This window comes from Hypanus sabinus, chromosome 25 (assembly GCF_030144855.1).
Source record: "Hypanus sabinus isolate sHypSab1 chromosome 25, sHypSab1.hap1, whole genome shotgun sequence".
Lineage (NCBI taxonomy): Eukaryota > Metazoa > Chordata > Chondrichthyes > Myliobatiformes > Dasyatidae > Hypanus > Hypanus sabinus.
The window spans coordinates 8266285-8388180 of NC_082730.1; the positions used below are offsets into that span (position 1 = coordinate 8266285).

The 121896-nt window shown below is 41.1% G+C and overlaps 1 protein-coding gene across 3 annotated transcripts; it reads right to left on the minus strand.

Moving 5' to 3' along the window:
- Positions 1 to 18354: 18354 nt before the first annotated feature.
- rassf5 (Ras association domain family member 5) lies at positions 18355 to 121143 on the minus strand. Of its 3 annotated transcripts, XM_059950015.1 has the most exons (7): positions 120649 to 121143; positions 87780 to 87901; positions 86023 to 86175; positions 36929 to 37039; positions 31539 to 31836; positions 26802 to 26917; positions 18355 to 19451 (listed from the first exon to the last, which is right to left on the minus strand). In XM_059950015.1, exons 1-7 carry the CDS (start codon positions 121064 to 121066, stop codon positions 19302 to 19304), a joined length of 1368 nt encoding a protein of 455 aa, XP_059805998.1. In that variant the 5' UTR covers positions 121067 to 121143; the 3' UTR covers positions 18355 to 19301. The 3 variants fall into 3 exon arrangements, with proteins under 3 accessions (XP_059805998.1, XP_059805999.1, XP_059806001.1); XM_059950016.1 differs by lacking the exon at positions 86023 to 86175 and having other exon boundaries at positions 19073 to 19451; positions 120649 to 121142; XM_059950018.1 differs by lacking the exons at positions 86023 to 86175; positions 87780 to 87901; positions 120649 to 121143 and adding an exon at positions 68505 to 69019 and having other exon boundaries at positions 19073 to 19451.
- Positions 121144 to 121896: the final 753 nt, after the last annotated feature.

Below are 121896 nucleotides of genomic sequence, written 5' to 3' on the forward strand. Positions count from 1 at the left end.
TTGTTTGTATTTACTTTTGGTTATCTACATATATGCAATTGTTCAGTGTGTTTCATATGGTTACGGTTCCTCTGTGTATTATTCTAGAAGCTTCTTGGTTCCAGGGGCAGGTATCACATTACAGTACTTGAATGGGGGGGGGGGGGCTGGTGGTGGATATCTTATTGGCTGATTCAAGCAGCAGAATTTATTCCTATCTGGCAGAGTGGTATAAGAAGATCTGATAAAGATGGATTTGCCTTCTGTCGCTTCTCTGTTTTTCCTATAAACCTTTGTTCTTTTTGGGCTTAATAAACAAGTTTTATGCCTCATCCTTGACTTCAGAAGATCCTCGAATCAGACACCAGCATCCAACAGTCTCCCCACATTCTTTTCAAATCCTTCTAGAATTTACCACCCAACTGCACACAAGGGGAATTTTTCAGGGACCAAGTAATTACAAAATAAGAATCAGCATTTAAAACAAAAGTGCAGCCATCTGTGGGAAAAAATGAAGCGCTTCTTTTCTCTCAGAGGGTCACGAGAAACTGTGTTCCTCAAAAGGCACTGGGCACACTCGCTGAATGTTTTTAAGGTGTCAGGATTGGATAAGTAGCAGGGGTGAAAGGTTACCGGCAGTGGTCAAGACGGCAAAGCTGAGGTAACAGGTCAAACACTTCGGAGAAGGTCCAGAGGAGGGTCTCGAGAATGAAAATGTTGATGTATGAGCAGTGTTTAATGGCTCTGGGTCTGTACTCACTAGAGTTTAGAAGAATGTTGGGGGGGGGGAATCTCATTGAAACCTATCAAATATTGAAAGGCTTCGATAGAGTGGGCATGGAGAGGATGTTTCCTTTGTGGGGGAGTCTAGAACCAGAGGGCACAGCCTCAGAATACATAGAAATCCCTTTAGAACAGAGATGTGGAGGATTTTTTTTTAGGCAGAGAGTGGTGAGTCTATGGACTTCATTGCCACAGATGGCCGGGGAAGCCAAGTCACTGGGCATATTTAACGTGGAGTTTGATACGTTCCTGATTCGTTAGAATGTCAAAGATTATGGGAAGAAAGCAGGAGAATGGGGTTGAGAGGGAAAATAAATCAGCCGCATCAAATGGCAGAGCAGACTTAATGGACCACTCAGATTTGATGGGCTGAATGGTCTAATTCTGCTCCTACAGTATGTCTTATGGTCATATGGTCTGTTTGACCCGTGGGACGGACTCAATGGGCAGAGGTACCTCTCCCCTGCACATAATGCATGGAAGTCAGCAGTCATTATGTTCATCAGTGAAAACAGGTCATTGTAAAGAGTGAAGTACCGAATCTAAAGGAAATGAGGCATCTCTCTGTTCTCTGATGCTCTCTTGGTGTTAATTATTCCTTCACTGATATCAATCAATCTATGTCAGCTTCACCAGTGTCTGCATATATATATATCCAGCTGTAATCCCACCAACACCAGTAGGCATTGTGTTAGCAGTAGGTTCAGTACCCACACTGGTGTTTATGGAGTTTGTATGTTCTCCTCCTGACCACATTGGTTTCCCTCGCGTGCTATGGCTCTTCCCATATCCCAATGGCATGCAGGTTAGTAGGCTAATTGGTTATTATAAATTAGTTCTGGGGTAGGTGGGTGGGAGAATTGGGATGAAGATGGTGGCCACGTGATTCACCTACAGGGAATTAAATGGGATGGGATCGAGCTCCACTCTGATTCTCCCACCACAGATGCTGCCTGACCTGCTGAGTGTTTTTGCTTTAGATTCAGAGTTCCACCACCTACTGCGTTTAAAAAATTTTTTTCTTGGGATTGATGGGAACTGAGAGCCAGTCTTGATTCAAATGTCTGAACAGCCTAATAAAGAAATAAGTAGCCATTACACAACATAAAAACAGAATTTTGGAGGGTATCATCAGTTCGACACTTTTGGTAGTTTGACAGAGGAAGTGGGTTTGGGGATTTCAGCGGTGTGATGACGTGTGAGTGGCCATGCTTGTCCACAAACGAGGAAGTATGTTCAGTAGGTTCACACAGCAATGCTGCCCCCACCCTGAAGTTCAAAGTAACATTATGACAAATACATATGTCACCAAATACACGACTGAGATTCATTTTCTTACAGACATTCACAGTAAAACTAAGAAATACAATAGAATCAGTGAAAAACTACACACAAACAACCGATGTGCAAAATAAGTCAAACTGCAAATGTGGGCTGCCTTAATGACTATCGCCCGGTAGCACTCACATCGACAGTGATGAAATGCTTTGAGAGGTTGGTCATGACTAGACTGAACACTTGCCTCAGCAAGGACCTGGACCCATTGCAATTTGCCTATCGCCTCAATAGGTCAACGGCAGACGCAATTTCAATGGCTCTCCACACGGCTTTAGACCACCTGGACAACACAAACACCTATGTTAGCATGCTGTTCATTGACTATAGCTCAGCATTTAATCCCATCATTCCCACAATCCTGATTGAGAAGTTGCAGAACCTGGGCCTCTGTACCTCTCTCTGCAACTGGATCCTTGACTTCTTAATCGGAAGACCACAATCTATGCGGATTGGTGATAACAATCCTCCTCACTGATGATCAACACAGGCGCATCTCAGGGGTCTGTGCTTAGCCCACTGCTCTACTCTCTATATACACGTGACTGTGTGACGAGGCATAGCTCAAATACCATCTAGAAATTTGCTGACGATACAATTATTGTTGGTAGAACATCAGGCGGTGACAAGAGGGTGTACATGAGTGAGATATGCCAACTAGTAGAGTGGTGCTGTAACAACAACCTGGCAGTCAACATCAGTAAGACGAAAGAGCTGATTGTGGACTTCAGGAAGGGTAAGATGAAGGAACACATACCAGTCCTCATAGAGGGATCAGAAGTGGAGAGAGTGAGCAGCTTCAAGTTCCTGAGTGTCAAGATCTCTGAGGACCTAACCTGGTCCCAACATATCAATGTAGTTATAAAGAAGGCAAGACAGCGGCTATACTTCATTAGGAGTTTGAAGAGATTTGGCATGTCAACAGATACACTCAAAAACTTCTATAGTTGTACCGTGGAGAGCATTCTGACAGGCTGCATCACTGTCTGGTATGGGGGGGCTACTGCACAGGACCGAAAAAAGCTGCAGAAGATTGTAAATCCCCATCTTGGGTACTAGCCTACAAAGTACCCAGGACATCTTCAGGGAGTTGGTGTCTCAGAAAGGCAGCATCCATTATTAAAAACCTCCAGCACCCCAGGGCATGTCCTTTTCTCACTGTTACCATCAGGTAGGAGGTACAGAAACCTGAAGGCACACACTCAGCAATTCAGGAACAGCTTCTTCCCCTCTGCCATTCAATTCCTAAATGGACATTGAATCTTTGGACACTACCTCACTTCTTTTTAATATACATCTTTAGCATGTTTTTTAATCTATTCAAAACATGTAAGATTTACTTGTTTATTTATCTTTTTTTCTCTCTCTCTCTGCTAGATTATGTATTGCATTGAACTGCTGCTGTTAAGTTAACAAATTTCACATCACATGCCGGTGATAATAAACCTGATTCTGATACAAAGAAGAAACAAATAATAAATTAATAAATAATAGCGGGAGCATGCTGCAATACCTACAATAACGCAGTTGGTGGGCTGGTTTCTTTAGTTCACGCTACGATGTACTTCTGGTTTCCAGTTTTTTATTACTATTCCACCTATCATCATGGAGCTTCTTACATCACCACCCCACCCCCCCAGCCACTCATCTGTTCTCACCTAGCACCTGCCAGCTTGTACCCTACCTCCCTGTCCATCTTTTTATTCTGGCGTCTTCCCTCTTCCTTCTGAGCCCTGAAGAAGGGTCTCGGCCCCTGACGTTGACTGTTTATTCCTACCCACAGCTGCTGCCTGACCTGCTGAGTTCCTCCAGCACTTTGTGTGTGTGCTGCTGAAAAGCAGAAGCTGTTTGACAAAACAACTTTCAAAACAAGTTCTGCAAACCCAATTGCTTCATCTTTGATACCGAGCAACCAGGCAACTTCATGAAAAATGCTTCCATTTCTCCATCGCCTTGGAGCACATTCAATTTCCGTATTTGCAACTGTGACCATGCAAGTACTTCCTGCCTGATGTTCAGCTCTGGGCGGGGTGGAGGCCAACAGCGACTGCAAAGTTCTGAGAAGCTTTGCAGATGAGTGTTTCATTTGCGTTCAGGGCAGCTGATCTTGCCTCATCGTCACTCCACTGGCACCATTTCTATTGGGGCAGAGATCAACATCTCACGCCGTGTCCTTCATAGGGAAGTACTGATAAACGTGCTGTAATGCACAATGTTCAAGACGTGTCTGAGCTCCTTGGGAAAACTGGTTTGAACAGACCCCACCATGCCCCTCACCTGCTAGCTTGTATCCCTCCCGCACACTCCACCTTCTTACTTGCATGCTTTCCCCTTCCTTTCCAGTCCTGATGAAGGGTCTCAGCCCAAAACGTCGACAGTGCTTCTTCCTATAGATGCTGCCTGGCCTGCTGCATTCCACCAGCATTTTGTGTGTGTTGCTTGAATTTCCAGCATCTGCAGATTTCCTCGTGTTTCCAGAAATAAAAATGTTTTGAGGTAGTGTTCACAGGTCTGATGTCCATTCAGATGGCAGAGGGGAAGATGCTGTTCCTGAATCGCTGAATCATGTGAAGGGGGTATGTTCAGGGTTGTAGGGATCCCTAATGATGGACACCTCCTTCCTAAGGCACTATTCCTTGAAGATGTCTTGGATGCTATGGTGGCTGGTACCCATGATGGAGCTGACTAATTTTACTAGCCTCTGCAACTTATTTTGATCTTATATCTTTTGTCCCAGATCAGATGGTGATGCAGCCAGTTAGAATGCTCTCCACAATACATTTGTTTAAGTGTTCGAGTCTCTTAGTTGACAAACCAAGTTTCCCCAAACTCCTAATTAAACATGGCTACTGTCTTGCCTTCTTTATAAGTGCATCAATATGTTGGGTCCAGGTTAGGTCTTCAGAGATATTGACACCCAGGAACCTGAAATTACTCACTCTCTCCACTTCTGATCCCTCTATGAGGATTAAACATATATAAGAAGAGACACACTAATATTCACAAACACTTCCACATTTTGGCAATGAGTTTCACATAATGCCAAGTACTGGAAAAGGCCATAGTGGAATTTAAATAAGTTGACTTTGGCCAAACTTTCATTTGAAGCTGATAGATTATTAGTCTATGAAAATCTTCCGCTCTTCAAAGGCTATTTTGCTACTTCATCTTCAGGACTGGAGGCTTTGAGTTGCAAGAAAGTGGATAATCTGGGTCTTTTATCCCTGGAGTTAAGAGGCTGAGGGGAGACCTTATACAGCTTTACATACAATCACATTGGACAACAAATTTTTTTTAAAGTGTTGCTTCCTCATAAAGTTTTCTTGTTTATGAGAGACCGCTTGAAGCTGAACACAAATATAATTTCAGACTACTTGTATCACGTAGGAATTTGGAGAAACAAGAAATTAACTTTCATTAAGTATAATGTGTTTAAATGCATAATGGTGCTGATGTTTTGCAATAGTTCAACTAAACTGAAAATGTTTTGTTGATGATTTTCATTTGTATTCAGTGTCTGAGGCTTCTCCCTTAAGTGCCCAGCAATAATCAGCCAGCGTTGATGAATTCCAGTTGCCCCGATACCGTTTCTCCATGACAGCAATGTCATGGTGAAACCTTTCACCATGCTCGTCATTGACAGCACCAAGATTTGCAGGGGATGCAGAAAATGAAACTTTAGTGACACGTTGTCTGAATGGGAATGCAGAAAATGAATCTTCAGTAACATGTTGTACTCCATGACTTTGTATGCTTGAAGCATGTTCTCAACCAGCTGCATGTATTTTGGTGTTCTGTAGTTGGCAAGAATATTTTCAGCGACATCCTTAAAAGCCTTCCGTGCAATTTTCTCCGGTCTCAAGAGAGGTTCTTTGAATTACCTGTCATTGATGACCTGTTTGATTTGTGGACCAACAAAAGTACCTTCCTTAATCTTGGCATCAGTTATTCTGACTTGGATTATGAATTGAAATAACAAATATAGGTGATTTTTTTTAAATGGTGTGCATTAGGGTCAGTTTATGGTGAGGTTCATAATCAGCAGCTCAAAATCCATAGGTTATGCCCAAAAGTATTCGAGAAGCAAATTCTTTGCTGTCCAGTGTCATCAGGGGCATAGGTATGGTGAATAGCCACAGTGTCTTTCCTTGGGTAGGGGAGTCCAAAACTAGTGTAGGTTTAAGGTAAGAGGGGAAATTTTCAAAAGGGGTCTGAGGGACAATTTTTCCACAGGGTATATAGAACGAACTGCCGGAGGATGTCAGTAGGACAGCAACATTACAAACACATTGGTGTAGGTATACAGGTAGCTCTGTCTACCAACCTCTTGCCTCGTGCTGCCAGAGGAAGGAGTCTGTTGAAACATTCTCTCTCCCTCTTGTTTATTGCCCCCAGAGGAAATTTCCCACGTTCAGATAGCCTCGCTCGCCCTACCTGAATGGCACTAAAGTTCTGGATCTGCAGTTTATGGTTTGGACCATTGTGATGTGTTTTCTGGTTTCTGGTCAATCCTTTGTCTGTTGCCACTTCGGGTGATGTTGAATTGGGGCAGCCTGCGGATAAGAAAGACCGAGCTGAACTGAATTATGCTTGGACTCTTTTTGATTTTCCATTTTATGTTCTGTGTTTTTCGCTCTCTTTTTTTGTTGCCATTTGCATGAGTTTTTTTGCACGAGCGAGGTTGGTGTTCTTCGTTGAATGGGTTTTCTTTGTTTTGTGGCTCTCTGTGGAGATAATGAATCCTAGGATTGTATACTGCATACATTCTTTGATAATAAATGTAATTTGAATCTTTGAATATGGATAGGGATATGGGTGAAATGGGACTAGTCAATGTAGGGACTTCATTCAGCATAGATGAGGAAGGCTAAACGGCCTGTTATATGATCCTGTCAGTGAGTTGTGTTGTACGTTGATTCTAACTTCTTCAAATGTTGCACAGAGTTATCCAAAAGTTTGATAAATATTAAACAATAATCTTTTTACCATATGTGCACAGTTTCAGGATATGTTCTGGCCTTGAAGCTGACCAGAAAAGCTGTGGTAACCCAGCTGCATGTTCACAACAGTGAGAGAGGTGGCAGGAAGTGCAGCCTGCGTCTAGACCAGAGATTCAGCAGATGCAGGAAATCCAGAGCAACATACACAAAATGCTGGAGGAACTCAGCGGGTCAGGCAGCGTGTATGGAGAGAAGTAAAGAGTCAACGTTTTGGGTCCAGACCCAGGAAGATCCAATCCTGATGGTGGGTTTTGACCCAAAACATCAGCTGTTTATTCCTCTCCACAGATGCTTCCTGACTAACTGAGTTCCTCCAGCATTTCGAATGTGTTGCATCAAGATAAACCATTGCAGTAACTTCATAGGATCTCTTACATACACGTTTCTAATCTTCCTGCTCTCCCTTCAGTTGAGATAATTTTGAAAGACTATGACATGGAAATTCATCTAAAGCTAATAATATTCCGTGGCCATCGCCCAAACCCTGCTGTGGTAACAATAAAACCCTGATATTCTGTGGACTTTGCTGGTGCAAGACTGACAGATATTCAGGGTCATCTTACTCTCTTAATACCACAATACACTATACTTATAATTTATTCTCATCATAGATGTCTGTGGTACAATAGATTTACCAGGCAATTCTATTAACAGAATGTAAGGAATGTCCCCTTAAAATCTACTGGGACTCCCTGATGAGTTTTGAAGGACGTGTAGTGGAGAATATATTGATTGGCTGCATCACAGCCTGGAATGGAAGTACCAATGCCCTTGAACGGCAAATCTTACAAAAAGTAGTGGATACAGCCCAGTCCATCATGGGTAAAGCCCTCCCCTCCACCGAACACATCTACATGAAACGTCGCAGGAGATTAGCATCCATCATCAGGGACCCCCACCACCCAAGGCGTGCTCTCTCCTTGCTGCTGCCACCAGGTAGAAGGTATGAAAGCCACAGGACTCACACCACCAGGTTCAGGAACAGTTACTATCCCTCAACCATCAGGCTCTTAAACAAACGAGGATAATTTCACTTGCCCCATCACAGAAACATTCCCAAAGCCAATGGATTCACTTTCAAGGACTCTTCATCATTTTCTCAATATTTATAGCTATTTATTTATATTTGCAGGTGCACAGTCTGTTGTCTTCTGCACTCTGGCTGACACCTTAGGACAGTCTTTCATTGATCCTGTTATAGTTACTATTCTAGAGGTGTGTTGAGTTTGCCCACAAGAAAAAGAATCTCAGGGTTGTATATGGTGACATATGTGTCTTTAATATCAAAACTTACTTTGAACTTTGAACGAAGGAGCAGTTAGAGGGGCTGTGAACAAGGTGAGCAACGGAGGCAGATGCTGGACCATCACCATCTCTAACATGTTGGTCAGTGGATCACTGGAGTTTTACTGAAACCGTTTCAGGGTCTTCACTCACTGGCTCTCTTGAGGATTCCGCCACGGTAGCTTGGCAGTTAGTACAATGCTTTAATGCACCAGCGATCACTGATCAGAGTTCAATTCCCACCACTGTCTGTACATTCTCCCTTTGACCGTGTGGGTTTCCTCCCAATGCTTCAACGTAGGTGTTCCCAACCTGGGGTCCACGGTTAATGGTAGCGGCGTATGCCACAAGCTGCCAGGGGAAGTGTTAGAAATATAAACACGTATTCAGCACTTCCATGGGAGGTGATGAGGAATAGCAGGAATCCACTGACTGCCACAGGTTGGGCAGGACAGTTTGGAAGGTGTCGCTCTGATCTCTTACTGCTGGCTTACCTGGCTCCCCAAAAATGGGCAATGTCTTCCCAGATACTCCAAGAAGGCTAACCATTCTTAAGAAGTGATGCAGAAGTTTTTCTAAGTGTTTTTTTAGAATAGTCAATCTCTTTAGTCCTGGTTCAGATTTATTTATCAGATGTACAAGGAAACATACTGTGAAATGTCACGTTTGCATTTATGCCCAGGACTGACTGAGGCAGCCCACAAGGTGCAATATCTGACAATGGACTTTCGGCTGGCTTCCAAACATGGCGTCTCGACCTGACCCCTAATCCCCCCCCATGTCGCTGTCCCCAAACTCCAACTCTGTCCCCAAAACTATAACCACTCTAACCACTTAGTAAGGTTGAAATTTATCAATGCCCCATTTCAGTAAAGAATCTGCACAGAATAGCAGACGTAAACTTGTGTTTTAAGGAAGAGTGTTTTTAATTTTTGTTTAAGGGCTTGAGCTTTTTTCTTATGCTCCCAGTTTCTCCTGTGATTTGCATCCCTTCCTCTTTGGACAATCAATGATTGTGAACTCTCGATCACATCCAGTCCTTTGATTTTATGCTGCCAGAAAACAGGAGCAGTGCTTCTCCTTCCCATTTCCAGCTCGAGCGTGTGAAGGTAACTTTTGCACTTTAACCACCGTGTTGATGGAGAGGTACAAGTTCACTGCATAACGGGAACTGGCCCTGAGACTTGTTGGTGTACAGGGTGATTTCAGAGTGAGTGAGTTTGTGGGAAGGCAAGGTTAGACAGTAGACTTTCTGCTGGCCCACTGTTAAATAGCACTAACTGTAAACAAGCACTAAGACTTAAGACTAAACAAGGATTTCTTGCTCAAAATTTCAAATTTATTGAAAGAAAAAGATGTCATCAAATATAATTCTTTATAATCTTCCAGTTTTTACATTTCTGTCGTGATGAAAAAGGACCTGATGCCATACACACAATTAGCAGCTTGCCAATTGTGGTGTCTGCAGTCTTCACACTGCAGGATTTTCAACACTACCTGGTTAACACTTAGTGGGTTTCGTTTCTTCCGATAGACGTTAATTGACAGCAGCATGCTCAGTGCTGGGTTGCAGATAGAAGTGACTTGTCAATACAACCAACACACACAAAATGCTAGTGGAACGCAGCAGGCCAGGAAGCATCTATAAGGAGAAGCCCCGAGACCCTTCATCAGGACTTGTCAATATGTAGGTTCATCGTCATTTCTCTCCCCAACATATTTCACAACAGTTAAATACTTAGCAACACTGAATGAGTGAATGGTTTTACTGGCCATTCGTTTCACCGCAATGTAAGTTCCTTTCTCTGGAGGTTCATTTCATGTGGTAGAGGGTAATTATTCTGCTGGTTTAGCCTCTTGCTCCTACCAGCAAAAAAAAACAGAATCTAGAAAAGACATTACTTACAAAAAATGAAGTAATGTAACATAAGTGCCCAGTGCAGACACAGTGCTCAACTCTGTAGAACACTTAAGAGTTAAGTTAATTTGCAAACCTCCTATGATAGGAACAAGATTCATGCACAGAAAATTGAGCTTCATTTTTAAGTAAGATATAATCAGACCTTTGCTTTCTGGAAGAGCACTGTTTTGATCCACTTCATTCTGTACATAAGTATTTGAAAATAAATCCAACATAATTTAATGAATACTACTTCCTAATTTCATAGAGTTGTAGAAAATTAACTGGGCAGTTCTCATGCTTATTTGACATAACTTACCTAATATTTTATGCTCGTAAACTGTTGTATGTAACAAATTGAAAATAAAACTTGATTTTAAAAAGTATATAAATCTACTTCAAAAAAATCTTTTAGAAAATTCCTTTAACTTTAGTTCATAGGATTAGAACACTGCTAATAACATGATCTTTTTTCAAGTAAAAAGATATCAGTTTTTGCAAAACTAAAGATCTGCCATTGAAATTCTTCGATTGTACAGACAGCAATTGCCAATTTCATTAATTGATCTCTTAAACTAGCAAAAATCAGACACTCTTCTATCAGTCACTGAATCAATGCAATGGGGGAGGCACAATATCAGCTGAACCATTCAACTCTCGGTTTGTTCTGTTGTTCAGAGTTTATAAAATAAATTAAAATAGGCAATTTACACACCTGCATTTTCTCTGCCACTAAAGACAAATGTTTTCATGCTATGATTTTCACAATATGCGTTACTGTAAACAAGAAGCACTGGCAGATAAGGTAATAAATAATACTGAACTTCACTGTCCTGTCACACAAGGATGAATCCCAGAAGCATTCCACTATTGCAATGACTGTCAAGATCATTTGTCTTTTTTGTGAGTGTGCAGATACACTGACTCAACAATAAACTCTCTGCAGTATCTAATTGCTCCTTAAATATAACATTGCCACGCTAGTTGATAGGTTGGTTAAGGTGGTTAGTACGGTGTGTTGGCCTTTATTAGGATTGAGTTCAAGAGCTGCGAGGTAACGTTGCAGCTTTATGAAACCCTGCTCAAACCACATTTAGAATATTGTGTTCAGTTCTGGGCACATCATTGTAGGAAGGGTATGGAAGATGTGGAGAAGGTGCAGAGGAGATTTACCAGCATGGGGTCTGGATTAGAGAGCATGTCTTATGAGGAAAGGTTGAATGAGCTAGGTCCTTTCCCTTTGGATCAAAGGGGGATGAAAGGTGACTTGAAGGACATGTACAAGAGGCATGGATCAAGTCAGACCTTTCCCCCATAGTGGAAATTGCTAATATGAGGGAGCAGAACTTTAACTGATGGAAGGGAAGTATAGAGGGAATGTCAGAGGTAAATTTTCTTACACAGAGAGTGGTGAGCGCATAGAACGCAGTGCCAGGGGTGGTGGTAGAGGCAGATACATTAGGGACATTTAAGAGAGTTTTAGATAGGCACATGGATGATAGGAAAATGGAGGACTCTGTGGGAGGGAAGAGTTAGACTGATCTTGGAGTAGGTTAAAGACTTGCACAACATTGTGGGTCAAAGGGCCTGTACTGTTCTATGTTCTTTAAGCTGATTCATGAAAGGAAGGATTCATCTGCCATTTCATGGTGTTATGACGTCCCACACTGTCTTACAGCCAGTTACTTACTTTTGAAAGTCACTTTGAAAATGTGTGGTAACCATTTTGAATGCAACAGTCCGACACAGTTATAAGAACCATAATCAATAGTCTGTCTTGGGTGACGCTGACTGAAAGATGTACCTTGGCCAGAACACTGGCTGCTCATTTTCAAACAGTGCAGTCGATTTTTTTTTAACCTCCACTTTATGTTCAAATTATTTTCTAATGATTTACTAATATTCAATTGTTTTCTTACAGATTAGACCTGTTTACACCTTTCATACAGCACAAAATGTATTTGGATTACAATAATCTTATAAATCCACATATTTAAGTTAAAAAAAGGTCACTTATAAATTTGATCAATTAGGTTCTTCTTGCATTTAAAATGTCTCAGCTGAATTTTCCAGAAGTTGGAAGTAAATTTATTTTTTTTAAAAAAGATGTTGTTTCCAGCCCTATTGCTCATAATCACCTTTTTTTACCTACTACATACGATTCAGCATTCCAGGTTTGGTATAGGAAGGGCATTAGACATTTTGAAGATCTTTTCACTGATAATCGCTTCGATTCTTTTCAGCAGCTCTCTGTTAAGTTCAATCTGCCCAATGCTCATTTTTTCAGATATCTCCAAATCCGACACTTTATTGCTCCTTTAATTCCTAACTTTCCTGAAATGCCTGCGAAAAACGCTATGGACCTATTTCTTTCCATGAATCCACTAGGTAAAGGCTTAATATCAATCATCCGAGATAAACTAGCAGCCTTACGATGGGCCCCCATGGATAAAATCAAAATGGCCTGGGAGCAGGATTTAAATATCTCCTTATCTGAGGAGAGCTGGGATTCAGTTGTCAAATCGGTTAACTCAACCTCTCTTTGTGCTCACCACTGCCTTTTAAGGTTTAAGATTGTTCATAGAGCCCATTTGTCTAAATCTAAACTATCTCGATTCTACCCTAGCGTTAGTCCGCTCTGTGATAAATGCAAGAGGGGCATGGCCTCTCTCATCCATATGTACTGGTTCTGTCCTAGCTTGGAGAAATTCTGGAAAGATGTCTTCACTACGTTATCGTGTATTCTGAATCAGCACCTAGAACCAAACCCCTTAATTGCTCTGTTCGGTTTTTGGGGCGAGACAGATTTATGTCTGGGTCCGACCAAATGCCGAATATTATCCTTTGCCTCTCTCCTGGCTAGACGCTTGATCCTCCTCAGATGGAGAGATGCCGCCCCGCCCACTCATGCTCAATGGCTTAACGACATCATGGCCGGTTTGGACCTCGAAAAAATTCATTATTCAGTTCTCAATTCGGATCTAAAGTTCCATAAGGTCTGGGGACCTTTTATCGAGTACTTTCATAGCCTTCCTCTTGACTAGGGTTTTTTTTCTCTTTTCGGTCCCTTGCTTTCAGCTCCTTTTTTTTGTGGTAGAAGGCATTATTACCCTCTGTTGCTGAGTGTATTCACAGTCTGGGAGTTTGGCTGTCCTGACTTATACTCTCTATATTGTGTTGTGGTTGGTCTGGAGTTGCTGTTGTTTTTTTCTTGTGTTGTGGGGCTTGGGGAGGACACTAAGCTTACTTGTCTTTAATTTAGGTGCTTTTTTTTTGCTAAATTCTCTTCCTTTGTAGCATACTGTTATTGTATGCTTAATTTTGCACTGTTTTAATGTTCCTCATTGGGATTTGGGGTTTTTAATTTGTAAAATGTTCTGAAAAACTAATAAAAAAATTAAAAAAAGATGTTAAGAAGAGTTTTGTTGAGCATTTGCTTGGAAGAAAATTATGAGGAGGAACTACTGTATTCACATAAAATGTTGCTTTGTTCATAAATGCTTATTACCAAAATACAGTAACACAGAGTGAAACTCTCTAGTCCGAACTCCTTGGGACCTGACCAGTGCCCGAGGACAGAAAATCCAGTTCATAGAAATTGTCCCCAATTATCCTCTCCTGAGCAGGAAAATTGTCCATTTTAAGTGCACACTCTAGGTCACACAGGGGTTGAAAAACTGTCTGTAACCCAAAATGTCTGTTAGTTGGTAATGCTGTCTGCTAAGATTGCCCAAGTTGCACTGGAAAGTTAGTTAGCCACAAAGTGGTACGAACTTATTTAATCTAAGATTGGAGTTAGAATTGGTTAATTAGTATAGACTTGTATTACGGATTCAAAATGTAGTGGATCATGCGGGTTGCCAGACCACAGAATGCTGGACTAGACATTCATCCGGAGGTTACAAGAGTGCTAAAACCTTCTGAACAGTTTCAGAGAGTCCAAAGATAGTATGCTGAAAAGCTGATACAAGAACCAGAAGTTCAAGAAATACTCAACAAAGCAGACAGCGTCTGTGGAGAGAGAGTGTTTCACCAGATGATGTTTCTGAGAAAAGTGTATCAATATGTTAGATTAATCCTTTCCAAAATAACTCCAGGTTAAAGCAAAAGTTTTCATGCTAACCTCTCATTTTGTTACTGACATTATTCAGTGCCAATCTTGTATGCCAAGAATCTATGTTCAAAATAGCCAATAATATAAAGAAGGATGCTAAAAGTTTTTTCAGTTATATAAAGAGTAAAAGGGAGGTGAGAGTTGATATTGGTAGCACTGAAAATTACATTGGCAAGGTAGTAATGGGGGACAAAGAAATGGGAGATAAACTTAATGGTTTACTTTGCATCAGCCTTCACTATGGAAGACACTAGCTATGTGCCAGAGGTCCGTGAGTGTCAGGGAACAGGGGCGAGTGCCATTGCTATTACAAAGGAAAAAGTGCTAGGCAAACTCAAAGTTCTTAAGGTGGATAAGTCACCCGGACCAGAAGGACTACATCGCAGAGTCCTGAGAGAGGTTGCTGAAGAGATAATAGATGCATTGATCATGATCTTTCAAGAATCACTTGATTCTGGCATGGTCCTGGAGGACTGGAAAATTACAAATGTCACTCCACTCTTTAAGAAGGGAGGATGGCAAAAGAAAGAAAATTATAGGCCCGTTAGCCTGACCTCAGAGGTTGGGAAAGTGTTAAAATTTATTATTAAGGATGAGGTTTCTGGGTACTCAGAGACTAATGATAAAATAAGTCAAAATCAGCATGGTTTCTGTAAAGGGAAATCTTGCCTGACAAGTCTGTTAGAGTTCTTCGAGGAATTAACAAGCAGGGTGGACAAAGGAGAACCAGTGGATGTCATTTACTTGGATTTTCAGAAGGCCTTTGACAAGGTGCCACATATGAGGTTGCTTAACAAGATAAAATCAGAATTAGGCCATTCAGCCCATCGAGTTTGCTCCATCATTCTGGCCAGACGAGACTCTTGAGGAGGCGTATCTTGGTGTCAGTGCTCACAGATCTATCTTTCCAAATGTTCCAGAGTTTGGTAGTGCTTGTATGTGCCATTGCTGACCTTCGCCTTATTTCCTTGCTGCATTTGTTTGAATAGTGCAGTCTGTTATCTAAATGGGAAGAAGCTTCAAACACCAGAGGTGCAGAGGGACTTAGGAGTCCTCATGTAAGACTCCCAGAAGATTGAGTCTGTGGTAAAGAAGGCAAATGCAATGTTGGCATTTATTTCAAGGGGAATAGAATATAAAAATAAAAGGGAGATAATGCTTGTGTTTTTTAAGACACTGGTCAGGCCACAATTGGAGTACAGTATTGTCAACAGTTTTGGGCCCAATATCTCAGATTTGCTCCAGAATGATGGAGCAAACTTGATGGGCTGAATGGCCTAATTCTGCTCCTATCCCTTATGCTCTAAATCCTAACCTTTTCACCTTTCCCAATAACTTAGATCCTCAAGTCCTGGCAACATCCTTATAAGTGTTTTTTTTCCCTCTTTCAAACTTCTTGATATCTTTTGAGATGATATAGAAATGAATCAGTTGCATAAACAGTACCGCCTAAACAAAAGTTTCATAAGTGATGAGCAAAAAACATAAATTTTTTGTTTTAAACATCCCAGCAAGTTGGGGAAATATAGTATATATATGGAATGGATAGGCTTCAGACTAACAACTCAAACTATCTGTCCTATTCTGTTCATGACACTGTACCCAATATTGGTTTTATACTCTATCAGTGTAACATAAAAAGGATAAATCATACAGATGTTATGCTCTGTTAAATCCCTATCCAGATATGGAAATATACCTGAATTAGCAGAAAATTAATGCTAATGCCCGAACACAATATATGCCTGACTGTCTGTGCTCAGTGTTCATCGATATACTAAGTAACTCAGTATGAAACCAGTCTACTATCTAAAATGGGCTGCTAGCTCAATCTTTCACCATGCAAAGAAACATAAAAGCATAAATGTAAAATACAGTTTCATTATGAACACAATGAAAAAGAACAAAATTATATAATACAGATATTTCTGACAAATATACTAGGGCAAGACATAAGAAATGCTCAGGTTGCCTGACAAATCCAACATTTATCAAGAGGGCCTCTCCAAAAAGGCCCAAGACTTTAATTGTACCCATAGTCATGAATGTTTACTGAATCGGGTCATTTAGGTGTAGACTCAGACTTGTCAAATTTAATATTCTTGTATAGACTTAACTCTGCTGGTCCTGTGAATCTTCTCCAGCCAGAAAAGATTCAGATTTCTGAATGGACAATGAACCAATCCATGAACACTACCTCACTATTTTTATTCTCTTTTTGGTGCAAAACAATACATTTCATGACACTCTATAGCCACTTTATTAGGTACCTCCCCTATGTTCGTGGTCTTCTGCTGCTGTAGCCCAGCCACTTCAAGATTCGACTTATGTGTTCCAAGATGTTCTTCTTAACACCACTGTTGTAATTTAAGTTACTGTCCCCATCCTGTCAGCTTGAACCAGTCTAAACATTCTCCTCGGACCTCTCTCAATAACAAGGCATGTTTTCCCCATAGAACTGCCATTCACCAGATGTTTTTTTTTGTTCTTTGCATCATTCTCTGTAAACTGTACAGATTGTTGTGCCTGAGAATCACAGATCAGCAATTCCTGAGATACTCAAACCACCCTGTCTGGCACCAACAATTATTTCACGATCCCAGTCACTTAGATCGTATTTCTCCCCATTCTGATGTTTGGTCTGAACAAAAGTGAACATCTTGACCATGTCTGCGTGCTTTCATGCTGCCACATGATTGGGTGATTAGATATTTGCATTAACAAGCAGCAGGTGTACAGGCGTAGCAAATAAAGTGGCCACTGAGAGTCTGTTAGTGATACGAAACCTCATTCTGATTAAGATCCTGAATTTTAGATTTCAATCATCTCTAACCTTTTTAGACTGCAATTACCCCTCAGTGGTGTTTCGACTGCAAAACAAGTTCCCTCAGTAAATTCTTTCTCTCCAACTTGACCAGGCTTCAAGTTCCTTCCTCTAGTTATAACTTCTTTACCTTGGCATCTGTTTGTCTTAGGCTTTTCTGAAGAACTTTGGGGCATTTTAATGAGTTAAAGACATTATGTACACATAGGCTCTGTTGAAATTCATTTTAACAATCAAGTTCTTTTAAAACAGTAGATTTCAAGTTCACACTCAAGCAGAGTCATAAATAAAACTTCCTCTATTCTGTTCCTTAAAAAAAGCTTGTGTGGGAGTTGCATTTCGTACACAAATTATCTACTTGACTTTTGGGGAAGATTACTAAATTATACTACACCCTAACACAAGATCCTTGAAAGCAAACAAATCCCTTAAAATCCATATGCAGTGGCTGAAGTCAAATCTTGGTTCTAAACACTGTTCACTCTAAGCTGTGCGTGTGCACTGCTGTACAGTAACTGAAATGCCCCCATGGACGTATCCTTTGTAGCTGGAATTGGATGCAGCTAGAAAAAGTTTACAAAACATAAAACATTTTCTTCTCTGTACTGTACTTCATTATCCACCTCAATTAATAAATAAAATCAAAAGTTTCAATTTTCATTCTAAATATTCATAGTATACATATTAAAAAAATGTTTAAAGCGCTGCACAGTTTTCAGGCTGTGTAAAAAGTTCCTGCCCAGAGTAATAGTTGGTCCACGCAGCTGTAAAAAAGAATTAATGAGATTGTCAGTCCTAAAAATAAGACCGTGGAACACAAGCAAAATTATGCAATTTGGCCCATCACATCTGCTCCATCATTTGATCATGGCTGATTTATTTTCCCTCTCAATCCCTTTCTCTGGCCTTCTCCCTGTAGTCTTTGATGCCCTTAATAATCAAGGAACTATCAACCTCCGCTTTAAACAAGCCTAATAATTTGACCTCCGCAGCTGTCTGTGACAGCATTCCATAGATTCACCACCCTTTGGCTAAAGAAGATTTACCTCCTTCTTCATCTCTGTTCTAAAAGGATCATCCTTCTTTTCTAAGACTTCGTAATAGGGGATACTAAGTAATATTATTAGCCAAAATGTGCGCCTTTCAGTAAAGTTTATTTTTAAATTAGACTGCAATATAAAAAAATAATACAGTACAGAAGAAGTTGTTCAAATGCACTCCATCTTATGTGGATTTCAGCAGGTCACTTGAATTTTAAAAATTGCCAGACTAGTTCCTGGGAATTAGATGCTGTATAGCAACAGTTACAAAAATGGATGTCTTCAAAAAGCTGAGGAAGATTTTTCTAAATTTAATTTCTATTCATTTAGGAATTTATTATTGATGGCAAACCGTGTATGTTTTCCTTAAAAAGGTATTTTCACATTTATATCAATCATCACTATTCACGATACAGCTCTCTTTAAATTATCCAGTTAAGGTGTACACATAGTGACAAACGTGAATACAAGATGGGATTCTGTCCAATTATACAGAGCACTCAACATGCAACACCTGCTTAAAGATTAATTTTTGTTGTAGAAAAGGACACATATAATTTTGGCATAACATGCAGAAAGAATCTATCAACATTTAGTGAGCACTGTTGAAGATGCTCTGAACAGTGACTTGGGCGCAGCCAGTACAACCCTCTGAGAATGCTCCCTGCAGCCTCTGGAATGCACGACCAACCTAAATATACAGATACTTTCAGGTTCAACATAAAGAAGCAAAGAAAGAGGGTTTATAATTCACAGAATTCTTTCAATAGATTTTAGAGATGACTCAAAAAACATTTTGTCTGCATACTCTGATGGTTATTTAAAACACGTTAGGAAAAAGCGACAGGTGCTTTGGTTAGTCCAAAGTGTAGCTCTGCACACACAGCAATGTTCGGAATCTGTCACCAGAGCAGCAGTCTGAGATCTACGGCAATGCTCGCTGATGCCTTGTTGCACATGTCCCATGAGATAATCTGCTCAGATATATCTGAGCAATATGAAAGATAGATTCACGTCTATAGTCAGGTTTCTCTGTGTCTGGTTATCCCGGCTTCCCGGCTGCTTTCAAAGCTTGCTCCAGCTTTTGACGAAATGTGATGTACTTCTGCCGAGCTTGATGGATGCGTTCCTTTTCTTCTTTCTCCAAGATGATGAGGAAATTTTGCAATTCGGGCACACTGAAGGCATCCCACTGCAGAAATGAAAAAAATGTTCTGAAGGTTAACAGATAATTGCATTGAACATAAAATACTGTAAGCACAATACAGGCCCTTTAGCTAATGATGTGTGATCCTTTAACCTCCCCTAAGATCAATCTAACCCTTCCCTCGTACTGGTGCCCCTTGTATTAGCCACTTCCACCCTGGGAAAAGTCTCTGGCATCTGGAAACACCTGTTATGTGTGTGGGTGCAGAAGAAAAACCCACTGATATAATATAGAACATAGCATTATCTGAGTCCTTTGACCCATGATGTGCTGACCTTTTAACATACTCTAAAGATCTATACAATCTTTCCCTCTTGCGTAGACCCCCATTTCCTATCATCCGTGTGCCTATCTAAGAGTTTCTTAAATGCCCCAAATGTACCTGCCTCTACCCACCAGCCCCCACAGTACGTTCCACGCAGCCACCACTCTGTAAAACAATATACGTCTGACATCCACTTCTACTTTCCTCCGGTCACACTGAAGTTATACCCCTTGCCTTAGCCACTTCTGCCCTGGAAGGAAGTCTTGACTGTCTGCTCTGTCTATGCCTCTTATCATCTTGCACACCTCTATCAGGTCAGCTCTCATCCGCCTTTGCTCCAAAGAGTAAAGACTTAGCTTGCTCAACATATCCTCAAAAGACATTCTAATAAAACATTTCAATTCTAAAGTATAAATTGATTATATAACTATAATTGGGATGACCCTGCATTACAATATGCAGAAATGTTTGTTCACTATCCAGTGAATGGGCATAGTATTTAATGGGGGCTAATTCAATCCTGCATCTTTCACAACCTTGGCCAGAGTTAGACTGATGAAAGTAATAAATATGCAGGGATCTATTATATTGTAAACAATGAAGAAGGAACAGATCAGATTTATTAATTGCATGGACTGAAGTTCAGAATCAGTTTTAGCAATCTTAAATTTAGCAAAAGGATTACTCAAAATATATCTGCCATTTTGTTAAAAAGAGAGCATTACTACCATGCTGACCACTCGAATATGAACTAAAGAAAAATCTCACAGAACAAGTTCTATTTGTGCCAACTACACAGAGTAAGAATACTTGCTTACAGGAAAGAAACTGTTCTTTGATTTAAATTGCACCACACTAAACTATTACAATCTAGACCATAAAGTTTGAAATTCAATTTCTGCTAACATAACTCCCTCATGTATTTGGCAACTTTGCATTTTACAATACCAAGACAAACTTGACTGGCAGAACAGAAATCAACTTCTGGCATCTTTTCCGGGCCTTGCTAAAGCTTCTCAACTTTATGTTTATAATACATGTTTTTTTTATGCTCAACTTGTTCAGGGTGTAGGCCAGCAAATTTGCAGTATGGACTCACTTTCAAACACTCTTCAACTCATGTTCTCAATATTAATTATTACTTATTATTATTATCATTAGTTTTTCTTTTTATATTTGTGCAGCTTGTTGTCTTTTGCACTTTGGTTGTCTGTCATACTCAGCAAATCTATAGAATAGCAACAAGAGCAGCAGCAATGAGCGCAGAAGACAACAAACTGTGCAAAAGCAAACATAAATAAGTAGCAATAAATAACACAAGATAACAAGATAAAGAGTCCTTAAAGTGAGATCATTAGTTCACTGAATCTGTTTTACTTTGTATTTATTATGAATACCCACAAGAAAATGAATCTCAGGGTTGTATATCACTACATATATGTATTTTGAAAATAAGTTTACTTTGAACTTTGATATAAAATAGGGTATTTACAAACTTATTCAACAAAAGGCCAGTGGAATTTAGAAAAAAAGTGTTTTCTTTCTCCCACAGGCACATGTATTGAATCATCACCAACTGTTGGCACACTGAGGAACTTCAAAACTTAGAGACCACATCGTGGATATGGCAAATATGGAAGATTGTGAGAGTGTGGGACTTGCTTTCATTAGAAGTACTAGTGAATAATAGTTGTATTTAAAAAGACCATAGAAAGAAAATAAAAATGAAGGGCATATCAAAGGCTGTGGAAGCCATAGAAAGGGTGCAGAGGAGATCTACAAGGATGTTGCCTGGATTGGGGAGCATGCCTTATGAGAATAGGTTGAGTGAACTCGGCCTTTTCTCCTTGGAGCGACGGAGGATGAGAGGTGACCTGATAGAGGTGTACAAGATAATGAGAGGCATTGATCGTGTGGATAGTCAGGGGCTTTTTCCCAATGCTAAAATGGCTAGCATGAGAGGGCACAGTTTTAAGGTGCTTGGAAGTAGGTTCAGAAGAGATGTTGGGTAAGTTTTTTTACGCAGAGAGTGGTGAGAGCGTGGAATGGGCTGCCGGCAATGGTGGTGGAGGTGGATACGATAGGGTCTTTTAAGAGACTCCTTGATAGGTACATGGAGCTTAGAAAAATAGAGGGTTATCGGTAAACCTAGTAATTTCTAAGGTAGGGACATATTCAGCACAAATTTGTGGGCCGAAGAGCCTGTATTGTGCTGTAGGTTTTCTATGTTTCTATAGGGAGTTTAAGTAAGATGGCTAAAAGAGGTTGTTGTCACATAACAATTACAACACGGAAACAGGCCATCTCGGCCCTTCTAGTCCATGCCAACTGCTTACTCTCACCTAGTCCCACCGACCTGCACTCAGCCCATAACCCTCCATTCCTTTCCTGTCCATATACCTATCCAATTCTACTTTAAATGACAATATTGAACCTGCCTCTACCACTTCTACTGGAAGCTCGTTCCACACAGCTACCACTCTCCGAGTAAAGAAATTCCCCCTCATGGTACCCCTAAACTTTTGCCCCCTAACTCTCAACTCATGTCCTCTCGTCTGAATCTCCCCTATTCTCAATGGAAAAAGCCCATCCCTGTCCTGGGATGCTCATATGGAATGTAAACACTGGCATGGATCTGTGAAATAAATGATCTACAGCTGTGAAAATTTGTTCCTATGCTTGAACTAGAGTGATAGCATAAGCAAGAAGTAGGTTAACTATAGAAGCATGAGAGGAAGTGAAAAAACAAACAAGCGGGGCTGACATAAAAGGGAACTCAGAAGTAGGCACAGAGATAGTAAGAGGAGTGCAAGAGATGGATTGAGGCCATGTGCAGTCAAAACCAAGACCTATTGATGTAGGAAGAGACTGGGTACTAAATGAGTTCTTACATAGAAACATAGAAAACCTGCAGCACAATACAGGCCCTTTGGCCCACAAAGCTGTGCCGAACATGACCTTGCCTTAGAACTACCTAGGCTTTACCCATAGCCCTCTGTTTTTCTAAGCTCCATGTATCCATTCAGGAGTCTCTTAAAAGACCCTATCGTATCCGCCTCCACCACCAGCAGCCCATTCCACGCACTCACCACTCTCTGCGTAAAAAACCTACCCCTGACATCTCCTCTGTACCTATGTCCAATCACCTTAAAACTATGCCCTCTTGTGCTAGCCATTTCAACCCTGGGGAAAGCCTCTGACTATCCACACGATCAATGCCTATCATCTTGTACATCTCTATCAGGGCACCTCTCATTCTCCATTGCTCTAAGGAGAGAAGGCCAAGTTCACTCAACCTATTCTCATAAGGCACGCTCCCCAATCCAGGCAACATCCTTGTAATTTTCCTCTGCACCCTTCCTACAGTTTCCACATCCTTACTGCAGCGAAGCGACCAGAACTGAGCACAGTACTCCAAGTGGGGTCTGACCAGGGTCCTATATAGCTGCAACATTACCTCTCAGTTCTTAAACTCATCTGCCTTTATCATTGTTATAACAATGTGGCCTGTAAATAATGGCCACATAAATAAACTGGATCAACTGTGACTGACTTTGTGGCTGGGAACTCACTTTTGTGAAGTTCAGTTCTGAATGTTATTTGCTTGCTTTTATTGTTTGCCCTCCAAGAGAACCACAACCTTGTTGTTGGGTTTGGAGGCTTGTGTGCCTCAACGACCCGGAGAGCTGTGTTGGCTGGAGTCAGAGCTTTATGCTTTGGCTCTTGGTAGGGTCACCCACGTCAAACAGGTCAAAGGGTAGAGGTCAGATTAAGAATGGCCCACCGATCCTCCAGGTTTGGGGGTTCAGCTCGGGGCTAACAACGCTGACTGATTAAAAAAAAAATTGTTAAGGAAAAGACAATGAAGAATCCTTCTATACAGAGATGGAGAACCTTCATTGCTGCCCTAAATGCCAGCAGTGTAAGTAGCGAAGATTATTGTTTGCACAATATGTTCTTTTTCTGCACAGTGGGTATTTTTTTTAATGTGTTCTACTGGGTTTCTTTGTTTTGTGGTTGGCTGTAAGGAGACAAATCTCAAGATTGTATATATTATACATACTTGGATATTAAATGCTTTGAACTATAATGAGTAGTGGGGGTATAGCAGAATTCTGTTCTCAGGTTAGTCACCAAGTGCACTGGAATGTTTTTTTGGGTTGCTGAGGGAATGAAGGAAAATACTAGGCATAACTTTCACTCTTCCTTGGATTTGGGAATGGTGTGACACAAACACAGAATTTGACAAGTTCTGTGGTTGTTGAATATACTGTATATATACACCTGGCTATTACTGAACCCCAACAACTACAGATCCGTCTGCTTAACACAGCAGTAGAATATGTTAAGAATGTGTAAAAAGAGCCATAGATGAATATGAAAGACAACACGAGTTAGTAAAAAAAAAGAGATATTGAGGAAGTCACAAGGGTTACTGAGAGACGTGCAATTGGTAAGGTGAATAGGGATGTCGTCAAAGTTGTATATAACAGGACTGTCAACAAGATTAAATTCAATTATCTTTATTGTCGCATGTACATCTAAACATCAAAACATATCGTGAAATGCATTTTTTGCAACTATGACCAACACAGTCTGAGGAAGTGCTGGAGGCAGTCTACAAGGGTCGCTGTACTTTGGGCACCAACACAGCATGCCCTCAACTTACACACCCTAACCGGTACATCTTTGGAATGTGGGAGGAAACCAGAGCACCCGGAGGGAACCTGCGTGGTCATGGGGAGAACGTACAAATTCCTTACAGACAGTGGTGGGAATTGAACCTCGGACATAGTATGAACAAAAAAACCTGGCCTCAGGACAGAAGGCAAAGGTTGTGGCTATTACATAGACTGGAGGAAGTGTTGTTCCCAGGGAAACACTACCATTCCTGATTTTACAAGATCTATTGGATTATACAGAGGACTACATCAAAATGGGCACCATGGTAGCATGGCTGTTAGCTATTACAATTCAGGGCTTCAGAGTTCAGAGTCCAATTTCCATGGCATCTGTAAAGAGCTTGTACGTCGTCTCCATGACCATGTGGGTTTCCTCTGGGTGTTCCAGTTTCCTCCCATATTCAAAACACATAGGTTAATTGGTCATTGTAATTAGGCAAGGATTAAATAGGTGGGTTCCTGGGTGGCACAGCTCATTGAACTGGAAGAGCCCGTTCCACGTTGTAAATAAAAATAACAAGTTTCCAGGTGAAAACTTTTCACGTGAAGTGAACAGTTAGTGACAGACTTTAAGAGAACATTGACAGGCTGGGGAGACAAATCTCAACTGATACTGAATGTGGAAATAGTGACATCTTGGTCAATTTGAAAAGGATGTAGGATCATATAGACTGGGATGCAGGGGTGCATTAATATTTCCAGATGGCAGGATAGTTTGGAAGAGTAGTTGTAAAAATCACCAAAATCTCTGACCTCGTAAATGTTGGCATAAGGGCACAAAAGCAAAGGAATCTTTATTTCAAGTTTATGTTTGCACCTCGGGCAGACTCACATGGAGCAGAAATGCTATAAAAATGTTATAAAACCCCTCTACACCCCTCACCCTCTACACCTACTCTTTCATTTCCTATCAGAGTCACCTCATATGCAATCACTCCTGAGCCTGGTGTTACTTTAGGGACATAAAATATTATATAATATATATACACACACGTCTTTAATACTTATTGCATTTTTGTGTTGTGGTGTTCTTTACCTTATTGCCTTTTATAGTGCTGCATTGGCTCTGGATTAACAATTATTTCATTCTTCTTTATATTTGTGTACTGGAAATAACATTAAACAATCTTGAATCTTGAATATCTAGGTCAGGTACATCTGGAATGCTGCAAGGGTGCAGCAGCCAATTCAGATCATCGTGCTATGTGAAGGAGACACGGGTCTCGTAGAGGTTGATCTTAGCAATATAGGAAATGGGTTATAGGAAAACTGGGATGGCTCTGCTTAGAGCAGAGAAGTGTGGGAGATTGGGAGGTCTGCAAAATAATGAAACGGATAAAAGGAAATGGTTTGAATTTAGGACAGTCATGGTGCTTGAATTACTAGGCTAAAAGCCAGAGTTCTTGTCCCCTGATTCAGAGATGAGCTTGAGTCTTACAATGGCAGCAGCAGTATTTACATTTGAGCAACTAAATGTAAAAAAAAACTGGAATAGCTTCTTTGACAGCTATCATTAAAGTACAGGTTTGTTATAATAACGCACCAGGTTCACTAAAGTCCTTCAGGGAAAGGAATCCACTACCCTTATCTGATCCGATTCCTAGTGACTCCTGACCCACCAATATAGCAGACTTTTAACTGTTTGTATATTTTCCCCGTGACCCTCTGGGTTTCCTCCAGGTGATCTGGTTTCCTCCCATAGTCCAAAGATGTAACAATTAGTAGGTTAATTTGTCATTGTAAATTGTCCCGTGATTAGGCTAGGGTGAAACTGGGGGATTGTGGAGCCCTCTCTGCACTGTGTCTAAATAAGTAAATAAATATACAAACAATAATTGAAATTATAAAAAATATACTGGTTTATGGGACTCAGAGTTTCTTTGCTTTTTCCATAGCATGATTTAAAAATATTAATTCCGTTAGAAGTTAACAAGGCCTCACAAAGGAATGTTGGGCATGTACTGGTTCCTAATCATTTAGATTTTGAGCAGCAGCTTTTGTCAGCGTTTGTGTGATTTTTCCAGTTAAATTCTACCTGGCTTCAACAACCAATTTCAAAGCTTATTCACTGATATTTTCTTGCACAGGACACTGACTGCACTCAGATCTCTTCTGAAGACATTTAACTTATAATGTTGGCATTTTCCCAATAAGCGCAAAGCAATAAATTATGATCCTTCCTGTGTTTTGCAATTAAAATTAAATATGAATTGCTTCTGTCATACAAATGAGAAACTGCCAAGCACTAGAGGGATGACAGTAACTCTTTGCCACTTTTAAGGCTATTATGATGAACTTGTCTGCAACACACACACTGCAAAGAATTTTTTAAAAACTCAACCTGAGTGATTATTTCACAAATAAGGGAAAGCAATCTCAAAAGCATACCTCAACTTCCTCGGTTTCATTCTCTTTCAATGCAAAAGTTGAGGCTTCAGTGTCTGGGCCAGCCAAAAGACGGATTAAAAGGGGTTGCTCAGTTCCTTTGAGTTTCTGCAAATGCACTAGAAAGGTTTAAAAATATGTTGGTTATTTGATGCTTTGATCGATAGTGAAACAAAAAGCAACACACAGCAACATGCTGGAGGAGCTCAGCAGGTCAGGCTCTTAGGGAAATAAATAGTAGATGTTTCAGGCTAGGATCCTTCATTGGGACTGGAAAAGAAGTGGGGAGAAGCCAGAATAAGGAGGGGAAGGAGTACAAACTGACAGGTGATAGGTGAAGCCAGGTGAGGGTGAGGGAATTAATAAACCTTTTTGCAGTAATTACAAATGCATTAACACCATTTGTTATCTAAGGAGACCAATAATTTTAATATAATTCTATCTGCAGCTTCATAGCTGAAGCATAATTCCTCCGCTGTATATTTGGCTCCCCGAGCAATAAACAATAACTCTCTGTTGGCTTCCCTCATCTTGTACGCTAGCCTCTTCCAAATTGTGTCTCACAGCTCTGCAGTATCTCACCATTCAGGCAGTAGGCTATCAGAATTGAAATAGTGCCACTGAATCTCAGAAGTTGGTGGTTAGATTTTTCCTTGTGGGCAAATGGTGCTACTGCTAATCACTCCATTCCCAAGTGAGGGCCACCATTTAATATGGTTGTGACTTCTCCGGCCATAGCCTCAACTCCACTTTCCCCTTAACCCTCGGTTCTCCTGCAGCCAAAACTCAGTCACTGCAGATCTCTGGAGTACACAGTTCAAAGATTCAGAGCCCTTGGAGCTCAGCCACTATTCACTGGGTAGAAAGTGCTAATCGTTCATAATGAGAGATAAACTTCCTCCTCTTCTCTGCCTTAAATGGGGGATTCCCTTTTTCTGATTCCCCACCCACTATAAAACATGTTCTCACCATCTACCACCAGCTCTCGTTTCTCTCTCTGTTGGATACAGGCATACATCCTCAATGGTTCTTCACCAACAACAGACGTGAAATATCAAGGGGTTGAGGTTCATTTCTAGAGCTTATCAGGAAATTATGCTACAGTGTTCTTGAAAGAATATTGATCAGGCTAGGTTTCAAGTTTCCACAAACAAACTCTTTCAACGGACCAGCAATGAACCTCCATCTACGTGAACCATTATTACCCTTCAACCATCGGGCTCCGGAACCACTGTGGATAACTTCATCCACCTCAACGCTGAACTGATTCCATAACCTACAGGCTCTCACAGACTCTGCAACTCATGTCCTCAGTATTATTTATTTGTCCTTTGTTGTATTTGCACTGTTGGTCTTTTGCATGTTAGACGTTTACCAGTTTTTGTGTGGGGTCTCTCATTGATTCTATTGTGCTTCTTTGTACCTACTGTGAATGCCTGTAGGAAAATTAATCTCAGGGTAATATATGGTGATGTATACATACTTTAATATGAAATGTACTTTGAATGTTTGAACAACTGAGAATAGAAAGTAGTAATTTAACTTGATTCATTGGCTATAAAAAACTCTCCTCACAGACAGAAATTTGACTTTGGAGGTGTTGAGCCTTAGCTCTGACTCATGGGGAACTATGGGGTCTGAGAAAGTGAGTCACTCACTGCAAGATACTCAGTCATTTCCCTTTTCCCAGAGCTGGTCTGGTTAAGTTACAAGCTAATGATGACGCCAACATATTGGTGATGAGGAACACTGTCTCTCAGGAGTTGGTGGTTAGATTTTTCCTTGTGGGCAAATTGTTACTACTTAGCACTTGTGGGACAAAAAAAAAGGTGCAACCACTAATCACTCCATTCTCAAAAGCTGCCAGTCTTGCTGCATGACAGCATTGACCCGCTTTGTTTTTCAGATCTTGCAAACAGAATTGAGCACTCCACAATCGTCATCCCCATTCTAGCCTTAAAATGGAATTCCGGGCTTTTTTTTTTCATATTTGGACCAATGCCATGAAGCAGTCCAAAACTCGGTGTTCTCAAAGAACCCAAACTGAGCATGGATGAGAAAATTATTTCTAAGTAAGCTCCACTTGACAAAACACACTGTCATCTTTACTGATAATTGATGGCAAACAAAGGTTTATCCTGTTTTTTACTAGCAGGGACTGCTGGCCAATATTTATATTAGCTTTAATCGGTCTCATTCAAGACTCAAGGTTGTTTGATATCGCTTCCTGTACCCAAGTGCAAGGAGAAAAAAAGTCATTGGTATTCTGGACCCATTGCAGCACAAAAGATAAATAACACAATAAGAACAATAAAAACACAATAAATGTAAATACAGTACATAAGATAGCTTATGTGCATACTGTACATAAAGTGATGCTAAGCTGTACACAAGGTAACTGATGGGAAATAATAAGGGTGGCCTGCAGATAACGAACACTGAGCTGAACAGAATATGCCTGGACTCTCTGATCTTGTGTTTTATATTCTGTGTTTCTTGCTTCTTTTTGTTGCCGTTTGCACACGGGGTGGGGGGGGGGGTTGATGTTTTTCTTTGAATAGGCTCCATTGTTTCCTTTGTTCTGCAGCTATCTGAGAGGGTTGTATACTGCATACATACTTTTCGATAATAAATGTACTTTGAATGATGTAGTGGTGTGTAGTAGTTAATGGGTGGAGGTGTTGATAAGCTTTACTGCTTGGGGAAGGAACTGTTTTTGAATCTGGTGGTCCTGGCATGGATGCTACGTAGCCTCTTCCCTGATGGGAGTGGGACAAACAGTCCATGAACAGGGTGTGTGGGATCCTTCGTGATCTTTGTCAGCACCTTTCTGTATAAACAACACACACAAAATGCTGGTGGAACCCAGCAGGCCACCAGCATTTTGTGGGTGTTGTTTGAATTTCCAGCATCTGCAGATTTCCTTGTGTTTGACCTTTCTGTATACATGTCTTTGATGATGGGTAGGCTGGTGCCGGTGATGCGTTGGGTAGTTTTGACCTCCCACTGTAGAGCCTTCCTGTTCCGCTGCAGTGCAATTTCCGTACCACGGAATGATGCAGCTTGTTAGGATGCTCTCTACTGTGCCTCTGTAGAATGACGTGAGTACGGATGTGCAAAGTCCAGCTCTCGTCAGCCTCCTCAGAAAGGAGAGGTAGACAGGTACATTGAAACATATGGTGAAACACACACAAAAATTTCCAGCATCTGCAGAATCTTGTGTTTATGAGAAATACAGTGAAATGTGTTTATGTCAATGGCCAACATAGTCCGAGGATGTGTGAGGAGCACACATTCTTCTACATTAACATAGCATTCCACAATTTATTAACTCTAACCCGGACATCTTTGGGATGTGGGAAGAAACCAGAGCACCGGGAGGAAAGCTGTGCGGTCACGAGGGTGTGCAAATCCTTTACAGACAGCACCAGGAATGGAATCATGATCGCTGGCGTTCAGTTGGGTTATGCTAACCACTCCTCTACCGTGCCAACTGCTTGGACCAAAAGTGTGAGTCAGTCCAGAGCTGAGGAGTTTTCATAAGATGCAAACTGAGCACAGATGAGAAGATCATTTGTGAGTAAGATCTACTTGATAACACACAGTCAATTTTACTGATAATTGCCATCAGAGAAATGGGTTTAATCCCACTTTTTACCAACAGGGACAAATGGGCAATTTTCCACATTGTCAGGTAAATGCCTCTGTTGGCTGTACTGTCACAGCTAATTCTAAATATCAGTCTTCGGCTCCATAGCCAGGATACTGTCCAGCCCTATAACCTTTGCTGCTTCCAAAGCACTAAACCATTTCTTAAGATCATGTAATGTGAATTGACTTGGCTGAAGTCAGGCTTCTGGGCTGTCGAGAACTTCAGGAAGAAACACAGTCACACACTGGTTAGTGCGATACTATTACAGCTCGGAGCATCGGGGTCTGGTGGCATCTATAAGGAGCTTGTGCGTCGTTCCCGTGATCATGTGGGTTTCCTCCGGGTGCTCTGGTTTCCTCCCATGGTCCAAAGCTGTACTGGTTAGTAGGTTAACTGGTCATTGTAAATGGTCCTGTGATTAGTCTAGGGCTAAACAGCTAGATTGCTGGGTGTCACAGCTCTTTAGGCCAGGTGGGCCTGTTCTGCATTGTATCTCTAAATAAATAATCAGAGGTGTAACACCTCACAGATAGAACAGTACAGAACAGGAAGAAGCTATTCAGTCCACACACAGAATGATGGTGGAACGCAGCAGGCCAGGCAGCATCTGTAGGAAGTACAGTCAACATTTCAGGCCGAGACCCTTCGTCAGGCTATTCAGCCTACAATGTTGTGCTGAACCAGCTACAAAACACCCAAACACTAATCCCTCCAACCTACATATCCCTCCTTCTTCCTTATACCCATGTGCCTACCCAAACATCTCTTAAAAGCCTCTAATGTATTTGCCTCACCACTATTCACCACTCTGAGTAAAAAATTTACCCCTCATATCCTCCTGAACCTACACCTTCTCACCTTCAATGCATGCCCTGTCAAATTAAACATTTCAGCCCTGGGAAACAGATAATCCCTGTCCGCTCCATCTATGCCTCTCATAATCTTATAAAACTCAAGATCATGCCAGCAAATCTGGCTTAAGTTCAGAAATAATTCCAAATTTATTCTACCTCTCCCCCACATGGAAATGCGAACATAATTCAAATTTTCTATGCTATCATGGAAATGGAAAACAGCTCTTTACTCACCATCATTCCCTTTCTTTGTCTGGTAGAAGAGAGCAAATTTCTGGGGATTGTCGATGACCATGAACTTCTTCAGTAGGCCCGTGATCACTTCATTGACCGTCGTGCCACTACTGATGTGGAGCTGCTTGACTGCGTCCAGGGGCAGGTAAAACGACGTCCGCTTGTTGGTTATTTCTGCTGGGTTCACCTCCTTGAGCACGTCGTAGATGGACTGTGGTCTGATGCCTGCAGGGACAGTGACAGGGCGGCGCAGTTTCAGGTGGACTTTGACGAACCCCGTATAACTACCATCCGCATTCTGAAAAATAAGATCATCCATTAGAAACCATAGAGACAGACACAGGCCCTTCAGCCCATTTCCTCCATGCTGACCAAGATGCCCATCTAAGCCAGTCACACTTGCATGCATCTGACCCATATCCCTCTTACCCAAAGATTTCCAACCCGGGTTCTGCAGATCTCGTTTAATGGTATTGGTCCATAGCATTAAAAAGGTTGTGAACCCTCACTCGAAACCTTTCCTGTCTATTTATCTATCCAACTGTTTTTAAAATGTTGTTGTTGTACCTGCCTCCTTACTTGCTCAGGCAGCTCATTCCGTATACCCACCACGCTCTGCGTGAAGAAGGTGCTCCGCAGGTTCCTATTAAATCTTTCCCCCTCACCTTAAACCTGTGCCCTCTAGGCATTGAGAAAAAGATCCTGTCTTTGCTCCTCATAATTATATACACCTCTATAAGATTATGCCTCAGTATCCTACGCTCCACAGAATAAAGTCTTAGCCTGTCCAATTCAAAAAGAAAGCTCCTGATTTGTAAGTGTTGAACTCCAGATATCCTCTGGAAGTGTGAAGCAGTAAGACCTGAGCCCTCAAAGTTCAAATTATTAAAGTACATATATATCGCCATACACAACCCCAAGATTCATTTTCTTGTGGGCATTCACAGTAAATACAAGAAATATAACAGAATTAATGAAAGACCTCACCCAACAGGACAGACAAATAGCCAGTGTGCAAAAGACAACAACTTGTGCAAATACAGGAAAAAAAAAGAGGGGAAAGGAAATGGATGGATGGATGGATGGATGGATGGATGGATGGATGGATGGATGGATGGATGGATGGATGGATGGATGGATGGATGGATGGATGGATGGATGGATGGATGGATGGATGGATGGATGGATGGATGGATGGATGGATGGATGGATGGATGGATGGATGGATGGATGGATGGATGGATGGATGGATGGATGGATGGATGGATGGATGGATGGATGGATGGATGGATGGATGGATGGATGGATGGATGGATGGATGGATGGATGGATGGATGGATGGATGGATGGATGGATGGATGGATGGATGGATGGATGGATGGATGGATGGATGGATGGATGGATGGATGGATGGATGGATGGATGGATGGATGGATGGATGGATGGATGGATGGATGGATGGATGGATGGATGGATGGATGGATGGATGGATGGATGGATGGATGGATGGATGGATGGATGGATGGATGGATGGATGGATGGATGGATGGATGGATGGATGGATGGATGGATGGATGGATGGATGGATGGATGGATGGATGGATGGATGGATGGATGGATGGATGGATGGATGGATGGATGGATGGATGGATGGATGGATGGATGGATGGATGGATGGATGGATGGATGGATGGATGGATGGATGGATGGATGGATGGATGGATGGATGGATGGATGGATAAAAAAACAAACAAACAAGCAATAAATATCAAGAACATGAGATGAAGAATCCTTGAAAGTGAGCCCATGGGTTACAAGAACAGTTCAGTGTTGGGGTGAGTGAATTTGAATGAAGTTTTGCCCTCTGGTTCAAGAACCCGATGGTTGAGGTACAAGAACTGTTCCTGAACCTGGAGGTGTGAGTCCTGAGGCTTCTGTATCTTCTTCCTGATGGCAGCAGCAAGAAGAGAGCGTGGCCTAAATGGTGGGGGTCTCTGATGATGGATGCTGCTTCCCTACGGCAGTGCTCTGTATAGATGTGCTCAGTGCTGGGAGGGCTTTACTCTTGACAAACTGGGCCATATCCACTACTTTTTGTAGGTTTTTCTGTTCAAGAGCAATGATGTTTCCATACCTGGCTGTGATGTGACCATTATACATTATACATCTGTAGAAGCTTGTCAAAGTTTTAGGTGACATGCCAAATCTTTGCAAACTTCTAAGAAAGTAGAAGGGCTGCCCTGCTTTCTCAGTTATTGGACATTTGCTGGACCCAGGACAGATCCTCTGAAATGATAACACAGAGGAATTTAAAGTTGCTGACTCTCTCTACATCTTATCCCCCAATGAGGACTGGCTCATGGATCAATGGCTTCCTCCTCCTGAAGTCAATAATCAGCTCCTTAGTCTTGCTGACATTGAGTGAGAGGTTATTGTTGTGGCACAACTTAACCAGATTTTTAATCTCCTGTCAATGTGTTAATTCATCACCACCTTTGATTCGGCCATTGATAGCGGTGCTGTCAGCAATCGTAAATATGGCATTGGAGCTGTGCTTAGCCACGCAGCCATGAATGTAAAGTAAGTAGAGCAGGGGGATAAGCACACAGCCTTGTGGTGTACCTGTGCTCATGGAGATTGTGGAGGAAATGTTGCTAATCCAAGCTGACTGGGGTCTGCAAGTGAGAAAATTGAGGATCCAACTGCACCGAGAGGTATTGAGGCCTAGGACTTGAAGCTTATTGATACATTTTGAGGGGATGATAGTATTGAATGCTGAGCTGGAGTCAATGAAAAGCATCCTGATCCATGCCCCTTTGTCATCCAGATGTTCCAGGGCTATTTGAAATGGCATCTGCTGTGACCGGTTGTGAAGCATTGCTGGATGACAGTCATTGAAGCAGGTTACCACATTCTTCTCAGACAGCGGAAGTGAGAGGTTAAAGATATTGGTGAACACTACAGCCAGTTGATCAACACAGGTCTTCAGTACTTAGCCAGGTACCCCGTTTGGGTCAGATGTTTTCTGAGGCTTCACCTTCCCAAAGGATGCCCTCACATTGTCCTCGGAGTCTGATGGGGCTCTGGGAGTTTGTGAAAGAGCCTCCATGTTTTGACGGAAGAAGTGAGCATGAGAGGCATTGAACTCATCTGGGAGCAAAACCCTGTTGTCACCCACTGTATGTCCCTTGGATTTACAGGACATCAACACACACAAAATGCTGGTGGAACACAGCAGGCCAGGCAGCATCTATAGGAGAAGCACTGTCGACGTTTTGGGCCGAGACCCTTCATCAGGACTAACTGAAAGGAAAGATAGTAAGCGATTTGAAAGTAGTGGGGGGAGGGGGAAATGGGAAATGATAGGAGAAGACCAGAGGGGGTGGGATGAAGCTAAGAGCAGGAAAGGTGATTGGCGGAAGTGATACAGAGCTGGAGAAGGGAAAGGATCATGGGACGGGAGGCCTCGGGAGAAAGAAAGGGGTGGGGGAGATGGAAAACAGGCAAACAACTAAATATGTCAGGGATGGGGTAAGAAGGGGAGGAGGGGCATTAACAGAAGTTAGGGAAGTCAACATTCATGCCATCAGGTTGGAGGCTACCCAGACGGTATATAAGGTGTTGTTCCTCCAACCTGAGTTCGGATTCATTTTGACAGTAGAGGAGGCCATGGATAGACATGGATAGCATCTGCAGATGTCTTTGTGTTTGCTTTTTACAGGACATGATAGCATTCAAGCCCTGCCACAGTGGTTGAGCATCCTTCAGTGATTCGAGTTTGGTCTGGAATTGCCACTGTATGCGAGATGGCTTCCCCAAAGTCATACCTGGACCGCTCACTCCTATGGTACGAGAAAAGAATGGGAGATCGAGATGCCAAGTTTAAAGGGCATGTGAACAGGAAGAGTTTAAAGAGTGGAGATCAAGGAAATATGAATAAAGGGTGGTAACTGAAGAGTCCCATATAATGTATTGCCTGTTTGACACTGGTAAACAACCTCTTGGATTAGGTGCCACGTATTATTTTGGAGGAGAGGAACTGATTTCTACAACCAGACTTTCAGGGAGGAAGCTAAAGAAGTAGTATCTCAAAAGGTAGGTACCTCTGGTTTACTCTCAGGACACATGCTGCATCAGTAGAAATAGGAAGGCAGGACATATTATTGTGTGTTTAGACAGTGATCTAGGAGGGAGGACCAGATGCATTAGTCTTGGGGCAGAAGAGACCTCTTCAATCTTTTCAGGACACTCATTTCCTTGAGGGGAGATTTTCTTGTATGGCTGGGGAGCATTTAAAATACACTGGCAGGAAAGTTCATTAGAAAATAGAAGGGGTGAGATGCAACAGGACAAAGGAGGAGAGTAACTTAACAAAATTTTCTTAATTTGTGTGTTTATGGTCGAATCAGGAAGGAGGTATCGCTGAATTCAGTCTCTGGGGAATGAAGTAGGCCAAATTCCAATCAGAGCACACTTGGGGAACAGTGATCATTGTGCTAAAATGTTTATATTGGTATGAAGAAAAGCAGGGAGCAACCTAAAAATGCTGAAAATATTCAGTAAGTCAGACAGCATCTGTAGACAGAGATACAGTTAAAGGCCCCTGAGTTTAATAGTTAGCACATGTGTACATGGTACTTGAAGTCAAGCAGAGGTTGAGATCAGTGAGATAGCTGATCAGAGTTGGACTCAGAAGTCTCATTCTGTGCCCCTAAAGGACCACAGTGTCAGAAAAATCGGGCAGTTGGTAGGATTGTGACAGCAGTCAATAGAGAGGGGATGTTCAAAGGCTGAATGATACTTTGGAAATGCACCCAGGTGGAATGGCAGCCCGGCACTGTGCTGGTGAGAGTAGTTTGTCCCAAAGATGCTCAATGATGGGGTAGTGCAGTTCATGCCTTCCTGCAGTGTACCAAAAAGAGAACTACATGAGGACTTTTTCTAAATTCAGCACAGTAACATCTGACTCTCCTAGCCCAATGAGCCTACGCCACCCAATTACAGCCATGTGACCAATTAATCTACTAGCCAATATGTCTTTGGAATATAGGAAGAAGATAGAGCACAGGTCATGGGTAGAACATACAAACTCCTTACAGACAACGGTGGGAATTGAACTGTAAGTGCACTACGCTGCACGATCGCAATTCCCTTTCAGCAAGATACAAAGATGACTCACACCAAGAAGTGCCTATATTTCCACAGCAACAGAAAATGACACCCATTATCACATTCCAATCCAGAGCAAGAAATAACTTTCATTCACTTAATAGTGAAAACAGTATAATGTTGAATTTCCGTGTGCAATTTTGAATTTCAGTACTGCGTAAAAACCATTTATACATTGACATCTTTTGTAAATGACTATATTTGCATTTAATTTTACTTACTAAGCGCATTCCCAAGCAGTTTTTGACTTTTCCATTGTATTCTTCAATTTTTTGTTTAATCTCCTTTTCCGTAAGGACCTTTGGTTTCTCTTCTTCTTTAATTGCCACATTCTTAAACAAAAAAAGTCATAATTAGAACATATTTCATTTTCATAAATTACCAAGATTTGTTCAACCCATTCAATCCCAATAAAAATTTCAGTACATTTATAATAATTTAAACCACATTAAAATTTATTGTTAATACAAACTCAAACTATAAGAGTACATTTGCCAGGTTCACACTTACAATGGTCATAAACTGGTAGACCAATCCTTTCAAATATAAACCTAGAGCAGTTTTCTGGTGACTTTCAAAAGCCTCCGAAAGGAAGCCATTTGGGTGCATGGTGTCCTTTGCTCTCCTAAATACAGCTTCCTGCACTCACTGAATTCAGAAATGAGGTCCTTCATCAGCAGATGCAAAACAGCTGATGCATCTATCCCAAGCATCTAAAATTGAACCAAAAGGCTGCAAGGAGTTAGAATGTTTTGTGCCCATTTCAAATTGAAATTAATTAGCTGCAACTCATCCATCCAATCTCCAGAGCACACAAGAAGTATGTTCTTATGAGCCATTGTCTTCAAAGTAGATTAGAGAACCATGCAGTCTATTTTAACTTGGTCTCTTTGTATATTGAAGTAATAATTTGACTCGGACTGTTTGCATATGCTTACATAATATTACACTGCTACTTTACCAGAAGCATTTTAACATCTATAAATAATCGTGGAGGTTTCCGGCAAGAAGCCCCTTGTCGATCAATCTCATAACAAAAGGCTGCACAGGGTAATGGGAACAATTTGGTTTGATTGTTACCTCAATAACCAGATTGTATAATTATGATTAATGAGATTTGAACAATAAATTTTAAACTAGAAGTGAAACAGAGTTGTTCTGCCATCTTTTTGCAGCTACTATCCGAAGGAGGTACAGAAGCCTGAAGTCACACACCAGCAAAGAGGAAGAATAGCCCTCAACTCGGCAGTGTAGTTATCGGGGCACCATCATGATGGTATTTCTGTAGCAAGCTGTTCTTGTTTTTACCAGGCCGAGTTGCTGGCTCGACACTCAGCACGACTTGGATTCAAACTCAAGAACCTTCGCTCCGGAGTCCGGCGCTGATATTATTGCAGGACTCACACCAGCAAGTTCAGGAACAATTAGTTCCCTTCAACCATCCAGTGCTTGAACTAACCAGAACAAAGCTAATCATTGTTGAGCAACACTATGATACTTCGCACTAAATGGACATTTTCATTCTAAATGTGTTATTTGTTGTAAAAATTGTGCATAATCTATATTATGAATGCTGTTTTGTAGATGCTACATGCCTGAGATGCTGCTGCAAGTTTTCCATTGCACCTGTGCATACATGTACTTGTGTATATGACAATAGACTCAACTTCTGACTTTTCCTGACACCTGTCCAAGTAAAACTATGCTAACTCTCTTGGTGTTGAATTTATTATCTGGGGGTTTCACATTCCTCTGTGGGCATGAGTAGCAAAATAAAGAGTTAATATAAAGCAACTGAGTGAACTGGAGAACTGTTGGACAGCTCCATTCAGTCAGCCAAGTACTAAAGAATGTCTCAGAAATTCGGTGTATACATCTTTTAAACAAATAAAAACTATTTCAAATCTTTTCATGAATTACATGCATTGACTTCAGATACTGTGTGGACAGGACTGCTATATATTATGATGCATTTCACTCTGTGCTTCGATGTTTCAATGCACATGCTGATTTCTCTTTTACAAAAGGAAAATATTCATGTACAGCGTAATACTACAAACTGAAATATGCATTCAAAGTACATTTATTATTGAAGTATGTATATATTATACAACCTTGAGATTCGTCTCCTTTCAGGCAGCCACAAGGTTGTATAACCTAAACATTCAATTCCTTCATGATAAAATAACACTTCTCCTTCCCGGAAAAACCGTGGGAATACAAAACTAGAGTAATACACAAAACACTGGAGGAGCTCAGCAGATCAGGCAGCATCTATAGAGGGAAATACACAGTCAATGTTTTGGGACAAGACCCTTGTGACTCTGAAATACAAAACAAGTTGGTCACTATCTGGGCTCCAGCCATTAAAGGACGCCTTAACTATTGACAGCATAAGCAGAAATACCCAGGCAGCACTCTGCAAAAGTAGCTGTGCAGGGAGATCATCAGGGAAGGAAGCAGCCCTATATTCACACGGGCATGTCCTATTCAAGGTCAATTGTAAACTCACAGTATGGAGTGTTCCCTGTGAGTGCACATAACTTTTCCAAAGCAGGGTTATATAACACTATTTCAGCTGCAAATGGACATAATTTCCTGCTTTAAACCAGAAAATACTCAGCAGATCAGACAGCATTTGCAGAAAGAGAAACTGCTTTTATTTTAGATTTGAGTATCAGCGGTTTCTTCTGATGATCATTCCTGCTATGCCTAAACACTAAGAGATGCATACATGCCAGCATTTAACTCGGACAGGAACGATAAAAAAGGAACAGAATAAATGCGTTATCAGATTAATGTTTAAACACAGTAAAATTCAATTTCTTGTTGCACCAAGGGACCTTGAATTCCAAGGCTTCTCCAAAAAGTGAGCACCAGAAATTACTTCATCAACATTCGTACCAGCACCACCAGATGAATCATAACCTATTTTCTCATTTTATTTAAATCATACTGCAGAATTTACAGCTGGAACTCCAGGAATTCATATATAACATATTTCTCTGTTAGTTTCTTGTATACAGCAGAAAATGCATTCACTATATGTTCTGTTGTGCCTTGACAAAATTAACTTTGAACATGGAACACTCAATATGGTCACTACTACAACACAATATTGTGCCTACCTTATAACCCACTCTAAGATCAATCTAATCTTCCCTCCTACATAACCCTCCATTTTTCTATCATCCATATGCCAATCTAAGAGTCTCTTAAATGTCGCTAATGTATCTGCTGCTCCCACCCACCACTCTCCCCCTTATACTTTCCTCCAGTCAAAGTTCGAAGTAAAATTTATTATCAGAGTACGTACACATTACCATATACAACCCTGAGATTCTTTTTCTGCAGGCCTACTTAGCAAATCTATAGAACAGTAATTGTAAACAACAACAAACAGTGCAAATGCAAATATATATAAATAGCGATAAATAATGAGTATGAAATAACGAGATAAAAGGTCTTTAAGTGAGACCGTTGGTTGTGGGAACACCAGAAATAGAATGAGTGTAGTTTATCCCCTTTTGTTCAAGAGCCTGATGGTTGAGGAGTAGTAACTGTTCTTGAACCTGGTAGTGCGAGTTCTGAGGTTCTTGTACCTTCTGCCTGATGGCAGCAGCGAGAAAAGAGCATGGCCTGAGTAATGAGGATCTTTGACGATGGATGCTGCTTTTCTACAGCAAAGTTTCACAGAGATGTGCTCAATGCTTGGCAGGGTTTTACCCATGACGTACTGGACCAAATCATTTACCTTTTGAAGGATTTTCTTGCTCAAAGGCAAGTTGTAATGCAGCCAGTCAGCACACTTCTCACACATCTATGGAAGTTTGCTAAGGATTTTGATGACATGCCGAATCTCTGCAGACTCCAGAGTAAGTACAGGTGCTGTTGTGCTTTCTCTTTTAAGATGGGTCCAAGACAGGTCCTCTGAGATGGTGACACCCAGAATTTAAAGTTACTGATCCTCTCCACCTCTGATGATTACTGGCTCATGGACCTCCAGTTTCCATCTCCTGAAGCATACAATCAGTTCCTTGGTCTTATTGACATTGAGTGAGAAGTTGTCACCTTAGAAATATGCTCCTTGTATTAGCATTTTTGGCCCTGGGGAAAAGTTGTGGGCTATTTAATTGATCTATGCCTCCTATCATCTTGTACATCACATGATACCTCAGCAAAAGGACACCACATTCATTTTTCATCTCATATTTATTTTGTTTTTATGTTCATTTATAGATACAGCACAGTAACAGGCCCTTCTGGTCCAATGAGTCCACAGCCCCTAATTATACCCATCTGGCCAATTAACCTACTAGCCCATATGCTTTTGAGATGTTAGGAGCACCCAGAGGAAACCCATGCAGTCACAGGGAGAATACACAAACTCCAGGTCGCTGGCACTGTAATAGTGAATGCTAACCACTATGCAGCCGTTTATAATGGAGTTTCGCCAATATTCAATCTTGGATGTGCATTCTACAGACAATCTATTGACAGATTATCGAAATGAAACATGCTCTTATTTGATGACTTGTTTTCATCAATAATGCAGGATTTCAAATTAAGTAATTACACAGTAAAATCAATCTTCCTGCTCAGGGGAGGATTCTTTATTAGATTTATAATTAAAATAGCCCAAGTTGGATTTATCACTCTTGCAGATGAAATGAAGACAGTAAAAGTGTCAGTTTCTTCTGCCTTTCAGTGTAATTACACTGGAGTTCTTATGTTTGCAATTAGTTGTCCTCTTATAATTGCTTCTAACCTCAGAAAGCGATGACCTTGTGATAAAATTCACAAATTATCAACTGTAATTACTTTTTACTGCAAAAAATATTTTGAAAATTCAAGACATTTTATTCAGAGATTTTAAAAGTTGTTGCAGCTAATTACTAATTTTGACACGATATGGTGGTGATGATGTGACAATGTAATCTGAATTCTAGAAATGGTATTATGTGGAATAAATAAATAATTGAAAGCCAAATAATGCCACATACCTGGTAAATACAGGAGAATGCTATAATTTTTTCTGCCTTCGTTCTGTCAACAGACAAATAATCCTGCCCCAATGCAGTAATTTGTATTTAAACTATATCTAAATTTTCACTCCAGAAATGGTAAATATATTGACACTTGCTCTGAAATGAGATGCCATTAGGCATTTAGAATTATTGAATAGTTACTGTACCGGAGACTATTCAGCTCGCTCTCTCTAAGAGCAATCCATTCAATTTTAAATTCTACACTTCCCTTTTCCCAAAGCCCGACACTGTGTTTACCCCTTTAGACAGTCAGACTTTGAAGATCCTGACTTACATGAACAAATTTTCTCACATCACTCTTATTTCTACATCCTCTGATTCATCATTCTTCTGCCAAAGAAAGTAGCTTTCCTTTATCCATGTTAATAAAAGTCTAAAGAGCTGTAACAGCCAGTGGAACCTTACCCTGCAGCAGTAAGGCAAAGGAAAGTAACTAGCAACTGAATGAAAAATACTGAGCTGGATAATGTACAGTAATAAGCTTTACACTGCATTATGAATTGGACACAGAATACAATTAATTCATTGCCTGTTTCTTTTTCCTCTGAGCTACTACTATTTAGGAAATTCTTAACCTAATGTATGATTTCTGTTAATAAATTGTTATTAAGTGTAACTGGTCACTGAGACAATTACAAATAATAAATTGTCCTGCAAAAAGCATGATTTGCCATCTTACTTAACTACGTCAAGTTAATACCAATGGTACAGTACCCAGGACAACTCACATGCAGGTTATACACTAACAAATACTCAAGATTCCTGCACACACAAAGTGAAAGACAGCTGCATTTTGATCTAATAAATGAACAAAATAGTGCTTACCAATTAATATATGGAATTATTTTTATCTATTAATTTCCTTCCTACATTTGTGATTCCAGTTACCCTGAATCAAAAAAGCCCTTTCTATGCTTTTGATATCCTAGTCAAACACAAGTTATTCCTGTATCAAGTTATGATAAGGAATGCCACTCAAAATGTTACCAGTCTTTATCTCCAGGCATTAATTGACCTGTTGGTCATATACAGCAATTTCTCTTTTTGTTTAACTATAATTAATGTTTTGAGATGCTAATATTAATAAAAATAAATCTGGAAAGGCCACAAATCAAGCATACAGTCTGCCACATTTGATTATCTGATAAACTGCCAGTTGAGTAAGGTATGAGCGCAAATTCAAAAATTCACCCCATCATAAAATGTTTGCTCCAGTACATTGTCACACTCACCAATTTATTTAATCCCATAGTTGAATAAGCACAGCTAGAGTTGGCTAGAGGGAAGTCTTCTACCTTTGCTTCATTTAATGCACTTTGAATGGATTCCTGAGTAGATAAACTGCATATTTTACAATACCAGAGCAATAGAAGTTTCACTATTTAAAGGCTGAAATGTAGAGGCAGCAGTTGTGGGATATTTATCTACCCTTTCTCTTCCCTTCCCCCAAATGCTATTCAGAGTAACTGATTTGGTTGGTTGAAACTAAATTGTATATCAAGATATCTCATAGGCATTTTTATCCTCTGGTCTGCTGACTGTGCAATAAAGACAGCTGCCTGTGGGTAATCTGTGAGGATTTATTTTGATCTACATTGGACTTCAGTGCCATAGACCATGCAGAGCAGATTTGACAACCATTCTCTCTCAGAATTCCAATTTACACATTCATGACTTGAAAGCAGAAATGGGCATTTGAAATATGGCATTTAATTATAACCAACAAGCTGCTAGCTCATTTTCTCCCATTTGTGTTTACAGACAGTATGGTTATTTGCTATCAAATTCTACCAGAGAAACTGATTTAACATTTCTTCATTAAAGAGCATAACAAAAAAAAGAACATCTGGAGAATAATTCGCCCTAATTTAAAATGGATCATTTGTTTTGTTTCTAGGAGCAAAACTTTTCTGGATACAGTACATGGAGGAGAGTTCCTGCATTACTGTGAAAAAGTCCACTCAGTTTTTATCCCACTTAAATTAATGGACAAGATGTTCGAGCGTTATACAAAGATCCCTATCTAAGGTTACTTCATGAATGCAAGAACAAGAAAATAAGGATTACAAACAAGGGTAGGCATGTGCCACCATTCATCAGATTCCCAGCTGGCCTCAGTGCCATTTTCCTGTACTGTCCCCATATCCTCTGATTCTCATAATATCCAGAAATGCACCTGGACAGAAAGTAGTAGATACGACCCAGTCTCTCATGGGTAAAGCCCTCCCAACCACCAAGCACATCTTCATGAAATGCTGTTGCAGGAAAGAGCACAAAAGCCACAGTGTACTTTCATAAAACCTTGGTCGAGCCTTAACCGGAGTGTTACATCTCTGCAGTATCTCACTAGTCACAGTCCACCATCTGACAAAAAACTCCCACTCTTGGCTTTCTATCATCCAACTGTCAAGCATTAGTAGTATTTGACCCCTTATTCCATGTAAATGTGATAACCCCACTTGGAAATTTACTGATTGTCTTCTAATAATTTAAATATACCATATTCTACTAATTATATTGCCAAAGAAATCCAATAGGTTTTCCAAATATGATTTTGCTTTCACATATCCATACCCACACTGTTCAGTCCTACTCCTATATTTTTAGTACCCCACTATTTCATTGATTCCAGCATTTCCTCTAAAACTAACATTAGGTTAGGTTACATTCCCTAATAAATTGATAACTTCCTTTAGAATTACCAACAAAATCAAATTTAATAGAAAAATTGCTCTATCTAAGTTAATTAATTTGCAATGACACAGAAGCATTTGCCGGAGTTCTTCAACAAATTTATAATTTTACATGGTTGCACTGTATGAATCTATGACTCTTTAATAATTATTTCCTTCTAAAGATATTTGGCAAAGATCTTAATTTTTAAAAAAATCACAAGATGCAGTGGAAATACTCTCACATCAAAACTAATTCTGCTTCTCATTATTTCCCCTTTCCTCCTTAGGGCGTCAGCATCTGAAATCAAGTTCCAGTATTATCATCATGTGTTGTCCAATACATGTGGTTGTATTCAACCATGGCTGATCTATAGGACCCGAAACATACATTGCACCTGCAGGTTTCCTATTTTAAGGCTGATATTTGATTTCTCTCTCTTCCCTGGCCCCAGGTGAAGTCAAAGATAACACTGTTGTTTCATTGACTGAGGGCATCAACTCAGAACAAACCAGTAGGGAGTAACCAGGTATTAGACCTACCTCTGTTTCTCCTCTCATAGAGGAAATCCAGCCTCCTGAGTATGTACAGCATTTTTTGTTTATTTTAAAAAAACAGCAAGACATGCTCAGGATATCCTGACCTATGTGGAATATTTATAGATCATTTTATGAATTCAACAAATTAGCCACTGGAGGAGCTCATTATTTCTGCCTAAAGGCCATTTAAAAATTGGTTGTGCTATGTTCTACAAATCCTCAGGAATCAGGACAAGTATTAGGATGACCAGGCAGGGTAGTGGTTAGTATAACACTTTACAGCGCCTGTAACCCAGCTTCAATTCTTCCACTGTCTGTGTGGAGTTTGTACATTTGTAATTGTGCTGGCCTTCTCCAGGTGCTCCAGTTTCCTCCTACGTTCCAAAAACATACAGGTTAGGGTAAGTTGTGGGCGTGTGATGGTGGCACCTGAAGTATGGGGCCTTAACACATCCGTAAACTATGTTGGTTGCTCAACGCATTTCACAGTATGTTCTAATGTGTATACAACAAATAAAGCTCATCTTTAAATCCTTCTGCTTTTGTTGCCACACAAGCCATTACTAAAGGAATGTAATAAGAAAGTAAAAGAATGATTACTACCTTCTCCGTAAGTAACCTGGCTGAACATCCAACCCATCTCGAGGCACCAGGGATATTTATTTACATAGGGTAAAGCTTAGGCAGCGCACTTCAAATTCACTGTCATTTTGGAGCAGTCCCATCTATTAGTAGTTCAAGATCTTGTCTGTGGGAAATATTCAAGCTCGCATTACAATGGCATAACTGTTTCAGTAAGAAATACTAGTGGAGTTCGTTTAGCAGCTTTTGTAAGAAATAGAAAATAAAATCTGCAGTCTGTCATGGAAGATCTGGGTAAAAATTAATTTTCTCAAACACTAGTAATTCTAAATGGCTCCATTCATTTGCAGTGCCAGTCTTAACTGAACCACTAAGCCCCAGGGTATTGCAACAAATCTATTTCTGGAACAGCCAGTAACACACTTGACTCAGTTTATTTTGCTTTCATTTTGTCTTTCAACTTTAACACCCGCCAGTCTAATAGAAAGAAAACTGCAATGAAAAGATTTAATAGAATATGAATGCAGAAAATAAATAAGACTAACAAAGTAAAATAAATGTTCAGAATAATTTTTCTTCACTTTTTCCTTTAGCTTGAGAATGAATGATGAAAGCATCGATTTACTTAGTGGGAAATCAGGTCCCTCTCCTAGAAATGGTAAAGTTAGGCGAGAAATGTGGAAATAGTATCAAAGCAAAAATCTGATGATCCTTGACCTGAAACATTAACTCTATCTCCTTCCACAGATGCTGCATGATGTGAAATCTTTCCAATATTTTCTGTTTTTTAATATATGCAGTAGAATTAGAATGGTGAATACTCAGACAGAAGAGCCAAAATTAAAACTAGTGTTTCCGATATGGGCAAGCTAAGTTCAACGTTATTCCCAAAACTCTTCTGCAAAAATAAATCTCAGCCCTTAAAGGTATACTCCCTATAGCTGTCAGATAGCAGTGACACAGATGAGAGACAGGCTACAAAGAGAGAAAGACATGCCAGTTTTCTGCAAGAAACACTGAAGTGCTGGTGAATGAAATGTGTTCCAGGAGGGAAGTCTTGACCATTAGTAGTCAGGAGACCTGCTAGGTCATTTTTAAAAAATGCCTGACTGGAGTTAGCTCAAACTGTCTAATCTGGGAGCAATAATCCTTCAATGCCCTTTTGCTGCCACAAGAGTATTCACAACTACACCACTCCTTCCAAGGTATATTTTTCCAGAAACAACACACACACACAAAATACATTCTGGACCAGCCCCTACCATCACACTAACAATGATTTCTATTGCCTCCACCTCCAAACAATGTCAAGGCAGCAATGCAGGGTGAGAAGATAATCTAATGCCCTTCGAACAGCTCATTTAAATTGAAAGAACAAGGACTATGAAGGAGATAGGTAGGAGTCAATGTTCCCTCTAATTTGTAATCTTGTGCTGTGCAATTTTTGCCCAGTGACAACAACATGTGCACTCTGAATAATTTCTTCAATAAAAACAGTCTAAATAAGCCGGTTCTAAAATCTGCAGACAAATTATCACAAACTCCATGTTGTCAACACTGTCCACATCGGAAACCAGAAAAGGAAATGTGATTGTGCACAATCATGAAATTTACTTAACACGTTATCGAGGTAGAGGGTGACAGCCTTTAGTGTGAAGTTTAAACTCCTTTGTGCACAAGTAGCAAAAGATGTGTGCGTGAGGACACCTTAGATAGAGCCTCTAAATAGTGCAATGTCTCATTGTTCTAGAGGGTAATTCTCCTCCTGACAGGCAATCAGTGGAATCATGGTGGAACTTCTGCTCTAATTCCACTTTACTATCTTGTTCCAGTTCTTTTTTGATTCCCTAATTGCTGAACTTTGTTTTATGCTCAGCTTGACTGTTTTCTTAAAATGGCTGCCTGCAGCAGAGAGATCCAAAATTGCTTGGCTTCTATCTTTATTGACTTCTCAGAATTTTGTATGTTTCAGTGATATCATCTCAACCCTCCAGAATATAGAATTTTGTATGTTTCAGTGATATCATCTCTCATTCTTCTCAACCCTCCAGAATATATTCTATTTAATGCCTCCTTCCTTGGAACAACCCCCTCCTTCCAGATATGATTCTCATGAATTTTTCCTGTGCCTCCTCCCAAGTAGGTATTTTAGGTTAGCAGTGCATTTGTCCACCAGAAGGGTGAATCCCACACTTTTATGATGTGGACTGACTGAAGTCTCAATGGACCAGTTGGCCTAATCCTGCTTTTATGCTCTTGCTCATAAAGCACAAGGAAATGGCCCAGCAGGCATCCTAAGAAAATTTTACCAAGATACTAAACAGTAGCATATAATTGCTCCCAGATTGGTAGCTGGTTTATTATTGTCATTTGTAGGAAGATGCAGTGAAAAACTTCTGTTTCACAAGTCATCAGTATAAATCATTCCAGACAGAAGTACTTTAGGATAGTACAAAGGGAAAAGCAAAGGAAATTTTTTCCTTTTTTTTAGCCTGACCATTTCACCTGGTAGCATATATCATGTTTATTGATCCAGCAAAGCTTCTTAGGAAAATCAAAAAGAAAAAGGTTAGCTTTAGTTGGTCAGCCTTGATGAAGGGTCTGAGCCCAAAACATTGACTGTTCATTTGTCCCCATAGATGCTGCCTGATCTGCAGAATTTCTCCAACATTTTGTGTGACCACACCTGGAATTTTGAGAGCAGTTTTTGCCCCTTACTTAAGAAAGGATGTATTGGCATTGGAAAGGGTCCAGAGGACACTCATGATCTTGATCTCGAGGATGAAAGGGTTAACTTATGAGAGACATTTGATGGCTCTGGAACTGTACTTGCTGCAGTTTAGATGAATTGGGAATGGTGGGGGGTGGGGGGGTGGCGAGGAATCTCAATGAAACCTATCAAATATTAAAAGGCCAAGACAGAGTTACATGCAGATGTTTCCTATACTAAGAGAGTCAAGGACCAGAGGGCACAGCCTCAGAATAGAGGAACGTCCATTTAGAACAGAAATGAGGCAGAATTTCTTAAGCAAGAGGATGGTGACCTTGTGGAATTCATTGACACAGATGGCTATCGAGGTATAGCATATTAGTCAGGGCATCAAAGGTTATGGGTAAAAGGCAGGAGAATGAGGTTAAGAGATAATAAGTCAACCACAATGGAATGATGGACAAACTCAATGGGCTGAATTGCCCTATTCTGCCCCTAGGTCTTATGGGGTATGTTACTAAGTTTTCTAAAAGCATTTTAGAAATTATATCATAAATAATTAATATAGATTCTTATGGCGATAAAGTTCACAATATTTAGCCAGCAGTCCTTTCAAAAAGTTGAGTCTGTGAATTATAAGCTTATCTTGAAGAATCATTTTTTATCAATGTGGTGACCTCAAGATGAATTTCAAAACTTCTTGTATGTTGCTTCAGGACATAACTTCCCCTTTCTTATAATGTAAGCTCTGATGAAATACCTTTAAATGTAACTGAGGTGTAGTAATCAAATAAACAAGCTGATAAAAGTGGTGGTGGCATCCGTCGGTCTCGAGAGACCATGGACCTGCGCCTGGAGTTTCCAGGGCGCGGGCCTGGGCAGGGTTGTACAGGAGACCGGCAGTTGCCCAAGCTGGGGGCCTTCCCCTCTCCACGCCACCGATGTTGTCCAAGGGAAGGGCACTAGGACCCATGCAGCTTGGCACCGGTGACATCACAGAGCAAATGTGTTGTTTAGTGCCTTGCTCAAGGACACAAACACGCTGCCTCAGCTCAGGCTTGAACCAGTGACCTTCAGGTTACTAGTCTGATGCCTTGCCCACTAGGCCACGCGCCAACACTTGATAAGAGTATTGCCATTGTAAAACCAACCTGCAGAGAGACAAGTCTTTATAGACCTCACTCTATGGTGTCTTTGGTGTCATTTTGACACACCACACAGAACCAGAACATCATCACCTGATGTTCACACTTCTTCCACCAGCAGTTGCATATTAAGTTGTTTAGAACCATTGCTAAAGTTTCACATGAATCTTAAATCTGCCAAATGTGTCCAATACAAAATGGAAAATATCGCAAAGGTCTCTAACCTTCTCTCTAATTTAGAGATACAGCATGGAAAAGGCCCTCCTGCCACCACTCAGCAACCCACCTATCTAACCCTAGCCTACTCACAGGGCAATTTTACAGTGATCAATTACAATCAGAATCAGGTTTACTATCACTGGTATGTGTGGTGAAAGAAACAAAGGGAGCAGATAACTGTTGAGATCTCTAGCCTGCAGTGCAAAATTCAGTTCTGCTAACGGCCCATTTCCTTGGAGTGCATCTGAATCAGTGTTACGTATCTTCTGAGGGTGGGTTCAAAATGACCATTGGACACAGTTGGAGATGACACCACAGTGGTGGGCTGTACATGACAATGAGTATAGAGTACAGGATGGAGACATGCTGCCATGACCACAACTTTTTCCTCAACGTCAACAAACCAAAAGCTGGTAATTCACTTCTGGAAAATGGGGCAATGCAAATGTTCCTATTTACATTAACAGTGCTGAGGTTGAGAGATTCAAGTTCTTGACTGGATCACAAAGATGGTCAAGAAAGTTCACCAATGCCTATACTTCCTCAAGAGACTAAATTAACATGACCCCATCAACCCTTACCAATTTTTAATCGAAGCTCCACAGAAAGCATTCTACCTGGGTGCATCATGCCTTGGTTCAGCAACTACTCATCCCCTGAATGCAAAACTTTGGGGAAGCAATTCACCAGTACCTTCTAAAGAGAATACTGGAATGGGCAAAAAATTCAGAAGCTGCAATTACATCCACATCCCACAACTGGGTTAAACATTTTTAAAAATTCTATGTATTATCTCAAAACATATTGCTCTGTTAAATGCACGAGAGAAATTCAGGGTGCTTACACAAAATGGTGGAGGAACTCAGCAGGTCAGGCAGCATCTATGGGGAGAAATAAACAGTCTATGTTTCAGGCTGAGACCCTTCATTAGGAATCTGCCCATTCATCAGATCAGATATCTTCATCTGTCCTGATTTATTCCCCTTCATAGATGCTGCCTGACCTGCTGAGTTCCTCCACCATTTTCTGTGTATTACTCTAGATATCCAGCATAAGTAGAACTTCATGTTTATAACACAAGTTGCTGCTCCCCTACTGTAGAGTTTGGTGGAGGGAGTTTACTTCCATTTTGCTTTGTTTCTCATCCTCTCCCCACATTCCAGTTAAAGTCTCCTGAAGACAACCCATCCCAAACTCACTGAACATCCAATTTGCCTCTAGTATGCAAATTAAATACAGTCTACTGATGATATTCAAGATAATAAATTGCTATCAGTCTGCCCTCATCCCCATTTGAATAGTCAGTTCATTATGTCATTAATAACTGAAATGTGGTATGGTATAATAAGGATTGGAAACTGTGTGCAGAAGCCATTTATAGAAATTATCCGACTATGAACCGTACCTACAGATGGGGACAGAAAATGAATGATGAGAAAACCCTTAGTCTATTTCACCTTTTAGAAGTCTATGGGTCACTTGTTATATCTCAGATGTATTTGAAAGATTTAAAACTCTTCATAACTATCAGAATTAGCTTTGTAGTAACTTATATATATTGTGAAATACAGTGCAATACATAAAAATAATGCTAAGTTACAAATGAAATATAAAAAAGTAGTGCAAATTGAGGGCAAAATAGCGAAGCCGTATTCATTAATTCTTGGAATGTTCAGAAATCTAATGGCAGAGGGGAAGAAGCTGTTCCTAAAATGTTGTGAGTGAGCCTCAAGGTTCCGTTACCTCCTCCTTGATGGTAATAATGAGAAGAGGGCATGTCCAGGGTGGAGGAGGTCCTTATTGATGGGTGGCACCTTTTTAAAGCAAAAATTCAGAATTTCCAATAGTTTTTATTGCCTTATCTGCTACTCAGTAATTTCATGACAATGTGGCATCAAAGTTAAGGCAGTACTCCCTGTGATTCTGGCCTATATTTATCCTTAGTACCCTGAGGGTGCAACGGAGGAAAAAATATTTCATAAATTTGCTTCTGTGGTTCGCCTACTGCAGTAATGACTACAGTTCAAAACGTACTTGACAGGCTAGAAACCATTTTGCAACCCGGAGGTGACAAAAAGCTTTGTGTAACTATATGCCTCAATAGGGTTAAGCCTAATGCAGATTAGCATAGATGTGCTTACTTGCTTTTGAACTGTTCATGTTTTGTTGCCATTGGCAGGTTTGAAACAGTACTGTCAGCAGCCATGCAAGTTTAAGGTGGCACAAAGTTACTTTTGAACATCTATTACACAGTTAGCAGAAAAGGACTTAGCAAAGACCCAGAGGTAAACAACAATGTCCTAAGGCAAATATTTATTGAATTTTTCTGGAAAAAATCTTCTATTAAATGAAAACCCTTAGGTTAACAATATGTGTGGTTTTCCTTCTGGTTGCTTGTGCAAAGGAAATACCAACCCTCTAAGATGCCCAGAATAGTCCAGTGGCATCTTGCGGTTATAAACCATATGTCTGGGTGCTACTTCATGATTTGTTTTGTATTTTGAGAGAGCCGATCATGCAGAAATGATCCTTCACAACACATGCAAGCATTGCTGAATCATTACTTAAAGAGGATTGGCCTGAGCATACTTACGCTAAATACACTTTATGTTAAAATGGTGCCCCTCATGGTAGTTCTGCCTTAGTGATTGTCTAAACTACCAAGCCCAAATGTCACTTTTTGATTCACAACTGTATTGTGACCCCTAATGACCACCAGCCTGACCACAATCCCAAATATAACATTAATTAGGATAGTAAATAGTGACATATACATACTTAGATAATAAGTTTACTCTGAACTTTGAACTCCCACTCCCAGCAGCCAATTGCAACTTCCTCTAACAACCAGACCCAAACCTTAAGACTTTAACACACACTCTTTTGCTCACCCTCCAACTGACACCGAAGATTTTCAAAGCCTCCCTGTGTAGAAAGGATAAAAAGGATTTGAGTATACAAGGTCAATATGCCACTGTTAGGTTAGGGTGCCAGGTTAGCTGTGGATTTCACCCATTTTTCCAAGGAATTTCCAATGTACCAAGTGGCTAAACCCTGTCCAATCGCTTGGTTGAATCATTATAACAAATGTATGGATTCATTTGAAGAAAATCTGTTGCTAACTGAAAATGAGACCTTGGTTGTGGTAAGAGAAAAAACAGACAGCACAACAGAAAATGCAAATCTGAAATGCAAAACTCAAATTGTTACTAAATACTGAGAGTATATAAAAGTCATCTCATTACTACTATCAGAGAGGAGATACAGGAGCCTGAAGGCACACACTCAATGTTTTAAGAGCAGCCTCTTCCCCTAAACCACCTCACTTTTTGCACTACTTTTTAAAAAATATTCCTTTTGTAACATCTGTGATTTTATGTCACAAAACAACAAATTTCACAACATGTGATAATAAACCTGATTCTGTCAAAACTCTAACTATATAAACCCATTACTGTCTTGTCGCACATAAATAATCAGAATATTATTAAATATAACCGTGAAGTGAAATGAGGAAAATTAGCCACTGTTGTGGGTCAAATCAAAGGTGGTGGCAAATCAGCACATATAGGAGGGAGGTTGAAAATCGAGGTGAGTGGTGCTGCAACAATCACCTTTTCCTCAATGTCAGCAAGACCAAGGAGAGGATTATTGACTTCAGTGATCTATGTGCCTGTCCTCGCCTGAGGATCAGAGGTAAAGACAGTCAGCAACTTTAAATTCTTCAGTGTTTTCATTTCAGAAGAGCTGACTTGGGCCCAGCACAAGAAAGCATGGTAGTGCCTCCGCTTCCTTAGAAGTATGTGAAGATTTGGCATAACGTCTAGATTTAGATGAGATTAGATTTAGATTCCTTTAACTTTATCTATAACTTTGCCTAACTTCTATAGCTGTGAGGTGGAGAATATATTGACTGGCTGCATCACAGTCTGGTAATAAACCAGTATTGATTAGAGAGCTTAAGGTAAAAGAACCCTTGGGGGGCAGTGATCATTATATGATCAAATTCACCCTGAAATTTGAGAAGAGAAGTTAAAGTCAGATGTATCAGCAGTACAGTGGAGTAAAGGGAATTACAGAAGCGTGAAAGAAGAGTTGGCCAGAATTGATTGTAAAGAACACTGGCAAGGTTGATGGCAGAGCAGGAATGACTAGAGTTTCTGGAAGCAATTCGGAAGGCACAGGATATATACATCCAAAAGAGGAAATCTGTTCCACAGAAGTACTCTATAGGAAAGATAACACGACCATGGTTAACAAGAGAAGTAAAAGCCAGAGAGAGGGCATCTAATACAGCAAAGATTAATGGAAAGTTAGAGGATTGGGAAGCTTTCAAATACCAACAGAAGGCAACTCAAAATCTCATTAAGGTAAACGTGGAATACAAAAGTAAGCCAGCCAATAATATTAATGAGGATACCAAAAGTTTCTTCAGATAAATAAAGTGTAAAAGAGAGGCGAAAGTGAATACAGGTATTGGACAGCTGGAACATAGTGCTGGAGAGGTAGTAATGTGGGACAAGGAACTGGTGGACGAAATGAATAAGTATTTTGCATCAGTTTTCAGCGTAGAACACACTAGCAGTATGGTGGAAGTTCCAAATGCCAGGGGTCATGAAGTGTGTGAAATTACCGTTACTAGAGTAAAGGTTCGTGGGAAACTGAAAGGTCAGAAGGTAGGTAAGTCACCTGGACCAGATGATGAACACTCGAGTTCTAAAAGAGGTGGCTGAAGAGATCGTGGAGGCATTAGTAATGATTTTTCAAGAATCACTAGATTGCTGAATGGTTCTGGAAGACTGCTAAATTGCAAATGTCATTCCACTCTTCAAGACGGGAGAGAGGCTGAAGAGAGGAAACTATAGACCAGTTAGTCTGACCTCAGCAGTAGGGAAGATGTTGGAGTCGATTATTAAGGACGAGGTCTCAGGGTATTTGGAGGCACATGATAAAATAGGCCGTAGTCAGCATGGTTTCCTCAAGGGAAAATCTTGTCTGACAAATCTTTTGGAATTATTTTAAGTAATAACAAGCAGGGTAGACAAAGGAGAATCGGTTGATGTTGTGTACTTAAGATTTTCAGAAGGCCTTTGACGAAGCGTCACACAAGAGGTTGCTTAACAAGCTACAAGCCCATGGTATTACAGAAAAGATTCCAACATGGATAAAGCTGTGACTGACTGGCGAGAGGCAAAAAACGGGAATAAAGGGAGCCTTTTCTGACTGGCCACCAGTGATTAGTGGTGTTCCAAAGGGGTGTATGTTGGGATTCTTTTTACGTTATATGTCAATGATTTGGATGATGGACTTGATGGCTTTGCAGACGATGTGAAGATAGGTGGAGGGCAGGCAGATGTGAGGAAGTAGACAGGCTACAGAAAGACTTAGATAGATGAGGAGAATGGACAAAGAAATGGCAGATGGAATACAGTGTCAGGGAATGTACAGTCATGCACTTTGGTAGAAGAAATGAAAGGGTTGACAATTTTTGAAATGCATAGAAAACAAAAATATGAGGTGCAAAGAAACTTGGAAGTACTTGCACAGGATTCCCTCAAGGTTAGTTTGCAGGTCGAGTCGGTGGTGAGGAAGGAAAATGCAATGTTAGCATTCCTTTCAAGAGGACTAGAATATAAAAGCAAGGATGTAATGTTGAAACTTTATAAAGCATTGGTGAGCCCTCACTTGGAGTATTGAGAGCAAGTTTTGACTCCTTATCTTAGAAAAGACGTGCTGAAACTGGAGAGGTTTCAAAGGAGGATCACGAAAATTATTCCAGGATTAAATGGTTTGTCACATGAAGAAAGTTTGATGGCTCTGGGCCTGTATTCATTAGGATTCAGAAGAATGAGGGGTGACCTCATTGAAACCTATTGAATGGTGGAAGGCCTTGATAGAGTGGATGTGGAAAGGATGTTTCCTATGGTGGGAGAGTCTAAGACCAGAGGGCACAGCCTTAGAATAAAGGGGCATCCTTTTAGAATGGAGATGAGGGGGGTTTTTATCTGGTCAGAGGGTGGTGAATTCTTTGCCACAGGCAGCTGTGGTAACCAAGTCTTTATGTATATTTAAGGCAGAAGTTGCTATACTCTTGATTGGTCAGGGCATGAAGGGATACAGGGAGAAGGCAGGAGATTGTGGCTGAGGGGAAAAGTGAATCAGCCATGATGTAATGGCAGAGCAGGCTCGATGGGCCAAATGGCCGAATTCTGCTCCTAAATCTCATCTTATGTCTTATCATATGAAAACACACCAATGCCCTTGAACGGAAGATCCTGCAAACGGTAGTGGATAAGGCCCAATCGATCACAGGTAAAACCCTCCCCACCATTGAGAACAGTTACATGAACCATTAGTGTAGGAAAACAGCATCCATCACCACCTAGGTCATGCTTTCTTCCTGCTGCTGCCATCAGGAAGAAGATACAGCAACCCTTAGGAATTGCAACACCAGGTTCAAGAACAGTTATTACCCCTCAGCCATCAGGTTCTTGAACCAGAAGGGATAACTTCACTTGCTCCATCACTGAACTGTTCTCACAACCCACGGACTCACTTTCACATGGGTGTAAGGATGATGGAAGGATATGGACTTGGCGTAGGTAGGAGGATTAGTGCTTGGGAGTTTTTGATTTGCTTTTCAGTGCAACATTGCCAGTTGAGTGGCCTGTTCCAGTGCTGTACTCTTCTACATTCTACGTTCAATGTTCTTCTCTAACATTTGTACCCAAACACCCAACCTTCAGCTCGCAGATCTATCATCCACAACTGTACAGTTCAACTCTCAGAATCAACACCACACTCATTCAGTTCAGATGATTAACTTTGGTGTCAGGACTGACAAGGTAATTTTTGTTCATCCTCTAATCTCTTCCTTTCAGACCGATTAGCTGCCACTAATATACCATCCCTACCCTCGCTCAAACAAGCTGTGGCATCTTTTTATCATGGTCTTCACTGTGTCATAGATAATTTCCTTTATTCTCTCAACCCCTCTCACTTCACTGCAACTTGAAACAGGCCTGATTGCAAGGTTTCATCCCAAAACATGGACAAATCCCCCTCCTCCCACAGATGCTGCTTGAACTGCTGAGTTCCTCCAGCAGAATGTTGGTTGCATCAGATTCCAGGACCTGCAGTCACTTGTGTCTCCTCCATTAGTTTTTAAACACTGTTGATCTGAAGCACCAACTCGAACCCTCTATTGATAGATGCTGATTGATACTGTATGTTGAGTATCTTCTGTGACTTTTTATTTCTTTTCATCACTTTTTAAAAACTGCATCTCAGTCATTAATCAAATTAATGGCAATGCATTCAACTACATTCACAATAGTCTATCCAGAGAAGAAGCTGAATGATAAACTGTGAACTGGAAAGATCATGAGTGCAGAATTAATCTTTCAAACAAGCAGTCCTGCTGATGGGTCTCAATCAGAAATATTGACTCTTTACTCCTTTCCAAAGATGCTGCCTGGTTTGCTGAGTTTCTCCTGCATTTTGTAAGTGTTACTTTGTGTTTATAATCTTTCAAACGTCTAGGGTAGATGGTTAAGCCAAATGGCATCCTACTGTCTGCAATAACATACCACTATATGTCGCAAAAGCAATTTAAGAGGAAATTAATGTTCTGTCGACAGTCACTTCCTATTTATCATGAAATAAGTGATCTACTTGATGGTACAGGAACAATGATAAAATAAAAACTCTATTATGAGCAGTTTTGAGTCACTTATCTACGAAAGGACGTGCTGGCATTGGATATGGTCCAGAGGAAGTTCACAAGAATGATCCAGGAAATGAAAGGGTTAATATATGAAGAGCTTGTGATGGCTCTGGGCCTGTACTCAAAGGAGTTTAGAATAATGGGGGGGGCGGGAAATCTCATCGAAACCCATCAGATATTGAAAGGCCTAGATAAAGTGGATGTGGAGAGCTTGTCAACTCCATCATAGGCATTAGCGTCACCACCATCAAGGACGCTTTCAAAAGGCCGTGTTTCAAAAAGGCGGCATCCATTTTAAAGGACATCCATCGCCCAGGACCTACCTTCTTCATGTTGCTATCATTAAGGTGGTGGTACAGGAGCCTGAAGACAGACAGACAGACACACACACAAAATTCAGGAATTGCTTCTTCCCCTCTACTATCTGATTACTGAATGAACAATGAGTCCATGAACATTACCTCCCTACTTCCCCCCCCCCCACCTTTTTGTACGACTTATTTAATTTTGATATATGTAGTATTTATTGTAATTTATAGTTTTTAACTATTATGTATTGTAATGCACTGCAGTTGAAAAACAATAAATTTCACAACATATGCTAGTGATATTAAACCTGATTCTGATTCTAAAGAAATATCATTTTGCAGGAAACATTAGTAGGATTTGTACACCGACCCCAACATAGTAGAAGCAATGGTGCGGATGGGAATAAACAGGCAACCCGTTGGATAACTTCAGTCATCTCATCTCTGAACTGACTCCACAACCTATAGATTCACTTCCAAGGACTCTACAACTCAGTATTATTTATGTAATTTAATGTTATTACTTACACAATTTGTCTTCTTTTGCACAGTGTTCCTTTGCTAGTCATTGTTGATAAACTTTTTTTTTGTATTCTATTCTACTTCTTTATTTTCCTGTGAAGAAAATTAATTTCAAGGTAGTTCAGTACAGTGCAAAAGTCTGAGGCACCCTCGTTTTATTTTATATACACACACACACCCCTAAGACTTTTGCACAGTACTGAACTACTTTGAGGTTAATTTTCTTCACAGGAAAATAAAGTAGAATAGAATACAAAAAAAACTTTATCAACAACAACTAGCAAAGGAACACTGCAAAAGAAGACAAATTGTGCAGTCATTTCATGTATTGCATAGTACTGCTGCTGCAAAAACAAATTTCATGACATATGTTAGTGATGATAAACTTAATTCTGATATGGGTCTCCAGAGTGGGAAGGGGGCAGGGAGAGGGGAATCATGGTTGGGAAAATGAGAAGAGAGAGAGGATTCAGTGGAAAGCACCAGAGAGACATTCTGTAATGGTCAATAAATCGATTGTTTGGAATCAACTGACCTTGCATGCTGTCTCAGGGTTGAGTGTGTCTGCACCCGTACCTCCCACCTGCCCGGGCACTCCTTCTCTGCCACCTGCCCCACGGCACTCTACCCTCGTGTTAGATTGATCTTAGAGTAGGTTAAAAGACTAGCACAACAATGTGGGCCAAAGGATCTGCACTGTGTTGCAGTGTTCAATGGTCTGTATATGTTCTATATTGAATGGGTTAGCCAAATTACTGTACTCTGAATGAGGAAGTCCGGGAGTTTACACAGGATGGCTCTTTGAACTAATTATTGAGGAACCAATACCAGAAAGGATGCATTAAGGTGAGGGAGAGTCATTTCAAAGGAGATGTGAGGGGCAAGCTTTTCTACACAGAGAATGGTAGGTGCCTGAGATGGTGGTAGAGCCAGAAACATTAGGGACTACAAAGAGATGTTTAAATAAGCATATGAATGTGAGAAAAATGGAAGGATATGGACATTATGTAGGCAGAAGAGATCAGCTTACAAATTACTTGATTACAAATTTAAATGTTTTGGCACAACTTCGTAGGCCAAAGGGACTGTTCTTGTGTTGTACTGCTCTATGTTCTGTGATCTAACCAGACATCCGGCTGTCCTTGACTGGGTATTGTGCAATGAGAAAGGATTCATAAGCAATCTCATTGTGCAAAGTTCTCTAAGGAGGAGTCACCACAATGTGGTGGTTTTTTTTTGTTAAGATGAAAAGTGACATTGCTGATTCCGAGCCCACAGTCCAGAGTCTAAATGAAGGAAACAATACTGGAATAAGGTGAAAATGGCTGAAGGCAAAGTGAGGAGCACATGAATTACCTACAATGATTCATTTCCAGACGGGTGGTAAAAATAAGGCAGGTGTGTTGGCTCAACTATGGCTAACAAAGAAAATTAGCCTCTTGCCCAAACTGGCCTGAAAAGTCTGCAAATGGGAGTACAGTTTAGAGGACCAAGGGATTAAGAGCAAAAAAATTAAGAACTTAAAATGTAATTGTGAAGGGTTAGAGTCACAGAACACTACAGCACAGAAACAGGCCCTTCAGTCTATCTAGTCATGCTGAACTATTAATCTGCCACCTCTCATCAACCTGTATCACCTTGCCCATAAACACTTTGCATAGCATCACTTAGAAGAAGGTCTCATGGTCGGTTGAGACTAAAGTAGAACTTTTTGGCTCCAACACTAAGCGGTATGTATGGTGTAGATCTAATATTGCATATCAGCTAGTTAACACCATCCCTACTGTAAAGTATGGTGGAGGTAACATCATGAAGTGGGGATGCTTTTCAGCAGCAAGGACTGGACATCTTGTCAGGTTTGATGAGAAGATGGATGCTGCTAAATATAGAGAGATCCTGGATGAAAAAAACCTGCTAGCTCTGCCAGCAAGCTTAAAATGGGGAAGTAGCTCATCTTTCAGCTTGGACAATAACCCAAAGCACACTGCCAGAGCAACCATGGAGTGGTTTCAAATGAAGAAAATTGATCTCCTTGAGTGGTCCAGTCATAGTCTCAACCCTAACCTGACTGGACATCTCTGGTAGGATCCAAAAAAGGAGCATGTGATTCACAAACACGAGAAAATCTGCAGGCTGGAAATCCAAAGCAGCACACAAATAAAAATTCTCAGTTAAACTGATCAAAATCCCTGGTTGTAATGTTCATTTATGTGAACAAATAGCTGGCAGCTGAATACAATATTAATGATTTAAACAAACTAAATGCATTATCTCCATGTTTACAAGCAACACAAAGTTGAGTGGGACTGTGAGCTGTGTGGAGGGTGCAGAAAGACTTCAGTGTGATTTGGAGAGGTTGAGCAAGTAGTCAAGTACCTCATTAGCAACACACACAAAATGCTGGAGGAACTCAGCAGGTCAGGTAGCATCTACAGAAAAGAGTAAACAGTCAAGATTTCGGGCCAAGACCCTTCTTTGGGTTGGAAGCTACCCAAATGGAATACGAGGTGTTGCTCCTCCAACCTGAGTGTGGCCTCATCATGGCAGTAGAGGAGGCCATGGATGGACATGTTGGAATGGGAAGTAGAATTCAAATGGGTGACCACCAGGTAATCCACATTTTTCTTGCAGACAGAATGAAGGTGCTCGATGAAGTGGTCTCCCAGTCTGTGTTGGATCTCACTGATATACAGAAGGCCACACTGGGAGCACTGGATATAGCAGATAATCCCAACAGACTCACAGGTGAAATGTTGCCTCACCTGGAAGGACTGTTTGAGGCCTTGAATACTAGTCTGGTAGCCTCCAACCTGATGGCATAAACACCAATTTCTCAAACTTCTGGTAATTTCTCCCCTCCCTTCACTATTCCACGTTCCTTTTTCCCCTCTCTCACCTCATGTCCTTACCTGCCCATCTTCCTCCCCCTTCCCTTTCATCCAAGGCCTTCTGTCCTCTCCGAGCAGATTTCCCCTTCTCTGCTTCTTTATCTCTTTCACCAATCAACTTCCCAGCTCTTTACTTCACCCCCCTCGATCTCATCCATCACCCGCCACCTTGTACTTCTTCCTCCCCTCGCCCCACCTTCTTACTCTGACTTCTCCACTTCCTTTCCAGTCCCAATGGAGGGAATTGGCCTGAAATGTCAACTGTACTCTTTTCCATAGATGCTGCCTGGCCTGCTGAGTTTGTCCAGCACTGGGTGTGTTGCTTTGGCTTTCTAGCATTCACAGATTTTCTCAAGTTTGAAATACCTCATTATTTCGCTCTCTTTTTGCACCACTTATTTCTTTATTTCTCTTATTGCAACGTATAGATTTTTATGTATTACAGGGTGCTGCTGTTGCAAAACAACAAACTGAACGACGTATGACAGTAATAACAAACCTGATTCTAAAATACACGGTAGATGCAGTATAACGTAGATATTGCAAAGTTTCTAGTTTGGTGTCAAAAACAGAAAAATTGTATATTTTAGTGATAGATTGGAAAAAGGAAAGGTGAAGCAAGATCTTGTGTACAGTCAGTGAAGACAGGCATGCAGGTGCAGCTAGCAGTTAAGAAGGGAAGTGCCATGTTGGCCTTCAAAGTAGAAGGATTTGAATACAAGTATGGGCTGCCTTATTGCATAGGAAGAATGCTTTTGTTATGGAACAAAAATGACAGGACTGTCCTGTGACAAGGGATTGGGCAGATTAGGCTTTTATTCACAGGTTCAAGCCTATATTGTAACTATATTCATAAGTTCTGCAGAATGAGAGGGACTTAATTAAAACTTAATATTGCTGTAAAGACTGGACAGGCAAGATGCAGAAAGATGTTTCCAACCATGGGAAACATTGATCAATCCTAAAGGATAGGGGATAGACAATTTAGAAGTGAACTAGAAATAAATGTTGTCATCCAAAGATTGGTGAACCCATGGAATTATCTACTTCCAAAGGCAGTTGAGGCCAAATCAGTATTTTCAAGAATAAATTACATATTGAGGCTGAACGTGGGGATAAAGCAGGAAAAGGATTTGGATAATCACCATAGGTGGGAATTGAACCCAGGTTGCTGGCGCTGGAAAGCTCTACATCAACATTGCTGCTAATCAAGTGCCTGCTTGAAGCACCTAATTGGTATGACTTAGCATGGAAGTAATGGCAAAATGATTTAGTTTGTGCTAATTAAGGTCTTAATCACATGGCAGTGAAGAAAACATATAATCAATTTCTTGGCAAGGGTGTGATTGAAGCAGAAGCAGCTTTAATTTGCTTTCTCATTTACTAAAATGTAGATGTACTTTGTGTAAGTGTTGTTGTTTGTTAATTCTAGTTAATTAGTTACATGGCAGTTACATTTGTTTATTACTCTGACATTATTTTACCTTGTTTAATTTTTTATATTTCATACACAATCCACTTCCAATACTTTTTAAACATGAAAAGGAAACATTGCAAGCTACTAACAGTCTTAATGTGCAGTTTGTGTGGTGCTAGGGCTTTTGATCTCAAATAACTTCAAGGCTAAAATACTTGTAATAATGTTTAAACTGCACAAGTATTGATGGGTTATCATTTTTGTACAGTGAAGTACGGCCAAGAGAATGCACTCTCTCCTTGGAAGGTGTTTTTAACATCGTAATTCTGTTTTATCTGATTAATTCTGAATTCATTTATTGAAAATGCACTTTGCTCTTGCTCTCATTTCTGGATATTTGGTAAATGCAGAATGGAAAGTCCCTGATGAAGGGTCTTTGAACTGAAACTTTATCTCTGTTTCTCCTTTCACAAATTCTGCCAGACCCACTGCATTTCTGGCATTTTCTGATTTTATTTCAGACCTTTGGCATCTGTAGGTTTTGAGCTTCACTGTTTCCAGTTTCTAACCATGGTGTTTATAAATGCTTTTGACCAGAAATAGCTTGACTGTTCCTGTTTTTATTTTCAGTTCAGCATAGAAGTGTTTACTCTTTTTTTTACTTCTTCTGGAAAAATTAGGTTTTTTTGATGCTTTGAAGAAAAACTTCAGTCAGCTTTTGATCTCCATAAAATTCAACTACAAAAAGCATCAATAAAACTTCAATATGGCCTTGAACTTCATTGTTTGCCTGTACAACACTTTATCTGTACCGTGACACTATATCCTGTTATTACTTTTCCTTTGTTCAATTCCCACCATTGGCCATAAGGAGATTGTAGGTTTTCCCCTTAACCGCATAGGTTTCCTCACTCATTCCGAAGACATACAGATTAGTAGGTTAGTTGGTTAATGAATGTAATTGGGTGACGCAGGCCTGTTGAGCCAGAAGGGCCTGATACATTGCTGTACGTGCTGTTTACAGTCACAGGGAGAACATTCAAACTCCTGACAGACAGCCGAGGGAATGAATCTGGGTCTCTGACACAGTAATAGCATTATGCCCACTGCTACGCCCCTCACAGAGGCACTCCTGATACAACATGCCGATCTACACGCAGCAGTCTCCAGCCCTTCATTCCCCCATACTCCTCTCCCTGCCAAACACTGAACTCAAAATCCCTTACCAGCTTGATCACAGCTTTCATTTCAGCATTCACCACACCCAACACCATGACACAATGCTGCTAATTGTGTCGTGTCTTGGGTCTGAAGCCTCCGTACCCTTTCTACAGGCCTGATTCAATATCTAGTCTGCCTCCTGAACTTGACGGTGATTTAATTCCCACTACTGTCTGTAAGGAGTTTGCACATTCTCCCCATGGCTTCCTCCAGTATCCTCCCACATTTCAAAGACGTACAGTTAGGGATATGAGTTGTGAGCATGCTCTGTTGGTACCAGAAGCGTGGTGCCACTTGTTGATGTACCATCAATAACTCTTGGAGATGTGAGGCGAGATATAGGCTTTTATTGGCTGGAAGAAAGAACAAGCAGCAAGTGACCACCACACAGCATCCTGAAGACTGAGGCCGGGGCGGAGTCTCCAATTGCCTTTATACCGGGGTCTGTGGGAGGAGCCACAGGAGCAGTCAGCTGGGGGGGGGGGGGGGGGGCATGTCCAGACAGGTATATATAGTTCACCACACTTGTGGATGACCCAGCACAATCCTCACTAATTCGATTTGACACTAACAAAGTATTTCACTGCTTTGTCAATGCACATGCGACATATATTGCTAACATTTAATTTCAAAGTATGGAAAATTCGACCAAGTTTCCTGGGAACAGTCATTGTTGCATCTCTCGCAACAAGAGCCAAGTCACCTCAAACCTACAAGCACTGCACTCTCAATCAACAACCTAACCCTCCAATCACACACTCCAGCCATTGATCATGTGAAGGCCCCAAACTCCACCCCTCAACTGATCTTCAGCCTTTCTCTCCACCCCAACAATTCCACATTGCCACCTTGGCTGAATGCTCATCTACCCACCTCCGGCCTCAATCTTCTGCCCACAGCTGCCAGTCACTGTAATCATCAAGTGCATCCATTAGGGGTGCAATCAATTTTCTGAGCCTGAAAATGATTCATGCAAAGGAAACCTATTTTTATTCAGGTTCAAAGATAAAACTATTTTTAGTTTTGTTATTAAAATTGCATGGGCTTGCCTCCGAGATCAAGTGCTAAAGTTTCCTTTGCATCGGTACATTTTGTAAGGGCTTCTCTCTCTACACTGCTCACATATTTTCCTCTCAAAAAACATGCAACACTGCAGTTGTTTCAAGCATCAATTTATAGAGAGGGTCTGTGGAACTTGAAGTCCATTTAGTTAATTATTTTTCCTCAAATTTATTAATATTTATGGCAAGCTACCAAAGAATTAAGAGATTACTGTTATACAGTCACCTTTTAGCACACTGTATTGTAGTTTATGAAGTATAGAAAAGCATGCAATGTCAAGATAACATTAGCATAAAATTGTCGAACCTAATGTCTGTACACAGCAAATTTTCATAACAATTCTATCTCACTGCACAAAGAAGCTTCACCCTACAGTATCTTGGCAGAACCATTTAAATATATTCTACGTAAATTCCATTCTTGAAGGTGTTAAGAATTCTACAGGTTTTTTTTAAATTTGTCTCTGTCCTTAAAGATTCTGATTCTTATTTGCAATTCCAATTTGCATTAGAGATCCAAGTGGTAGCTGGAGTATTTTCCTCCAATGTGAGCATCTTGCAATACGCAAAAAGAACATCACCTGCAATAACTTAAAATGCACTTCGTCCTTGTTTTTTTTAAATCACATAATGAATTGCTGTCATTTGAACTTCATAGTTGCAAATCCTTTTGTAGTAAATAGGTAGGAATAAAATATTCTTCTATTCTGAGAACATCTGGAACATGGAAATGGAAGAGTGCACTGTTATAAGATATCTGTGGCATCAAAAGAATATAACAAAAGCCTCTGCAACAAATTATCTGTCATTCTACACCATATATCAACATAGAGGCCTTCTAGAAGCAAATAATATTGTTAAAACAGCATACACTTGAAGGTTTTAGTCTATTGTTAATTCAAAGACAACAATCTCCACATCACTTCACTCATCTCCAACAGTTGGATGATATTTGATTAACTGCACCTTAATGAGGTACACCAAAATCAAGCCAATTCCTATTTATTTTTTCCAGAGAGGAATCTCAAACACATAAATGGAAAATGTATTTTCCACAAATCTTACATCTGTTACCTGCTCAGATTTAAGGAAGGCTTATTTTTAAGCAAGGACCTCTGACCTAGCATAATTTGACTGTTAGAGCCATTTCTCCATGAGCAAGAAAAACTGTTAACTCATTCAAAATAAATACCAATAAACATATTATTCCAATGTTTTTTTATTTTTATTAATAAACTTTTCATCTAGTAATGATACCAAATTAATTGCTGGGGTTAATTTCCAAAATCAATGATAATTCTGAATGAGTTATTGGAATCAGATCATTTTGATGGCCCCTTTGAAACTGACAAGATATTGTGACCTCTCTTGAAGGTCAGCTATAAAATCTATCATGTTGATACTGAAAAAGAAAAAAGATAATTAAACATTAACTGAATTTTAAAAAAACAGAATGACTGCCCAAATGGAAACCTGAAGAAAACCTGAAGAAAATTCTTGAAACCTGCTCACTCATTGAAATCAGCTATTCCTTTACTCTTGATGGCACATTTAGCATAGACAAAGACTACAGAAAGTGGTGGATACTATCCAGTCCATCACAGGAAAAGCCCTCACCACCATGGAGCACATTGACAATGAGTACTGCCACAAGAAATCTATCAAAGATCTCCGTCATCCAGGCCATGCTCTCTTCTCACTACTACCAGTGGGCATGAACCTTAGACCCTATGCCACTAGGTTCAGGAACAGTTATTACCCTACAACCATCAGGTTCCTGAACCAACATGGACAGCTTTAATCACGACACTGAACTGATTCTATGACCTACACACTCACTTCCAAGGACTTTTTACAACTTGTGTTTTCTGCATTATATTTTCTATTTGCACAATTTGTCTTCTTTTGTACATTGGCTGTTTGTCAGTCTTTATATATAGTTTTTTCCACAAATTCTATTGTATTTCTTTATTTTGTTTGTAAATTCCTGCAAGAGAAAATGAATCTTAAAGTAGCATATAGTAACATATACACAATTTGATAATAAACTTTAATTTTGACTTGACAGCGTCAATACATTAATCAGTTGAGGAAAGCACATGGGTTCACAAGACCATGCTGAAGGCTGTAGTAGTAGTAGGCCTCCATTAGTCTCGATAGACCATGGATTTGCACCTTGGAGAGTTTCCAGGGCGCAAACCTGGGCAAGGTTTTTTTTTATTAAATGGAAGACCGGCAGTTGCCCAAGCTGCAAGTCTCCCCTCTCCACGCCACCAATGTTGTCCAAGGGAAGGGCATCAGGGTTAGGGTTAGGCTGAAAGCAATATAATGATCCATTAACAAAAATAGTCCACCAACGCTTAAGATTAATTTGCTAAATTCCTTGTATTGCAACAATACTTGAATCACATTTTGTATAGATTTTATTTCCATGACCATCAGTTCAGTACTAAGGCATCAGGTAATTAGCTATACAAGTACAGAAGTACAGCCCTAGAATGTGGGAATTGAAATGTCATTATTTTACACAGACATTATTTATATTTTTTTAAATTTCTTAATCCTGCCAAGCATTTTCTTCCTTGTGTGACTTTTTAAACATCATTTACACACTAATCTTCTGCACTAGATACTCACGTACACCACATGAACAATAATCCGGGAGGATAAGAATGATATTATTCTACAGAGTGAGATTTATTTTTCCCATAGCAACACATTGTATAATGGGAAAATTCACAGAAAGCAAACCGTTAAATTACAAAAAAAAAAGAATTGCACACTATTACTCATAAATGTTAATATGGCAATCTCTACTTTAGTATTAGATCTGAGTTTACAGTAAGGCGGGAAGATGTTCTAAATCAACACCACGCAGTTGATCTTGTATTATCGAGTAAACCTGTTAATTATTGACAGCACCTTTACATTTATATTTTCTTTAGATGAACTATAAAATAAATTAACATTGCTAGGGTTTGCTGATGTTTAACATCTTCCTTGATAATCCAGTGAATTTTTAAAAAATTAACTCTAAAATACCATTATCAATGGAGCAAGCTAAAAATAGTATACTTTGGATTTTGCTGAAGTTTTGCATTTATCTACAAATATTAAAATTATGATTAACAGTTAATACTGATTTTAAAATTACTAAATATGTAAACAGAAGCCCATTAAAAGCTATATCATTCCGACCAATTCAACTTAATTTGTTAATGGGTTTGGGGAGCCGTGGAAGTAATGAACATTTTAATCGAAAATTTTATGTCTTCAAATAAAGGTTTTAATGAGGGTAGAACACTATAAATGTATCAATTTTAAAATAAATTGTACATTTCATTTTGCCTGAGAAAATTGTCTTGTATCACTACGTTTGCTCCAATGAGAAATCTAATTTTAACTTCTTCTCACTGGTGTGATTAAAACACGACAAATGATATGAAAGACTAGCTGGGATACAGATTCTTGCACTATAAATAGGCGAAAAAAGAGTGCTTAAATTTGAATTTCACTATATGTTGACAATTCCTCACATGAAGAACTGCAATATCAAGTATCAATTAAAGCAGATTCATTTCTTTGCACTTCCTGAAAGTGCAAACTGACAAATATTACTTTTCTTTCTGTATCATCAGCGATTTTGCATGGCAAATAAAATTATTTTATTTAAATACAAATGGTAGACAATTTGCTGATTTCATAGTTAATAGAGCAATTGAATATATAAAAGGTTACCTTTTCTAAAAACTTGTTCTGGGGTTTCCTGAAGAAAGAGGTCTTGGCAGTAAAGAAACAATCGTCTAAGTCTTCATCTAAGCTGCAATATCCACTGCTCATACTTGTATTCCACGTCATCCAATGACTTAATTTTGTGATCAAAAATCATCAGAATATCCTGGAGGATTTACTGTGCTGTCTAGCAGATCTTAAAGCTTCAGAAAATGACTGCACCACTGTACTGCAGTTTCCCAATACAGACATAAGTTGCCTTGCATAAGTCAGGAAGAGGGTATCATACAACACATACACGTAGATTCTTCACTGTTCTCAGCCAGCTGCAGCTGCTTGTTTTTACTTCAGTTGTCGTTAATGCTTAACAACTTAATCCTCTATATGTTTTATGTCTTTGCCTCTGTATTTATACATGGGCAGTGTGCCTAGCTTCCACTGCCATTCAGAAAGTCTCTCCTGGCAGCCGGCTGAACATGGTGTAGTTGAGCACTTTGACTGTGGAGCTGTTAGCTGCTGTACTGCACACCATCTGTGGCTAATCAGCTATCTGCATGCATACACGAGCTGAGTGAGGTCAGCTCCTTCCTGGCTTCTGGTTCTGTGTATTTCAAACCAAAGCCACATCCTGCTTCAAGATTTAACATGCTAAGCTCACACATACATGTCTTTTTATTATTACAGCCATTTTGTGTCCCTGATATTCACAAAGAATATAAAGCACCACATTCATTCTCAGCAATGCCTCTTTTAAACAATACACCTAGCACTGAAACCCATGTACCCTGTTGATTATATTTCCATATACACCTTCACCTATATTCCATTCATCCAACAATTTAACTATTCTTATGTAATTTTTAAAAAAACATAAGTTTCCTATGCTTCGACACCCAACGTATAACACAGCCACAGAATGTAATAAACTGACTCACAAATGACAAAATCCTTTAAGTGAGCAGGCTAATCTGCTGCAATGTCATGTAGAATTTCTAAACCGACAATGCACTATGACAGTCATATTGGCTGCATTGTTTGATGCATTTAAAAATAAGTGAAAATATATATTTCAGGAATATTAAACTATCCTTACATCTATGGTCCTGCAAATCTAGCTTGCAGTCACCAGAATTAATATATTTTGAATATAATACAAATATGCTTGCAACCCATTCTTTCCAAAATTCCTTAATGAAAAAAGTGGATTTGCAGAGCATTTTCCCTCATATACCAATATTAAAGTCAATAGAAAATATAGGAATAAAAATTCTCTAAGCGTCAGTCCCACATCCGCTCATACATTCTTTCTAAATTAATAGTTAATTTGCCTGTCTATTAAGAATTAATTCAACGGTGGATGTTATCCATTCTTGTCTTGCTTAATTTATAGGCTCAGAGCCATTACAAAATTACATTGATCTTTGATTCTTTTTTTCTTTGACTGAATGAAAACAAAGCAGTCAAGTATTCAGGAATGAGAGGGTAATGGCCTCAGTGCTAACGGGGGGTTGTTACAGCTGTACTGTATATGCAGTGGCACTGTTAGGGACCTGGCATAAATCCCCGTCTTTCTGCTACTGTGGTGGAACCTTGTACAAATCATTAAACATATGGAAAGTAGGCGCCATTCACCCTTCAGGACCATTCAACAAGATCGCGGCTAGGTGCTAGTTTCCGACTGTGGGTGGCATGGCAGCGTAGTGGTTAGAGTAATGCTTTACAATGCCAGCAATCAGGGTTCCATTCCCACTATGTTTGTACTTTCTCCCCGTGATCGTATGCGTTTCTTCTGCAGGTTAGGGTTAGTAAGTTGTCGCCATGCAATGTTGGGCACCAGAAACATGGCGACACTCGCAGGAAACCCACCAAGTCCCTGGATTGTGTTGGCAGTTGACTAAAATGACACTTTATGATATTTTTCAAGGTATGCATGATAAAATAAAGATAACCTTTAATCTTTTTTTATATCCCTATGGCTCTGAGAACTAATTCCAACTCCTGAATGTAGTCCATAACTTGTCCTCAGTTGCTTTCTGGAGTGGAATTCCACATTGCTGAAGATGTACAATAACTTCCAGTAGCAACCTAGGGCCTGGGCCTCTGGGACAGTTGGAGCTTAAATTCACTGAAGTCACTCTTGGTGCACTGGAATTTCAAGGCTACCTAATTTAATCGATGATCCAAACACAGACACCTTTCACCACTGCAGCACTCTTAGTGTAATACCTGCCTGGATAATGTAATCAAATCTTCCATGCACATCATGAAACCATAACTTTGTCTCCAGAAATCACAGGGGAGTGAATAAAGTTGAACCACAGACTAGCCACAGTCAAGTGGCTTGTACTGTTGCCGATATGATTGGAGAAATGGTAGATGGAATTTAACCATGGCAAACATGAAGCATGGCACTTTGGGAGATCAGATGTAAAGCGACAGTACACTCTTAATGGCAAGACTTTGTTGACGTACAGAGGAATCTTGAGGTCCAAAACCATAGTTCCCTGAATGTGGCTACACATATTAATAGGGTGGCGAAGAAGGGATATGGCACACTTGCCTTTATTAGTCGAGGCATTCAGCTCAAGAGTTGGAATGTTACGTTGCAACTCAATTATGCCAGGTCTGGAGTATTGCGTTCAATTCTAGACACCCCATTATAGGGAGGAGGTCAAGGCTTTTGGGTGGCGGGGGAGATGCGTCTCTATCAAAGCAGGTGTAAGGTGCTCCTTCCCTCCACTAGCCTGCAGGTCACCCTTCGGTAAAGTGTAGCACTTGCTTGGGCCCTAGTAGGGTCATGTGAAACCATGGGAGCAGGTGGTGGGTGGCCGTATGAGTAGCTGGTGCATATCACAAGCACTGGTTATTCGACCACTTCCACCAGGCAGTCTCTGAAAAGTATTGCTAATGGCTGGAGCCATGCATCTTGTAAAGACACTGCCCAGAAGGCAGCAATGGCAAACCACTACTGTAGAAACATTTGCCCAGTACAATCACAGTCAAAGACCATGACCCCCACATCATACAGCACAACACATAATGATGGAATGATGATGTCAAGGCTTTGGAGAGGATGGAGAAGACTTTTATCAGGCTGCTGCAGGATTAAAGTGCATGTGTTATAAAGAGAAGGTTGGACATACTTGGCTTAATTTCTATGAACTGGTGGAGGCTGACAGGAAATCTGATAGAAGTTTATAAGATTCTGGGAGACGTAGATAGACAGCCAGCATCTTTCTCTAGTTGAAATGTAAATAGCGTGATTGATTGTCTTGGACATTTCATTGTGATTACAAGGGGCTGTTGGGCATTGCTAATGTCGAATACCGCAAGTCCACTTAACCAGTTCATTGGCAAGATCAACAGCACGGGAGCTGCATTGCCTCAGTTGTTACGTGGAAAAATCCCTTATGCCTTAGTAGTCACCGGCAAAGGAGATGGCAGAGGTAGCTGTGTGCCACTGGACTTCTAACTGGGTTGCAGGCTGGTCCCCTTCTGTCTGTGCTCGCTCACTGGAAGAGCAAGCTGGACCATTCAGGTTCTTGAGCAATTTCTCTTTCTGACTATTTGTCTGAAATCCTAACCATTTGTGCTATGTGCAATGGGCAGTGGTGCTGTGTGTCATTGGGAATGTGTTTTGCACCTTGGCTCCAGAGAAATGGGGTTTTGTTTGGCTATATTCATGTATGTTGAATAATAACTAACCTTGAAACTTGTGAGTTCAAAGGAGACATGCACAGCTTTTTTTTTCCCGTTAACACAGTGGTGCACGCCTAGAATGTGCTGCCAGTGGTGATGGTGGGGGAACACAGTAAGCCAGGCAGCATCCATGGAGTGGAATAAACTATCCACAGTTCAGGTCAAAGTTTAAAGTAAATTCATTATCAAAGTACACATATGTCACCATATACAATACAAACCTGACATTAATTTTCTTACCGGCATACTCAATAAATCTATAGAATCATAACCATAACAGAATCAATGAAAGACCACACCAACTACGACGTTCAACCAGAGTGCAGAAGACATAAAAGTAAATAAATAAGCAATAAATATGGAGAACATGAGATGGAGAGTCCATGAAAGTGAGTCCATAGGTTGTGGGAACACTTCAATAACGGGTAAGTGAAGTTGAATGAAGTTAACGGTTAAGTGCATTTTGGTTCAAGAGCCTGATAATAGAGGGATAATAACTGTTCCTGAACCCAGTGGTGAGTTTCTTGAACCTCCAGTATCTCTTCCTGATGGCAGCAGTGAGAAAAGACCATGCCCTGGCTGGTGGGAGTCCCTGATAATGGATGCTGGTTCCCTGCAACAGCGTTTTATGTAGATGTGCTCAGTGGTGGGGAGGGCTTTAACCATACTGGACTGCACCATACCCGCTACTTTTTGTAGAATTTTTTGGGACACAACAGGACCAGTACATTTTGGCTCAATTATGCTGCTGCCCCAATCAGCCAAAATTTTATGATAATAGTTAAATAGGTATTAAAAAAAATTCAAAGTACTATTTAACTGAGTAACAAATTATGTACACAAATGAAATACAGAACAAATCAGAACACTACCAAAACTTAACTACTACAGTACTATAAGACTGTGCATTAACTCACTTGCAGACCCCAGTGCACTCGACTGACACTAGTTAGAAACTTCGGCAACAGTCTCCTGACAAGGGAATCCCAGCTACTTTCTCTATTTATTTTTGTTCTTTAATAGTTGTCCCAAATAAGTGGCTGTCCTGATTAACCGATGGCCTTATTAACCAGAATCTATTGATTTCCTAGCTTATGGGAGCTAATCACACAAAAGAACATAGAACAGTACAGGCCCTTTGACCCACAATGTTGTGCAAGTCTTTAACCTACTCCAAGATCAGTCTAACTCTTCCCTCCCACATTCTCCTCTATTTCTTTCATTCATGTGTCTCCCTTCAGAGTCTCCAATGTTCCCTAAAGTATCTACCTCTACTGCCATCTCTGGCAGCACATTCCATGTATCCAGCGCTCTGTGTAAAAAAACCTACCTCTGACATTGATGCACCATCAATAACTCACTGAGACGCAAGGCGAGATATCGGCTTTTATTGACTGGAAGAAGGAACAAGCAGTGAGTGACCACCATACTACATCCTGGAGACTGAGAGGCTGGGCTCAGACCTTGATCGCCTTTATACAGGGGTCTGTGGGAGGAGCCACAGGAGCAGTCAGCAGGGGGCATGTCCAGACAGGTATATGTAGTTCACCACATTCACCTCCCCCTTTGTTTTAAAAGAGTCCCCATGTGGCGAAGTTTCTTACAGGTTAAGTCTATCAGGTGGTCGAATCTGTCGCTGCGATCTACGTAGCACCGGCTGTGATTGCACAGGTGCCGGTGGTGGTGATTGCACAGGAGACGGAGGTTGTGCTGGTTCCAGCCCACTAGGTACCAGTGATCCCTCACGCATGTGCGAAGCGCCTGGTATATATGCGTACGAAACGCCCGGTATAGGAGTGTCGTGAGGAGTCTGTGTCGGGCCTGGTGTGCGCGCTGTCACCTCGGGTACAGGGTTCATAGTTACCGGAGAGTGTTCAGGGTAGTGGTCTGCTGCACCTGCGGGCACCAGGTCGCGGATGGAGACCGTGTCCTCCCACCCATCAGGTAAGACCATGTAGGCATATTGGGGGTTCGCATGTCGAAGGTGAACCCTCTCGACCAGCGGGGAGTATTTAGTACTCCTCACATGTTTCCGGAGCAGCACTGGCCCTGGGGACGTCAACCAAACTGGTAGGGTGGTCCCAGTGACAGACTTCCTGGGAAAAGAGAATAGGCGTTCGTGAGGGGTAGCATTGGTGGACGTACATAACAGAGAGCGGATAGAGTGGAGTGCCTCAGGGAGGACTTCCTGCCATCGAGAGACAGGCAACCCTTTTGACTTAAGGGCTAAAAGTGTGGCCTTCCACACTATGGCATTCTCCCTCTCCACCTGTCCATTTCACCGGGGATTATAACTCGTGGTCCGACTAGTAGCAAAGCCCCTAGCTAGCAGGTACTGGCGCAGCTCGTCACTCATAAAGGAGGACCCTCTATCACTGTGGATATCGCAGGGATATCCGAACAGAGTGAAGAGCTGGCGCAGGGCTTTTTGACAGACGTGGTAGTGGTGTCGGGGCAGGAAATGGCAAAGGGGAACCGTGAGTACTCGTCGATAATGTTGAGAAAATAGACATTGCGGTCGGTGGAGGGAAGGGGGCCCTTAAAGTCAACACTCAGTCGCTCAAAAGGGCGGGTGGCCTTGAAAAGTTGCGCAGTGTCAGGACGGTAGAAGTGCGGTTTGCACTCAGCGCAGATTTGGCAGTCCCTGGTCATCGTCCTGATGTCCTCAAGGGAGTACGGCAGGTTCCGGGCTTTCACAAAATGGTAAAATCGGGTGACCCCCAGATGGCAAAGATGTGCATGAAGGGCGTAGAGCTGGTCGAGCTGTGCGCTAGCACACGTTCCCTGGGATAGGGCATCAGGGGGCTCATTGAGTCTGCCAGGCCGGTACAGGATATCATAGTTGTAGGTGGAGAGTTCTATTCTCCAGCACAAAATCTTATCATTTTTGATTTTGCCCCGCTGTTGGTTGCTGAACATGAATGCAACTGAACGCTGGTCAGTCAGCAAGGTGAACCTTTTGCCGGCAAGATAGTGCCTCCAGTGCCTAATAGCTTCCACTATGGCCTGGGCTTCTTTCTCCACCGCAGAGTGCCGAATTTCAGAGCCTTGAAGGGTACGAGAAAAGAATGCTACTGGCCTGCCTTCCTGATTGAGGGTAGCAGCCAGAGAGAAATCTGAGGCGTCACACTCTACTTGGAAGGGAATGGTCTCGTCCACCGCTCCTCCACAGACCCCTGTATAAAGGCGATCAAGGCCTGAGCCCGGCCTCTCGGTCTCCAGGATGTAGTATGGTGGTCACTCACTGCTTGATCCTTCTTCCAGTCAATAAAAGCCGATATCTCGCCTTACTTCTCAGAGTGAGTTATTGATGGTGCATCAATTTTATTGACTGGAAGAAGGAACAAGCAGAGAGTGACCACCATACTACATCCTGGAGACTGAGAGGCCGGGCTTAGGCCTCGATCGCCTTTATACAGGGGTCTGTGGGAGGAGCCACAGGAGCAGTCAGCAGGGGGTGTGTCCAGACAGGTATATGTAGTTCACCACAGACATCTCCCCCCTATACTTTCCTCCAATCATCTTAAAATTATACCCTCACATATTAGCCATTACTGCCTTGGGAAAGAGTCACTGGCTGTCCATTCTTATCATCTTATACACCTCTATCAAATCACCTCCCATCACTACAGGGAAAAGCCTCAGCTCGCTCAACCGATCCTTAAAAGACATGCTCTCTAATCCAGGCAACATCCTGGAAAATCTCTCTAAAGCTTCCACATACTTAATGTCACAAAGAGACCAGAACTAAACACAATATCGATCTTATAATTTGTAACTCTAAAACATAAATCTAATTGTAAGAAGTTGGAGCTGGGAGCACGAGTCTACCTTAGTTTTTACTTCAAGCGAGTCATGCATGTATCACGTAATGGCATGACAATGTATGCCATTTACAGATAACCTGCAATGCATTATGTAACAAAGAATACTTCATCAAACAATATAGTTACAATATTGGCAACACACAAAATACTGGAGGAACTCAGCAGGCCAGATAGCATCGATGGAAAAGAGTAAACAGTCAACATTTGGGCTGAGACCCATCATCAGGATTGGGGAAAAAAAGATGAGAAATCAGACCAAGGTGGTGGTAGAAGATAGGTGAAACTAGGAGAGGGGAAGGGGTGAAGTAAGAGCTGGGAAGTCGATTAGTAAAAGAGATAAAGGGCTGGAGAAGGGGGAAATCTGATAGGAGAGGACAGAAGATCACAGAAGAAAGGGAAGGGGAAGGAGCACCAGAGGTGATGGGTAGGTAAGGAGACAGATGAGAGAGGGAAATGGGGAATGGTGAAGTGGGGAAGGGGCAATTACCAGAAGTTCAAGAAATAGATGTTCATGGAATCAGGTTAGAGGCTACCCAGATGGAATACAAGATTTTGCTCGTTCAACCTGAATGTGGCCCCATCACAGCAATAGAGGAGGCCATGGACTGACTTGTCGGGATGGGAATGGAAAGTAGAATTGAAATGGGTGACCACCAGGTGATCCTGGTTTTTCTGAAATACTGAAATATTAAAAACACAATATTCTGGTAGTCTAACCAGTGTTTTTTCAAGCTGCAGCACTATTGTATTATAACCAGGAAATTAACTCCCCTTCTTTGAAAATGGTTACGGTATCTCAGGCAGAAAATGGCACCTCCCATAGCACATACTTGCTCAATAAAAGTACTGACAAATCAACCTGGATTATGCATTCAAATTCTAACCTCAAAGCAAAGTGCAACCTACCATTAAAATGTTTTGTCTTCATGTCAATTTAGATGTTGAATTAATTCTGATGCATGTAACTGCTGTCAATAAATTAGAAGGTCTGTCATGTTTCAAAGACCATCTAATGAAGAAACTTAGAAATTCATGTAACATAGTTTCTCACTTAAGTATTCATTATTGATAAAAAAAATTGTCCTTCACCAGTAGGTTTGTTAAATTCTAGTCACACATTCCTGGGACGCAAAACATCATTCCCCAATCTTTAACTGCTTCTGCACCTGCCAAGCACAATGCAGACAAACCCACTGCATATTTTCTGCTCACTTCTGACCACAGACCACATATTACAGTTAGCAAAGTTAGTATTTATGGAAGGGTGACCCACTAAACATATTTTGTAAAGGAGGCTTTATTCACAAATTTTTCAGAGTTAAACAGCAACATTAGAGGTTTTTTGTAAACTTATTCACAGATTACTGTAGCTCATACATATTGCAACCCCACTGGCCTAGGAGTAATTGCGAGACCCTTTCAGAGGACAGTTCAAAGTTACCACATTGGTGTTTGTCTTTAGTCACATACAAGTCAGATTGGACAAGGATCACTGATTTCCTTCCCTACATGACATGACTAAATGTTGGATTTTTAAAATAATCCATGGTCACATTAAACTTTTATTCCATATTTATTTAAACTGAAGTTCAACTGCTGTGATCAGATTTGAATTTGTGGATGATAGGAACCAGCACTCTTTCTGTGTTCATTTTTTTTTTAAAAGAGTCTGCATTTTATAGCTTATTCAAGACTCAAGATTGTTTAATGTTATTTCCTCTACACAGAAGTGTAAAGAAGAAAGAAACAGACCACATTCTTAAGATACCGGAGCAGAAGTAAGCCATGTGGCCCATCGAGTCTGCTCCGCCAATCAAATCATGGATGACAAAGGGGTCCCAAATTTAAAGCCTATTCACCAGGAATCTACCTAGATACACCAATCTTCTTTTAATGAAGTCCAGGGGACCAATTTCAGACCCTCCTTCAGGCAGGTCGATCTGGAAAGTGCAGGTACTGTGTCCATACACATTTATACAAGTCTCAAGCCCTGCGTACCCTTTTTGAAACTTACTCCCCATACTTCCACACCAGGGTAGCACGGTAGTATAGCAGTTAGAGCAACGCTTTACAGTGATCAGAAGATCAGTGCTCAGTTCATGCCACTGTCTGTAAGGAGTTTGTACTGCTTGGGGCTTTTTGGCTGCTCTAGTTCCAGAGGTGCACAGGTTAGGGTTAGTGAGTTGTGAGCATGCTTTGTTGGTGCCAGAAACATGGCTGCCCCACCACATCCTTGGACTGTGTTCGTTGACACATTTCACTTTATGTTCCAATGTAAATGAGGCAAATAAAGCTAATTCACTTCAGTTAATTTAGCAGAGATTTCATAGTAAACCAGGAATTCATATTTGTGCATTGTGTTGGCTCTAAGGAAACAATAAATGCATATTAGATTATGCATAACTGACAAAATACAAATTGTGAATTGGAAACTTTTTCTTCAAGTTCAATTTTAGTTTGTCATTCAACCATATCCATTGCCAAGTGAAACAACATTCCTCCGAACCAAGATACATATAACTCATACACACAAAACATAGACTATTACTACAAATAATTTAATACGGTGCATTTACAACACAAGTTAAAAACTAAACAGTCTAACACTATTGGCACTTCATATGTGATGAGACCTGTGTGATGGCAGGGAGTTCGACAGTCTTGCATCCTGGCGGAAGAATCAGATTTATATCACCTGCATGTGACATGAAATTTGTTAACTTAGCAAATTTCTGAATTTGCTGTTTCCCATTCTAACCCTAATGCTATGATACCTCCCGCCTGATGGCAGGGGGTCAAGGAGATTGTTGGACGGATGGGAGGGGTCATGAAATAACACCAAGGCCCCTGTGTACACAACAGACTGCATAAATATCTCTGATGGGTGGGAGAGAGACCCCGATAATCCTCCTCACAATCCTTTGTAGAGACTTGCAGTCAGGTGCCTTTCAATTCCTGTGACATTGCTGTGCTTTCTTGACCAAAGAGGTGATTTTTAAAGAAATGAATTTATTAAGTATGCATATTTTGGTAGCTATTGTTGCCTAGACTGGTAATTGATGAAAACTGCACTAACAGGGTTTCTGAGACAGCCGGAGCAGCGAGCAGAGAACATGCTGCTGGCGGTGAGAGATAACTCATGGTAGCTGCTGACTAATGTTTACATTCTCGACTTGAATTGAAGTCTAGCGACAACAGCTCACCAACTGTAATCAAAATTCATGAAGGAAAGCCAGAACGACACATTAACTACTACAAGCTGATAATGTACGAGTTTACTCAGTTAGCCAGTGATGCAAATGCTTGCTTGAAAATGTTATTTTATAGTTACAACTATAGGAATAAAAACATCAGGACTTGCTTTGATTGATAACCCAAGATTCAGATTGCCTGAACTACAGTGAAGTAAATCAGGGGGGCAAATATTTAATAAATTCTCTACAACGGTTGAAAAATGGTGCCAATGTACCGGAAACAGAAACTAACAAGTTCTGCATTATTCTCACAATAATTGTCCAGAATATTAACTTGTAGAGAGGCTCAATTCCTGTCTATAATAGTGTTTCGTGCACCTGCTATACTGCAAGATGCAGTATGTTTTCACCTTGTATGACATTGCAGATATACTCCCTATTTTAATGGCTCGCTAAAGAAATCTCTATCTATCTGAGCAAAAAGATTAACTAAAGTTAAGGTGCATACAAACGGTTTGCTCTGTGATAAAGGCCTCTAACCACATCCTGTTTTTCAGCTGTAGAGTATTTCACGAAGTTAAATTTGTTTCTCAGTTTAAGGATGAATCAATAGTGAGGTGCATTTCAGAGATGAGTCAATTCAGTTTTCCAATAGAAAGGTGCAGTATTTAAAACTAACATCTGGATGAACTCTGATGAAAGAAAAAAAAATGAGGAAATTCATTTACTTACTGCAGAAAACACAATCTAAAACTTATCTAACAATAATTATAAAAGGGGTGGATTACTGATTCACCAGAAAGTCTGCAGATTCTGGAAATTCAAAGCGCTGGAGGAACTCGGCACGTCAGGCAGCATCTATGGAAACGAATAAACAATTGGCATCTTGGGCCCTTCATCAGGACTGGAGAGGAAGAGGAGAAATCAGATAAGGTGGGGGAGGTGACCAAGAAGTACAAGATGGTAGGTGATGGGGGGGCGGGGTGAAGGGGGTGAAGTAAGGAGCTGGGAAATCGAATGGTGATAAAGAGCTGGAGAAAGGGGAATTTGGTAAGAGAGGACAGAAGACCATAAAAGAAACAGAACGGGCAACAGCACCAGAGGGAGGTGATGGACGGGTAAGCAGATAATGTGAGAGGGAAGTGAGCATGAGGGAATGGTGAAGGGGGAGGGGCAATCATCCAAATTTCGAGATATCGATGATCATGCCATCAGTTTGGAGGCTACCCAGGCGGAATACAAGGTATTGCTCCTCCAACCTGAGTGTGGCAGTAGAAGAGGATATGGACTGACATGTCAGAATGGGAACGGGAAGTAAAACTGAAATGGGTGGCTACCAGGAGATACCGCTTTCTGTGATGGATGGAGCTAAGGTGTTCGGCAAAGTGATCTCCTGATCTAGGTTGAATCTCACCAACATACAGGAGGCCACACCAGTTATTGATGCCCATCTTTCTAATGCAAAACTTAAGCTATTCAGGCTAAAGTTTTAAAATCAAAGTAGTATTAAAAAAACTGCAATCAAGGGGAGATCTGGTAATTACGTAGGCTTGTTCCCCTGAGAGTGGGTGAGACTAGAACTCAAGACCATAATTAAGGGTTAAAGGTGAAATATTTAAGGGGGAATCTCTTCACTCAGAGGGTGGTGTAAGTGTGGAACAAGCTTCCAGCAGAAGTGGTGGATGAGGGTTCAACTGCAGCATTTAAGAGATATTTGAATGGATGGTTGGGGCACTGAGGGCTATGATCTAGGTGTGGTTAGATGATGGGTTGATGGGCCCGTTTCTGTGGTGTAGTAGTCTAAAACAAAAACAGATGAAGCACCATGTTATATTTCGTATCAATAATTACACTGAAATTTTACATCAATATAACTTTGGCAGTTGATGAGAGGAAATTGCACTTTTTCCACTGTTGAAGCAATGATATTTTCTAAGATGGCCGATTATCACTCCGGAGCTGATTATCTGTTATTTGTGAAGTGGGGTGCCGTGCGCAATCATAATTGATCGAAAACGGACATGGGAGCACGGAGGAACATCGGGAAATCTCCAGGAAGACCTTCTTCATTGCTGCTGCTGCTGTGAGGTCGGGGTCTCTGCTGGGAAGAACAGGCCCCCAGTCCTCGGGGTCGCGTTGCCGATGGCCGTTGGCGGGGCCATCTTAATACTCTCGGCAGAGGATGGTGCTCGGAGAAGATCTGCTGGAGGGGATGGTCGTCGGCTCGGAGGTTTGACGGACTCCGAGTCCGCTGCGATCAGGTCGTTTTCATTGTGTGCTGCGTCTGTGAGGCTGAGTCGGGCAGCGCCTTGGAAGTCCATAGCGGGGGTATTCCCTTTTGCCGCCGGCGTGGGATGGCGAGTCTGTCGGGACCCTGGGGACTTGTGGGAACTGTGTGATGATTTCTTTTGAACTTATACTACTTTAACATCTTTGGACTATTTTTACTGTGCCCATGGTCTGGTTTTTTTTTAATCAATTATGCTATTGTTTGCCCTGTTGTAACTACATGTTGTAACTATGTGGTTTTGTGCAGGACTTGTAGCTTTAGTTTTTGGTCTTGTTTGTCTGGGGATTTGGAGCTCCTTTCCAGGGAACGCGCTAAGATGGTAGTGCGATATTAATACGCAGCAGTCTTTCAGGACTCTGGATTAGGGATTGCCAAACGTTACGTGGATTTTCTGGTGTAGTCTGTTTTGTCATATGCTTTTGTGATATCATTCTGGAGGAACGTGGTCTCATTTTTTTTAAAACAGCATTGCATTTGTGGTTTCTAAATGACAATAAACTGTATCTGAATCTGATCTAATGCCTGGACTCACAGGGAGTTGGCAGAAGAGAGGGTGGGGCAGTGGCAGATTGTGGTTACAGATCCAGAGATGAGTAGGTAAGATCAGATCAAGGCAGGGGCCAGCAGGGTGGAGTGGGATGAGGGAACTGGAGGCGGTAGGTACTGGACTTAGGAAACACACTGTGGTTTGAAGACATAAGCATCACTGGAGTGTCCACTAGTACAATTTCCCAAGACAATTTGATCTGATTTGCCTGCAGTTCTCTCGAACATTAATTCTGAAATGAATGGTGACATCCTCTGCCAGCACAGGCCAGAGAGAAGCACGACCGGGTCCAGCAGACCCGGACTTCATCTGTTCCTCTCTTCAAGCAGCCACTTGACCTGCTGAGTCATTCCAGCACTTCCAGAGTTCCAGAATCTGCAGATCTTATTTTTGCCGTTTCTGTCTGAATGATCACTTAATTTCAATCACAGCACTTTCTAGAAGAAAATATTCTTAGTTCTAAGTGACCTAACGAAATTACATGCTTACAGGAAAATAGGAATTGCAGTGCCATGCTGCAAATGAACTCTACAACTCCCTCCCCTGGCTGCAAGGTGTTACTGCACTGGCTCAATTTATATTTATGCAATGCCTCCGGAAAGTAAGAGGAAGATGTTCAACATGCGTTCTGTGTAAAACATAAAACAGTGCAGCCCAGGAACAGACCACTGGGCCCGTTTGACTTAATTACATCAAATCAAATGCCCAAGTAAACTAACCCCTTACATTCCTTGCACATACATTTGCCTAAGAGCCTCTTGAATGCCTTCCATATTTGCCTCTATCACCACCCCAGCAGTGCATTCCTCTTAAAAAAAACAAACTTGCCCCACACATCTCTTTTGAATTTACTTCCCCTGCGCCCCTCCACCTTTCATGCGTGTCTTTCGAAACCATTATCAAATTCCAAAAGAATTCAAAAGCATGGAGATACCAAATTTCAATAGACAATAGGCGCAGGAGTAGGCCATTCGGCCCTTCGAGCCAGCACTGCCATTCACCGTGATCATGGCTGATCATCCATAATCAGTACCCCGTTCTAAATGTCCTTTAGATCAGGTCCTACGTCCATCGTAAAGCCTAAGAAAGGTGTACACTGGGAAATAGGAGGAGAGGATAGCTACACAAGAGATTCAGCAGATGCTGGAAACCCACAGTAACAAACTAAATGCTGGAGAAACTCAGTAGTTCGCGCAGCATCCATGGAGGGGAAAATACAGTCAACAATTCGGGCTGAAACCCTTCATCAGGATTGCTGAAAATAAATACTGTAGAGTCTCAGCTCAAAACCGAATCTTTACTGTTTTCCAGAAACGTTGAGTTCTTCCAACATGTTTTGTGTGTAATTATTCAGGTCTGTGTATTGTAAAACACGGGAAGCATCTTCCAGACTGCCCTTTGTCACTATTCACAAATCCTCCTGCTTTTCAGTTGATTACTGTCCCATTATGATGTAAAAATTCAGCAACATGCGCACAATGCGATAATCACAGCACACACACATTGTCCGGGGCTCCACCTGAACAGCCTGAGCCATGAAAGTATTGTCTCCATGTGTCAGTAATCTGCTCGATTGTATTGTGTGGCAGCATGGCACTCGCTGTGTTTGCGCGCACGTCCACTGCACACCAGTTGGGAGACATTTTGCCAGCAGAAAGCCATCATTGTCCACAAAGTGCTCTTTAATTTGATTGGCAGCTCGGTTTTATAACTGCAACAAGATAATTCCCCAGACTGAAGCCAAAAGGACTGCTGGCAAGGTACTGGACCCGTCCCTTCACAACCCACTATTCACGGGCAAACAGCGACGAGCAGTTCCTTCCAGTACAGTGCAGTATTGTTATATGATAGATAGATACAGGGTGAACAGGACCGGAGAGAGCACGGTCAGCAGCTACTCACAAAGTGATGCCTGAGTTGTCAATAGTGTTCTGAACCCAAGGAAAGAAAGCAATTCTAGAAATACAGAAAATGTTTTTACATATTCTTTAAAGTATCACACTGTAATGCTGCTGCAAAACACTGTTCCCTCTCAGCTACACGGGAGCTCGCCTGCACAGGACCTGAGATGCTCCTGAGCGCATAGCCTTGGTTGGCACACAGCTGGAAATGGACGCAGTTAGAAAAAGTATAAGGAACGTGAAAGATCTTTCTTTGTTGTACCATATGTCATTATAACCTTCAATTTGGAAGGAGTAGCGGACTGCACAACCCCATCTACTTCGGTGGTGCTCAGGTGGAACAGGTCAAAAGCTTTAAGTTTCTCGGGGTAAATATCACAAATGACCTGACTTGGTTTAGCCGAGCACCTTTACTTCCTGAGAAAGCTGAAGAAATTTGGCCTGTCCCCTAAAACCCTCACTAATTTTTATAGATGCACCGTAGAAAGCATTCTTCTAGGGTGCATCACAAACTGGTATGGAAGTTGTCCTGTCCAAGACCGGAAGAAGCTGCAGAAGATCGCGAACACAGCCCAGCACATCACACAAACCAATCTTCCATCCTTGGACTCACTTTACACTGCACACTGTTGGAGCAGTGCTGCCAGGATAATCTAGGACACGACCCACCCAGCCAACACACTTCTTGACTCTCTTCCCTCTGGAAGAAGGTTCAGGAGCTTCATACGACCAGATTTGGGAACAGCTTCTTTCCAACTGTGATAAGACTGCTGAATCCTGACCCGGATCTGGGCCATACCTTCCAAATATCCGGACCTGACTTGCACTACCTTACTTTCCCTTTTCTGTTTTCTAATTATGATTTATAATTTAAATTTTTATTATATTTACTTCGATTTGTACTTCAGGGAGCGCAAAGCGCAGAATCAAATATCGCTGTGATGATTGTTCTAGTATCAATTGTTTGGTGACAATAAAGTAATTAATAAAATCAAAATTATGGGATTTTTCAATTTTCATTCTAAATATTCATGGTATGTTTATTACAATGAAAAATTAAAGTGCCGTACAGTTTCCAACCCAAGTAAAAATTTCTTGCTCAGAACAATGGTTGGTCAGCGCAGATGTGAAAAAATATTAGGGAACGTTACTGCAAAGCAACAAATTTTAGACCACAAGACGTAAGAGCAGAATTTAACAACATATGCCAGTGATAATAACCCTGATTCTGAATGAAAGCCACATTTTCTTGTGGAGAATGAAACAATGAAAAATCTCTTCAAATTGACTTAATTTCAAATAAGCCAGATTTCTTGATCATTGCTCTGGCCACTTTTGAAGTTATTGGTATTAGATTCCTTGACCCTCTCCAAAAGTTCAATAACAGCCACATCACCAGGTTCAGGAACCGTTATCACCCTACAATCATTAGGCAGGCTCCTGAACCAATGTGGATGACCTCACTCACCTCAACACAGAATTGATTCCACAACCTACAGACACATCTTCAAGGACTCTACAACCTCATGTTCTCACTGTTATTTATTAATTATCATTTTAAATTGTATTTGCACAGCGTGTTTTCTGGTGAGCTGCTGTCAGCAGCCTATGTTCCAGTAGAGGTGATGGGCTTAAAAAAAGCTGTTTGCCTTGCTCCACTGGTTGGCTCATGCCTGATTCGTTATATGGTCTGCAAGCATTGCCCTGGAATGTAGAGTGGCAGGTTTAAAGTATGGCTTCACTTGTGCAGCTGATTTTGTCTGATCATTAACAAGCTGCAATTTGTTATTCTGCCATCACTGGGGCATGTTTTGGGATGTTGAAAGGTGATTAGGGAATAATTAACAAGAACTATGTTCACAAATGCATAGAGTTACCGTACACTGCACAAAAAGAGGCCCTTCAGCCCAACTCCTCCATGCTGACCAAGATGTCCATATTTGTTAATCCCATCTGCCTACATTTGGGTCATATCCCACTAAACTGCAAAATGGCACTGACAACATATGGCAACGTTTTGTGGGTTGCTAATAAATCTACGAACTATTCCACTAAATATACTGTACCATATTCTGGACTATGATCCCTGCATTCGGCAATTTATAATTTCCCTTTGGGGGTTGTGCTCTTGACCGGTCTGAATCATCTGGCATTTTTGTGGTATCCAGAAGGATTCGGCGAACTGTGGCAGCCATTCCTGAAGAGGACTTTGTGCTGGACTGAAGAGATGGAGAATGAACTGAAGTTTAGCAGATCTAAGTGCCACCAGATTAAAAGTGATTAAGACATGGAGGCCAAGGGCAGGGTATGAGCCAGTTTTCAGCTCACTGCTCTGTGTCAGCTAGGATCCCCCCACCGAAGCCCGTCCCACCCGCCTCCTGCTCGTCTTACTGCTACCATCAGGCCGCCAGGCTCCTGCACCAGCTTTACGCGCCTCAGCATTTCGGGCTGCTGCGCCGTCTGCTCTTGCTTCAGTGCTGAACTGCATCCATGGGTGTGAAGAACACTTTCATGCTCTGCAAATCCACCCTGTGGTTCGTGCCCACTATTCACCATCTATAAATTCACCAATGACACCACTGTTCAGGAAAACTCAGACCGTAATGAAGAGGCATACAGACCCGAGATAGGCTGAGTTGATCAGTCGTGTTACATCAACAATTTTGCACTCAATATCAGCAGAAAGGGCAATTTGGGAGACCACAAACCAAACCTCACTGAGGGGTCAACGATAGAAAGGGTGAGTGGCTTCAAGTCCCTGGGCGTCAACATCGCAGAGGATCTATCACAGGCCCAACACTGTGATACAATCATGAAGAAAGCAAGTCAGTGGCTATATTTAGTATGTCACCAAAGACTCGAGCAAATTTCTCCGCGTGTACTGAGAAGAGCACTCTTACTGGTTGTATCATGGAGGTTCTAACGCACAGGATCGGGAAATGCTGCAGAGGGTTATAGACTAAAACTAGCACCATCATGGGCACAATGCTGCCCGCCACTGAGGGCAACTTCAAGAGGCAATGCCTCCAGGTGGCAGCATCTATCATCAAGGATGCTCATCACATGGAGCATGCCCTCTTCTCGTTACCACCATCAGGGAAGAGGTTCAGAAGTCTGAAGACCTGCAATCAATACTTTAGGAAAAGTTTCTTGCTCTCTGCCTTCATATTTCTGAACAGCCCATCAACACTATCTGAATCCCTCATACGGGAAAGCATATTAAAGAATTGAGAACATAGAACATAGACGAGTACAGGATGGGAAAAGGCCCTTTGGCCTACGATGTCTGTGTCAAACAATGCCAAATTGAACTACATCCTTTCTGCCTCATGATCCCCATCTCTCCATTCAGAGCATTTTCCTGTTCTCATCTAAAATGGATCTGCATCCACCACTCCTCCCAGCAGCCCATTCCAGGTACCTACCACTCTCCACGTAAAAAAAAAATATTTGCCCTCACATCACCCTTAAATTTACCCACCTCCCAACAGACTAAATGGGCCAAATGGCCTAATTCTACTCCTAGGTCTTATGGTCCTCTGGCTCATGATTAATTCCCCAAACAAAACAATCATGTTTGCAAGACATGACGTGCCCCACAGAAACCCAAGCTAACTGTCCCTAATGAGGCCCAGGCTTTCCAAAGACATGCAAATCCTGTCCCTATGAATCTTCTCCAATACCTTTCCTATCAATGACACAAGGCTCACAGGCCTACAAATTCCCTGATCATCCTTATTTTTCCTTCTTGATCAAAGGAACAGTGTCATGTTACTCACAGAAAATTCTGATCCAAATGTGAATAAAAATCAACAATTAGTACCTCAGTTTCAGGCTGCTCCACTTCAACTTCAATGCTGATTTTTTCTTTTGGAAGCTGTTCCCTTTGGTGGCAATCAAGTTTGATGAAGTTCCTGCACATTTGATGGGCAGTGTAATTGCAATCTGTTTAGACAGAGAAAAAGAGTCAAAATTAAACAAAATTCTGCTGGAAAATCCTGTATATAATTTAAGACAACAAGAACACATTAATTCTGGTGGACTAAGAAAGTGCACACTTTGAAACATCTAAGGAGCGTAGGAAATACTGGATTAACAGAAAATCAAGTTTAACCGAAATCCACCTTCCTGCAATCACTGGCCAAATCCTCGATTTATTCTTCAGGCCAGAACAAAATGAACCCACATGCACTACCTCACTTATTTTTTGATCTTTGTACAGTACTTATTTTTTATGGTTCAGTGCTTCTTATTATAATTTATAGTTTATAATTATTATGTATTGCACTGTACTGCTAGTGCAACACAACAAATTTCATATATGCTAGTGTTAATAAGCCTGACTCCGAAATGGCTCAACACAGCAATCAAGAAAGCAACATCCATTGAAGGCCTCGACATCCCAGGATAAGTTCTCTTCTCACTTCTACCATTGGGTAATCATAGTAACTTTGATAATAAAGTTACTTTGAATTTTGAACTGTGTTGAGTTGTGACAGGATTAATTTGACAGGAAAAACAACAGCAAGGCGGTTCAGAAGAAGGGGATGAGCAGACTATTTTCTAAGGAAGCCGAGATCCTTCGATGTGTGTATCAGGATTTTGGAGATCTTTTGCCAGTCTGCTGTAGCGAGTGCGGTCTTCTTTGCGGCTTTGTGTTGGGGGAGCAGCATCGGTGCTCGTGTTAGAAAAAGACTAAATAAACTCAGAGGCTAGATCTGTCCTTGGCTATAACCAAGGACACTAGGAGGTCACTAAACAAAGTGTTATCCATGATAGACAATCAGGCACATCCTCTCCATGACCGACTGAATAAGCAGTGGAGCTCCCTTTCAAACAGACTCATTCAACTCCGCAGTCACAAGGATCATTACAGAAAATCTTTCCTACCAGGTTCAATAAGCATATACAACAGTTCATCTGTGTGACAGGAGAACACACTTAAAAACAATAGTCTCTGCTTTATTATTTTGTATATTATTATTGCACATTGGTACACTATTGGCGTGTATATTATTCCCCTGTACTTCGTTATTAGTTCAGTCTGCACACTGCTAAGTGTGTTTTTAAATGTTGCTGCTGTATGAAAGCAACAACTTATTGATCCTGTATGATCATATTCAGGATCAATAAGTACTTATTATTATTTGCAGAGGTTTCAACAGTTACAGGTTTGAATAAACTGAATCAAAACTATCTACAAATTTTTATCACCCAGGTTGCTCTGAAAGGTAAAGGCAAAATTCCATAAAAGCCAAAATTTCCACTGCACAAATTTCAGTCTTCAAGGGTTCAAACTCCACCAGCAAATCCTTTGCATCAATCCCCTTAAAAAAAATGACATGACTGGCACATAAGTGCAATTATTTTGTCGCGCTCGTCATACTAATTTATTTATTTTCACCATATGGACTGTTTACGTTGTGAGCTTCACGTGAGCAAGGAGTTTCATCGCACCTTAGTGTCTATGACAATAAACTCATTTGAATCTGAATATCGGGATGTCGCGGAAGTGTAGCAGCCAGCATAACGATATTACAGTGCATCAATCAGGGTTCAACTCTGTCACTTTCTGCAGGAAGTTTGTACGTTTCCCCTGTGACCGTGTGGCTTTCCTCCGGGTGCTCTGGTTTCCAAAGACCTACCAGTTAGTCGGTTACTTGGTCAGATTGGTGCAATTGGGCAGCACAGGCAACTTAGGGCAGAAGGGCTCATTATGAGTTCTATGTCTGAATAAAAGATAACAAATGACACTGATCTGAAACAACAGCACCTCTAAACCATTTCCAGATAAAGTCTAGTTAAGGATCTGGGGTTAACCATAGCAGCAATTAAATAAAATGGGTTATGGACCCAGTGAATAAAGTTACATTTAGGAAATGTCTTATTAGATAAACTAATGGCCCAGGTTATACCTGACTCCGTTTGCACTTCAGATATTTTACCTGTACAATTATCATCTTTTGCAGCCATAAAACCTTAATACCATGGCTATCCAGAGAATCAGAGGTCCCTGAGCAGTGACCATGCTTCAGGCAATGGAGCCCAACTGATTCTGAGCTAACCTGATGGAACTTTTGGCAACTTATACTGTTTCAATTGTTGCTAAAGTATTTTGATAATCAGAGACATTTAGCTGGAATAGAGTTAAATATTTTTAAGATATATATTTAGCTAAAATGCACTTAACTGATGTAGATTAATTTCAAATAAACTTAATTGAAACAAACAATTATTTATCTTTGATTGGTTCCTGAAGGTTGTTATAGTCTGGGGTGGTAGTGGAGATATGATCCCAATGGTGTGCTTCTCAAATAACCTCTGACAACACTCCTGGTCTTCACACATAGCTTAACCTGGAAGAGCATTTCTACTGACAGGAGAAGGGGCAAAGGTGGATTACAAGTGGCAACTCCTGCGACTTCGCTGCTGCAAAATTGCATTGCTACCACTCCTTTGGATTCATCAGTTGCATGGAGGGGGGGAGCTTGATACATGGACAACAGCTTGCTCTCCATTTTGTACTGCCCAGGCTTGCATATCACGTAGACAGCTGGGACACAACATCCATGGTCAATCCTGTCCAATGGAGGGCTTCATGTCTTCGATCACCTCTTCCCTCCAGTTCCACAGTTAGTGGCCTGGGCTATGCTCTATACACAAGCTGACCTAACACTGAGAGACCAGCTCCCTTGTGCTCCACCCCAGTGCAGCTGAACAAGAGGTTGGATGTATGAGCACATAATCCCCGGAGGGTTGCGCACTCCTGTGCTCCAATATGCAGTTGTGGAAACCGGGAAATGCAGTGATTCACCTTGCCGGTGATACCACTCGGAAGTTGAGGACAACTTGCTCCTACTCAAGTCTGTGAGTCCATAAGTGACTGCTGGGCCACAGATTTGGCAGGCGGGTACGCAGTTTGTGACGAGGTGCAATTACTCTGTCACTTACACTGGCTGCTGTGTACTCCAAGTAATTCCCAGTGCAATCTGAATTGCCTTGCCCACTTTGAGCAGTCGTGGGCCAGACCCCCAGGAGTTAATCACGGTGTTGCTGTTACCACACAAGTTTTGAGAATAACCTTAAATGCCTTCCTCTGTCAAAAATCTTTTCCCTTGGCAGATTTCGGAACAGTGCACTTATTATGCGAGTCTGGAGTCAAAGCTTGCCCACCAAGGCCACTTTGTTGGCTATATTAGATTAAGAGAGGAGACCAAGATCAGTCACCTATCCTGCCACTGGATTTGGAGAAATCTGGGTAGACCGCATTAGATGCTTTTTTCATTGACAGTAGGTGAGATTCAAACAAGAGGACATGAGTTGAGAGTTAGGGGACAAAGGTTCGGGTTAACTCTAGGGGGAATTTCTTTACTAGGAGAGTTGTAGCTGTGTGGAACGAGCTTCCAGTAGAAGTGGTAGGGGCAGGTTCGATATTGTCATTTGAAGTAAAATTGGATAGGTATATGGACAGGAAAGGAATAGAGGGTTATGGGCTGAGTGCAAGTTGGTGAGATGAGGTGAGAGTAAGCATTCAGCACAGACTAGAAGGGCTGAGTGGCCTGTTTCCATGCTGTAATTGTTAACATGGTTATAGATACTGCTCCAGTGCTTTGAGGTGTCCTTCAAAAGGTAGTATATCTTATATTTCAGCCAAAGGTCATTGTGCAGACCTTTTAATCTACTCCAAGATTAATCCAACTTTTCCTTCCTACACAACACTTTGTTTTTCTATCATCCACGTATCAGAGTCTCTTAAATGTCCCCAACGTATCTGCCTCTACCACCACCTCTGACAGGCAATGTTCCCTTTAATTTCTAAAGACCAGAGTGCGCAAAAGTCTAGTCCTGTGCAATTTTTTTGCCTAGTGACATGTGCACACTGAATTTTTAAGTGGGAGCAAACCTGAAGCTGTTCCACGGATAGTAAGCTACCAAGTCCAGTTTGTTGTAGCAGTTTCTATTGTTTCATTAAACCACTCCATTTTAAATGAACTAGCACTTTCTTAACATTTCACATCCTTTGCTTCTTTGGAATTTGACATAAACAGTATAAATAAGCCCATTCTAAAATTTGCAGACAGATGATTGCAAACTTCACATTGTCAACACCGTCTGCATCAGAAACCAGATGAGGAAATATGATCGTGTACGATCGTGAAATATACTTAATGTGCCAATTATGTAGAGGGTGACAACCTTCCGTGCGTAGTTTAAATTCCTTTGTGCACTAGTAGAAAAGGTGTGAGCCCGTGCACACACGCACAGCTTAATAAACATGGCTGGGAATTCCACATACCCACCACTCTGTGTAAAAAAGCATTTACCCTGACATCCCTATACTTGTGATGTAATGTCATCAGAGAAAGGTGGCCATGGAGGTAAACAAGGTTAAATTATTGTTCAGAATAAACACACATTAATTATTTCACTACATCATTAAAGACTCCCATCTACCAAGACTTGCCCCCTTCTCAATACTACCATTAAGGAGGCAGCACAGGAACATGAAGACACAGCTTCTTCCCCACAGCCATCAGATTTCTGAAACAACAATGAACCCATGGACACAACCTCACTATTTTTTGCTCTTTTTGCACCAATTTTCTTTATACTGTATAGAGTACTTATTGTAATTTATAGATTTTATTATGTATTGCAATGTACTGCTGCTGCAAAACAACAAAATTTATAATATATGCTGGTAAAAAAACCGGATTGTGATTCCGATTCTCAGCGGGTCCAGGCGATGTGGCACATTCAAACCACCAGAGGGTGCAACTGAGCAGCAAAATACAGTAGAGAATATGGGAGAATTCTTCAGTTATGCTTCTCACCACAGAATGTAGACTGAATTTCCCCCTATACGTATGTAACAAAAGGGAAAGGTCAGCTTAAGCAAGAACTAAAACTCTCACCTTCCATCTGATGGACTAATTACATACTTTCATTCATTTTCACAATAGAGGTGACATGGGTCTTGGAGATTATAAGAGTCAAAGTGTGACCTTTTTATTTTATTAGCTTCATAAATTTTGCTCTTTGACATTTTAATTAAGTCTGATTCAAATAAATCTGAAGGGTGCTACTTAGCTTTTCATATTAGAGAAATACAGAGGCGACTTTATATTGCGTGCGCGCCCTTAACTCCTGGCGGAGTCGTTGGGGCGCCGTCATGACAAGCTTTTTGCACTGATCTTTTTGGTGATTGTTCATCGTACGGTGTGTCTTGGGCCTCTGAAACCTGGCAGAGCCCATCCCTCTTCAGGTTTTTGGAGCCGGCTGGATTCAAACTCAGGAGCCTACGCACCAAAGTCTGGCGCTGATGCCACTATGCCACCAGCCGTAATTTATATTATCTAATTCATATTAGATACCTAATAAGGCAGCCACTGAGTGTACATTTGTGGTTTGCTGCTGCTGTAACACATCCACTTGAAGGTTTGAAGTGTTGTGCTCTTCTGCACATCACTGTTGTAATGTGTGTTCATTTGATTTACTGTCATCTTCCTGTCAGATTGAACCAATCAGTCCATTCTTCTCTGACCTCTCTCATTAACAAGGGCTTCTTGCCAACAGAACTGCCGCTGACTGTATTTTTTTTTTGCTTTTTGAGCCATTCTCTAAACTTTAGAGCAGGTGTTCCCAACCTGGGGTCCACAGACCCCTTGATTAACAGTAGGGATCCATGACATACCGAAGGTTGGGAACTCACGTTGTGCGTGAAAATCCCAGGAGATCAGCAGTTTCTGAGATACTTAAACAACCCTGTCTGGCACCAACAATCAGTCCATGATCAAAGTCACTTAGATCACATTTCTGCCCTATTCTGATGCTTGGTCTGAACAACAACTGAACTGCTTGACCATGCCTTTATGTAGCAGACACATGATTGGCTGATTAGATATCTGCAATAAAAAGTGATGTACCTAATAAAATGGCCACTGAGTGTGAAATCAAAACCAAAGTTTTGAGAGCAGGAAACCAAGTTTTACTGTTTTTTTTAAAAAAAGGAACAAAACAATGAATTTACATAACACTCAAAATGCACTTGGAATATTCCAAGATGTTAACAGCCAACAAATTATTCTTTCTGAAAGATGAGAGGTCACTTATTATTTGGACAAATGTATTTTAAAACTATTTCTACAAGTTTCTAGTTTTAATATGAATGTCAAACGATGAGCTAATTGCCATTTGCAAAATGACAAACTTGGTTCATGAAATTCATCTTGCTTATAGCTGCCACTATTCTGCTCTCTTACAATACTGTCAGAATCATTGCTAATTCCAATTGTAAAGATAAAGAGATCCAGTGTCTTGAACTTAAAAGCCAGTGTGTGATGGAGATGAAATGAAATGCTGGACTATTGTGAAAAACTTGGAAATTTTCTCCCACTCCCCCCCCCCCCTTCCTTCCTAGTTTCCTTTTGATAAGGGCTCTTTTTTTCTCTCATAAATATGAAGCATAAATCACTTCAGTTTAGGAACAGGTCCAAATTTGTCAGATTAAAAATCAAACAACTTTAAACAGAGGTGATTCAGCTGTTACAGATCATCACAAAAAGGTTTTAAATCATTCAGGTCAGTCCAATTTGCACATCTTGACTGTAGTTTTAACCCTTTGAAAGCAGGCACACTTATTGCTTCGATACACTATGTTCAAAGTTCAAAAGTTGGAAGTAAATTTATTACCAAAGTATATGTATGTCACCATATACAACTCGGAGATTCATTTTCTTGCGGGCATTCACAGTAAGAACAGGGAACACAACAGGATCAATGAAAGACCACACACACAACAGGACGGATAAACAACCAATGCACAGAAGATAACAAACTGCAAATAGAAAAAGAAAAAAATGAATAATAAGTAAATAAGTAATGAATATCAAGATCACGAGACGAAGTGTCCTTGAAAGTGAGTCCATAGGCTGTGGGAACGATTCAGTGAAGGGGCGAGTGAAGTTATCCTCTTTTGTTGATGGTTGAGAGGTAAGGGAATTTAAAGAGACATCTGATCAGCTAACATGCCACCATACATTTTATCAAAGTTTAAGCAATCAGCTATATCGCCAAATACACATTCTTATAAAAAAAACACATTTCAGTTTGAGTGTGTTAGTTTTTATGCATCATAATTTGAAGTACTTGGAAATTACCCTCGCTCAGTGAAGAGGGGCCTGGGAAATTTCTCATGCTCAATAGCACATAATCCATTTTGGGGTTTTTTTATCCCCTGACATTTGGGATTATCCTTGGTTAAGTTTAGCTGTAGAACAATGCACAGAGCTGCAAACGACACACATAACCAGACATTAACCCACTTAAAATGTTTTAAAATTTGTTATTTGATTGAAGATGAGGATCAGTTATTTGTTTGCAGGCAATCAGTTCTGTTGTAATTGAGAACTCAAGTTTTGAGAAGCAGCTGAAAGGAAATTGGAAGATTAAAATTGTGACCAACTGCATAATCAAGATTTTTCGTGCTTAGCCAAAAAACCATAACTCAGCACAGACTTACCACAGCATTGTACTGAGCTATGAAGGAAGGGGAGGAATCATGCTGAGCTCATATTTTACTTTCATTTTCTTCAAAGGAGACCACTGGTATGATCATGATTCAGAAACAGAGTGCAGTAAACAACGAAAATATTGTTTTCCTCTGCTATTCTCAAAATTGAACAAACTTTAGTAAACCAATGCAGAATGATTCTCAAATCTGATTGATATTGGGTCTTAGATTTCTACGAGTATAACAAGCAGCCCATGGACGTCAGGGTGATCAACCACATTACACATGGAACATAGAATGTTACAGCACAGTACAGGCCCTTCAGCGCACAACGCTGCACTGACCTTTTAACATATTATGATCAATGGAAAACTTCCCTCCCACACATCCCTCCACTTTGTGCTTAACATTCATGTGCTCATCTTAAATGTCTCTTAAACGTGCTTAAAAGCAGCACTCTTAAACGTCCCTAATGTACTTCCCCGGCAGCACATTCCACACACCTACCACTCTGTAAAAAGCCAACCTCTGACATCCCCCTACACTTTCTCCCAATCACCTTGAAGTCACGCTCCCTTGTATTACCAGGAAAAAGTTTCTAGCCGCCCACTCGATCTATGCTTTTTATTATTTTGTACACCTCTGTCAAGTCACCCCTCATCCTCCTACAATCCAAAGAGAAAAGCCCTAACTCATTCAGCCTATCCTCATAAAATGTGCCCTCTAATCCAGGCACCATCCCGGTCTATCTCCTCTGTAGCTTCTCTAAAGCTTGCACATCCTTCCTATAATGAGGCAACCAGACCTGAACACAATACTGCAAACACGAGGAAATCTGAAGATGCTGGAAATTCAAGCAACACACACAAAATGCCAGTGGAACACATCAGGCCAGGCAGCATCTATAGGAAGAAGAAAAAAGCAAACTCAAGGAAGATATTCCAAGCGTGTTTCTATAAAGCAGCAACATTATCTCACGATTCTTGAGCCCAACCCGCCAACTAATGAAGGCCAACACATCATACGGCTTCTTAACCTCGCTATCAATTTGCGTGGATGAAATTATTTCTAATTCAATCTGCAGTCAGAGGAATACACCTTCAGCAGAAATTTTGCAGGTATAGGTATGGTACACCAAAAGGGCTTGCATTTGTTTCCTGAATGTGTCCTGGTCATTTATACCCAAAATTTTACCAACACTGCCTGGTCATCTTTATAAACATAACAGAATCTGCGGATGCTGGAAATCCAGAGTAACACATAAATAATGCTGGAGGGCAGGCAACATCTATGGTATAATGAGTCAATGTTTCGGGCTGAGACATTTTACCAGGAATCTTCCAGTCTGGATGTTGACATGCATTTTTCCCATCACACTGAATACCATTCCAGTCATACAACTAGCTATACCAGGCCGTGTTCTGGCCCTTACTGAAAACCAGAGGGGGAAATCACGCATTGTTCTATAAACTAATTTCATTATTAGTGGCCTTAATAGATCAAATTCCTCTTTGACCACATTCAAACGGCTCATTCTCCAAGTAACTAATATGGTGTTTTATAAAAGTATTTCCATTTGGTACCTCTGTGGCTATTCAATTTATAGTGCATCCGCCAAGCTTATTAAATTTAGTATTTAAAGTTTGATTTGTTCCAGAGCTCTATTTTCTCCAAAGCCAAAATTCTCTGATTCTGGAGTGCCTCGCTGTACTTCACATATATTTATTCCACTGGGATGCATTTAGATCTGAGCCAAAAATTCTGTTAATAAAACTTTTCCAGAATACATAAATCCTAGAGGGAAGCTTTTAACATTTGCTTCAAAATTTCCATTGTGTAATTCCTGAGTAGTTGTCCCAGTTAATCAATTTATACTTTAGTCCATCCAGAAACAGATTTACATTTTTGTTTAAATGTTCAGTACATGACAGTGGGCAGTATGGTTCCAACATGCAATGCAAAGTTATATTCATTCGTCCCATTCAGGCTGGTGGGGTTTGAGAACCCTGAAGCTGTTTGTGGGCTTAACATTGCACAAGAGTTCAGGTGGAACTCAATTGCTGTCCCCGAAATGTGCAGATGTAAAGCAAGGGAAGGAATGCAGTGGACAACAAGTTGTAACTGGAGTATAATAACAGATATGAGATAATGGGAATTTCCCACTTCAACAGCTAAAGAAGAAATACCATGATCTAACTGACATGAGACGGTTGACAGTGATCAAGTCAAGTCACTTTTATTGCCATTTCAACCATAACTGCTGGTACAGTACATAGTAAAAATGAGACAATGTTTTTCAGGACCATGGTGTTACAGGACACAGTACAAAAACTAGACTGAACTACGTAAAAAAAAAACAACACAGAGAAAGCTCCACTAGACTACAGACCTACACTGGACTGCATAAAGTGCACAAAAACAGTGCAGGCATTACAATAAATAATAAACAGGGCAATAGTGCAAGGTGTCAGTCCAGGCTGCGGGTATTGAGGAGTCTGATAGCTTGGCGGAAGAAAATGTTACATAGTCTGGCTGTGAGAGCACGAATGTCTCAAAGCCTTTTCCCAGAGGGCAGGAGGAAGAAGAGATTGTATGAGGGGTGCATGGGGTCCTTCATAAAGCTGTTCCTTTGCGGATGCAGCATTTAGTGTAAATGTCCGTGATGGCGGGAGGAGAGATCCCGATGATCTTCTCAGCTGACCTCACTATCCACTGCAGGGTCTTGCGATCAGAGATGGTGCAATTTCCGAACCAGGCAGTGATGCATCTGCTCAGGATGCTCTCAATACAACCCCTGTAGAAATGTTATGAGGATGTGGGGGTGGGAGATGGACTTTCCTCAGCCTTCACAGAAAGTAGAGACGCTGCTGGGCTTTCTTTGCTATGGAGCTGGTGTTAAAGGACCAGGTGAGATTCTCCATCAGGTGAACACCAAGAAATTTGGTGCTCTTTACAATCTCTACCGAGGAGCCTTCAATGTGCAGTGAGAAGTGGTCGTTCCATGCCCTCCTGAAGTCAACAACTATCTCTTTTGTTTTGTTCACATTAAGAGACAGGTTGTTGGCTCTGCACCAGTCCGTTAGCTGCTGCACCTCCTCTCTGTAAGCTGACTCGTCATCCTTACTGATGAGACACACCACGGTCGTGTCATCGGTAAGCTTGATGATGTGGTTCGAGCTGTGTGTTGCAGCACAGTTGTGGGTCAGCAGAGTGAACAGCAGTGGACTGAGCACACAGCCCTGGGGGGCCCCCGTGCTCAGTGTGATGGTGTTGGAGATGCTGCTCCCGATCCGGACTGAGGTCTCCCTCAGGAAGTCTGATGTGCAAACAGTGTGGAGAATATAATTCCAGAGAGTCACCCTCCCCTGTGACAAGGTATTCCTGGGTGTCTCAGTTTTAAACAACTGCCCCCTAATCTTGTAAATAGATCCCATCATTTGAAATTTGCCCATTAATGAAAACATGCTGATATCTACCTTCTCATTCTCTCAAGATCACTTCACATTCCAAGTTCTAAAGAACATGGTGCTAATATCTTTAACCAATGATAACAGGACAATTCTCTCATCCCAGAAATTCTGCCAATGAATCTCGATTTGACTGTCTTTAACGCCAATACTTTAAGCAAGAGGACCAAAACAAAGTGCATTATTCCAGGTGCAACTTCACCTGTACAACTGTAACAATACTTCCTTATTTCTAAACTCCAACCCACTTCCAATAATATGCCACTTGCTGCAGCTACAGACATGCACAAACACCCAGATCCTTCGCCCTGTGCTCATTTGCAGTCTTACTGCATTCAGATAACAATCTGTCTTTAGATCTCTCTTATTTAGACCAGAGTTCACTACATAAAACTCAAAACTCTACCCACTCACTCAACACATATCCTTTTGCCACATGCCTGCCCACTATTTTCGTGTCATTCATAAATGAAAATAATTCTTGGGACATTCCACTAGTTACATCCTTTCAGCCTGGAAAAGACCAGCTTATTCTGACTTACTCTTTTGTAATATTTCCAATCCATGTCAACACACGCCCTCAATTCAATGAGCTCTTATTTTGTGTGCCAGTCTTTTGCGCCACCTTGCTCAACGCCTTCTGAAATTCAAAGATTTTTGTTGAATCCCCTCCATTAACTCTGGACATTGCATCCTCAAAGAACTCCAGTATATTTGTCAAATATGATTTACCTACTATAAAAGGTCAAGTTTAATTGCCATTCAACCATTTGAATACAGCCAAATGAAACAGAACCAACAGCACACAGTACATACATTTACGGTAACATAAATACATCCAGTCACTCAGAAATAAGTCCCTGAGTGGCATGGCCTGTAGATTAATGGTGTTTAGATTGCTGTCCTGGTGCAGCTCGTCTTTGACCGAGCAAACACTGGAGAGCAGCACCGAAAGGAAGGGTCAGTCCCAAACCAGCAGGGGTTTCAGCATGCCCAGAGAGGTCTCTACTCCCTCCCACACTGCCTCTGGCATCTCCTCCCCGGGCCACTGTGACATGAGGGCCTGCTGTTGGTCTCACCTATGAACCAGTGGAACGGAGTTGCAGTAGTCTACATTATCAATGTGTTGATGTGATTTGGAAATATTTAACTTCTCTAAATGATGAACTATGTCACCTCTGATCATTCTCCACCTTCCCCCCTAGCCTATTTCCCTTCAGTTCATCACTTCCCAGCTCTGTACTTCATCCCTCCCCCCACTCCTTATTCCCCCCCCCCCTGACCATCCCATGTTATTTCACTCCTGATGAAGGGTTTCGGCCTGAAACGTCGTCACTACCTCCTCCCATAGATGCTGTCTGGCCTGCTGAGTTCTGCCAGCATTTTGTGTTTTTATTTATTTCCAGCATCTGCAGATTCACTCATGTCGCCTCTGATCATAACATCATGACAACAACAGGTGGTAAGCTGAAGGCCTACAGGTTTTTTATTTCCCCAGGGTTGGGGAATCAGGAACTAGAGGTCATCAATTTAGACTGAGAAGAGACAGATTTAATAGGAAGCTGAAGGGTAGTTCTTTTCACCTAGGGTGTGGTCCAAATGGGTCAATCTGATAGAGGAAATGGTTGAGGCAGGTCTATCAACAACAGTTACACAGTACATGGATAGGAAAAAGTTTTGAGGGATACGTGCCAAACATGGGCAAATGGGACCGACTATCTCTGATAGGAGCTTGGTTGCAATGGACCAGATGGGTTGAAGAGACCATTTCTGTGCTGTGTGACTCTATGACCCCTACAACCCCACCTGGTTTTTATCTTCCTCCTTGTTATGCATGTCAATTGTTTGCAAATTCCAATTTGAAAAGACTATCCAAACCACAGGACAGGAAGCATTTTGTGTTCTCCTGTAATAGCGGGGTCAAGGGATATGGGGAGAGGGCAGGAACAGGGTACTGATTGTATATGATCAGCCATGATCACAGTGAATGGCAGTGCTGGCTAGAAGGGCCAAATGGCCTACTCCTGCACCTACTGTCTATTGTTTATTGTCTAACAGATACATGTGGTTAATGTTTCTTCACTAATAAATCCTCCAGCTTCTCAGGGACAATTGATTTTGATCCCACAGTTAACATAACCAGCATGGTTGCCATTATAAACTGTTAGATTTCTTATTCCTGATCTACTTGATTACTACTGTTTTAAACTAATTAATAGATGTGTACAAGATGATAAGAGTCAGAGAGCCTAGCAGCCAGACTCTCCCCCCCACCACCACCTCCAGTGGAAATGGCCAATACGTGAGGGGACATAATTTTAAGGTGATTGGAGGAAAGTCAAAGGTAGTCATTTTGTTTTTTTTAAAACAGAGTGGTAGGTGGGTGGAACACACTGCTAAGGATGGTGGTAGAAGAAGCAGATACATTAGGGACTTTTAAGAGACTCTAAGATTAGCTCATGGACACAAGAAAAATACAGTGTAATGTAGGAGAGTTACATTGAGTTGGCTAAAGGACAGCAAAGCTTGGGGGCCAAAGGGTCTGTACTGTGCTGTACTGTTCTGTTTTATGATTGTCAATCCGGGCACCAGGCTATCATTATTCCATTGTATCACATTCCAAATTTTCTAGCAGGTAAACACTGAAAACTTGAAGTGAAATTATTTGCAAAGATTACTACCCATATTAACCCAACTTCCTCTTTCAGATGCTAGCTAACAATGTACAATTAAGATTATATGATCTTTCCCTTACAACTTTGTGGACATCTGGATATCATCTGTCTTTAGTGTGTGTGTGAGAGACAGCGCCATTTCAATATTCCACTAAATGTAAAGAGTTACAACATACAGGTCTATAATTTAGATTATATTTATAGGCAGAAGTTCAAATTCATTAAGAAGACTGGTGAAACACATGATTACATTACATAATATTAAGCAAAGGAACCTCCACCAAAATACTCAAGTTAGAATTAGGGAAATAACAACTTGTGTTGTGGAAAATCCCAAGTTACATTAAACACGTACTAGCATATATGGGAAAGTAACTAATAGTCAAAGACTGAAAAAAGCACCAACTATTTCTGGTTTATTTCAGTTTATCTATACTAGGAAAATAATTTCAGTATGCTTGGTTTTCAGTAATGCAGTTCCCTGAATAATAAATATTGTTACTTAAGGTTAATTTTGGATTTTAAAAATGTTCTTTCTCTTTTTAGTTTGATGACTAGATGATTTGGGATCCACCTGAGATATTAAAGGCAACATTTTTAAAAGTTAAAATAATTGTTCCTGGGCATAATTCTGTAAAATTGCCTCTTGTCAAATGGTACAAATTAAATTGGAAATACTCGTTTTCACACAGTAGCTAATTTTAGGAAACAGCTAAGATAACTGCAAAGAAATATTAGAGTTGCACAAGGAAAAATACAATCAATCATCAGACTTCATCTATCATCTTCTGGCTTGTCCTCCTTCCCCTCCCTTTTCAGCACTGATGAAGGGGCTCAGCCTGAAATGTCAAACGTTTATTCCTATCTATAGATACTCACTGACCTACTGAGTTTCACCAGCATGTTGTACGTGTTAAGCTGGATTGTCATGAGTCAGGAGGCCTTTCGTTGTTTGGGTTTGGCTGTGGACATTGTCTCCCAGCTGTCTACATGGTACACAAGCCATGGCAGTACGAGCCGGGGAGCAAGCTGTTGCCCATGTAGTAAGCTCCCCCTCTCTGAGCAGCTGATGAATCCAAAGGAATGGCAGATATCAATCCAGTTTGGCAGCAGATGTGTCGCAGGAGTTGCCAGACAGCATTGAAGTCAATGTTGGATTCCATTAGGGACTCCAGCTCCAGATTTTACCTTGGGGGGGGGAGGGGGGTTTACTCTCGAACCCCTCCCCATGAATGGGTATAGCTACAAGGCAGCAGAAGTTTCAAACCAGTTTCCCTTCTCCTAGATGAGTTGCCAACTACAACTGACAGGCTTCATTTGCCCAAAGTGACTGCATGTCAGGCACCAGTAACCCTTCTTTGCCCCTTCTACTGTCAATAGAAATAGTTCCACTGGGCTTAGCGGCTAAGCCACACGGGAAGGCCTGGAGCTGGACTGGGTTGTCAGAGGCCGTTTGAGATGCACACCATTGGAGCATTTAATAGGTAACAGTAGCTTATCCCATTACTCCTCCCAATTATAACAACCTTAAAGAACCTGCTGGATTTCCAGCAACTGCAGAATCTTGTGTGTATCAATTATCAGTCACCTTTATTCTAAAATGTGCAATCCCAATAAACCAACAAGTTGCATTGATATGGTGCCTTTAACATAAAAATACTTCCCAAAATACTTCAAAAGACAACGAAAACCAGATGACTTGGAAAACTAAAAGCCAATGTGCAAAAGACAAATCATGCAAATAATATAAATCAATGAACAATTCTGAGAGCATGAGTTACAGAGTTCTTGAAAGTAAGTCTACGGGTTGTGGAGTCAGTTTGGCATTGAAGTGAGCGAAGTTATCCGCACTGGTTCAAGAATCTAAAGGTTGTTGGGTAATAACTGTTCCTGAGTTGGTTGTGTGGAATCTAAAGGCTGAGTTATACTTGTGCATCGCATCCACGTCGTAGGTACCCCGTACCCTACGCCATCGGGTGAAGTGCACCTCTCCAGAAAAGTTACTCACGCATCCTGGCGACGCAGACCGCAACAACTGTGATTGGTCTGCTTGGTAGCATCACATTTCCTCCTATGCATTTCCAGTTGCTTCTTCTCCGCCATGTCTGTAGACTGTGCGTACACCGAAGCGAAATAGATTAACCAAATCGCTAAATCTACCTGTCGACATGCGGAAACGTTTGAAATGTATTTCCTCGTCCATGTCTCTCACGAAGAAACTCAACAGTGGCCTAGAAACCACCGTCAACTAGCATTTTGGCGCACACCAAAGCATGCTCGCTACGGCGTGGAGCGACGCAGAAGTGAAAATCAGGGCTATGGTGTGGGCTGCAGCGTAGCCCGTATGCAGAAGTATAAATCAGCCTTAGGGCTCCTATATCTCCTTCACGATGGCAGGAGTGACCTAGATGCTGCTTTCTTGTGGCAGTGCTCCGTGTAAAGGTGCTCAATGACGGTGAGGGTTTTGGTGGTCTAAGAAACAATCTTCTAAAGACCAGAAAATGTAATGACACAGTGGTTTAATAATGACAGCTAGGAAGTAAGGGACTTCAAAGAAACCAGAGAGAAGGAATTGGATGTCTTTTTGAGCTGGAGAAGTTATCAAAGTCAAGGATTTCAACAAAAGATGACAATTTAACATTTTAGCTAATTAGGAACTGGAAGCCAATGTAGTTCAATGAGGATAGCGATGATAGGCAAGTGAAGGATAAGTGTTTGGTCAGATGACATTTACATTAATTGAGGAAAGGGAAGCTAGCCAGAATAAAGTCGGAATAGCTGACTGTAAGTAATCAGTGAGGATTTCACTGGAGAAATGCATGGATGGTGCAATTTGAAAAGATTGATAATTTACTTCAGCTCAGACCCTAGGTCAGCCTTAAACACTTGCTGAGGGAGAAGATGGAATTTATGCCGCAAGTTGATGAGAGCAGTTTTGCTTTTTTATGTGCAACTGGAGAACACTGGAGATCAATCAACCATGAATCAGATATATTAAAAAAAGAATGGAAAGATTCAGAGGTGAAAAGGTAAACCTTGTGTCATCAGCATGCAGATAGGAAACCAACGGACTAAGAACTGATCTTCAGAGGATTCATGAATTTGGGACGCTCAGAGAAAGCATTTATTCCAGAAAGCTGTAAAACAGATGGCTCTGTGGATGAGGGTATTGCAGACAGTCTCTCACACGATAGAGAAGTTGTGAAAAAGAGGTAATATAGCACATCTTTAGTCTTCAATCTTGGTACTATTGTCCTCTCACTAACTAATTTCATGGTATGATTAAACATACATCAGGTAGAAGGTACAAGAGCCTCAGGACCAACACAAACAGATTCAAGAACAGTTACTACCCCTCAACCATCAGGCTCTTGAACAAAAGGAGGTTAACGACACTCACCTATTGAGATGTTCCCACAACAAATGTTCTCACTTTAAGGACTCTTTACGTTGTTACTTCATGCTCTCATTATTTATTGCTATTTATTTATATTTGCAGTTTGTTGCCTTCTATTCTCTCGCTTGTTCATTGATCCTGTTTACAGTTACTGTTCTATATATTTGCTGAGTCTGCCTGCAGGAAAAAGAATCTCAGGGTTGTGTATGGTGAAATGCATGTACTCGGATAATAAATTTTACTTTGGACTTTGAAGTGTTATCTAGAAATTTGGTAAAACACAAGTGCTAAACCAGGACACCATGAACCACATATAAAGCTTAAGATGACTAATGAAATGCAATCTGTGCAACCACATATCAATTAAAATAAAGACACACATGTGTGAGATGGTTTTAACTGGTATATTCACATTGCAGGCAAAGACAGATGAGAACAATGCACATGCACAGACAACAGATCATACGTAGTTCTAAAGGGAATCATTACTCCAAAAGAAATAGATCCATACATTACATAATCATGCCTTTAAAAGTACAGGTCCAAATTGCTTAGAAGTTTGAGTCTTGTTTCCAAGACAGAAACATTTGCGGTGATGACTGTAGCTTGCTGCATCAACTTTATGATCATGAAACATCTGCGCATCTTCAATTGGAGTCATCAAGACAGAATAATTAATTGTTGATGCCAATAGACATTCCAGAGAGTGCTTCATTTCCTGGTGGCCTACCACCGTGTTCTTTGAAATGCTTTTCAGGGAGGCCACTTTGTCTAACCTTAACCCTAATGCATAGTTCTAACATTTCAGATTCTGAACTTCATACTGAAGAGTGGAAGTTAACTCTGTGAGGATTTATTTCAATGAAAGATAGCTGTTGTGCACGAGCTAACCCATGAACAACTCTTAGCTTGACTCAGAAATTGATTGCATCCTTATGTTTCCCTATGATGGCATAAAAATTCTAAGGGATAATATTTATGTACATTTGGAAAAGCAAGGGCTGTTCAGGGATATACAGCACAGCTTTGTTTGGGGGAAATCATGTCTCACAAATTTGTTTGAGTTTTCTGAGGCAACTAGGAAGACTGATGAAAAGTGCTGTCTACTTGGGCTTTAGTAAAACATTTGTTAAGGACAAGTTTGTCCAGAAGGCAAAGGCTCATAGAATCCAAGGGAAGTTGGCTAATTGGATTCAAAATTAGCTTAATTATAGTAGATGAGAGGGTTGGTTGAAGAAGGGTTGTGCAGAGTATTGGTGAGGCTACATCTGGAGTATTGTATGTAGTTCTGATCTCCTTACTTGAGAAAAGGTATACTGGCTTTGGGCCAGTGCGGAAAAGGATCACCAGGTTATGAGGGGTTAGCCTCGAAGGAGAGATTGAGTCACCTGGGACTATACACACGGCAATTCAGAAGAATGAGAGGGAATCTATTAGAAACATAAAACTATGAACAGGATAGATTAGAGACAGGAAAGTCACTTCCACTGGTAGGTATGATTTGAACTAGGGGACATAGTCTCAAGATTCACGGAAGTAGACTTTGGACAGAGATGAGGAGGAAGTGGTCTTTCCAGAGAGTTTAATCTATGGAACTCTTTCCACAGAGAAGCAGTAGAGGATACTGATTAAAATATTTAATACACAGCTAGATAGACATTTTGTTTTACATAGTATGGGAATTAAGGGTTATGGGGAAAAGGCATGTAGGCAAAACTGAGTACACAGCCATGTCAGCAATGATCTCAGTGAGTGCTTGATGGGCTAGATGGTCTTCTCCTGTTTCTAGTTCTTATGTTCTTAGCAGTTGTGCATCAGAGATAGGTGCTGGGACACTTGTTATTTGTGATACGAATTAAATGTTAGTGTAAAAGGTATGATGCAAAGTTGTGTGGAATATTGGCAGATGGAATTTAATGTCAACAAATGTGAGGAGATACATTTTGAGTGGTCAAATAGTAGTAAGACACTGTTGGGCACTAATGAATGTTGATAAAAGAGGCACCTTGGGGTTCAAGTCTATATTTCCCTGAAAATAAGAATCCTTGTAGCCAGAGTAATGAAGAGGACATATGGCATGCCTGCCTTCATAAGGTGGGATACAGAATCTAAAAGTCAAGATGCTATGCTACAACTTTACCAAACACAGATTAGACTGCATTTGGGAATGCATGCACAACTCTGGTTGTGACAATATAGAGAATGCATAAATTTGCCAGGATGTTGCATGGATTGGAGGGTTTCAGTAATGGGGCAAAACTGGAAAGGCTGGGCTTATTTTCCTTGGAGCAAAGGAGGCTGAGGGGTTATCTAATCGTGGTTTATAAAACGAGGCATTGATAGGGTAGTTAGAACGTTTCTCCCATGGTATGGCTATCAAAATCAAGGCAGCATAGGTTGAAGATAACTGTAGCCTGGAGAAAAACACACACGCAGCACAACAAATACTTCCTTACGTCTGTAATTCCTTTATCTGTTTTAGATGTTTTCATGCAGAAAATATCAAAATAAAACCAACAAAATTAATTTTTTTTAAAAACAATTCCTGCTGTACAATCTCAGCTTAATTTTGGTCCACACCATTATAATGTTTGCAGTATGAAAATAAATAAAATAAAAAAACCAATGTGGGAGAGGCAATTCCAAAAAAAAATAGAAACTTTAGAATCCCACTAACCCTGTACCTTACATACAATGTCAAAAATGTGAATAAATCCGTCTCATCTTAACTAAGATGTATTCACTTTGGGCCGCAAATGCTTAACTTCCAAACACATATAGGCTGGATCCTGAAACAAGTTCTCCTCGCTCATGCAACGTGAACAGAGATCAGCACATTCACATTACTCCGTTACATTCACATTCATTCATGAAACAATAAAGGAAGACAAAAATAAATGTTTATAAAAACTTTTACAATATATTCCCTTGGAGTTTAAATTACTAAAAATAACTAACCTACTAGGCACAACCACACTATCCAGCGCTGACACCTTACTAGCGAAAATCTTTCCTCACCCTGACTAGCATTCAACATCCCTTCTCGAACCTTTCAACTCTTTTTTCTACTCCACACGTGCATTAAGGCACAGGCAGTGATTCTGGCATTACCAGGGTGAATAAATAAGTGCACTTTAACAATAAAACAAAATGATATTCAACAGTCACCTGGTTACATATCTATATCTTGGAACTTGAAGTTCATCAGCACCATTCATACATACACATGGCATGGGCTGAATAATTTTCTATCAGTTCTATAGATTAGTACCAATGGGCTTGAAGTTTGTTTGTAGTGAGGGGTAGCCACTTCAAGAAAGACTGAAACAGGTGTTAGTGTGAGAACACAGGAGCATGAATCAGTCCTTGAATCTGCTCTATCATTCAGCAACACCTCCACTAATTTTCTACCTCAGACGTTATTTTCCTGCCATATCCCTTGATTCCTTTAAATCCAGAAATCTATCAAACACCGTTTTGAATATGCAGTGTCCCCAAACCCTACGAGTTAGCATTTTCCGAAATCCATTGCCTTCTGAGTTAAGAAATTTGTTACCTTCCCAAATTTGCCTTTTATTTATATTGAGATGTTCACTCCTCATTCCAAACTCCTCCACCGGAGAAACGTACAGCACCTGAAATTTGGACCACTTTACACTAGGTACCTCACAGCACAAAAAAGATACCACCATCTTTGCAAATACCTTCAAATCCACTGGCTGGATAAGCACATCAACATCAGCATTTTCTCCCTGGCCAACGCCTCTTGTATTGAGACTGTAGACTGTACTCAGGCCATATTGCTCACATTCAATCCAAGTCCTGTCACTACAACAGCTCAACAAGTGAGCACTGAAAATGGTCACAAAACCTTCGATGTCCACCTGACTTCAGAAATACCTAGCCCATGATGGGGCTTTCTAGATGGCATTGAACCCTGAATCCATGTATCAGGAACCCAAACCACATCAAAAAGAGCTCACCAGCTCTCACTCAAACCTACCCAACCACCTGCCTTGTCCATGGTAGGGTCAGTGGGCCTCACATTGGGCTCCTCAGTTCAACTTAAAACCTATAAATGAAGCAAGTCATCCTCGATCCTGAGAAGATGGCTTGGAATATATTTATCAAAGTGAAAGGCTAAAATAGGTTTAAATCATTTTAAGTATTACAATTAATCACAAGATATCTTAAATGTTATTAAGTAATCATAAAATGAAAGGTCATTTGGTCATTCGAATTAAATGGGGCCTTGTGAGACCACAGCTGGAGACCATGTGCAGTTTTAATCTCCTGATCATATCAGGAATGCAATGAAGAGTCACCAAACTGATTCCTGGGGTGGCAGGATTGTCCTATGAGGATGGGTTAGTTCAATTTGCACAGGAGATGAACTATAATTTAAATGATTTATCAACTGTGTCTTACCAACAGGGGTTTGCACAAAACCATAAACCTCACAAGCAAAAGGTCAAAAACATTATTACACTAGAATCTATAGCCTTCAGAACATAATAAGATTCTTAATTATATTAATTTTACATTGTACTTTATGCCTACAGAATACAGCAAGTTTGTCAAAATATGCATAAAATATTTATTTCATCCCCCTTATAGGAGTTTGCTTGAATTTTAATGCCTGACAGCCTGCTGTTTATTACACAGACCATGGAACCATTTACAGCACTTAATTTGATTCAATTAAATCTCTAACATGCAAATGAAGAAAAATCTTGTTATAGGATTCTATTTGACATCCTCATTTGCAGAATTTGACAAGAGACCATTGTTTACTACAGATAACACATGATACTTTCTTTTATTTTACAGATACAGGCCAATAACTGGCCCTTCTAGACCAACAAGCCCACGTCATCCAATTACACCCATATGTCCTATTAACCCGTACATCTTTGGAATGTGAGCAGAAATGGGAGCATCCCAAGAAAACACATGCAGTCACAGGGACAACATACAAACTGCTTATAGACAACAATGGGAAATGACATAAAACGATGAATGTATGAGACATTCACAGCCGCTCCATTTCCATCTCTACTATTTAAAGAACACTCCCCATGGCAGCCGTATAGGTTGCGATAAAGTGCAGGGGACTGGGGTATACAACATTCCCCTTTGTGTCCATGCACTCATCATCTCATCTGATCCAAACAACTCCCATATCACAAGTAGTCCCAAACTACAAAGTATAGACTAATCAACGGTCGGTAATCCTAGAATGTGGCTTAGAATTGATCTGAGCAAAGAGGTTGCAGTTTGGATTTAAATTCACTGCTTGAAAGAGCAGTGGACAAGCTCATAATGAGAGAAAAACCTATGGCCAAGAGCAGGTAAGAAAAATTCATCCAACATCAATACTTGGTTGACACAGACACAAATCCTCCTGCTCCTAAAATCTCTTAGCCTTAGGACCCACACCATCTGGTTCAGGAACAGTTGTTATTCTTCAACCATTAGGCTCTTAAAGCAGTTTGGATAACGTCACTCATCATAATTCTGAACAATCTACAGTCTCACTTTCAAAGATTCCACAATGCATGCTCTCAGTATTATTTTTATTTACTTATTCATAATTATTTGTTTATCTTTGTACTTCAAAGTACATTTATTATCAAAGTATGTATATATTATACCACCATGACATTCATCTCTTTACAGAGAACCACAAAACAAAGAAACCCAAAAGAACCCTTTAAAAGTGACCGACAAACACCCAATGGGCAGCGAAAAATAAATGTAAGGTAAGGCCATTTAGAATGGAAGTGAATCCTCAGACGTGAAGCCTGCAGCAGCCGGTGCAGGCCTCAGCCTCAGTGGAGTAAAAGTCAATGTTTGTCTTCTTTGCACATCGGTTGCTTGCCAGTCTTTGTGTGTAGCTTTTCATTGATTCTATTGTATTTCTGAGCCCTACCGTGAATGCCTGCAAGAAAATGAATCTCAGAGTTGTATACGGCGACTTTGATAATAAAATTCCTTTAAACTTTTTGTAATCTTATAAATCTGAATACCTACTTGATACCTAATGACTCCACTATTGCTGGCAAGAGATCCCATATTGATAGCGCTGATAAGCAGGTCATTTTACAAAAGGGAAGAAGTGATACCACTGAATTTGTAATGTCATTTGCAAATGCTGTCAACTGACAGTCCTCTAGTGCATGTTGTATGTAAATGAGAGGCAATATACGTTTGTAGAATACAGTGTGTAGTAATGCTCCCAAAGACATCTGATTTGCTAGATTAGTCCTCTCTCATTTTAAATATTAGATTAGTCCTCTCTCATTTTAAATGTTAGAGGCCAGAAGTAGTATATCATAGCAGAGTAAGTTATAAATGCTGCATGTTTGAGCTGTAGGATAAAGGCTCATGGCCAAAATTTGGCTCCTGGACCAAACACTCAAATAGCTTTCTTTCTTCTACATTTATCTGGTTCCTCCAGTATCGCTGGAAAGTAAATTAATTTTTCATTTTACATCTTGTTACCTGTTCAGATTAGGTCAAGAGAGCCAGCAAGGCATATAAAACAATTTGACATTAGCCACAGCCTCAAAGCACTCTCATCCCATCACAAACATAATTTTATTAAAATTATTCACTACGCAAGGTGCACTCACTCAAAGCCCAATGATCATAAATCCACCTTCCCTGGGGATTTTCAATTCTTTCACAAAATCTAAGCATCTCTGGAAAACCCAATATTTATTGCCAATTTTCTATTCTTCTTGAATATAAAATATAAATATACAAAATATTAATGAGTCAGAATGTTTCCATAATAATCTGGTAACTTCACTTGCATTCCCTCCAAGCAGACCACAACCTTGCCATAGGGCTTTGAGGTCACCCATGACCAAGAGTATAGGTCAGACTAAGTGGTCCATCTCAGTTGCTTTTTTTTAGATACATTAAGGTGATTCTGGGAGCGCTGATATGTTAAGCATCTTCGCAAGTTAATTGCAACATATGTAAAGGCAGTAGAAGTACTTACATAAATGTTGCTAAATGTTGAGATACATTTCAAGTGTGTGCTACAGTTATAATTTCAATGCTTATCCAGTGTTGAAACATTCACTTGTAAGGCTTAGAATTTCATTGGCCTGAGGGCTGGCCAACTTTATACCAGATACATAAACTCACATCAGAAGAGAACCAAAGACTAAACAAAACACTTCTGATAAATATCATAACAGGAATATTTCCAACTTGTATTTTCCAGGACAAAAGAAAACAATACACTTGCCAGTTTGCCTGGGTCAAATTCATTAAGAGCAGTGCAAGGAGGAAAATGTTGGCAGCATTCAAAGTCAATCTGCTTATCTTCAATTTCTAGACAATTGTTTACTTTGTCCACTTAATCCTTTGTACCCACTGTTAGCACTTCCTATCTCAGGGACCAGGACCAGTTTATTAGCAGTCTTGAAAATAAATGTTATTCATTCTTGGGCTTGTCTTCCTTCAAACTTAAGTAACTGATAAACAATTTAAGTCTCACATTAGCGCCTTTTGAGCAAATTTACATGGAGTGCAATTGCAGGAGAGTAACATCCATCTTCAAGGGCCCCCACTATCCAGGTCATGCTCTATTCTCACTGCTGCCATCAAGGTGGGGGTACAGGAGCCTCAGGACCCACACTATCAGGTTTAGAAACTGCAATTAACAAGCAGGATAGACAAAGGGGAAAATCATTTGATGTGTACATGGATTTTCAGAAGGTTTTAACAAGGTGCCACACATGTTAAGAGCCCATGGTATTACAGGAAAGTTACTAACATGGATAAAGTAGTGGATGATTGACAGGAGGCTAACAGCAGGAACAAAGGGAGCCTCTTCTGGTTGGCTGCCTGTGACTAGTGTTGTCCAATAGGGGTCTGTGTTGGGACCACTTATTTTTACATTATATGTCAATGATTTGGATGATGGAATTGATGGCTTTGTTGCAAAGTTTTACAGATAATATGAAGATAGGTGGAGGGGCAGGTAGTTTTTAAGGAAGTAGAAAGGCTATCAATGGACTTACACAGATTAGGAGGATGGGCAAAGAAGTGGCAGTTGGAATTCAGTGTCAGAAAGTGTATGGTCATGCATTTTGGTAGAAGAAATAAAAGGTTAGACTATTTTCTAAATGGAGAGAAAACACCAAAATTGGAGGTGCAAAGGGACTTGGAAGTCCTTGTGCAGGATTCCCCAAAGGTTAACTTGCAGGTCGAGTCTGTGGTAAGGAAGGCAAATGTGATGTTAGCATTCATTTCAAGATGACAAGAATATAAAAGCAGGGATGTAATGTCGTGGCTTTATAAAGCACTGGTGAGGCCTCACTTGAGTATTGTGAGCAATTTTGGGCCCCTTATCTTAGAAAGGATGTGCAGACGCAGGAGAGGGTTCAAGGGAGGTTCATAAAAATGATTCTGGGATTGAACGGCATGTTACATAAAGAGTGTTTGATGGCTCTGGGCTGGTATTCACTAGAATTCATAATAATGAGTGACCTAATTGATACCCATCGAATGGTGAAAGGCCTTGATAGAGTGGATGTGGAGAGGATGCTTCCAATGGTGGGGGAATCCAGGACCAGAGGACACAGCCTCAGAATATAGGGGCATCCTTTTACAGCAGAGATGAGGAGGAATTTCTTTAGCCAGAGAGTGACAAGTCCGTGGAATTCATTGCCACAGGCAGCTATGGAGGAAGTTTTTACAAATATTCAAAGCAAAGGTTGATAGATTCTTGATTGGTCGAGGCATGAAGGGATACAGGGAGAAGGCAGGAGATTGTGGCTGAGAGGAATAATGGATCAACCATGATGAATTGATGGAACAGACTTGATGGGTCAAATGGGCTAATTCTACTCCTATATCTTATGGTTTTGTGGTCTTATTATCCCTCAACCATCAGGTTCTTGAACCAGAGGGATAACTTCACTCATTTCCACTTGCCCCATCACTAAACTGTTCCCACAACCTCAGGACTCTTCATCTCATATCCTTGATAATTATTGCTTACTTATTTATTATTATTTGTCTTTCCCTTTTTTTGTATTTGCACGTGATTTTATTGCTTTATTTCTTCATTTTTTATTTGCAGTTTGTTGTCTTTTGCATATTGGTTGCTTGTTCATCATGTGTGGCCTTTCATTGATTTTTTTTGTATCTTTCACAAAGAATATTTCTTTGTATTTCCTGTGAATGCCTGCTATAAATTGAATCTCAAAGTAGTACAAGGAACACATTTATGTATTTTAATAACAAATTTACTCTGAACTTTGAAAATGCCAGTGTTTGTCATTCATCCCTAATTACCCCTGAACTGAGGAGCAGTTTAAAAAAAATAAATGGATCGAGCTCATTAGTGGATTTACAATCATATACAGGCCATATCAAGTACAGACAGCAGAGTTCCTTCCTTCAATCATTTTGCTATGTTAGTGAAACCAGTTCTACATTGGGACCACTATGTGGTGACACTTGCAAGCTGCCATCAGGCATCCTCAGATGTGTTGTTAACACAAGTGACACATTTCATTGTATGCTTCGACGTACATGTGTTAAATAAATAAATCTAATCATATGGGTTTGTAAAACTACCTTCTGGTTCCAAGGTCACCTCTAATTCCCAGCTGCCCTAATGGTCCAGATCACTCACTCCAGGTCCAGTAAACTATGCACTTCACTACTGTACCAGGTATACAGTATTCACATTTTGCTATTTATTCAGCATTTCTTTATAAGTGCTTTTAAACAGACCATTGATTCAGAGATAACCAGTCCACACAGTAGTTCAGCAGTCAGCACAACTCTTTTACAGCTCCGGGGGTTCTGGAGTTCAGAGTTCAATTCCAGCACTGTCTGCAAGGAGTCTTTGTACAAACTCCATGTGGAGTCTGCAAGCTTTCTCCAGGTCCTCAGATTTCCTCCTGTAGTCTGAATCAAACCAGAGAGGAGAACTGGTCATTGAAAGTTGTCTTGTGATCAGTTAGGGTTAATCGGGTTTGTCAGGTGTTGCTGAAGCAGAGTGGTCCATGGTGCTAGAGAGGCCTACTCTGCGCGGCTTCGCTAAATAAATAAATGAAAACTAAACAAGAGATTCTGCAGATGCTGGAAATCTTGAGCAACACACACGGAATGCTGGAGAAACTCAGCTGGTCAGACAGCATCCACGGAGGAGAATAAACAGTCACGGTTTCAAGCAGAATCTTCTGGGTTCTTCTCCATTCTCTCTCTCTCCCTTCCTTTCCAATCCTAATGAAGGGTCTCAGCCCAAAGCATCAACTGTTTTTTCCTCTCCATAGATGCTGCCTGACCTGCTGAGCTCCTCCAACATTCTGTCTATGTGATCCAAAACTGGTTTATAAAAGTCAAATGTTTTTGATAGATATTAACAAGCACTTTTACCAAATAATGGCTGAAGTGGCCTTAATGGAAACTGTAGTATTCAAGTGAGATAATATTTTGATAAATAGTGCTAACTGACCATTTAACATCAGTACTGATTGGAATGATTATATAAATGCGCAAAACCAGTGGATTACTAACAACCAGAAAGGACTAGGATGTCATAATATTTCAATAAAGCAGTGCTACATTGGTGAAATAATCAGTTCCAGTTTCAGTGGAAGATAACCAATAAAAGAATAGATCAAATCTACTTTCTCATTGATGTGAAATTGTCAGTTTAGTGCTTTTTTAAAAAAAAACTACTACAAGCGCTGAACTCTGGCAACCTGCCTTTAAAATAACATGGACTGAAATACAATTCACAACATACATGACATCTTGCATTTTTTAAAGTTGGTAACTATATCAAATGACTATATTCATTTTTTTATTAAACCAAATGTAGTTGCATGAATTAAACCAATGAGTGTATTCTAATCAGGGTTATGAACAATAATATTTCAAAAAAAGCACCCCTAGCCTCAGCAACTGTAACTACAGTAACAATTATATCATTCAACCAAGAGGAGCTTCAAACTTTCCCAAGTTTCACAAACATAATTGGAATCCAATGCCACAGTAGATTTCTCACACTTACTAACTGGCTGTTAAGTACTCCAAGAGAATTAAACATTATATATTTGTAAAGTACCTTTCCCATCAGCATATCTGCATTCTACAAACTCAAATATGTAGAACTCTTGCCAAACTCGAACATGCAATAGGACACATCCGGCAGACAGCTTGAGTATTACTCCAGATGTGGAGACCTGAAAACTCTGCAATTTATACTTGTGCGAAGTTGGCTGCCCACATGCTCCTCAAAAACTAAAAATCTGTAACTTCCCAAATGGATTTCAGTTTGAGAAATGGCGGTACCTTCTTTTCTCAATTCAATTTACTCTTGAAAAGTGTATGTCCAAACAAGAGTGTGTACACCACAATTAAATTCTACGCCAATGCTCAGAGTCACTGAGTAGTACAACACAGAAACTGGTCCATGCTGATCACGGCACCCTTCCTGCTAGTTTTAATTGGCCCATATCCCTCCAACCCCACCCTACATGTACCTACCCAAATGCCTCTTAAATGTTGCAATCCTACTAGCCCTGATCACGTTCTCTGCTGGCTTGTTCCAGATGCTTACTACCCTCTGTTTGATGAAATTACCTCTTTGGTCTCTGAAATCTTTCCCCATCTTATTTTCTATCTGTGTCCTCTAGTTTTGGACTCCCCCAACCTTTATTAACACTCCCCATGATTTTTATTTATTAATGTGGCACAGAATAGCCCTACCAGCCCTTTGAGCTGCAATGCCAGCAACCCTAGCCCAATCACAATTTACAATGACCAATTAACCTGCCAACCTACCAACTGGCAGACCTTTGGGCTGCGGGATGAAACCAGAGCACTTGGAGGAAACCCATCTGTTCTTCAGGGAGGATGTACAAATTCCTTACGGAGGACATTGGGATTGAACTCTGACTCCTCAAAATGTAACAGCATCATTCTAACCACTGTGCTATCATGGCTCTATGAGGTCACCTCTCCTGCTCTTCAGGGAATAAAGAGCCAACCTTTCCCCACAACTTAGGCACCCTCATTCTGGAAGTGCCCTCTTCAATTCTTCTCCAGCTTGTCAATGTCCTTCTTCTAACAGGGCAACCAAAGCTGGACACAAAGCTCCTAAACTCAACAATCTTGCTTTGACTCCATGTCTTGGTCAGACTGCCATCTTCCAGTTGGTGCAAAAAACAAAACTCTGGTGTGCCCTCCTTGCACCGAGGGTCTCACCAGCTACCGATGGGACCCAGCCCAGGAGCATTTGGCTGTAAGGTTAACATTTTCACATTCAAATGCCCTTTGCTCTCATTCCTCATGATTGTCTCAATCTTTTCCGACCCTGCAAATCCTGTCAGGTGGTAGCACTTCTTCATCACAGCTGCCACTAGCAACCACACCTTTTATCTACCCATGCTTCAGTCAAAGTTCAAAGTAAATTTATCAGTAAAGTCTGTATATGTCACCATATACTAGCTTGGGATTCATTTCCTTGTAGGCATTTACAGGAAAATAAAGAAACACAAAAAGATTTATGATAAACTATACATAAACAAAGACTGCCAAACATCCAATGTGTAAAAGACAAATAGAGTAAATAAAAAATAAACAAATAATACTGAGAACACGAGTTGTAGGTTCTTTGAAGGCAAGTCCATTGGTTGTGGAATCAGTTCAGTGTCAAGGAGAGTGAAATTACCCACATTGTTTCGTAAGTCTAATGGTTGTAGAGTGACAACTGTTCCTGAATCTGGTGGTGCGGGAACTAAGGTTCCTATAGCTCTGGCATGATGGTAGGATCGAGGAGAGAGCATGGCTTGAATGGTGGGGGTCCTTGATGATGGGTGATGCTTCCTGGTGGCAATTCCTCTCATTAATGTGCTCAGTGGTGGGGAGGGCTTTGCCTGCGATGGACTGGGCAGTATCCGCCACCTTCCATAGACATTTCCATTCCTAGGTTCAAGAATCCCTTTTCCAGACTTCATCTCTCCTACCACCTTAATGATTCTCATTAAAACTTAAGAGCTTTGGTCTAGCGATTCTTTATAAAGCCAATTTTGCTTGACAGCAATCCTATAAACTGCCATGGGATTTATACTACATTAAAGGCACCAAATAAATTTTTCTTAGCTTCAGTAATGTTATAAGATTACTAATCTCAGAAGGCATTCTTTGGAACAGCTGACAATCTAACTGTTACAATGTACATTGACGGATGTTAGCATAGTGGAGCTTTATAATTATTGGTAATCACATCAAGATCAGTGCTGTGCAGTTTGGCTGTATGTATATACAGTACATACATATGCCTAGATGCACACAAACACACACACAGCTCTATTTCAAGGGCAATTTCTATGAATAAAACAATCTTGGGCAGCAGCCGCTCCGAAAGCCAAATGACAATTAACAGTGTAATCAGCATTGTCCCTGCCTTCAACTATATACAGAGTAAGTCAAAATAACTTGGTACATTATCAGACACATTTTGGCACTTGTTTCCCCAATTTTACCTTAAAGTGCACAATGTTCTGCTGCGGCACCAGCAACAGCATAATAAGCAGCATTATTTGTGCATGTCTGGGAAGGTGAAGGTTTATTGCTGATTCCTAGTTCTCCCTAAACTGAGTGGTCATGTCAGAGTGCAACATGCCAGTGAATCCAGAATCTCAAATTGCCCTGGCCAGGTGAGGATAAAAGATTTCACCTCCTGAAAGGGTGAGCAATTACAGTGATCCAGTAGTTTTACCATCATCTTCGTCCAATGTTTCATTTGAGCTACTGAATTTACTGGCATATGGGCAATAGCTTGTTCACAATATTGTACTGTCCTGGCTTACATACCTAGACAGCTAGGACACAACATCCATGGTCGACCTCGACCAGCGAAGGCCTCAGATCAGTACAGATGTTTGCTGGCCCAGAGGGCTTTTCTTATAAAAACATAAAATGCAATTGGGGATTTGTAAGGCATGTCCCTGTGGTGTTCAGGCAAGATATTGGATCAATAGCACTTTAATGAATCAGCACTGCGGGACAGCATTAAGTGAGGAAGCAGCGCTAATGGCCTTTCTCAAGGAGTGGTTGGCCCCATAGGTAGACAGTGAATAATTCTGTTCTTCCTATGTCTTATGGTCTAATACACATGTGTATTTTCAAACCTTAAACCATTTGCTGTCAAAATAACCCCTTTAAAATTAACCGGAACTTTAGTGCTACAGATATTGGAAATCTGAAGTTACAACTGAGGGGCACCATTCTCAGCTCTATAAATAGAACAAGCTGCCAGAGTGGGTGGTTGAGGTAGATAACAATTGCAACATTTAAGAGAGCTCTGAGGGGGTACATGGACAGGCTAGGAGGGATTCTTCAGATGCTGGACATCCAGAGTAGCACACACAAAATGCTGGAGGAACTCAACAGGCCAGGCAGCATCAGAGGCAAACAAACTGTGGATGTTTCAAGCCAATGAAGCGTGTCCCCCAGAATGTCAACTGTTTCTTCTTATCCCATGCTGCCTGACCTGCTGAGTTGACTCCAGAACAAATAAGAAAGGTTTAGAACAGACGTTCCCATCCTGGGGTCCTCGGACCCCTCGGTTAAAGGTAGGGGTCTGTGGCATAAAAAAAAGTTGGGAACCCCTGGCGGCTGGTGGGCAAACTGGATTAGCATAAATGGGCACCTTGGCCAGCAGGAGCTGATTGGGCCGAAGGGTTCTGCTGCCGTGCTGTGTAAATCTATGAAAACAGAACATGTCGGACATGGTCAGGGGGTCGCGATGCACAAGTGGAGACAAACAACGCTTTCTTTCAGAACAGCCACCTTTCATCAATATAATTCGTCTTCTCAGTCGCTGCCAGACCAACTGTAAGAAGCACATCGTCTGATCTTTCTCAGGCAATTACTCAACATCGAGGATCATGTCGTTTGTTATAACGATGGAAAATATCACGTAGCAACTTAAAATGGTAAATGGTTACAGAGAAGCACGAGCAAAGATTGTGACGTCAGAAGGCACTGTCGTTAGTCCAGAACTACATACCCGAAATATGACACCAAAAAAATCACTAACTGCTGAAGGAACGCAGCTGGTCCAGCAACATCCGTGGAGGGGAAATTACTGACACTTCTGGTCGAGCCGAAATTCCTCTCCCCCCACAGATGCTGCTCGACCCGCAGAGTTCTTGCAGGCTCCAGCATTAGCCGTTTCTCGTATCTCCCAAAGATTTCTCTAAACTGTTGATGCGCAGAGAGCTCGGGCCAATCGTCATTAACAAAACGCAACTAAAGCGCTGAAAAATAAACGTTGCCGAGTAGGACGCACTGACCCTCGGGATTGACTACCTGGCCATCATCAATTGTGCACGGTCAGTTATCGCTGCGTGCCGTTGTGGTGCACCCGGGTAGTTGCAATGCCCACTCGGGCAAACTACGATCGCAAATGAATCTACGCTCGGTATACTACGATCCCCAATGGATCCTTGCTCGAGTGCATTACATCCTGACAGGGTCAGTAGCGCAGAACCACTTGCGGTAGGGTCGGCCACGGTCAGTTACACTCAAATTGCCCACCGTCCCCAGTAGTCCGGGCACCTGTCCTGTCCCGGTGCATTGTGACACGGACTTACTGTGGCAGCGGACGCTCGTCCCGTCTGGTCTGATGGTTTGGCCGCACAGGTCGCACCAGGTGTGCAGGGCGCACGGCCCGAAGCGGTGACCCTCGCCCTTCTCCTCCGGCACCCGCGGGTCCTCGGCCTGCTGGAAGATGGTGCGGACATCACGCGGCCGATGGGCTCCGACCTTCAGCCGGACCCGCCAAGCCTGCGCCCCCGCTGCTCCGGCTCCCCCTCCCCGGGCCGGCGGCGACCTGGGGCCACAGCTGCCCGCCTTCAGGGCAGCGCAGCGGAGAATCAGCTGCTCGGCCGACGACCCCGCCGATGCCCCGGGCCTGGACCGCAGGCACCCTGGTCCCTGGTGCCCGGCAAGGGGGTGGTTGAGGTGGGCGCCAAGCAGAGACGGTGGCTGCGATGCAGAGACCGTCGGCATTGTTGTTATTGTGGTGATGGTCACTGCGACCCACAGCTCCTGCGCAACCGGACCGCTAGGTGCGATTGTTGGGCACGCACCGCGGCTGCGGTCCTTTAAACACCCCGGACCCGCCCACCCCGGTTTAGCCAATCAGGAGTCCGCGAAGCCGCCTTCCCCGCCCACAGCCCCGCTGCCACCAATCGCATGTGGTCCTGATCCCGCCTCCTCCCCGCCCACAGCCCCGCGGCCACCAATCGCATGTGGTCCTGATCCCGCCTCCTCCCCGCCCACAACCCCGCGTCACTGTCCAGCTCCTTCGTCCGCACTCCTAGAGGCGCATCTTCACCTCCCTCACTCCCATCTTCTTTCAAAAATCACTCACCCTCCTCACTGCCTCTATATTCCACTCACTCCCCTCTCATCACTCTACTCCCCTTCACTCTGCCCCATTGCCACAGAAACACCCTCAGTCTAATCACTCATACACTCCGACAGACACACCCTTCTCACTCCCTTCATTCTTACAAACAGACCCTCACCCTCCATTCCCACAAAACTTACTGTCACGCTCCTCACTCCGTCCACTCCCACAAAACTCACTGTCACCCTCCTGACCCCCCTCCATTCCCGCAAAACTCACTCCCGCCATTTTGGCAGATAGAAAGCAAAGTGTAACGGTGAATGGGTGTTTCTCGGAATGGCAGGTGGTGACTAGTGGGGTGCCACAGGGCTTGGTATTGGGACCACAGCTGTTTACGATTTACATCAACGATTTAGATGAAGGCATTGAGAATAACATCAGCAAGTTTGCTGATGATACTAAGCTGGGTGGCACTGTGACATGTGAT

Excerpts from the sequence above, each read along its gene's own strand:
- rassf5 (XM_059950015.1), bottom strand. The coding sequence starts at position 121,066 with ATGCCGACGGTCTCTGCATCGCAGCCACCGTCTCTGCTTGGCGCCCAC. Across the intron at positions 26,918-31,538 it reads GACAAAGAAAGGGAATGATG|TGCATTTGCAGAAACTCAAA; the intron begins GTGAGTAAAGAG and ends AAACCTTTCTAG. Across the intron at positions 19,452-26,801 it reads ATGAAACCGAGGAAGTTGAG|TGGGATGCCTTCAGTGTGCC; the intron begins GTATGCTTTTGA and ends TCATTTCTGCAG.